The 120,835-nt window shown below is 38.5% G+C and overlaps 3 protein-coding genes and 2 long non-coding RNA genes across 7 annotated transcripts; 2 read left to right on the top strand and 3 right to left on the bottom strand.

Moving 5' to 3' along the window:
- Nucleotides 1–7,249: 7,249 nt before the first annotated feature.
- LOC119787104 lies at nucleotides 7,250–8,400 on the top strand. Its single transcript, XR_005281290.1, has 5 exons — nucleotides 7,250–7,453; nucleotides 7,552–7,615; nucleotides 7,820–7,873; nucleotides 8,088–8,114; nucleotides 8,220–8,400. It is a non-coding gene; the product is annotated as an uncharacterized LOC119787104 (long non-coding RNA).
- Nucleotides 8,401–38,206: 29,806 nt separating this feature from the next.
- Nucleotides 38,207–42,276, bottom strand: inab (internexin neuronal intermediate filament protein, alpha b). The gene is made up of 3 exons (XM_038290715.1): nucleotides 41,199–42,276; nucleotides 40,376–40,500; nucleotides 38,207–40,238 (listed from the first exon to the last, which is right to left on the bottom strand). Exons 1-3 carry the CDS (start codon nucleotides 42,237–42,239, stop codon nucleotides 39,965–39,967), a joined length of 1,440 nt encoding a protein of 479 aa, XP_038146643.1. The 5' UTR covers nucleotides 42,240–42,276; the 3' UTR covers nucleotides 38,207–39,964.
- A 10,149-nt stretch (nucleotides 42,277–52,425) lies between these two features.
- LOC119787074 lies at nucleotides 52,426–52,825 on the bottom strand. Its single transcript, XR_005281285.1, has 2 exons — nucleotides 52,712–52,825; nucleotides 52,426–52,606 (listed from the first exon to the last, which is right to left on the bottom strand). It is a non-coding gene; the product is annotated as an uncharacterized LOC119787074 (long non-coding RNA).
- A 3,510-nt stretch (nucleotides 52,826–56,335) lies between these two features.
- nt5c2b (5'-nucleotidase, cytosolic IIb) lies at nucleotides 56,336–86,389 on the top strand. Of its 3 annotated transcripts, XM_038290699.1 has the most exons (18): nucleotides 56,336–56,550; nucleotides 57,514–57,633; nucleotides 67,429–67,502; nucleotides 73,011–73,128; nucleotides 74,002–74,097; nucleotides 74,193–74,284; nucleotides 74,372–74,429; nucleotides 75,039–75,132; nucleotides 76,856–76,909; nucleotides 77,017–77,100; nucleotides 77,208–77,249; nucleotides 77,359–77,466; nucleotides 77,730–77,796; nucleotides 77,912–78,082; nucleotides 81,312–81,363; nucleotides 81,707–81,767; nucleotides 81,986–82,162; nucleotides 83,335–86,389. In XM_038290699.1, exons 2-18 carry the CDS (start codon nucleotides 57,533–57,535, stop codon nucleotides 83,563–83,565), a joined length of 1,680 nt encoding a protein of 559 aa, XP_038146627.1. In that variant the 5' UTR covers nucleotides 56,336–56,550; nucleotides 57,514–57,532; the 3' UTR covers nucleotides 83,566–86,389. The 3 variants fall into 3 exon arrangements, with proteins under 3 accessions (XP_038146627.1, XP_038146629.1, XP_038146630.1); XM_038290701.1 differs by lacking the exons at nucleotides 56,336–56,550; nucleotides 57,514–57,633 and adding an exon at nucleotides 65,940–66,057; XM_038290702.1 differs by lacking the exons at nucleotides 56,336–56,550; nucleotides 57,514–57,633; nucleotides 67,429–67,502 and adding an exon at nucleotides 71,588–71,648.
- Nucleotides 86,390–97,262: 10,873 nt separating this feature from the next.
- On the bottom strand, nucleotides 97,263–118,199 carry LOC119787086 (metal transporter CNNM2-like). Its single transcript, XM_038290714.1, has 7 exons — nucleotides 118,195–118,199; nucleotides 117,842–118,062; nucleotides 115,259–115,428; nucleotides 108,068–108,161; nucleotides 107,377–107,439; nucleotides 103,176–103,354; nucleotides 97,263–102,227 (listed from the first exon to the last, which is right to left on the bottom strand). Exons 1-7 carry the CDS (start codon nucleotides 118,197–118,199, stop codon nucleotides 101,946–101,948), a joined length of 1,014 nt encoding a protein of 337 aa, XP_038146642.1. The 3' UTR covers nucleotides 97,263–101,945.
- Nucleotides 118,200–120,835: the final 2,636 nt, after the last annotated feature.

Below are 120,835 nucleotides of genomic sequence, written 5' to 3'. Positions count from 1 at the left end.
TTAATCCGTTTGATTATTTTTATTATCACTTAGCAAAAGCTGCCTTACAGAAGTTTTTGTACAGAATCTAACACTAAGCCACTTGAGGATTTCTATGTAGAGAACATTGAGGGATTAAAAAATATTTGTATCTAAAATTCAAAGTCTTTATATATTTTGTATTATTTCGGCATTGCTCTGAGGGGGCTGCTCTTTCAGCTAATGTCCCATGTAGAGTCTCTATACTGCAGTTAACGATAAATCAATTTCTAAATTAGTTGGCTATTATTTTAATAATCGATTAATCCCAATTAATTATTTCAGCCCTTCTCACAAGTCACACCCTGATTACCAATCAACCAGCAGTCTCAGTGTTACTATAACAGCAATACAATAGAGATAAATGTTTAGAGGAGGTGAAATTTTGTCAAATCTATTGTTTTAATCCTGCAAACTTTTTATCCAATAATATATCCTCTCTGCTGCAACAGGGCTTCATACACACTGTGTTAATGTAAAGCTGTTTCAGCACGTCTCATAGCGATAATGAAATGGAAGACTGTGTAGAAGAGAGATGCATGTTGAGTCCCATCCCTACTTTAACACCTCCAAGATGATTGGCCTGGATTTTCGGTGTGCGTGCGTGTGGAGGGGGGGGCGGGGGTGAATGAGTGGGTGGGTGGAATCTGGAGGACTCTCCCAACATCCCCAGTTTTAGCGCTGTCAGATGGCAGCAGGGTGTGGCATCCCCACAGAGACAGGTTTGCTGGAGCACACACAGAAAAGAGAACAAAAAAGCATTCTTGGTAGACCATAATGCCTCTTGTAAAAAAAGAAAAATCAATAAAAAGCTTTGCATGGTAAGTTATGCGTTGAATCAAAGGCAACGTAAGAAATTATGCCTACCAAGCCAGTAACACCTGCAGTAAAAAAAAAAATCAGGTCAGATTTTTTTTTTACCAGTGTAGATTAGATATGCATTTAATAAAGTGTCTAATCAGTTTGATAAATAAACCAGAATTACCCCATTGGGAAAATAAAGGGATTTTCTATTCTATTCTATAAACCTCAAGGCAAAGAAAAAATTGTAGCAGAAATGCACCATGTGGATGCGCCTTCATGTGTCTGCCCATGTGACATTGTCCTGGCAATGCAGATCAGGGTGTGGCACGTTCCTTTCAGCATATCCATCTTCAGAAAAGACAAACATTAAGCCAAATATTTTAAAAAGTATATATAGGTACAGATATGTTAAACTATGACTGGTACTTTCATTGCATCTCTATCATTCAGTGTATATGCATGATTGGTTTCTACTGTTTTGCTTGTCAGCAAACTCAGCTCTGAGATATAGAAATAAGATAAACTGGGGTCACCTACATAGTCGAAGAAAGCCCCAGGTTCTGCTGTTTAGAAATCACCTGCCCATCTGCTGAAATGGTCAAAAATTTGCAGCAGAGCCCCCCCCACTGAGAGGCTCAGATAAATAATTCATGAGGTGCGACGCTTGGAAGGAAGAGGTTGAAAAACACTCTGGGAGGAAGTGAGAGAAAGAGAGAGAGAGAGGAGGAAAAGAGGGAGGACAAAAGGAGCCAGAGGGTGGTTGGGATGGGGAGCAGGTCGAAGGGGGAATGCCAAGGGCGGAGCAGAACATGGAAGATGTGAGAGAGAGAAAAGTCAGAGAATGTAAGGCTAGAAGGAAGGGGGGTATGTGAGAGGAGGCATAAAGAAAGGAGACACAGGGGCAAAGTGAAGGTGTGAAGGATGTGAAACAGAATCTAAGAAGAGTTAACAGTAGCGCCGTTTCACCTTCTTCAGTCATCGTTCTTAGCAGACAACACATTAAAACAGGATCGTTTATTGTATGTGATTTACTAAATACCAAAACAGAATTTATATGACATACAGAGCAAGAGTATATTATATCTAATTTATCATGTTCCAACCACAAAGTCTGATGTATTTTACTGGGATTTTTATTTGCATTTAAATAGAAAATTAATTGCGAGTAAAAATCTAACATGTATATATAATCAAATCACCTTTACTCTGACACTACTAATAAAAACTATGGTAACTGATTGCCTTCAGAAGCCAGTTTACAGCAATTAAAGTCTGATATAATCTTGGTCAGAAATAATTAGAGAAGCTGTCAAGCTGCTCATTATAACTCTAAATTAGCTGCAAAAAAATCCTGTAATAACAGATTGCGACACCGCCTTCAGGCATTAACCAAAAGACAATAGAAAACCCAAAGTTACCAGGAAATCATTCAAAGGATCTCTTGATAGTTTCTCTTCAGAAATAATGACCTGGGGTTTTGTGCAGAAGTCTAGATTATCGAGGTGAACACAGATAAAGAGACATTGGGCGCAGGGGCAGCGCTAGATGGGGGGCCAGGGGTGGCCATGGCCACCCTTAGCCAATCATTGGCCACCCCTACCATTTTTTATTTTATCCCTCTAATACAGATGGCTATCAGATGAATATTTAAAACATTTAAATTTGTTCATATATTAACAAGAAAAACACTGTGGATACAGTGGGCACTGGTTGGAAATGGACGGTTTCCTGCATGATTCCTGTGTGATTCCTGTGTGAATCACGATGTATTTCCTGAGGCCAGTTTTTTTATTTCAAAAAGAACTGCAATGTACCCGGAACACCACCAGGTGGCGCTTGGGACCTCTGCCGTGCTGAGGGGGACGTTTGTGGGCCTGCAGTCAACTGAAAAACAGGTTTATTGGGGATCTTGGTGTGATATTGTTCTATTTTATTTTGTTTTTGATTAAAATAAAGTTAATGAATTAATTTAACATAGGGACTGCATAATCTTATTTTATGAAAATATTTATAGATAGATTTATAGAGGTTATAGATACACCTCCGATCTTATCTGAGAACTGTCTATTTCTATTTATTTGCATCTCTATTATTTAATGAAAAATAAAATTAATTAAGTTGGAGCCGGGGATACGGACTGAGGCGCAACCAGAGAAAGGCGACAGAGACAGTGCTGCGGCTGGTGGTGTTGAAATTAAAATCATATCCAAAGTTGATTCCTCATTAAGATAAGCCAAAGTTATTCAAAAGGGTATGTAAGAAAATATATTTTCTTTAGTTTTGTAAAATATAAGTGCCGTTGAAAGCTTTGTTTTTGTGTGTTACACTGTTTTTGTGTATTACTTTCGTGCCGTGCAATACGTGACACCCCTCCCAGTCTGGACAAGTAGCAGACTGGGAGGGTGTCACGTGTTGCGAGCTTATAGCGTAGAGGTTAAGCTGAGTGGTCTGTGATTCAACAGATTGCGGGTTCAATCCCAACTGTGGCTGAGTTGCCTTAAATGTTTTTTTTTTTTTTTTGTCGCTATTTTATAAAGTAATGAAAGTTAGAATGTAAAGTAATGAAACCAGGTTTTCTATTTTTGAAACAACAATTGGAGTTATTCGTTGGACATTCACGCATGAGCCTCCCATGTATAAAGGGAGGAGCTGAGCAGCTCCTTTAGTCAGAGACTTACAGTAGACACCCTGTCTGTAAGAAGGAGCGCTACCGCAGGTCATTCGTTCCTGCTGCCACCAGACTCTATAATAATGCACTATATCAACAATAACTCCTGTAAAATGTGTCTGTCTCGCTGTCAGCTCCCAGATCAGCTTCTCTGATTGATGCGGCGCTTCCAGCATAATGGGCGTATTGTTATACTATTTTTTATTTATTTTTGTTATTTTTATTATCATCTAGCTGGTAAAATTTTCAGTTTGATCTGGAAAAGGACGCTATGATGCCTTACAACAAGCATGAAAGGCCCACCCCCCCAGGCTTTTTGGGCACATTATGCAAGAATGCTGCTTGCTGCCGCGATGAATAGCGGCGTTTCTACAGTAAACTGTTGTCAGGGATGGCTGTGACCCACCCAAAAGTCAGTGAGCTAATCCGGAGTATTTCCATTTTAAATACAGTGAACCCTCGTTTATCGCGGAGGTTACCCAATAACAACATCATTCCAACTCTGTACTAAAAACATTTTTACCCAGAGGCTGTGCTTTCAATATAGGAAAAGTCTCCAGAACTCAACCCAATACCAAAAAGGTAAAAATTGTCATAGTTAAGTGAAGTTAACACTAGAAGTCCTAGAGAATTTCAGTTTTCCTGCAAGTCCCCCTCCCCTCTTCATGTTTGTGTATTCACTCTACCTTCCTAAATGTCCCTATTGTAATGCAAATAGCCTATGATATGACCAGCCCTTCTACATGAGACTGGATGAAGGCTGAAACAAACTGGCATCAGAACAAGAGCAAGCTGCAAGCACTCATTACCTGCCCCTGCAACATCAGAACTTTTTGCAGGAATATATTGATAATTCATATCTAAATCTTTTATTTAGTCAAACCTATGGAACCACAAGGTATCATACGGGTTCTAGTTCCTGAGCTGAGAACAGTTCATAACCATGCTTTTCCAACAAGGCAAGGCATAGCCTATTTATATTGTCCATTCACCAACAGACTCATTTATATTGCAAAGTTCACTATGTGAAAGAAAGAACAACTTAAAGAATAATTGTATTTTGTCTTGTCTTGCCTTTTCATGTCATTCAACTTAGAAAATGACAAACAGTATGACTTCAGTATTGGAGTGACATTATTTCACCCAACGAAAAGCACTATATATGAAGCTACAACTGTCCCATTTAGTAGTTTGCACAAACCCAAGGTGAGTTCTTCCTGCATTTGCAACAGGTATACTTTGTGCAGTGCACACAGATATCAGAGAGAAGGCACCAAACGCAGTTTAGGGGTCCTAGTTACCTCAGTTGCTGCCTCACCTTCCTGAGATAAACCAGTTACTAACCCAACACTATCATCTGAAACCCCAAGTGTGGATGGCTGCAGGCCAGCTGATATTTATCTACAGGATGTCGTGTGAAGTTAGGAAATTTAGTGGGAAGCATTTCTTGCAAGAGATAATATTCAAATTTAATTAAAATCCTTAGGTGAGACGGACAGTATATAAAAGCTCTGACTTAACCATCCTAAGCACATACGCTCACCGGCCACTTTATTAGGTACCCCATGCTAGTAACGGGTTGGACCCCCTTTTGCCTTCAGAACTGCCTCAATTCTTCGTGGCATAGATTCAACAAGGTGCTGGAAGCATTCCTCAGGGACTTTGGTCCATATTGACATGATGGCATCACACAGTTGCCGCAGATTTGTCGGCTGCACATCCATGATGCGAATCTCCCGTTCCACCACATCCCAAAGATGCTCTATTGGATTGAGATCTGGTGACTGTGGAGGCCATTTGAGTCCAGTGAACTCATTGTTATGTTCAAGAAACCAGTCTGAGATGATTCCAGCTTTATGAAATGGCGCATTATCCTTCTGAAAGTAGCCATCAGAAGTTGGGTACATTGTGTTCATAAAGGGATGGACATGGTCAGCAACAATACTCAGGTAGGCTGTGGCGTTGCAACGATGCTCAATTGGTACCAAGGGGCCCAAAGAGTGCCAAGAAAATATTCCCCACACCATGACACCACCATCACCAGCCTGAACCGTTGATACAAGGCAGGATGGATCCATGCTTTCATGTTGTAGACGCCAAATTCTGACCCTACCTACCATCCGAATGTCGCAGCAGAAATCGAGACTCATCAGACCAGGCAACGTTTTTCCAATCTTCTATTGTCCAATTTCGATGAGCTTGTGCAAATTGTAGCCTCAGTTTCCTGTTCTTAGCTAAAAGGAGTGGCACCCGGTGTGGTCTTCTGCTGCTGTAGCCCATCTGCCTCAAAGTTCGACGTACTGTGTGTTCAGAGATGCTCTTCTGCCCACCTTGGTTGTAACGGGTGGTTATTTGAGTCACTGTTGCCCTTCTATCAGCTCGAACCAGTCTGGCCATTCTCCTCTGACCTCTGGCATCAACAAGGCATTTCAGCCCACAGAACTGCCGCTCACTGGATGTTTTTTCTTTTTCGGACCATTCTCTGTAAACCCTAGAGATGGTTGTGCGTGAAAATCCCAGTAGATCAGCAGTTTCTGAAATACTCAGACCAGCCCTTCTGGCACCAACAATCATGCCACGTTAAAGTCACTCAAATCACCTTTCTTCCCCATACTGATGCTCGGTTTGAACTGCAGGAGATTGTCTTGACCATGTCTACATGCCTAAATGCACTGAGTTGCCGCCATGTGATTGGCTGCTTAGAAATTAAGTGTTAACAAGCAGTTGGACAGATGTACCTAATAAAGTGGCCGGTGAGTGTACATTTATACTTTTCAGAACTCCCAGCACACTCTCTCTCTCTCTCTCTCTCTCGTGAAACTAAACCCACCCCTGCACAAAAGAGCTTTCTCACACACTTGAAGAAAAGAAGGAAAACAACTTATATTCACCAAAGACATAAATCCATGCAGATAAACATTTCAGAACAACTGTTTTCTCTTCATGACATCAACTGTCTGGAGCTCACAACAGAAGGAGGATCTCAGAACCTTGAACACATTAAGGACATGTTTATCCTTGTCTAGAGTAGACGGGCAACTGCTTTTTATCACCCCTGCTTCAACTGCCTACATTGCAGCAGAGATTGGAACGTTACTTTTATTTAGGCAAGGACAAGCAGCCAAACAGGAACAGACGAGATAAAGCTACCATTGAGAGAACATGCAGATTTATTTATTTATCTTTTTATACAAGCACTTTCCTAGGCAGACACAGACCAATTAGCCACCCAGAAGAACAAGGGATGGCTATTTGCTTGGAATGATCCTAGTGGGATGGACCTTCATGCTGCTTAAATACATTAGCAGTCCAACTACTGATTGCATTGTTGCAAGCCGACCAAAATGACTAAAGCCGGGCATACACTGTATGATTTTCAGGGTGATTTTCCAGTCGTGCGAGAATCTTTCGATCGGGCAGACTTTCAGCTTCATCGTGTTTCGTGAGTTGGTAGTGTACAGGGGGTAACGAGGGGTGATAAGCCTCTCACAACCACCTCCCGATCAGGAATCGTGAGGTCAGGGGAAAATCAAACATGTTTGATTTTCTCCTGACCGTCGTGGGCGAATCGCTCAGTGCGCATGCGCAAACAAGGATTCTTCTGTAAACACAGAAACATGGCAGGGATGCAATGAGTGAAATGCAGTTATGTCTGTAAAATTGACAGACCATAGTAGCCATGTTTGCTCAGTCATGTCTTTTTCCCAAATATTTGAGAAGGACCTCGCTGCAGCAAATAGAAAGCGGCAGGGACGGACCTTTCCGTCAGTCCCATACCTTATTTGGAAATGGGACTATTGCATTCCGGAAATGAAGGGGGCGCTATTTTCATAATCACTAGTATAAATGCCTTAAAGACGCGGGGTTAAGAGGAAAGGAAGAAGAAAGAAAGAAGTTTGAAAAGTGTTTGCACTTGTGATCGGCACACGATCCATAATGCAAAACCCACAAAATCAACAAAAGGTAATTTTACCTTCTTAAAATTTTTTTCACATAGTAAATTAATTCGCTTTTCTAGATTCAGTTTTTTAAGAAAACCTTCAATTTGTCCTTTTTAAAAGGTCCAGAGAAGAACTACAAAAGGAGAGAAAGCGGAAAAAAGTTGATGAGAGGGCAAAATGTGAGGTAAGCTGTAGCTAAAATTCATCACTTTGTTGTTTTAAGTCATAGAATTTGTATTATGTCCATTCACAGTGTACTTTTGTTCTATGCTTATTTTTTTAAGTCTAAAAGAAAATCAGGATAGAAGAATTAAAAGGGTTGAAGCAGTTTTGATGTTATTTGGACTTGCATTCATCTTTCACTTAGAACATATCTGTATTTTTACAGACTCTGTGTGCTGATGACCACACCTATGCCAAAGGAGCCGAGGCACAAATTGAGGTTCATTTTTTAAATTTACACATAACTAGTAATTTTGATTTGTGTATCTTTATGTGCAAATGAGACTAAAACCCTAAATTATTTATTTTTTATTTTTTTTGTTTTATTAAAATTCATTATTTGGACAACTTTTTTTTATATCATTAGAGATGAAAGGATAAGATACTGAGAGATATAAAGTATTAATTATTGTTTAATGCTCTTCACCATGCAGGTAGAAAGGATACCGCCAATCTTACAGGTAAGATTCATTCATAATCATATGTATCATCCATTCTTCCTGTATTACAGTCTTGCAATGCACCTGTTTTTTATTTTGTTTGTTTTTTTATTTTTTTATTTTCAGATGCGGAGGAGAGGAGAGTACCCTCGTTACTACTGTGATGGCATACCTGGACTTTGCCCTGAGTGCCAACATTGAATTCAAAGAAAATATAAGTTGCTTTCCACAATCTGTCACATATTGTTAGTTTTTTTTGTGACATGCCATTTGAAATCGTTTCTGATAAAGAATATTTACCTTTTGACTTGTGCAGTCCTCCTTTTTCATAATGTGTTCTTTCAATATTATTTACATTTTTGAAAGTTCATTTTGTTGTAGCTCAGTTGATTTACATCATTTAGTTTTCATAGAAATGGTGTCGTTTCCACAAAGTTACATTGTGGCTGTAATTTGTTGGAGAGACAGTAGAACCAATAAAGTAGTTGTAAATATATTGTAACAGCGTTGTTTAACAATTGGAAAATTTTAAATGCAAGCAAAGCTAATAACTTGCAATATACAATGTTTCCTATACATTTTTGAACAATGACTGGAATCAATACAAATTTTCTTTACAAACCTGACATACAGACAAGTTGTTTATGTTTTAACAGTTAGAATCAACTTGTTTTATGTAATAAAAAATAAGTTGCAGAAACATATTGTTCAGATACAAACATAAGATTAAACGAGCAAAGCGAAGGTGTAATCAGGGTGGAGGTGATGGAAGCTCAGGTGAGGAGCAGTTGCACACATCAAGCTGGACTTTATGAAGGGTGAAGGACTTGAGACCGGCGCCGTTAGGCTGGGAGGGAGGCACCTGAGCAGGTGATTGGCTGAGCAGGTGAGATGAAGACAGACTTTATTCAAAAAGGTTTTCATGTAGAAAAAAGATAATTCTCTGGTGGTTACCAGTACAGTGTCTACTGCCGGGATCAGAAAGTTGAAGATTATTGTCAAATGAACTTTCTAAAACCTACTTTCTGTGCGAGTCTTTCCAGGTTGATGCTACATTTAAGGTTTTAATTAATCACTTTGGGTTTTGCTACAATTGGATATATTAATGTTTTTGGAGTGCAGTTTATGAATTTATTGCAATTGATAAAATTAATATGGTATTTCTAAATGGAATAGTGGGACACCAGTCAGTTTACTAGTTGAGCTGGAGTCCTTATAGGAGACATTATGGTCAATAATGATAATAATTGAGCCAGGTCACCTGCAACCAAGTATATTGTAGTTACCGAATGGCACTTGTTAAAAGTTCAAAAGTCCTTTGGTTTGTTTGTAAATTATATTCACATTGAGAATAATAAGAAAAAATATTTGGCAAATAAACAACAAAAGTGCACCGTGAATGGACGTACTAAGTTGGCCAAAATTGTCGACTAAATGTTTTACAGACCAAACCTCTTTCCATCTAGTTCTTATTAAATAAGCCAAAGGCTATTATATTTTAGATTTTAACTTATTTATTTTAAGAGTACCGTTCACAACATCAAAATATATTATTTGAACTTCAGCACCAGCATGTATTTGTTTATATCTGTTTTCTTAATCAGCGATGGACTGGGGATCTGTCCAGGGTCAGCAGCCTTCATGACCCCACTTGAGGATAATTCATAAAAATTAATGGATGGATAAATGCGCTCTTAATGTAATGTACATTTGTCTCCAAAATATTTATTTTATTTTATTTTTTATGACTTTTGTTAGAGATATATAGGGTGTAAGGATAGATAAATACATCTCCATAATGATTCCTTATTGTTGCTTATTTTAGATTGTTTGTTACTAAGATAATTTTAAATAAAGATTTCAAAATAAAAAAGGGACATACCACGTGACAGACATGCCACGTGACATATCACGTTTTGTAGCCATTTCTTTACTGTTTAATTAGTATTTTTAATGTTGAAAGTGTTCTTGGGTGTTTTGAAAGGCGTTGTCAAATAAAATACGTTATTATTATTATAATTATTATGAAACGGTCGGTACAGGAAATAGTGTCACTAGCGCCCCCGTCAGTTCCGGAATGAAATGGTCCCATTTCAATATAAGGTATGAGACTGACAGTGGTCCGTCCCCGCCCCTTTCTGTTTGCTGCAGCGAAGTGTACTTCAAATATTTTGCCGCCTTTTCTTTTTAGGGCTTTCAGCACAAAATTGCACAATTAGTTAAGGCAGCACGTTTCACTATGGTGGCCTTCATATTCTGCTTCTATTTGTTTGGCTTCCAGATAGACGAGTCAGAGCAGTTCCATATCACTGCGGAGCTGAGTCCAACGTTCTTTTTAGTCGTGCAGTGTGAGCAGGTAGATCGTATGAGAGGGTCGTGCTGCACATACATCGTGAGCTGTGAACTCAGATTGTACGACGAAGCCCGCACAGTGTATGCCCGGCTAAAGACTCCTGGATAGATGTTGAAATATCTTCAAATAACTTAGTGAAAACCAGGTTGCTGTCTGATTTAAGCTTGCTTTGTAATTCAGCACTTAGCTTTACTCATTAACAGCTACCCAATCATTTATACTGGAAAATTCATATATGGAATGTTAAGAAGCCTTATGTGTAATTGTATATTATTTTTAGAAAGATTACTAAAAATAAAACTATTGTAAAGGACCACTCTTTCCCTCAAGATGTTAAAAAAATGTTACACCAGTATGAATATTATCTTGATAACTGAAACCAAATTCTCTTCTTGACATAACCCTCTCCTTTTATCTGGGCTTGGGACCAGCACCAGGAGCACATTAGAACTGTGGGCCCCTTGTGGCAGGATTATTATGTGTGTGTGTGTGTGGGGGGGGTGTGTGTGTGTGTGTGTGTGTGTGTGTATATATGAAGTGTAATGGAGGTATGTGTAAAGGTGTTTTGGATTTTTTTTAGAATTTTTTTAAATAAATTTTTGTTTGTATCATCAATAAATGTTTGTATTTATAATAAATATATATTTATTGTATAAATACATTTGAGTGTGATGTAAGAAGACAAAGTAAGGGTGGGCTAGCCGGAGCACCCGGAGAGAACCCACACAGGCACGGGAGAGTATGGCAGCTCCATGCAGAAAGGTCTCCTTCTACAAGGGAACAGCACTGACCACTGCTCCACCGTGCAGCCCCACTCTGTTTACCAGGATCTAATCAATACCAAGGTAGGAATCTACCTTAGAAAAAGACCCTGGTATGGAGGCAGTACTTTTTTATTTAAAGGGAACCATAGAGTTTTATGGAGGGTGAGGGCTAAATACTGTATTATGGACTGGATTATGGATTTAGTGAATGGGTGTGGGGAGTTAAGGGTTAAAGGAAGGGTTAAGGGTAACGGTTATAGGGAAGGGGGGTGGGGGTGTTGGGGGGTAATTGTAAAGCGTGTAGGTGATAAGGTTTGAGATCTGGGGCTCAGTAAATATTTTTTCAGTTTTAAGTTTGTTTGGAGGACAGTTTCTTGAGGTTTAGCAGAAATTATTTTTCCGACTGATGGCATTGAAAGAGGTTGAAAATTCTTTTCCGTAAAGATTTATTTTTTGGTTTTCTTTCTTGGGATCTTTCAGTCTCCTGTTGCAGATTTTTGAACTCCTCCATAAGGCTCTCTGTTAATCTTTTCTTCTCCTCCTCCATCTCTGTCAGAGCCTTCTTAGCGTTTGCCACTGTCTCTTGAAGGCAGGACTTCTCTGTTTGCCACAGCTGCCTTTCACAATGCAGAACCTCCTGAAGGTGTTTCATAGCTGCTTCCATATCTCTAAGAGTGTTCTGCTGCTCTGTCAGGAGACTGGACTTTTCCTGGGCCCAGACCTGTGTTTGGTTCTTCACATCTTGTTCCATCTTGAGCAAAATAGCTTTTATGTCGTTGGTTTCCTGCTCTTTCTGAGCTAAGCAGATCTCAGCCTCCTTTGTTCTGGCTGTCTCAGCAAGCAGACTAATTTCCAGATCCATGACTTTTCTTGCAGAAGCTTTCCCCTGCTCTAACTCAGCTTCCTGTAACTCCAACTGCTTTTTCAGCTGCTTACACTCATCTCTTTGTTGTTGGTTGGACATAAAATGGGATTTTTCTTCCTCCAACTGCTTCCTCCAGATCTTTCTGCATTTTTTCCATTGCAGCCTTGATTTCACTGGTTTCCTGCACTTGTTGGGCTAAGCAGATCTCAGCCTCCTTTGCATTTGCTGTCTCAGCAAGAACAGCTGCCTCCGTTTTCTGAGGTAAGACAGTGAGATTCTTAATTTGTTCTAATAATTTGGTGTTTTCTTGTTGAAGTGTTGCTACCCTCTCTCTTGTGAACCTTAACTTGAGCTCAGCGTTCCTTAACCATTGAGCTGATAGTTCAGTCTTCTCACTAAGTGCTGCGATCTCCTCATCTTTTAAGCTCATGCAGATCTTAGCTTCCTCCACACTTTGCTTGAGAGCAGATACCGTGGACTCCAGCTGTCTAGCTTCCTCGTCGGTATATTTTGGCATTGTTTCGTGCTCAGCATGCGTCTTCTGGTTTGTTGATAATTTGATGTTTTCTTGTTTAAGTGCTGCGATCTCCTTATCTTTTGAGCTTATGCAGATAGCAGCTTCCTGTAACCTTTGCTTCAAAGCAGTTGCCGCAGTCTCCAGATGCCAGGCTTTTTCGTTGGCATCTCTACGCACTACCTCCATGTTGTGAAGATCAGCAGCTTGTCTCTGCAAGTAATTTGATAATTTAGCATTTTCTTGTTGAAGTGCGGCGATCTCCTGATCTTTTGAGTTAATACAGGAACCAGCTTCCTGCACCCTTTGCATATTAGCATTTAGCACAGACTCCAGCTGCCAGGCTTTCTCGTTGGCATTTTTACACACTGCCTCCATGTTGTGAAGATCAGCAGCTTGTCTCTGGCAGATTTCTAATAATTTAATATTTTCTTGTTGAAGTGCTGCGATCTTCTCATCTTTAGATTTTAAGTAGATTTCATTTTCCTGGTCCTTTTTTCTTTGAGCAGTTAGCTCAGATTCCAGCTGCCTAGTTTTTTCGTGGGTATTCTGACGCGCTGCCTCCATTTTCTGAGGCAAGGCAACAAAACTTTGGATTGTTTCTGATAACTTGATGTTTTCTTGTTGCAGTGCTGTGATCATCTCATCTTTTGAGCGTAAGTAGGTCTCTGCTTCCTGCACCTTTTTCCTTTCAGCAGTTAGCTCCGACTCCAGCTGCCTAGCTTTCTCATCGGTATATCCAAACCCTGCATCCATTTTCTGAGGCACAGCAACATTTTTCTTAGTTGTTTCTGATAACTTGATGATTTCTTGTTGCAGTGCTGTGATCATCTCATCTTTTGAGCATAAGTAGGTCTCTGGTTCCTGCACCTTTTTCCTTTCAGCAGTTAGCTCAGACTCCAGCTGGCTAGCGTTCTCATTGATATATCCAAACCCTGCATCCAAAGACACAGCAACATTTTTCTTAATTGTTCCTGATAACTTGATGATTTCTTGTAGCGAAGCTATGATCCTCCAATCTTTTGAGCTTAAACAGATCCCAGCCTTCTGACCCTTTTTCCTTTTAGGAGTTAGCTCAGACTCCAGCTGCCTAGCTTTCTCGTTGGTATGTTGACGAGCTTCCTCTAATTTGTTGAGCTCAGCAGTGAGATCATTGGTATGTTGGGCTAAACTCCTGTTTTGATGTTGAAGTTCTGTGATCAACCAGTCTCTGGAGCTTAAGGCTCTGTGAAACTCAATCTTAGAAATCATATTACGTCCGGTCTTTTTGTCAGCTCCATGTCCTCCATGAACAGCTTTCTCACTTTGAAGTTGTAAAAGTGGATTTCTTCCTGGATTTTCAGGCTTTGCAGCTTTAGCTGGTCCCTCAACACGAGCTGGGGCTGGTTGCAATGGCTTCACCACAGGCTTAGAAGCACAAACTTGACTCAAAGTGGGTCCCGCTGCTATTTTTGGAGCATTTTCTGGCTTTTTCTTACTTGTAAGAACTTGAGCCCAAGTCACATTTCCAGAAGGGTTTGTAGCTGTGCTACCAGATGTAACTCCCATAGTATTACCTGATTTAGATATGGTTGACATGGCGGCTATAACGTTTAATTCACCTGATTTGCAAATGAAAAAGGACGAATTGGTCAATTCCAGCCTTAGTTGCTGATTCAAGTCAGCCTCCTAAGGAAAACAATAAAATTGTTGTTTGGATTAAAACACAAAGCTTTGTTTTAAACTAAAAGCTTCTTTTTCTGATAACCGGGCAGATTTGTTCTGTGGAAAAGTCTTTACTTTTCTAATTACAAGGAGTTAACTCAAGAGATGCACACGTTACAGGAGAATTCCGGAAATTGAATGCTTGGTAGTATTCTGATGTCTGTAATGATGTCATCAGAATTCTAAACTATGTGGGCGGGAACTATAAACTCCGCCCACATAAGTCAAGCCTGGCTGTAGGTTCTACATACTCTGAAAAAATAATTCAACAGTTTTCGGCTTTTCCTTAATCATATTTAGTTACTTTAACTTTTTTATTATTATTTTAGCAGGGTAGGACATAAAACTTTTTTTTTTTTTACAGTTTCCTCTCTGGCAATGTGGCAATAAGAATAATTGTCTTGATGCCAAAAAGAGCCCAACAGTTAAACTGTTAAAAAAGTTCACACCCATGAGTAGAGGTAATGCAGCCTGATGATATTTACACCGCATCAGATACCGTTCCCCCCATGTTAAGCAGGGGGAACGTTATCTGAAGGGGTTTATAGGCCCATGAGATAGCGTTTCCCCCCCCGATGTCATTTATGTTGAGTTGCAATAAATGCAAAACTCTCTGCAGGTACTTGTCTTTGTCGTCCGCTCTATTCAGCTGGCTTTTGAAACACAAGGAGAGAAGGTGGGGGCTGGGTGGTGAGGGTTACGGGGTCGAGAAATGCAAAAGTAACGGGATAGTTACTTTTACTTGGAACTAGTTACTTTTATTGTGGAGTAACTCAGTTAGTAACTCAGTTACTTTTTGGGAAAAGTAACTAGTAACTATAACTAATAACTTTTTCAAAGTAACGTGCCCGACACTGTTCGTAACATATGGAACAATCAGATCTGTGATATAAGATTAAGCTTGTTTATTTGGGGTTTTGTTTTGTGAGAAGGACAATTTTAAACAGTAAGCCGATTAAGGGAAGCTAAGATAAGATAACTAATACCTCTCTTTTTTATTGTTATCAAAACTGGTCGCATTTTGGATCAGCCTTTTTAGTTGTTGCGATATTCTGTATTTGAAAGAAAACAATTCTAGAAAGCTCTTTGACATGGGTTTTAAATGGGAAGTCCTTATCAAAATTAAAGGGGAACACCGTTTTTTTTTAATTGGGCCCTTGATTTTATGTTATTACACCATGTTCTACTCACCCATATTAGTTTTGTGTCATTTGGAGCTGTTCTGAAGATATTCCATTCATAATGTATTCTTTATGGTAGTGTTAATTTTAGCAGCCATTTTTAAATTTAGTTTTAGTCCAGTTTCAGAATCGCTTTTTAGTTTTTATCATATTTAGTCGACATCATCCCATTTTTATTTAGTCTAGTTTTAGTCGACTATAAGCCAGAGCATTTTAGTCTTTATTTTAGTCCAAGAAAACATAATTTTATTCGTATAGTTTTAGTCAAGAAAAACTGTCAACATTTTATTCTAGTTTTAGTCAGGACATAATTTTAACCTTTTACTTTTTTGTCAGCAGATAATATTTAACATTTCCTAAAATTATTACGCATTTCAACATTTTCTCTCATCTTTTTGATAAAAAAAAAACACAATTTCAAGGAACACATGCAGACATGGAAGATGTTCTAAAAATATTTGCATATTTATTTTGAACATTAAAACAAATAAAATACACCTGACAAAGGAAACAAATAAATTAAATAAAATGTCTTATGAACTTTACACAAGTGCTGGCTGTTTAAAGCTAGTTCACATAGAATAATAAAATAAATAGAATTGAGATCAATGTTGTTTAAAAAAAAAAAAAAAAACTCCAACTGAGTTTCCTTCCAGCTAGTTCACATAGTATATAAAGGTACAGTATTTAAGGTGAAAAAGGCATAGTTTTCTTGTCCTGAGAGTCAGCTTTGTATTTGGTGTGGGCAATTAAGGAAGGTTGTATAGCTGGCCTGTCATTCTGGGTGGTTGTTGTTGGTGGTGTATCTTCAGTCTGGAACAGAAATTAATACAATGTCAGGATAGATGCACAGCATAACAGGAATTCCAAGTGTATAAGTAGCATATAGGTCTGTTTTTTCCTTGACAAAAACTAAGTCTCTGTAAAACTACATTTGACAATCCATTTCAAACTCCTTTCAAACTTCACATACAAACAACCTAACTATCATTTTATGCAGAAATAAATTGCAGACATTTTTATGTGTGCATGCATTTTGGTTGTATTAATATTGATGCCAATTCAAATCAAATGTCCTTGTAATAGTAGTGTGCAGTTAAACAGAGCAGCCTTTTATGTCACCAAATAAAGACATTGGGAGTTTGCGTCCCAATCCCTGAAGTGGTTCCCCTAGCAATGGCTATTTTGTGTATGAAAATCTAGGTTAAAATTGTTCTGAATTATGTGTGGCATATTATTTTTATTTTGTCTTATCCTGATAAATAGTTTCAGTTCGTTTTATCATTTAGCATACATGTGTAGCTGCCGAGGTGTTTTGTGTTAACTATAGTTCACTTGCAGCTCCTAGATTACCTAAAACGTCTGTCTGCTTTAATCAAACTTGCAATATAACAGAAACTATAGTTGCCCGGCCAGTATAACATATCTAAGTTAGCATAAATTTAACTTTACATACAGTAATTCTGCACATTGATATACTAACATTAAAGATGATAAGTACAAAATTCATGCTTTTTTCAGAACTAGATTTTGTGAGGTGATATGAGGTAAAGAAAGAATTATGTGTCTCTGCAAGTCATCTTAGAGTCCTCAGTAAAATTATTGATAAATAACTATTTTAATAACATGTATTAGATAATCTATGTTGATATTAGTACTTGTAAATATCAATTTTATGCAGAATGATTATTGATAAAAGTTAAATAATGACAATGGAAAAGATGTTCGCCCAAAACTCAAACCTCACGGAATTGTATCCACTATACCTTTTATCTAGAAAGCAAAGATGTTTAAATATTTATACGTCTATTTGTCAGCAAAGGTTGTAGAAAAGTATAGTTAGTCTTTATTTAGAAAATATGGATGTTGTACCTATTAATATTCCTGTTGTACATTGACCTTGAGGTTCTGGTGCCTATCCACTTTTTGACACCCCTCAGTTTACATTGGTTATTGCCTGGCCACTCTTATAAAAAATTTCTGGCTATGCCTCTGATTGAGCGAGTGAATCTTGTTAGACGTCTATCCTGAACAGATGTGGAATGAAGCAGATGAACCACTTTAACTCCATCAATCAAGCTGATGTCGGAATAGGACAGTAAAACCACAGAAAAGAAGGGGGCTAATGTTCACCAAGGTGACAAACATTCTGTTGCTGAGCTGATGTACGCTGTCAAATGCTGTTAAGTAGCAGTAGGATGATAAGGAACAAGTGGGACAATTGGAGGCAGAGGACCCAGACTTCTCTGTAACACCCATGCAGTGTTATCATGAAAAACAAAGGTCCGAATTACAGTGGAAACACCAGAATAGTTTCAGTTTGGAGGAAGGATTACCTCTAACCTGAGACCCCAGAATCTTAACATATCCACCACATAATATGTTGATAGAACAAGTATTTGTTTTAAAATACTCTAATCTGAACTTAATATTGAAAGGAATTGTTGGAAGGAAATAATAAGACATTTAAAGTTCTGTTTAAATCCCAATAAAATATAGTATGTACGTTTATTTTTGTAACATAAAACTTTACTAGAAATTTTAATTATTTCATTATAACTTTAAGGTTTGCCTATATTCCTCTCTCATCCCTCACCTAGTGTCCCAATCTTATAATTCCAACATTTTATCTGTTATGTTGCAGGAATTGTGCATCTCTTTCTTCTCTGGATGGGTACCTTCTAGCACAAATGCATCTGAGAGCCTTGAGAGCCTTGAGCCTAGTCAAGTGGAATAATGGGTGTGAAGGCAGGAATGCTGCACCAGAGAACTCCAGGTCTCGGAGAAGGAATGTGGGGTTTGTGCATTATTCAGTACTAACCTTAGTGGAAAGCAGGATCCATCACGCAGTCTGCAACTCAGTTATTTTTAAGTAGAAGGATGGTGGGGCTGGGGTCTCTTTTTATGGGTTTAAATAGCCACTATGTATAAAAACATATCAATGTTAATATCTGGTGAAGAGTTACATGAAATTACCATTGGTAGAAATGTCCCATTCTTGGTTTAAAACCACTTTTTGGTCCATCTTTTTCCTCTCTAAAATCAAATTGTTTGAACACCCATCCATGAGAAAACTGGACCAGATATCCAGTTAAAAACTCATTCATCCATAGACATAAGAGAAGACCCTGCATCGATTGCTTCCGTCAATGGGTGCTGACGTGATTTGGTGGCGCCATCAGCTCTGGTCGACAGCGGTCGACAGCTCTGCTCTGTAATGTGTTGAGCAGGCAAAAGAATCTATTTTAATCAACTTTAACTCACTGAATATTGAACTCATTTTCACAGTTGTGTTTTTTGCTGAAAACAAACAATGGATTCAGTGCATTTGAATATTCTTAGCATGGTTAATATATATATATATATATATATATATATATATATATATATATATGTCATAATGAGAGAAGAACGACTCTGAATCAGGGCAACCACGGAGACAGTTAGTTTAGTTAAGGAAAACTTTATTAAACAAAGAACAGAAAATGGAATCCTGCAGGATCTTCCTGGTACAGCCTTGGGAAAAGATTGGGTGATGGTGAACAACTTATCTGAGGAGGTGGGAAAGTGGAGGATGCGGAACTCACGGGGCTTGAGGTTGTTTTGAGCTTGGAAGGATTGTGTCCTGGGTCCAGGAGCAAACTGAGACTCTACCCTTCCGGTGATGATGTGTAGGAGGGTGGACAGGCAGGTGGGCTCCTGGAGGAGGGCTCCGGCAAACTGGCTTGGCTGATTGCTAGGAGGGAAAAAACAGAGACACGGGATTAGATCTGGCTTGTATAGAAATCTAGGAGCAAGCTGGTCGGTCATATACCACGCTGGTAGTGAGAAAGAACTGACGCCCTCCTCCTGGGCCCAGCTCCTTAGGTAGGCTCCAAAATTAACAGAGATGAGCTGCACCTGCCCATCACACCCTGCAGAAAAGAGAGAGAGAGAGACACCAGACCTGCAGTATGACAATATATATATGCATGTATATTCATATATATATTTACTGAGGGACAGCTACCATTTTTATTTTTGAAAGGACAACTGAGAAACTTTTTTTTTTTTGCAGAACTGAAGGTTTATTTCCCGAACACCTTCAGATGCCACGTTGGAACACACCCTTAGGTCTTAGCTTCTTTTGGAGGGTAAACACCCCAGTCTGCAAGTACGGGGGCACTGGTCCTGCGAGGAGGGTCCCAACAGCAGGCACTCGCTGATTAACTCCAACCCTAGGCCTGGCTCCAGGGTGAAAACAAGGCTCCAACAAACTGGGTGACATCTTGTACCGTAACTTTATTGTTGTCATAAGGGCTTTTTGAATCGCTCTATGTCTTACCCTTGACCCAAAGTTTGCCTTGGGAGACCCTACCAGGGGCATTTAAGTGCCCAACAATATAGCCTCTGGGATCATCCAGGCACTGAAACCCTTCCATCACATTAAGGTGGCACTTCAAGGAGAGGCTGGCCAAATTATTCCATAACCGAGAACGGCAAAACATACAGTAGAAGATCCAGGAACACCAGTGTCATGGTCAATAAAAAAGTCAGTTTTATTTCAACAGGAATGTAGACATGCCTCCCAGAAAAGAGCACCAAAATCCCCACCCATAACAAAAAAATACATTTGCAGCTGATCAAGTAAAAAAAGAAAAGGGCGTTCTTGAGAAAATCATTTTGTCAGATGTGAGAATGATTTTTTATTTTATTTGCTTACGATGGTAAAAAAAAAAAAAAAAGTTTGCGGCATTATGCGGTTAGCCACTAGTCCACCACTCCCCCTAACATCTTCCCAAATTGCAATACTGTTGGTAGAGACAAAGTTTTTTTTTTTTTTTTTACATAAATCAATTTTAAGCAGATAAATTAAACATTATAATTATAACATTATAAACATTTTAAATTAGATACATTAAATAAACAAAATGATATAACTTTTGTGTTAATGACGAGTGTCTGTGAGCTGGCTTGATGCCCGACCTTATTAATAATCAGTATTCTGTTCCAATGCAGCCTTGCAGCACTCTTTCCTCTCACTGCCTGTGGTTTCTCTCAGCAATTTTCTAGCTGGGTCTGCCAACAGCACCCCAAAGCAGGTCCCTCACATGGCACAATGCTTTGTGCCACTGTTACTTTGTTGCTGTAAATAATGCAGATCTCATTTAATACTAATAACCTGATGCGACATGGCAAGGCAACTTCACCAACTCCTCCCGGGAGGCTGGCAAACTATTAATGAAAATTTTTGATTAAGACCTAATTCACTTACATTTGTTTCATCTAATTTTACTTAGTTTAATGCATCATCATTTCAGTTTCTAATGCAAGCTGTGTTTGCTTTTTGATAAGCTGGGTCTTAGTAGTGCAGAAACATGCCTTTTTGTTAATAAAAGTAGTTATACTAGCATTCCGTTTCCAGTGAGCTCCCTATGGAGTCCAATTGTTTCTAAAAATAATCACACACCCTAATCTGCACACACACTGACTGACAGCTGCTGGGCTGAGATAAAGGAGTGCTGTTGAATTTGTTAAAGTCAGGCTTTGTAACAAACACTCCTCTCTCGAATCAATACATCTCTAATTAAATTTCTAATTAATCAAAAACTTTAAACAGAGTAAAACCACTTAAAAAATCTGTTCCATGTATCAGTTGGTATTTAAAGCATGGATCACGTGTTCACACTTGTCCTCTCAGTGTGTGTGAATCTATGCATAGATATCAGAGATCCAGAAGGATGTGATGAAAGCCCTGTATTTATACTTGAAGAAAACATATAGCGTCCCTTTAATATTTGGAAGGATTTATGGAAAATCAAGGATATATCCTGGCATGAAAATACACTCATAGGATATTCAGCTGATTAAAAATCATTACCCATCCTGAAGATAGTGACCTTTAGCTAATTCATGAGATCTGTCAGCAGTATCCAAGTCAAATTATATTCAACTCTAGAAGCATTTGTTTAGCTGCTCTGAAATTCATTCAGTTGCTTTACCTCTGCAAGCTATATCTCATCTTAGGACTGCACAAAAAAACAGCTGAATGCATATCAAAATCCCTTTGTGCTGAATGTCCTTGATGTGTGAGTTTTTTGTTTTTTCTTTAGACTAGAGCAGATCTCCTAGTGTGACCATCAATAGAGGTCAGAAGGAGAAGAGGAGGCACCTGATGACGGGGAGGTCCCTGGGGACTGACGGACCTGTGCAAACAACAACAATGGACAGATACTGTATAGAGAAAATGTCAGTAATAGAGCTGTCACACCCAAGTGGGGAAATATGGAGCAACATCGTTCCTGAAGTGTAAGGGGGTGCAAAATTAAAATAATGCTTCATAAGAAGTATGCATAATAAAGCCCATATTTGAGATGCGTTGTGTATCAGTTGAGTCACTTTGGCTTGGGCACACTTGCAATTTTAAATTTTAAGTAGGTGATTTTTAGGAAATAAGCTCTTAATTGAGACAAATCACTGTGCAGAAAAATACTGAATAAAAAAGTACATAATCAGACTGAATATAAAAATCATTAGAATTTTCACAAGAAAAAAAATATGAACTGATTAAAAAAACAGGTTTATGTAAGCAAAGTTTTCATTGCTTAGGCTCAGGTAAAATTTCTTTTTTTTTAAGTTTTACATTAAAGTGTTGAGGTACTGCTAGTAAAAAAAATAAAAACTAGATTGTTTTTTTGTTTTTCTTCTTTGCTATAACATGAAATGCTGCTAATGAAGATTTGCAGCTTTAAAACCTTAAAATTATGTTGTTTAATACATTTAGAAAACAAGTTTAGCTGATAACAATAACTAAAAAACAAAAAACAAAAAAAACAACCTTTGCTCTGCTCAAAGCTATTTGGGAAAGTCCTACTAAAATAGGACATAACTGTGAAGTGAGAAAAAGAAATATTTCTTGTTTTTAAAGGAGAAGTTCGGTTTTTAAGACTTTTAGCCCATTTTCTGTAGTGTCCAGGATGAAATCGAATGATCGACACCAAAATTTTGACAATTGGTCCTGTCTCTGCTTTTTGGCTCATTTAGAATCCACCCCTGGCTGCTTTAGAATGGCTTCGACGTCGAGAATCAAGAATCCACCTTTCGTATTCCATTTTCAGAGTTTTTTAAAGTGTTTAACAGAGACGTTAGCACCTCGACGTCGGAGTACACAGAGTGAAGCGAAAAGACTACAACTGTGTAAACAGGCCGCATTTCCGTTTCCGGTGGCAGGGGAATATTGACTATTCCAACAGAACTCAATGGGATTTACAAAATGCTAAATAAAACACTACAGGAACGTTTTTTCTTCACGAAACTTTTTTTGGAACGTCATTGAACAGCGCTGATGACCCGGTGACTAGCATATTTAAAAAAAAAACGTTTAAGGTTGTTTTAAGGACATTATCGGACATGCACTATGGAAGCCATTCTGAAGCAGCCAGGGGTGGATTCTAAATGAGCCAAAAAGCAGAGACGGGACCAATTGTCAAAATTTTGGTGTCGATCATTCGATTTCACCCTGGACACTACAGAAAATGGGCTAAAAGTGTTAAAAACCGAACTTCTCCTTTAAGCTTTCTTAAGGGAATCAGAAGAATTTGCTGTAGACTTTGGCATCTTTAAATAAAACTAAGTTTATTCAGCTACCTCCAGTGGTTACCCATTTAGTTCATAAAGTTCAGCTGTACTTAATATATTCTCAATGTAATTCAACTTTTTCTGTGATGTCTCAGAGTTTGCTTAAATACGGTTATCATTAGTGGACAGATGGTGTGAAAAAGATGAAGGAACACAGCAGGCAGGACAGAGAGGAAGGCATGGAGAAATTTAAAGCAGATTTTAGGGTATAAAACATTGACGTAAACTTTTAAAAAAACATCTTAGAGTCCTCAATCTGTGGAAGGTTCAATCCATCATCTGAAAGGGGAGCAGAAATGTGGTGCATTTGATTTGATGGGCAAACATAGATAACAAAATCTCTTAACTAAACAACTTTTATTTGTAAACTCCACAACAATAGTGCATATATAAGAGTGGCAGAAGAAAAGTCTGTTTTTGGAAGAGAGACATAAGAAGTTATGATTGCAGATACCAATATGCATGTAAAAAAAACAGTAAATATGCAGGATGAACTTTTCCAATCGGGTAGAAAGAAACTTAATTAAACATTTTCCCCAGTTCACAAAACATGAACTCAGCAAGAACTGGACCAGTTAATGTCTAGCAGAAAAATCTAATTCAAAGGAGACTCAATATCTCTGCTGTTAAAAAAAATAAAAAATAAAAAGAAAAATAAAAATAAAAAAATTGAGCCAAAAAGGTTCTATCTACAGATTAACAAAATGTCCAGTATAAATGCACAAACAAAATTCTAACTGTAATAATGACTGAGTGTTGAATAATAGCATATCCATGGCAATATATGCTTTCACATTTTCATTTGTAAAGCTAAAGAAAATGGATCTATCATCCTTCCACTTAACAAAAATGTGCAGCTCTGTGTTGGTCCATCACAGCCAACTCCAGTGCAAAGGACAGAGGTTAATGCGACAAGATTTGTAAGGTTGGAATGCTGAAAAACCTTTATGAAATGCACTTACCTCATTGCTAACACAATCTTAAATTGAAAACTCCTTGCAAAATGTTTATCTGTTGTCTGACACACAGATAACATTAGAAACTGTTTTCTAATTAAAAACTGCTTAATCGATCTGCCCTCTAATTATGCTGGGTGAGCTTATAGATCTGCAGCCTCAAAGCCACACACAGCAACATGAGGTTTTGCACAGATAGAACCCCACAAAGGTAGAAGACCTTTTTCACATTAGGTAGTAGGATGTTTATCTGTATCTGAATCCCTGTGGTGGGTAAATATTTTAGCAGTTCAGCAGTCTGGTACAATGTCTGATTGAGTTTTCAACCTCTAGTCCCGCAGGCTCTATAAAATACACCAATGTCAAGCTAATGGAAAGCTTTTGGTGTTTTCCAGCCGATCAATAGCTGTTTATGTGCGTATGGTGACACACTATATCAGCCTCCGGGCAGACTGCCAGGAGGGAGGGAATGGCCTTAGTCAGCTCTTTGGAAGATGGGTGAGGATGCATAGACTTAATGCTATAGAAACTGCATCAGGTATTTTTGGTGCTGATGAGGAACAGCAAATATGGTCGAGAGAAATATTTTCAGTGGTTTACAGAGAGAAAGAATCTCTGCAGCACTTTCCAGCTCAGACGGACAAGAAGAAAAGGGAACGCAGTAATACGTAATATTAATGAGGTCTGGAGAGCCAATAAAGGTTTGGGTGAGATTTGAGGCACATTCTGCTCCTGTTTTTACAGCCTGCCAGCAGATGAAAGCATCAATCGCTCCTCTGTGATAGGTAGTCTGAGCTGCTATCGTAATGCAATAGATAGCAAATAGAGAAAAAGCAAATCCGTCAAGCAATTATTTATGCTTCTATATAAACAAGAGTGACTTGTTATTATTGTTACTAGAAATCCTCATGTGTTCTAAGCCCTCTGAAATAAAAAAAAAGAAAATCAGGCATGTGTGAAAACCATTGCAAATTTATTCTTTGCATTTTGATTTAACAGTCTCATGCTGATAATTTGAGTCTAAAACAATTTTTCTGCAGTAAATAATAATAATACAATTTTAAAATTTGTAAAGAATAAATTCAGCAAATAACAAATTCAGCTGATATTTATTTTCACACTTCTTTTCTCCAATTTGATCATTATGTAGACTTTTATTCTAATAGAGACGGTTTGACATGTATATCCAGTTACACATGATGCAACCAATGTTATATTAGATAGGGCTGCAGCTGATTATTCTAGTAAATTATTAATCCAATGATTTTGTCAAATAACTTAATTTCCTCTAAGAAATTCTCTCACGCAGTTAACATACTTAAATAAACCAATGTCTCAACCAAAAAAAAAAACAAAAACAAAAAAACAACGCCAAACCATTATTATCTATTTCAATTGCTAAAATACACCAAATAAAGAAAATTCTTGGAATGCTTAGTGTAGAGTTCTAGATAGAGCATATTTACAGACAACATTTTTCAACTGAAATGTAAAATGTATACATTTATTCAGTTTTGCCTAGTTTTTGCTCTGAGTTGTTTCTTTCAGTGAATATGGTGTTTTGCAATCTATATATTCCATTGAATGATTATTTGACTAGTAGATTAGTTAAGGGTTATTTTAATGATTGATTTTTCCCAATTAATCACACTAATACTTTCAGATTTTTAGCTTTAAATTTGTCTTTGCAAACATCTGTGAAAGGAAGGATTTGCTGATGTCAACATTAACTCTACAAAAATAGCACCATATTTTGGCTCTAAAAACTGACAGGAAAAACCCTCTTTTGTTCCTTAATTTCAAGAAGAAATATGTATATATATATATATGTATACATATATATATATATATATATATATATATATATATATATATATATATATATATATATATATATATATATATATATATATATATATATATATATATATATATATATACATATATATATATATATATATATATATATATATATATATATATATATATATATATATATATATATATATATATATATATATATATATATATATATATATATATATATATATATATATATATATATATATATATATATATATATATATATATATTTATTTATTTTTTTTTTTTTTTTTTTTTTTTTACAGGAATGCGATGGGAAGGCAAAAACTACAATTATTGGGTTTATAACATCCTAACAATTGAGAGAAGTGCAACACCCACGGATTCTAACTGTGGTGCATCTCTACAGTGTCCCAAAGGTGATTGAACATGGCGGAAGAGTTGGATTATCAGCTGAAGGTCACCTTTTAGTGGTCAAATCTTCCTCTTACCTTTTTTCAGGACATCTTACTGAACTGCTGCTGGTATAGGAGTCTGGACTGCATTCCCCCACCTCTTTGGTCATATCCCAGTCACCCCCCCCACACAGCTGTCCAGGGCACGTCTGGATGTCTGAAAAAGACTTTGTGGAACAAAGGAGCATCTGTCAATAGGGTGCTCTCCGGGGACAGGTAATCTTTGGTCCTCCAACCTAACCACCTCCAGTGCCAAATGGGGGAAGGAGAGCATCCCTCTATGTCAGGACAGAAATAGCTGACAGATTCGTCCATTTTACTCTGATAGGCAACCACTAATGAAGATTACTTTTTATATTAGAAAAGCAGGCTAAACCAAGGTAAAGTGGCGAGAGGAATCAGATATGAGGAGAGGGTTTTCATTAATTAGCAGGAAAATGTATGTGATTAAAGTATGACAGTACAGAGTGTTTAATTTTCATGTCACAATCAAGGAATAATTCAAAAAGTCTGTAATTAGCATAGAAAAGCATTCATTTTTTTATGCAGGAAGACCTGCAACAATTTCCATTGCTGGAATAACAAAAACATTTTTTGTAATAAAGATACATCCACAATTTTTGTTGTGTTGTGCTCATAACTTAAAACATTAAGACTTGGATTAAATGGTGTTTGTTTCAGATTGTTTCAGTATTCTCGTTTACATGCATTGATTATGTCTGTTTACACACAGATTCAATTCAGTTTATTCATATAGCTCCAATTCACAACACGTCAACTCAAGGCAGTTTACAGAGAAAATTCAACCAAATCATACAGTCAGATTGGTTAAAAGTCTTCTATCTAAGGAAAACTAGCTAATTGTATCGACTCATTGACTCGAATACAATCCCTCACACTAAGCATGCTTGTAGCGACAGTGGAGAGAAAAAACTCCCATTTAACAGGAAGCAACCTCCAGCAGAACCAGGCTCAGTGTGAGCGCCCATCTGCAGAGGCCGACTGGGGTTCAATAAGACTGAAGCAGAGATACAAAAGGCAACTGTCAACCAGCTTCACAGGCGGCCCCGTCCAGGAAACACAAAGCCAGGTAGACGAGCTCTGTGCCAGCACCCATGTCAGAGGATTAAGAGAGCACATCCAGCCAGTCACAGTCAGAGAAACAGGGCTACTCTGAAAAACAGACCAAGCTACAAACAAAGGTATTGATGGTAGCAGCCCAACTGATATTTCTCTCCAGGGTGGTGTCATTTCCAAACAGGAACACGTTGCATAAGAAAAAGCAGAGAGAGCATAACGTTGGAGATTGACCTAACAAATACTGCAGAAGGGGAAAATAGAGATAGAATAAAGCAGAATGATGAAATAGAGGTCCCTATGTCATCCAGAACTCTAAGCCTATATCAGCATAACCATAGAGATAGTTCAGGATAATCTCAGCCACTCTAACTATAAGTTTTATCAAAAAGGAAAGTTTTAAGCCTACCCTTAAAAGTTGACAGGTTGTCTGCCTCACAGACAAAAACTGGTAGTTGGTTCCACAGGAGAGGAGCCTGATAACTAAAAGATCTGCCTCCCATTCTACTTTTAGAAATAATAGGAACCACTAGTAAACCTGCAGATTGAGAGCAAAGTGCTCTGTTAGGCATAGAAGGAGCAATCATATATATGATGTAAGATAGAACTTGGCAATTTGAGGCTTTGAATGCAAGGAGGTGGTACTTTTTGGCTTTTCTATATTAGAACATGATGATGTCGATAAGATGATCTTCTAAATTAAACATGTAGCTTATATGCATATATTATTTCTAAATTGCCTTTGACACCAATTAGGGAATACATGTTCTGTCTCAGTGATGTAATTATGCAACAGATAACAAGGTATACACATTGACAAGCAAACTGGTTTCGGATACATTTTTATGGTGGGAAAAAATAAAGACTAGGCTGTTTTATTAAATAGACTGTTAAAATGTTTGGAGGAGTCAAGATGAGGCTTTCAAACCGGAGAATACTTTTTCCAGGTGTCAGACAGGCAGTTTCACTATCAAACTGAAAGTTTGTTTTACTACCAGCAGCCTTGGTATTACGCTTCACTTTAGAATAAGTGCTAGATTGTTAAAACCTGATTTTTGATTTATAATGCAGCTGATGCAAACTTTGTGAAAGCTGATGGACAATACCTATTAGGGTAAGTTTTGCTAAACCTTCTAATAGGCATCAAACCAATACCTGTGTAGATGAATGAACTCATATGCGTGAATAAAACTCCCAAATTATTTATATTTATGCTGACAATGGTTGTATGTCAACTTCTGACAAGCACACTCTTTACTTTGACACCAGGGGAGATGGTGTTTTCAACAGAGTGGTCCAAGTAACATGCCGTGTGGAACGCCAAAGAGAAATTAAGAACATCAAAAGATTTTAGTGAAATGAACAAACAGAACAATCAAAGCCCAACAGTTTTGACTGACAGGTGTTTGTTTGCTTTCCCTGTTTTTCTAAAATCCCTGCAACTGTGATTAGTGCTGCTCCTGTTTCAATGCATGTGTCATATACTGATTGTCTGTCTTTTATGTATTTCCAAATTAAAGTGATGTAATTAAATGCTACATAATCAAAAGTGTAAATAAGCAATTTTAAAACTGACAACTGTTATAAATAACCAGGGAAATATTTGATGGCATGGTATCTGACGTAACTGAAGAAAGAGGTGAAAAACTTTTATCATACCTTCTCAGGGTGATAATTAGTCCACCTGCCAATAAGAGTTTAAATGTCCTATTAAAAGCATAGCATTGAACTACAATGCTATGAAGCAATGCTGAAATTTCACGGGTAAAATTAATCTCACGCTGTTATTGATGGCCTTAATAATGTAACTGCAACAGTCATATCCTCTAGGCTCGAAGATTAATGATTGCAAGGTGGCTCGCCTGACCTGTTGGTTTCATATTTGTTCAGCTCTAATAGGAAATTAACTTTCTCAGATGTGACCTAATGGCTCAAAGCAAAGCCTTTCTATACAGCGTACTGAATACACAATCCGAATTTCTCTTGAAACAGGTAAGATATCATGTTCGGAATCAAACACATTCTTTAGGTAACACATTTTTTCCCAGCTTGTCTATTAATTTTAGAGCTGATATTCACCAATAACCCATAATATCATAAATATTACTTCCTGGTACGACAACTCTAACTAGTCAGATAATCAGGCAATTAACTGGAGGTCTTCTGAAAGGTTTTTGGAACCTAATGATTCCTTTGGACCCTGTAGGTTGTGGGGTGGAGTTCAGAATCAGCCAGTAGCTTGAAAGCAGGGTGGATTGATTGAAGGTGGGGAAGTGCTGCTTACAAATGCAGTCTGTGACTGATATGCCAAAACGTCTGAAGCAGCTGATGAGTTTTAGTCCTTACCTTGATTCAAAGAGATGACTAATGTGTAAAAGGTATTGTGTTGCACCGGTATTTGAAGGTAAAGGTGATCTGATGCATAACTACCACTCCTTTACTACCAATCAGTCAGAGATATTTGTTATTTTCTGTTATTAGATGGACTATGTCTGTAATTTATTTTTCATCTAGGGTTAGGTACCCTGCCTCAAACTGCTGTGTCATGTGCGAACCTCATGGTGAATAACTGAAGAGTTTCAGTTCTTCCATTATACATGAAGCAGCAGCACACAAGTTTCTCGCTTACGAACTAAGAGAACATTTCAGGACATGCTGCAATAGCGTGATCTTTGGAGACAAGCAATAGATGCAGTTATGCAAGTTTATCTCTTCTGCTTCTGTATTAAGACAAAACAGAGGTAAATAATTAAGTGGTGAATTATTTACAGCCTAAATTTCCTTGTTTGTTGTGATACGCAAGTTTTTCTGTTTCAAATGAGTTACATTTTAAAAGAGAAATGTTGGTGAAGCATAATTTATACAGGTTTAACTTCAGATCATTCGAATGGATTCTTTTTAAAGCGTACTGCAGCATAAAACTGTTCCGCAGACACCGCCCCTCTGGGTGGAACCTGTTTTGCAGCAGTGCTGTCCCCTCCCAGGCCTCCGGAGAGCAAGTCTCAGCTCAATCTGCAGCACTTCTACAAGTCATAAACTGTTTCAGCTTAGATATGGCAAGATTATCTACTTTCAAAAGCTAATAGAGTATGATCTACTTTAACTGAACCTTACTAAATAATGAAGCGTTAAAAATTCTTTATTCGATGGATTACAAAGATTAGAACACATTTAAGGATTGTTACCAGAGCAACCTTTTATCATGTCTGAACAAAGTGTTCCCATGTGGTTTAAAATATCTAAACAATAACAAAAAATTGTTTTCTTCTATCAAACTGTTCTTCAGGGAACACAGAGCAACTGATCCTTGAGCTATCTGTGCTCCTTATGTCAGGGTAACTTTCTTCTTCTCCAGCACTTAAATCCAAACAGATGACCCCACAGTCATCCCACAACTTTTATATCAAGAGTGTATCCTCCAATATAGATTCCACTTTTATCCTTTATTTGAAAGTAGAGGCAATGAATTCTATTCCCTCTCTTTCATCATCTATTTCATCCATTAGGAGATCCCCAAGACCAAAGTGTTTGACTCTTTTAATATTCATACTAGGGCTGCAACTAATGATTATTTTCCAAATCGATTAATCTGGCCATTATATTTTTGATAATTCAGTTAATATTCGGATATATATTAAGAATTTTTGTGAAATTAAAGTAGGTGATACTAAAACTTTTCCATTTGAGGAGTTCTGGATAGAGAATTTTCACACATGAAGATTTTCATCTTAAATGCAAAATGTTACATATTTTGTTTTTTTTTACAATCTTGGTATATTTACTGCTAAATGCATGTTTTGGAGTCTCTGTAATCCACTTAATGATTAATAGATTACGAAACTAGTTGATGATTACTTCAATAATCCATTGATCACCATTAATTGCTTCAGCTCAGGCGTACTTTGGTGGTGCAGTGGTTAGTGCACACAACCCATGTATGGAGCCCTTAGTCCTTGGTGCAGGTGGCCAGGGTTCAAATCTGGCTTGTGGTCCTTCACCCCATGTCTCTCCCCCTTTCCGTTCAGCCTACTGTCCATAAAAATTAGTCACTAGTGCTGTAAAAAAAAAAAAAGACTTGTTCCAGCCCCAATTCATACCTTGGTCACCTGTTAGCTGCGAAGTGGTTAATTTTTACAAAAATTAGTAAATGTGAGAAACAACATTTTCTAAGGGAGTAAAATTAGAAAAAATTCTTAATAAAAAAGTCCCAAATCCTTCCTTTTCATACTGAAACATATCAAGGTCTTTGTCTATCACCTCTTCTTTCAATGGATTTGGTCACAATATATATATATATATATATATATATATATATATATATATATATATATATATATATATATATACATACACTCACCGGCCACTTTATTAGGTACCCCATGCTAGTAACGAGTTGGACCCCCTTTTGCCTTCAGAACTGCCTCAATTCTTCGTGGCATAGATTCAACAAGGTGCTGGAAGCATTCCTCAGGGAGTTTGGTCCATATTGACATGATGGCATCACACAGTTGCCGCAGATTTGTCGGCTGCACATCCATGATGCGAATCTCCCGTTTCACCACATCCCTAAGATGCTCTATTGGATTGAGATCTGGTGACTGTGGAGGCCATTTGAGTACAGTGAACTCATTGTCATGTTCAAGAAACCAGTCTGAGATGATTCCAGCTTTATGACATGGCGCATTATCCTGCTGAAAGTAGCCATCAGAAGTTGGGTACATTGTGGTCATAAAGGGATGGACATGGTCAGCAACAATACTCAGGTAGGTTGTGGCGTTGCAACGATGCTCAATTGGTACCAAGGGGCCCAAATAGTGCCAAGAAAATATTCCCTGCACCATGACACCACCACCACCAGCCTGAACCGTTGATACAAGGCAGGATGGATCCATGCTTTCATGTTGTAGACGCCAAATTCTGACCCTACCATCCGAATGTCGCAGCAGAAATCGAGACTCATCAGACCGGGCAACGTTTCTCCAATCTTCTATTGTCCAATTTCGATGAGCCTGTGCAAATTGTAGCCTCAGTTTCCTGCTCTTAGCTGAAAGGAGTGGCACCCGGTGTGGTCTTCTGCTGCTGTAGCCCATCTGCCTCAAAGTTCGACGTACTGTGCGTTCAGAGATGCTCTTCTGCCCACCTTGGTTGTAACGGGTGGTTATTTGAGTCACTGTTGCCCTTCTATCAGCTCCAACCAGTCTGGCCATTCTCCTCTGACCTCTGGCATCAACAAGGCATTTCCGCCCACAGAACTGCCGCTCACTGGATGTTTTTTCTTTTTCGGACCATTCTCTGTAAACCCTAGAGATGGTTGTGCGTGAAAATCCCAGTAGATCAGCAGTTTCTGAAATACTCAGACCAGCCCTTCTGGCACCAACAATCATGCCACGTTCAAAGTCACTCAAATCACCTTTCTTCCCCATACTGATGCTCGGTTTGAACTGCAGGAGATTGTCTTGAACATGTCTACATGCCTAAATGCACTGAGTTGCGGCCATGTGATTGGCTGCTTAGAAATTAAGTGTTAACGAGCAGTTGGACAGGTGTACCTAATAAAGTGGCCGGTGAGTGTATATATCTTATTTTCCTAAAGGGAACACACCCTGAAAGCACTGAGATGTGTCTGATTGAGTGCATTGCGTTTGGATTTTACACACATTGAAAGCTTCAAGCAGGTGTTTTGGGTTACAAACAGGTGACTGGTGTCCAACCCTGGGAAATTTTATCCAAAGCATCATTACTTCTGAATGGGAAAGGTAGGAAAAAGACTCACAAACAATTTTGGATTTTAGACAGAAAAAACACGGCTTTTATTTGGATGTAAGTTTTCCACTGATGTTATGTACTGTTCTTTAACATAATTCATGATGTAAAACAAGTACTGTTTAGAAGAGTTATTCATTCTACAGGCCAGGTCAAAGTTGCTCTGGAAAACTTTTTTCCCATTATCCTTATTTAGAACATTACATTCATATTCAAAAAAATAGAAAAACAAATCATAAATCAATCACTCCACAATTTATGATTCTTAAACCTATATTTCTGATATTTGTAAAAATGTTCTGCTTGCAGCTCATTTATTTGGAATAAATTTCAACAAATCCCATTGGAACATATTTTAAGGATTTGAAACACTAACATTTGACACACAGAATACTGAACAAATATTCACCATAGTGCAAGTGTCTCTTTTAACATTTACATGCCTTTCTGGCATCAGTAATGATTATTATTTTTATTTTATTTTTTTATGGTGAATATTTTTTAATATTAGTGTTCGTCGTTAACAGTCGAGCAATTTGTTTGAATTCCTCTTGCTTTTCTTAGTAATTTAAAGAACTGTACATTTATGCTTAGTAAATATGCCATTAACATTCCCATTGTGTGTCAAATTTTTGCCCCACATGAAATTTACTGAAAACCTTTCAGGAGCAATCATTGGACCACTCATTCTATTTTCTGATAAGCATGGATGTGCCAGAAATGTAATTATATTTTTTAGGTGAACATCCTCATTGCCACAGACTGAGGTCAAGAATAAAGGATACGCCCCCCTTCTTCGTCCAGGAACAAAACCTCTCCTTTCATCTGTGGCTGTCTGGCTCATCCGGCAGTTACACTTCTATTATTAGCTCCTGGTTTTTCTTTTTTTTTTTTTTTTTTCAAAGAAGGAAAAGATCACCCTGATGTAATGGTTAACATCAGCAAACGGCACGTCACAAGGCCCTATCTCCAAATGATTCAGCACTTTTTACTCCCAGCAAGAAAACAGCTTCAACTGCTCAGTTTTATAAGCATGATTCCTCATTCAGGTGTCGAGCAGATATAGAGATTCAGTTATTTGTATAATCTAGATATTTTCTATTTTAGTTTGTTCATGTTTTGTTAATGTTCAGCATCAGTCTAAGCTCAGTTTTCACACCGAACTGTCTTGACACTATCCTTCTGAGAGAAATCACTCCCCACGGTGGCTGCTGCTCAGCAACAGAATCTAAGGCAACGTTACCCACAAATTAACTCTTTCTTACCTGGTGGAAATTACTGTATGCGACAATGAGTCTTTATAAAGATTTACTATGAATGCTTGGAATATATTTCAAGCAAGTTTTAGTTTAAAATGATTATATTATATGGAAGGACAACTCACAGACTGGTTTACTTTTTACTTTTTTATTTTTATTTACTTTGCCAGACCAGTGCTAACATCAAAGCTGATTACAGATATTTATCTCCAAACAGAACAATAAGCATGATCCTCCCTCATTACAGTTTTTATTTTATCAAGATTGCAGCTGGTTACATAAAAAAGGGACAGTTTCTTTGTCAGAATGTTATGCATAGATATTACACATGTGGACCAATTCGTTGGTACCCCTCATTTAATGAAAGAAAAATGCAAAATGATCAAAGAAATAACTTAATTTAAAAAATGAATTATGAATAAACAATGAATGAAAATGTAAATTCAGAAATAGCTTTTTCACTCATGCTTCTACAGAATGATTTCAAAAATAAACTCAAGAAACAAGTCTGTTAAAATCAAGGACATGATAAAACATGTTGTGTCCAACAGTTAGCATCACAGGTGTTAACAATCTTGTAATCAGTTAGTGGACCTATATATAAGGGTAAAGGTAGTATTTGTGCTGTTTAGATCAGCGTTGCACCGACACCGATACCAGTATCGGGCGGGGCCCCGATACTGCACTAAAATGGTGGTATCGGTATCAGCAAGTACCAACAAATAGTGCACCGATACCATTTTGAGAGCCAAAGGTTTATTCAACTATTGTCACTCATTCCAGGTAGTCAATAAAAAGTTCTACTGGATTCACTTTCTATTAGTCTTTTTCCTGCTTCACAAAGGTAGATAGCAGCTTGATAAAGCCATGATGGCATTTACTTTACATCCAAGTATTATGAAATTCTTCATATATACACACATCAATTTCAAACAGATGGTATCGGTATAGGCTGATACTGCACATCCAGGTATCTGTATCGGGGCAAAACAATGGCATCTGTGCAACACTACTTTAGATACATGGTGTGTACCACGCTCAACATGGACCAGAGGGAACATGACAAGCAGGTTAAAGGTAAAGGCTGTAAGACCATCTCCAACAAGCCTTATGTTCCTGTAACTACAGTTGAAGATATTATTCAGAAATGTAAGATCCATAGGAATGCTGCCAACCTATATTGAGGTTGTTGCAGGAGGAAAATTAATGACAAATCAAAGAGAAGGATGTTGAGGAATAATGTTTTTAAATTTTATTTTCCATTTTAAATAACTCTTCATTACATAGAAATAGTTACTCAGTTGTGTATGTCAGCTGTGTTAGTCAGCTTGAATGACATTTCAACGCTGAAGGCGAAGATGACCTATGATAACCAAAAAGGGTTTGGCAACCTCTATGCAGCATACTGTGGTCAGAGGGAAAAGGCAGGAAACTGCATCCTTAGATAAATTGGAAAACATTTTGCAGTTCTGCTCCATTTTCGCTGAGAAAGAAGAAGATATAGACTTCCGCTGCAGTTTGTGCTTGTATCAATGATTTTGTTAACAGCTTATCCAAAGGGCAACATATAACATATGTTGAATCCAAGGTGTCCAACAGTGGATTTCGCATGGTCTTCTGCCTGTTTTAGCTGCATTCTCTGATGATTCAAATGAATGAGTTGCTTCATTATTACGGCGGATCCTGCAACAGCCTGCTAAAGACCTCTTTATTTAGTTCTGGTGGGTTTGGGCACCAGCTCTAAAGGCCTTGAATTAAACATCCCATGATTCAAATGATAGGGCTTACATCTTCTTAAAAGCAGTAAATCAAGAAAGGCACTGTTTGCTTTTAGTTTGTGTGAGGTTAATCTTTGGAATTTGCATGAATTGCAATCAAAAGAGCTTTATGTGGGGTCAACCTGCCTGAGGTGCAGGACATAAAAAAACAAACTGAAGCACTTCTTAGGTTAAAACAGATACAATGGAGATAATTTCGTAACAGGCCTTTCAATGGGACCTCGCATCGAGACCCATGCCCCACCTTTCCCTCAGCAGCATTGCAGGGGTATAAATCTTTGAATAGCTGCAATCTGCGTCATGGATGAACACGCAAATTTGTCCCTCCCAGCTTAAAGAAGACAGAGGGGCTGATCTGTGATGAGGTCTCAGTTTTTAAATGTTAAGGTGTTTAATTCAACATAGAGTATAAGAGAAGGCTTACCATTATATTGATAAAGATAAAGTAGGAATGACAGGCAAAAAAATATATATCTCCAAGATTAAAGCTTTTTTTCCCCCAACAGGGATAGGGAATTCAGTCAGTGTTAAAGGGAGGATAGATAGAATGTAGCCCTTAAACACAGAGCAAGATGTAATTAGTGCTACAAAAGAGTGGTCCAATCAAAGTAAAAACTAGTGACAAGGCTTCAGAGTAAACCCTACCAGATGCTGTCTATCAGTTTTTTTTAAAGCTTTCCACCTGTAGACATAAAAAGCTGGCAGAGACTACTTCAAAAGGGATGCGGCTGTAATGGTAGTTAAAGATTGATCAGAGAGCTTGAAACAAAAGCACGTGGAGCGTTTGTTGTTGTGAAAAATATCTGCAAAATTATTTAGGGATGTGAAAATAAGGAGGAAAATAAGAGTTTTGGCTATGGATTCAAACAGGTCCAACGTTCTCGGCTTTCACCGGCTGTACGCTCTGTCGCCTAGCAACATGACTGTTGACACATAAAGCAGAATGCAATCCAGAAAGCAGAAATAATGGATAGCGAAGTTCTCACTGCTGTTCTGGGTGCTAATCAAATTTTTGAGGCGCTTAAGCAGCAGTATCTTTGTCACGAATATCAGAAATATAGTCCAAACACTGCAGATATATTGAAATCTCTGCTTAAATGTTAGCCAAACCAAACATTAGCCACAACATATTTGAATCTATAACGATTTAAAACAACTATCTTCGTTAATTTCAGACTGAACTGTTCATAGACTTGTATTGTAATAAACTACTTTTACAATAATCATCACTGTTGTACCAAGTACCTTTTTCCTCTGAGCACGGAGCAGCCTGCTTGCTTGGACTCACAATGAAAAAAGGGATATCCAAGGCTACATAGGATACACCGGACCCGTCCTTCAAAACGGGCGAAAAGAAGGCTGCAATTTTGTTTGCCGCATAACAGGGAGTCTTCTAATCCGAACAGACCTCGGCACCACAATATGACGTAATCGGCCGACGAATCTGGCCTAAATTAGAAACATTTTTTCTTATTAAATCTTCTCTGCATTTGGATCCTCTACAAACCGCCACACAACCTGACAAAGACCTGAACATGGCCTTCATTGTTATTTCAACTTTCCCCGTTATTTATGACTTACCCTAAGATCAGAGGGAAGTTTATAAACGAATCAAACAATAATAATCCATCTTTTAATAATTAATAAATGGTCTCTTTACAATTTATCAAAAATGGCTTTGATAGTTATTGTAAAGTGTAACTCTTTTTAATAACAAATACCATCCCATGTATAGTAGTGAGAAACAATCAAATCACATGCAGCCTTGGTAATGTCAAGTCTTTATTGATATGGTGTCATACAGCAATACATAAGTAGCAGTCACAGTAAAGAGAACAGCATGTGAACTACAGTCAGTCCCTATGCTTTAGATACAATTGTAACTCTAAACACTATTGAAGATACAATGAAAGATGAAAGAACCCCACTGGATTGAATCTTACATATCAAACACATAACCAGAAGCTGCTGGTGTTTTAAGGCATTTTACATCCTACAGTATATGTTTTTATGGTATGATTTCATATCGACTGTTGATTATGAATTGGTGACATATTGTACTTTGCTTATTCCTTTTGAGAATAAATGTGCATTTAAAAAAGTTTGGCAGTGCCGCAGTGACCTCTTGTTTTTGTTTTGTTTGTTTTTTTGGTTTACAGTGTAAGGCTTTTGCCACCATGAGCCATTCATACATTGTAATTGCACGCTTCACATAAGAGCTGACAGCATTCAATAAAATACGATGCCTATTGTCCCACTTGTTAGACCATTGTGCAAAAGCACATGTATACAGTACTAGGATACTTGTCACAAGCTTCAGGTAAACAATCAGATCCAGAGCAGCTAGCTAATACAATCAGCAAGTTCTTTGCTTCTACTTGTAAAGTGAGTATAGTTTGTCAAGGCATTGATCACCATGACATGGAGAGCGTGGCAGTGCACAAGCAAGAGTTAACAAAAATAAATAAGCTATAAGCTTCACACTTATTCTAGTAGTGTAATCATACTACAGACATTTTATCCAATCATGGCCACAGTTATGAAGAGGCAAGGTCGTGTTGTTCAGTGATCCTGCAGGTTTTCATTTAACTCTAAGAGGTTTTGTGTCATTGGCACATGCATCTTCAGACTGGAGTCATGTGACTGTGGGGTTTAAATGTGCTTTATGGTGTTTTTTTTTTTTTTCTTTTTTTTCCTTTTTAGTGTGTATAGAATAAATCACACCCAGAGACATAAAATCAAACTGAATTTCATGCATTTGTGTTAAAGAATAATGTGTGGTGATCCCACATATATTCAACCAGACCCGAAACTTTTTAAGTACAATATGGCATCATCTTCAGTAGTGTTAATAGTGTTTAAAAAAGCATTATTCCTTTTATCCTTAATTAAACATTGTGCAAACAGTAAGTCATTCCAAGCTTATGTAATTAATTTCCATTTTAGTGCTTTAAAGATTGCTTTCTTCCAGTTATTCACATTATTGGTGGCCTAAAGCTGCATCTTAAGTATGATAAAAGTGGAGTTCAGCTTCCATGTTAAAAACAACAAACAACCATCCGTCTAAGGAGCAGAGAGTTGACAAAAACCAGCCAGGCATGGCACATGCAAACAAAAGTTAATTAAAACAGTTCAGAAATTGATTGATTCAAGTTTTACTCTCATTAAAATAACAAAGTTATGAGACAGTAAGATTTTCGATAAATTGTGAATAGAGTTCAACCAAGAACAGAATTCCTCAATATAATCACCTTTTATCATAGGAAAAACTGTAAGAGTTAACCTGATAACTATAGCTTAATTTCTTCTTAGACTGTGTATTTATGATATAGTCTATTTCTTCCTGAAACTGTCTCTGATAAAAGTGTGGCAGTTGATGTGTTTCTGACTTATTTTTGTGTGGTATCGTGCACCCTAACAGTCACACATTTGTTCCCCTTAAGACGTGTTGCGATTACATTGCAGCTTGTGGTATGAAGACAAACCAGAGTTATTGTTTACTGTGCCAGTCCTATATGATGACAGAACATTAGTGACGAAGACCAGTTGAATATTATTACCTTTAAAGAGTGTGACTTTGAGGAAAATGCTACCAAAGTGTCTGTTGTTATTCAACAATAACTTTGTGAATTAAATGTTCTGTTTTTGATGCAATAAAATGATTGCTTATGAAGATGGTAAATCAAAAGGGCTGCTTGTTTGCAAAAAAAAAAACAAAACGAAAAGATTCAGTGGTTTTAGGACAGCCTACGGGTAAGTTTTTAGTTTTTCTGATTAGTGGGTACGTCTTCTTGCTGCTTCTCCATCTTCTTGGTTGTCACGACAGTCTCCTCATAAACCTCACGCTGGGACACCTTCCCAGTGGGTTTGCTCTGAAGCTGCTCCTCCTCCTTGCCCTCCTTCTTGGAGGTCTTTCCAGAACTGCTGTAGATTCGGGTCTGGTAGCTGTAGCCCTGCCCGACACCCCCACTTATGGAGGGGCTAGGATAGGTGATGCCTGTTCCAATGCGGGTCTCCTCCCCTTCCAGGAGTTTCCTGCAGAGAGGCACAGACATGAATTAGACGATTTAGGGAGAACAGAGAAGGAGGTGAGGTATATGCCATAAATGCATTTAAAATGTATTTTCTGTGAGATGCTGGGGTGACTACTCATGCTGCAACGTTGACCTCACCTGTATGCTGCGATTTCTATATCCAGGGCCATCTTGACATTGAGAAGATCCTGATATTCTCTTAGATGTCGAGCCATCTCACTCTTGGTGGTCCTCAGTTCATTTTCCAGCTCAGCCATGCTTTCCTAAGCAGGGTTGGTAAATCAAGACTTTGGGTTAAATATGATTTACAACCACAATGTTAAGATTCTAAACCAGCTATAAATTTTCCTTTGTATGCCGTTGCTTTTTTAGGATGGTGTGATATTGTCGATCTCAAGAAAAAAATTCCAAGTTAATTAACTAAATAGCAAATAAATAAATGATAACCCTGTTTTTTGAAACATTTTGTTTCATTTTGAAGCATTTGACTTATTGATTTATTCCTTCAATTTATTTTTCTTTTATCTGACTACCAAAGATGTGATCTGAAAGCGCTATTTGTGGAAGGACTCATTTAGAGTAAGTTGTTTGCTATCGGAGGGCGTTGTCAGACGCTGCAGAGAGCGGTTCTCTCTGGGGAGTGTTTCAGCACCAAGGACAGAGCCGTAAGAACTGCCGCTGCCTCTCTATGCGGGTTTATTTATAAACTTCTCCACAGGGAAAATCATAAAAACAAAATAAAGCTGAAACAACTTGCAACGAATTAAGAGTAATATATTAATATATTTAAGTAATTGTAATTACTGTAACTTCCATACAGGCTGTAATTTATCATATTTTCAGTGACTCAGATTGTATTAGTTCATCGACTTTTATCCCAGCACTGATTATTAGTTACATTAAAATAGAGTCGAGTGAATAATTACAAAAACAACTCTATTAATAAACGTAACTGGCATACCTGGTAGGAGTTAATCTCCATGTTGTGTCTGTCCTCCATCTCGTGTAGCTGCTTCTCCAGAGACTCGGTGGTCCCCCGCAGGCTCTCTATCTCGATGATCTTGGACTGAAGCTGCCTCCTGAACTCGTTCGCCTCCTCTCTGCTGGCTCGGATGGCCTCGTTGCTCCTGTTGGCCTGCTCCGTCAGGTCCACAAACTTGGTCTTGTACCACTCTTCGGCAGACTGCAGGTTCTTGGACGCCATGGACTCATACTGGCCGCGGATCTCCTTCAGGGCGGAGGTGAGATCCGGTTTGGCCACCTCCATCTCCACTGATACCTGCGCGGCATGGATCATGTCCGTCAGCTCGACCACCTCCTCTTCGTGCACCTTTCTCAGGAAGTTAATCTCGTCCAGGAGGGACTCGACTTTCTTCTCCAGGTCCAGGCGCACCATGGTGGCATCGTCAACGTCCTTCTTGAAAGCCTTGAGGGTGGCCTCCGCCTCCTCTCTGGCGCGGAACTCCTCCTCGTACTTCCCGCGGAGTTTCTGCAGTTCGTCGTCGATGTTGTCCCTCTCTATCACCAGCTGGGACTTCTCTCCGTTCAGCTCGTCCAACTGGGAGCGCAGCTCTCGGATCTCCTGCTGGTAGAGCTCCGCCAGACGGGACGGCTCTGCCTGCCGCTGACGCAGCGCCACCAGCTCCGTCTCCAGCACTTTGTTGTGCTGCTCCAAGTTGCGAACCTTCTCGATAAACATGGCAAAGCGGTCATTGAGACCCTGCATTTGCTCCTTCTCGTTCGTGCGGATGATTTTGAACTCATTGTTGAGGACGCTGCTCTGGGTCAGGTCGAATGTCTCCAGCGGGGTGGAGAAGGAGCGGCCGGACTTTCTGCTGTAGGAGCCCACAGAGGGGATGCTGGTTCGGGACAAGGAGGAGGAACGGTATCCCCCTCGGGAGGACACGCTTACTGAGGAGCGCGATGGAGAGGAGAAACGGGGAGAATCCCCGAAAATCCTCCTGTAGGAGGAGGAGGAGAACATATCAGATCCGTAACTCATCTTTGCCTGCGTGGATTCAGAGCGCAGCAGTGGGCGCGCCTCCTTTATAAAGCAGGGGGGCTGACCCACTCACTAATTAATGCCAGCTGGAAACATCCGGTCTGGGTTCGGTCCAATACGTCATACTTGGAAAAAACTGCGAGGTGACGTAGCCTATCGGCAAAAAAGACTGTACATGGGGAGTGCTGAGAATAAGCTTTATATATAAATAAACTGAATTTAATGCAATGCTTCTACTTTATTCTTTTATCCACATCACTTCCATGGCTTTTCTCCCTTCTAAAGGGTTAGGCTGATGCTGCTTACTGCAAGACATGATTTCACCTGTTGGACAGAAAGTGGGTTAAAATAACAACTTACATATACCCTGTTTCAAAGAATTTAGAGAATAAAAGAAACACAATTTTTATAAGAGATCCAGCAACTCATAATGAGAGTCATAATACATAGATAAAAAAATGAAAATCATAGAAAAGTTGTTAGTCTTCTCAGCAACAGCTTTCCTGTTAAATCTACACACACATACACACATAAATAAAAAAATAAAATAAAATAAACGTCCAGGAGTTTCTGAAGGAACTCAGGACATCAGGTAGCATTGCAAGCGTCACCAACCTCACACAGCTCCTCCAGAACGAAAAAGAAATAAGGAATTCTCTGTTGTGCTATTTTTTTTTAAATGAAATACACACATTCATTTATTTATTTATTTTTCACTCCAAGCAGCAAACTATGAGCTAAAGGTACTATCAAGTGTTAAAGAGGGGCTTGAAATGTTTACCATCCTGGAATACTAAAAAACTAATATTTGGATTAAATGTAATCATTTTTACCATTATTTTAGCTTTCCACTAAAAGCAATTTATTTTTTAAAATATAAGTTATAGTATTTCATTTTTTTGTATCTTAAAAAGATTGATACTCAAAATATATTTCATTTCATAATTTTTAATTAGAGTATCTGTTAACATTCTAAAACATATTGTATCAGCAACATAATAATCAATATAACTACAAGAATGCTCAATGTTTTCACTTGGTCATTGGTTTCTTTTCCTTTCCCATCATCTTGGTTCCCATCCCTATTGTATTTCCCAGTTAGTCTCCATTGCCCCCTAGAGTCACCTTCCCCTCCCTTAGTTTTCTTCTTGTTCTCTTTCTGCACCTGTTCCCACTTAGATCTTAACTCCAATACTTGACCAGTTAGTTTATATGTACCGCTCCAGTTGGTCTTTGCTGGATCATCGTCTTTACTTCATGTCTTTATAAATCCCTGTTTCTTTGGTAATGTGTCAATTAACTTTTGGATTACTGTAAGCCTTCTGCAGCCATTGTCACGAAAATATACAAGAAAACTACTCAGCCTCTGCTTCTGCATTTTGGATCTTACTGCAAACATTCTACAACTCTGACATAAACATGACAAACACCTGTGGCCAGTGATAGATATATTGAGGACATAATGTCCATTTCCAGTGTGACCTAAAGTCATTAACACAACCATCTTGTCATGATGTTACAAAGTTCTGACCCAAAAATGCAGATAACCGAACAGAGAGACCAGGAAAAAGGTTTAACAGGTTTTATTATAGAAGTAAAACAGGGGGAGAATTGTTGCTCTGAACACTGCTCAACAAGAACTGTAAAGTGAGGGGAAGACACAGTGGTAAGTTCAGGCTCAGTGGGGAATTTTACTCATGAAACTTGGAGAAGAGGTTTTGGTTGCCAACTCACGTTTCCAGTGAAGTTGTTGTATCCTTGACTCCTGTCTGTGTGCCGTGGTTCCAGTGTTTGTCTGATTCGGTGGAGGGCGGAACAGGGTTTACCCAGAATGCAGTTGATAGTTGGAGAACAGAGAAACTGACTGCCACTCAGATTTCCTGCAGTACTTGAACGGGTCATAGTGGAGAATAATCCCTTTCTCAGTGGAAAGCTCAAACGATCTCTTGGGTAAAGTGGATCCAAACCTCCTGTTTGAACCCCAGCTCAGTTTGAAGCTTAGTTTATCCTTCCAGGGTGTGAAGGTCCGAGAGATCCAGTTAGCAGGACAACTTCCTGCCAAGAGGAAAAGACAAAACAAAGTTAAACTCAGGTTGACAAAAACTCAGCTTGACTCAGCAAACTCAGCTTGGCTAGAGTACCCTAAACTGGCAAACACTCTGGCGTCAAAGTAGTGGCAGTCAGCAACTTAAGAACACTCCGTTTAACGAGGAAACCATCAGCAGGTGTGTGAGGAGGCGGATCAGAACCAGGCGCCTCCTGGTGGATGAAGGGAGACAAACACAGACACAAAAACAGGAGTCCTGACACATCTTACATTGACACTGGACTTCTGGCATTTTGGCATGTCCTTCTCCCCAGTCTTCCTCCAGACTCTGGCACCTTGATTTCCAAATGACATGCAAAACTGAGCAACAGTCCAGTGCTGCTTCTCTGTAGGTCAGGTCATGCACCTCTGCCGCTGTTTCTGGTTCAAAAGTGGCTTGACCTGGGGAATGCAGGACCTGTAGCCCATTTCCTGCACACACCTGTGCACAGTGGCTCTGGATGTTTCTACTCCAGACTCAGTCCACTGCTTCCGCCTGTCCCCAAGGTCTTGAATCGGCCCTTCTCCACAATCTTCCTCAGGGTCCAGTCACCTCTTCTCGTTGTGCAGCATTTTCTGCCACATTTTTTCCTTCCCACAAACTTCCCACTGAGGTGTCTTGATGCAGCTTTCTGGGAACAGCCTATTCGTTCAGAAATATTTTTCTGTGTCATACCCTCTTGCTTGAGGGTGTCAATGATGGCCTTCCGGACAGCAGTCAGGTCGGCAGTCTTACTCATGATTGGGGTTTTGAGTGATGAACCAGGCTGGGAGTTTTAAAGGCCTCAGGAATCTTTTGAAGGTGTTTAGAGTTAATTTGTTGATTAAGATGATTAGGTGCATTTAAAGACCTTTTTCATGATATGCTAATTTTGGGTTTTCATGAGCTGTATGCCAAAATCATCTGTATTAAGACAATAAAAGACCTGAAATATTTCAGGTCTTTTATTGTTTTTTTTTATTGTTTTATTGTTTATTATTTAGTATGCAATGAATCTAAAATATATGAATGCTCAAGATTTATCATTACATTATGGGAAATAATGAACTTTATCACAATATGCTAATATTTTGAGAAAGACCTGTATTCTATCCTGTAGAGGAGGGTTCATTAATGTATGATCACACTGCTGCTGAGTTCAAAATGATGGTGCCTATATGTGGGTAAAGACGATCCTTGGATTTTCCTCTAGTCAAGAAACATGTTATGTTTTGTATAATTTTTCGATTAACTCTACAAAACAACCAGCATGAACCCAGTATTTAGTTTAAATCAATGGATTAGTGGTTTCCATTTAATTACATTTTGCTTGGTTTGTTTATTCAAGTTCATTACAGATGTCAGTTAAAGACACGTAGAACCAGGCTCAGAGTACAGTAAGTCGCCCACTGCCGACACTGACTGGGTGTTTTCAGAAATGCACCATGTTTCTCACAATATTTTTTGTTAATAACCGTAGAATTTTAAACTTTATTGCATTTGACTCTTGCATAGAAAAAAAATCTGCAATTACTTACAGCAATTGCATCAAGGTTGCTAAATAGCTGAATATCTTAAAAGTTATGTCCTATATGGTTTTACAGTGAAACAGATCCAATAAACGATATTTTGCTGCCCTCTGGTGTTTAAAAGCGGTACAACGGATCTGGTTGTTTGAACTGACTAACCCAAATATTTGGCTCTTTTTTTTAATAAAAAGTATGGAACAGTGACAAAGACTTCTTAATTAAAACAGAATCAAAATATATTTATTCTAGTAAATAGCAATATATGCACATATATTTCTTTTATCATGCTTTTATAGAATTTTGCTATTTCTATGCTTGGACTGCTTGTTAGTGTTGAAGTCCTGATGGATGAGCGCGCCATGTCACTTTAAAATAGATTCAATAGATAATTTTCTACTGAATGTAACAAACATTCATATTGCAGACGCTATAAAATGCGGGAATCTGCAAGTGCGATTACTAAAGCTGAAATAAACAATGCAGTCGTGCCAGTTACTAATTTCAGATGTAGGAATTTTACACCTGAAACAAGCCAAAACTTTCTAAAATTAAGAAACTGTATAAAAAAACATGCCATGTGATCTGAAGCAAGAATCTGTAAATGTTGGAAATGGAGTGCACAACTTCATTCATTTTCATATCTGTTATTTAATATAATGTGATGAATTTAAGAATGTCTTGCACTTAAAAAATACTTTTTAAAACAAACTTTTAATGTATGTCATCATACTGTATCTGGTGAATCTCTTTAATTAAATAATGTAATGTTAGGTTTGCAAGTTTACATTTTAGATTTCAATTTAAACAGTAAACTCATATAGACATTATAGGTCATTTATTTCTGTTATGAGAAAAATCATAAAAAAAAAATAAACCTAAAGCTACAATTCATTGTAAGCTAGGAAGGCATACAGCGCATAAAAATTCCCAAAATCCTGGAATGTTTGCCAATTCTTTCTGACATAAAGCTGCCACTTAATAAGGTTACTTACACACACATTTTAGACTGCCTCGACATTTTGGGATAAAACTGCAAAACATTTAATTTATTGTCACTAAGCCTCTTTAATTAGTGTAGTACTCGGACTAGTTATATATAAAGCAGGAATAGAAAACATGATACTTTCGTTAATCACTTTAGAATAGGACACACAGAATAAAACAATATACTTCATTATACAGATAAACATTATGTTCTTAGCAGAAATTAGCAGTTAAGGTAAAATAATAATTATTCGAATGCAAGAGACTAACTGAAATAATGATAACAAATTGTGGAATAAGAGCTTAACATATACTTTATTTAATCGTTTGAAAAGGTTTTGGAAATTATATTCATCAAAAGTTATTCAAAGTTTTCAAAATATTGTTTTTTTTCTTCTCACTATCTATCCAGTAGGTGGCGGTATTGCACCTATAGTAGCTGTAGCTGTGGATAGTCACTTATTTTATTGTAATTTACAGAATTTTTGAGGAAAATCAACTAAAACAAGGTCAAGAGAGGTATAAAAAATGGGGAAAAAATCTTATTTGAAGTTGATGAAAGACAGATTGCAGTAGTTGAGGTATCGGTCAATGTGTTTGATATAAAACCTGGGTTAAATAGTAAGAAATGTATCATAGGTAGAAAAGGAACAACTGTCTACTGTGCTTTTATCCTTCCACATGTCATAATGTGACAGAAACGCACATGGAAGATACTTGCCAAATTTTAGACCACAACATCCAAAAAAAAAATCCTGCAAAAAACGGAAGCTGAGCAAAAGTAGTGAATGTCTAATGCTCTTTATTAAACAAACAGAAACATCAAAGTTTTTATTATGTGTCACAGGCAATACATGTGAAGTAATGTATTTTTGTTTATTCCATAAAGGTGGACTCTGCTTTATGTCATGCCATGCTAGGATTGTGTGATTCCTTAAAGCACTTTAGCGCAGGTGAGAATCCTTCCAAGCTCCTTACACTAAATGAACTATGATCGGAAGCATATAGGTTCCTTTTCTTACCATCTTCCTTTCTGCTAGCACTATTTGGACAGCACTTACTGTATCATGACAACTGCTGCTTGACAACAGCTTTTTCCCTGCTGCCATGAAACTCTAATCAAGTCACAAATTAAGACTCTGCATTATACTTGTAAACATGGCATGTACTACATGTACTGCATCACAAATGATCAAATCCCTTTAATTATTCGCTCTTACACACTATATCCCATTTGTACCAAGGATGTGAAGTTGTTAGCTCTCTTGATTAATCCTTTTGAGCAGGGGTTGCCAATCATTTCAACCTTTGAACCCAAAGTTAACTAAGCAACAGACTGGCAAAAATAATCTATATTAATTTATACATACTAAGTAATTATATGTATTTTTTTTTTACTATATTCAATTACTTAATGAATACTTTTCAATGTTCTTTTCTTTTTTATTATTTAATGGTACATTAAATAATTTAATTGTGCATTTTGTATTATACATTTTGTCTCTCCATATAGGCCTACGTCAGGGATTACATCTCGATGATTGTGAAACCCATCATGCGACTAGGGGGAAGGATGACCAGCAAGCCTGAATGACACGGAGGGTGTATACTTCGTTCATATCTGGCCAGGGTACCTGGGGCTGCTTGCCCCCACTGTAGGAGCCCCTACTTTACAAATCGGCTTATTTCAAATACAACAAATTGCTAAGGACCCTTAAGCTAAAAGTGGGATTGCATCAGCTGTCATCATGATAAGCACAGTCCTTATAGAGGAAACAGTATTTCTACTTGCACCAATGCAGTTATTATAGAGACCTCCTAACATCCCTCGTAGCTGTTGGGAACTATACAGCTGCGCCCACAGTCCTTTGTGCATATAGGAACAGCCCACCTCATGAAGGTGAACAAAAATACATGGGTGACACATGTAAATGTCCTCAACTTCATCTTTTTTTTAAGTTTTGTGATAAAGATAAATATTTGGACTGAGTTCCTATCATGGCACTTAGGAGATATATACGGTTGCCTTTGCTTTGCATTACAGGAAGTAACAAAAAAAAAAAAGTATTTTTTCTTGTGCACGGTGTGTGAAATATGCAAAAGTACACACCTTCACATGTTTTGGGTGTTAATTTAAGAGCTCAGTGCTTAAAGGTCATCCTAAATTAAAGACTCTTTTGAACATGGCCTTTCAGCAGGGCTACATTGGGCCTTTCGCAATACAAATACCTGTTTGCTAAGAAAGTACAGTTGAAAGTACATTCCTGGCGTGGAGGCAAGAACAAAGTAGGATAGTTCAGACAGTTCAGCCAGAGCATACTTGTACCATGAGATCTTGTTTTTAACCTAGAATTCAATTATTTTCAAACATATATATTGTATTTTGCAGTTAAAAGGTCAATTTGACCAAATAAATATGAGACCGTTTTTGAGCTGAGTTGACATTTAAATCATATAATAAGAAATCCAATTTGAAAAGTGTTTCCTAATTGCCTATTTTAAATTGAATTATTAAGGAGAAATTCTAAATTGTATTTACTACTTCATTGTCAAATGCTGCAATTTTAAAATATAGGTGCACATTTTAAATCGTATTTCTAAGTTACTGTATGGAGGACCTAGAATAAAAAAAAAACAGCCTTTTAAAATTGACGATTTAAAGCATGCAATCTGAAAACCAATTTTAAAGCCTTTTTTTACTTGCACATTTTAAATTAAGTATTCAAGAGGAATTATACATTGTATTTATTAATCCATTATAAAATACTGAAATGTCAATGTTAAAAAAAAAAAGCCTTATTCCTTTTTAACTTGTATTTTCCAATCGCCTTTGTAGCTGCATTTAGTAATTCAGTGACCCTTCTGGTGACCCTTCTGACAGACTCAAATCCAGTTAAACTGATCATAGTTGCTCCTCAGATGTATGCAGCCCCCTCATTGGTTAGACTGCCATATTTTGTTCATAAATTACTAAATTTAAAATATAAAATGAGAAATTGCTTTTTAAATAAAATTTCTAATTGTATTCAATTCAATTCAGTTTATTAATATAGAGTCAATTCACAACACATGTCATCTCAAGGCACTTTACAGTTCAACCAGATCATACAGTCAAATTGATTCAAAGTTTTCTATCTAAGGAAAACCAGTTGATTGCATTGACTCTTGACTCAAATACAATCCCTCACACTAAGAATGCTTGTAGCAACAGTGGAGAGGAAAAACTCCCTTTTAACAGGAAGAAACTTCCAGCAGAACCAGGCTCAGTGTGATTGATGTATGATTTCAATTCTGATTTTGAAATGGTTGTTTTTCTTTTTCAGTGACTCTCTATATAAAAATTTTGTAGGAAATTAAAAAAGATACAGATCCTCTCTCTGCACCAATGGTGTAATGACACAACAATAGGCCCGTAAGCAACATTATCTGGGTCGGCCCCATATGAAGTACAACACTCTTGATTAGCCATAATTCCAAGTTTTAGAGTAAAAAATAAAATACTCAAGTACATCGTTCTTTTAAGATGTTTATTGCGGTTTGAAATCAACCAACTGTCTAATGAACTATACACAGTTATTAACATAGTAATTAAAAGTACCACTGTCTGCTTTGCTATTGGTGCCATGTTTAAACGGCTCACCATCATGTTGAAATCTGGCATGTCATTGTGTATAAATAAGGACCGGTACTTTTTACCAGCTGTAAGTTAGGGAGCCCCTAAGAGGTCGGGGGCCGTAAGCACCTGCAGTGAAGTACACTTCGCTGCAGCAAACAGAAAGGGGCGGGGACGCACCACTGTCAGTCTCATACCTTATATGGAAATGGGACCATTTCATTCCGGAACTGACGGGGGCGCTAGTGACACTATTTTCTGTACCGACCGTTTCATAATAATTATAATAATAATAACGTATTTTATTTGACAACGCCTTTCAAAACACCCAAGAACACTTTCAACATTAAAAATACTAATTAAACAGTAAAGAAATGGCTACAAAACGTGATATGTCACGTGGCATGTCTGTCACGTGGTATGTCCCTTTTTTATTTTGAAATCTTTATTTAAAATTATCTTAGTAACAAACAATCTAAAATAAGCAACAATAAGGAATCATTATGGAGATGTATTTATCTATCCTTACACCCTATATATCTCTAACAAAAGTCATAAAAAATAAAATAAAATCAATATTTTGGAGACAAATGTACATTACATTAAGAGCACATTTATCCATCCATTAATTTTTATGAGTTATCCTCAAGTGGGGTCATGAAGGCTGCTGACCCTGGACAGATCCCCAGTCCATCGCTGATTAAGAAAACAGATATAAACAAATACATGCTGGTGCTGAAGTTCAAATAATATATTTTGATGTTGTGAACGGTACTCTTAAAATAAATAAGTTAAAATCTAAAATATGATAGCCTTTGGCTTATTTAGTAAGAACTAGATGGAAAAGAGGTTTGGTCTGTAAAACATTTAGTCGACAATTTTGGCCAACTTAGTACGTCCATTCATGGTGCACTTTTGTTGTTTATTTGCCAAATATTTTTTCTTATTATTCTCATTGTGAATATAATTTACAAACAAACCAAAGGACTTTTGAACTTTTAACAAGTGCCATTCGGTAACTACAATATACTTGGTTGCAGGTGACCTGGCTCAATTATTATCATTATTGACCATAATGTCTCCTATAAGGACTCCAGCTCAACTAGTAAACTGACTGGTGTCCCACTATTCCATTCAGAAATACCATATTAATTTTATCAATTGCAATAAATGCATGAACTGCACTCCAAAAACATGAATATCCAATTGTAGGAAAACCCAAAGTGATTAATTAAAACCTTAAATGTAGCTTCAACCTGGAAAGACTCGCACAGAAAGTAGGTTTTAGAAAGTTCATTTGACAATAATCTTCAACTTTCTGATCCCGGCAGTAGACACTGTACTGGTAACCACCAGAGAGAATTATCTTTTTTCTACATGAAAACCTTTTTGAATAAAGTCTGTCTTCATCTCACCTGCTCAGCCAATCACCTGCTCAGGTGCCTCCCTCCCAGCCTAACGGCGCCGGTCTCAAGTCCTTCACCCTTCATAAAGTCCAGCTTGATGTGTGCAACTGCTCCTCACCTGAGCTTCCATCACCTCCACCCTGATTACACCTTCGCTTTGCTCGTTTAATCTTATGTTTGTATCTGAACAATATGTTTCTGCAACTTATTTTTTATTACATAAAACAAGTTGATTCTAACTGTTAAAACATAAACAACTTGTCTGTATGTCAGGTTTGTAAAGAAAATTTGTATTGATTCCAGTCATTGTTCAAAAATGTATAGGAAACATTGTATATTGCAAGTTATTAGCTTTGCTTGCATTTAAAATTTTCCAATTGTTAAACAACACTGTTACAATATATTTACAACTACTTTATTGGTTCTACTGTCTCTCCAACAAATTACAGCCACAATGTAACTTTGTGGAAACGACACCATTTCTATGAAAACTAAATGATGTAAATCAACTGAGCTACAACAAAAGGAACTTTCAAAAATGTAAATAATATTGAAAGAACACATTATGAAAAAGGAGGACTGCACAAGTCAAAAGGTAAATATTCTTTATCAGAAACGATTTCAAATGGCATGTCACAAAAAAAACTAACAATATGTGACAGATTGTGGAAAGCAACTTATATTTTCTTTGAATTCAATGTTGGCACTCAGGGCAAAGTCCAGGTATGCCATCACAGTAGTAACGAGGGTACTCTCCTCTCCTCCGCATCTGAAAATAAAAAAATAAAAAAACAAACAAAATAAAAAACAGGTGCATTGCAAGACTGTAATACAGGAAGAATGGATGATACATATGATTATGAATGAATCTTACCTGTAAGATTGGCGGTATCCTTTCTACCTGCATGGTGAAGAGCATTAAACAATAATTAATACTTTATATCTCTCAGTATCTTATCCTTTCATCTCTAATGATATAAAAAAAGTTGTCCAAATAATGAATTTTAATAAAAAAATATATATATAATAATTTAGGGTTTTGGTCTCATTTGCACATAAAGATACACAAATCAAAATTACTAGTTATGTGTAAATTTAAAAAATTAACCTCAAAAATGAATAGGGCTTGGTCGTCGTGACGTAAGCACTTCGCGTCGCCGCCATGTTGAATGCGTCTTTTACCGCGGCTCAGACTACTGCCTATGACTACCGGGTACTGTACTCCCTCTCAGCCGTGTTTTAATTTGATTAATTTCACCTTAACTTGATTTCAACCATGGTAAACCGTTGCTGTATTGTGGGCTGTAACAGCTCAACGCATGATCGCCATGGAAACATAGAAAATGGGTTAACTTTCCACCGCTTTCCTGAATGGACGCGTAACCATGGAGACCAAGCGTCAGAGATAAAGAGTCGTCGGCTTGCTTGGATCGCGGCTGTAAGACGACCGAACATAACTTTCCACAGTATTCCAATGTCAATGAGAGTGTGTTCCCTGCATTTTCATTCTGGTAAGTTAAAGATGCACGGTTTTATTTTATAGCCTACATTGTTTCTTTCCTTCAAAGTTGGGATCTTTTACGGGAAAATAATAAAAATGGCAGCGGGAAAAGGCTCAAATACGTGAGAAACCCGGAGGGTTGGCAGTTAACGTTACTAACTACACTTTTGAAACACATAGCAGCTAGTTAAAAGTACATTACATGCGTGAGTGGTTGTTAGCATTAGCGGTTAGCAGTTGCTAAACTAGCAGGTTCCAGAGCCCGTCTGATCACAGCTTACCTTCGTACGGATTACTGTGTTCCCACTGTTTGCTGGCTTTATGATCTGCAGCTCCTGAACTCATCCATTCATGAACTGCACATGAGACTCCAAGGACTTGTAGCTTCGGAACTGTTTTGAAGTATAGGCGCTCACTCATCGGTGCTCCACTCATTGTTTGGAACTTCATATGGATCCAAATTATTAATAATGCTGATTTTGTCACCATACCGGTCCCTGGCTTCTCTATTTAATGTGTCCCGGTAAATTCCAGATCCTTTTCGGGATTTTAACATCTTTTTTCTCTCTACTTCTGTCTCTTCTTTCAACAACAACGTTGTGTCAGAGCTATGTTTACGTTTGCGTAGCCGTCAATATGACTGCGACGTCCACAATGCAACGTGGATCCCGAGCCCTATTAATACAAATTCTATGACTTAAAACAACAAAGTGATGAATTTTAGCTACAGCTTACCTCACATTTTGCCCTCTCTTGAACTTTTCTTCTTCTTCTTATGAGATTTTATGGCGGTTGGCAAACTTGTGAAATGTGCATTACCGCCACCAACTGATATGGAGTAAAGCAAGGAAACAGGAAACGATTCACCCCCCCCAATAAAAAAATAAAAATAAAAAATAAAAATAAAAAAAATACCTGTGTAACTTAAACCCACATAATACTAAATTATACTAAATTACATTTGCCCGTATAATTTTAATTTACTCTAGGTCATCGTAACTCTGCCAGTTTCTGATGATCCCATTGGTCTTTCCATCATGCTTCCAACCATCTCCCAGTTCATATCTTTAACATCCAGATATTTTTCTGCAGCCTTCACTATTATTTTGATTTTTTCTGTTTTTTTTTTGTCGTCTGAGCAGTACAATTAATCACTTCCACCATGAAAAGAACAAAATTTGTCTTTTTAACAATTAGTGAGTCTTCATCAATTTTTGGAGATTTCTCTAGAGGTTTGAAATTTGCCGTGTGTTGAACTGTAGGTTTGGGTTTTTCTGACTGAGATGGGATCCTTTTTGCAGCTTCAGCATAAGTTATTCCAAGCTCAAATTTCATTTTTTTTATTTCTTCAGACCTTTTGCTTGCTTCACAGCCGCGATAAGCAGCAGTATGTTCTCCACCACAATTACAGCATTTTATTTTAGCTTCTTTTCCACATTTACCATATTCATGTTCTCCTGCACACCTTCCACACCTCTGTTTCCCTTTACAAACTGCTGCAATGTGTCCGAATTTTTGACATTTGAAACATCTCAATGGTGGTGGATTGTAGATTTTGACATTGTAACTGATGTAACCAATGAATACTTTGCTTGGTAATTGCTCTTCCTCGAATTTAATTAGTACAGATAAACTGTCAGATCTTTCTCCGTTTCTTGTTGTTTTTAACCGTTTTACTTCTTTTACTTTTGCACCGCTTATGTTTTCCAGAATCTCTTTTTCAGAAATTTTCAGAGGAACTCCTCCAATGACTCCCCTGCTGATCTTTTTGTTCTCCATTAGGCTGCACTGAACTCTTATCCCGTCAATTTTGTTAATTCGTATTGCTTTGCCTTGCTGGGCGCTGTCTCTGCAGTTAATTAGCAGGTCTCCACTGTACAGAATTCTGGCACCTCTGACTTCTCCAACAAGTTTATTGATGGTTTTTGTTAAGTGAACCGGATTCCAGTTTGTAAAAGAGTCTGCCTGATTAACGACTTTGAATATGACTTTGAATTCATTTTGTTTTGCTGTGGAATGTATGGATTGATCATCACTGGATTGTTCTGAACTAGATTCCCCTTTAACTGATCTCTGTTTTTTCCGCTTTTTCTCATTTTTTGATGCTGCTATCTTCCAACCTTCATTGTCACTATTTCCCTCTTCCATCCCACAAGAATCGCTTCCTGTTTCCTCACTACTCACGGCCCAGGACATTTCTCCACAAGCAGAGCAGCTTCAAAACACGCGCCATGCACCAAACGACCCTCATGAACTTTTTTCCGCTTTCTCTCCTTTTGTAGTTCTTCTCTGGACCTTTTAAAAAGGACAAATTGACAAAATGGCGTCTTAGCAACAAATGTCACGTGACTGACGGAGACCGATTGAAGGTTTTCTTAAAAAACTGAATCTAGAAAACGTATTAATTTACTATGTGAAAAAAAATTACCATTTGTTGATTTTGTGGGTTTTGCATTATGGATCGTGTGCCGAACACCAGTGCAAAAACTTTTCAAACTTCTTTCTTTCTTCTTCCTTTCCTCTTAACCCCGCGTCTTTAAGGCATTTATACTAGTGATTATGAAAATAGCGCCCCCTTCATTTCCGGAATGCAATAGTCCCATTTCCAAATAAGGTATGGGACTGACGGAAAGGTCCGTCCCCGCCCCTTTCTGTTTGCTGCAGCGAGGTCCTTCTCCCTGCAGTTTCTGCTTACCCAGATTTACACCATTGCTCTGCACAGAAATCTTTCTTAGTGAAATGTTTTTTATTTTTTTTATTGAACAAAAAAGTTATTTTCATTTTCAAGTAAGAATCACCACATTTCTTTCTTACATAAAAAAAAGAAGCCAACATATATAATAAACTTAAATTCTTAGTTAAATGTCTGATGTTTCAAGTTAAAGCAAGCAGCAGTCACGTGTCTTAGTCTCGGCGCCACATGGTTCCGCCTCTTTGTTATAAGCAGAGATAAGCTCCTCCCACTTTATAAGCAGAGATAAGCCCCTCCCACTTAGCGTCTCATAACATCGGCAGGCATCACCGGGGGAGACAGCTGAGAGCTAGCTGAGAGAGAAGCTCGGTCACTTCTGCAGAGTTCATTTTATTGCCGCTGCGCCTCCAGTTCACCACAGTCAGACAACAACAAAAGAAAGCCGTCCCTCGCCCTGACAGCTCACGGCGCAGTCTCACATTAACGGACGGCGCGTTTTGTTTTATTCAGGAACTCAGAGGTGAGTGCTGGAAACGTCAGTTAACGAACACCAATCTCCCTATGCAACCTTCCTTGTGTCTCATCAAAGGGGAGCTAATGTGTCGAAACCGTTTCAACTCCCGACTTCCTGTCACCCTCTCAGTCGGTTGAAAAACAGCCGGTGGCAGTCGGCTAGCGTAATAATATGTTTGTGAACAAGCTGTTCTTTGAGCCGAGTTTTTAGCAGTTATGACTGAAGCGACGAATCCAGTAGCAAAAAAAAGACAAAAATCCTCGTAAACACTGAAGAATGGAGCAGAGAGAGGAGCTGGGGAGATAAACTCGATCAAATCAAAGTGCCACATAGAGATTAGCTAAAAGTAAAAGAATAAAGTCCTAGGTCTATTACTTCCTTTGGTGTGTTGCAATGCTGTACATTAATAGCCAGGAATCGTTGACATGTCTAATAGTTTGTTTTTTTTCATGATCTGTTTCTCTCCAGCCCAAGCAGAAACTCCACCAGGCCAGCACAAACAAAAACACAATCTAAGAGCCAAAGTCAGCTAATTCACCAGGCTATTGTTTTTTTCACTCCTTCAGAAAGTGTTCAATGCTTAATCAAAAAGTTTCAAATGTAATGAATGAATGATGTTTAAGATAAGCAGGTTTGTTATCTCTCAGCTGACTCACCACCCTTTGTCTCTCTGGCAGCTGTCATGCCCTGCTGTTGATAGCCCACTGTATGGAGACCTTTAATCAGTCACACATCAGGAAGTTTTTTCATCATATCCTTCCAAAGGTTTAAAATCTGGTAGCCAAATTAGGTGTTAGATTTTTATTTACTTGAGTAGTTAATCAATGCTGCCCCTCCTCCACCCGTTGCTGTTTACACTGCTATTAAGTTACTCTGTGAAAAGAAGGCTGCTGCAGTTTTTTAAAGCTTAGAAGAAGAGGATTACAATTTTGTAAACAAGCCTTTTTTGACTCCCTTTTTTTTCTCCAGACACTGAACAGTTTAAAAGATGACGACTTCGTGGAGTGACAGATTGCAAAATTACGCAGACCTGCCCGCCAACATGGACGGCCTGGCTATGAAAAAGTACAGGAGGGAGCCGTACCACAGGTAAGAAGCACAATTCTATGTGGAGAACATGCAGGAAGAATGGCAATCAGGATCCAATCTCTTGTAATGTTGACTTTTGATGAACATGTCTTACTTTGCACATTTATGGTATGTAATATTATTGAGCTGGTCTCTCATGTTTTAAGGAATAGAAGTCAGAGGATTGTACAGAATACATTTTAATTTAAACAAAGATAAAATATCTTTTGAATATGTCTTCTTAGTTTCTTTTTTTTTTACCCTTACTCTCCAAACTACCTTTGGCGATTGTTAATCAAAATTATTGAACAGACATCATTTCGTTTCACCTGCAATGTAATGGGGTACTTGAAAATAAATGTTTGGTTCTGTATATATCAAACTTGAGATTCCTTACATATGGGTTTTAAAGGCTTATATTGAGACACAGTTGGTCACTTTAACCAGAAACAAACAATCCTCTGATCTACAGTAAAATGCCTTTGGCTTACTTGAATCAGGGAGGTTTAGAGGGGTATATTTGACTAACTTACTCTTCTGTTTGTAAAACATTCAAAGTTATTCTTACCTATAGTCTTTGAAGGAACACCATGTTATCCAATGTGTTTCACATAAATACTCTGAAAAGTGCTACAAATGCCTGTTATGTGATCAAATATCTAACATATAATAGGCTAAAATGAACTAATTTGTTCTACCATACATCAGTCTCATGATTAGTTACCAGCCTAAATATGTATTAAGGATTAATTATTACCAGCCGCATAATTAAATGAAAAAAACCTAATAACTTTATGTAAGAATCATATTAATACTTATACTATACTTGCATTAAACATTACATTAGATGTAAATGACTATTGTAGCTGGTTGCTAAGAGAATCAAGAATGCATTTATTAACCATACTAATCTACTTTCACAATTAAATATTTAAACAAATCCTGACACAAAGCAACACTAAGAGAACATTTTTGTGGGACAATGAAGCAGGTTTAACAATTAACTTACTACGGTTTCTGGTATCTCTCTGACGTTGAAAGAAAAAAGCTGTTTGTCTGATTTAAGTGATTATATCCCATTTTAACTTAGAAAATAATAATTTAGGAAAAGGTAAATACTCCTAGGGATTCAACAGTGACAAATTCTTTGACAGAGTGAGTTTCACACCAGAACCTGCCCTAATAGAAGTATTGGTTTTCTTCACTATCTGTTTGGCTCACAGAACTGCATTTGGATCACTACCCAGCAGGTTCTCACAGTCTCTTTTTTCAGCTTATTTGTCAGGAGAGAATCTCACACAACCAGCTATTTATTCAGCCTCGGGTACACAAGGACCTCTGGGTGTCTTTGGGGCTCCTTACTTGAGAACATATTGAACCAATCGTATAAAAGAAGGTGAAAAAAACAGCTTTGATAAACATTGCTAAATGGAACTGACACATTTCCTCTGCATATGTTTGTGCAGGAAAAAAACCAAGCAAATCTCACTGCTGCAATTCACATTGAAATACTGCACTAAAAATATAAAGCCTATTGTGCACAGCTATTATGCAACCTTTAGCTGGATGGGTTAATGAAACCTGCTTCAGACTGGTAGAGCAGAATGTCTGGATTGATTTATTTTTGTGCCCTTTTCTCCTCCTCAGCTGCACCTCAGAGTTGATCGTTTCCAACAGATAGAATCCATCACCAGGCCATGGTTTACCTAGAAAATAGAAAAAATAGAACTCTTCTGCTTAACTTGTTTGAACATCAGGAGATTACAGAGAACACACTGTAGCTAAGATTCCCCTGATGGATTCCACAATGTTCGCATATTTAGCCTTAAGAAATAAAAAGACAAGTATGGATACAGATTTTAATTTATTAATCAGTCTTGATATATTACATCTAATTATACTTGTACTCCACGTCTTCCGCTTATCCGGGACAGGGTCATGGGGTAGCAGTCTCAGCAGAGACTCTCAGACTTCCCTCTCTCTAGACACCTCATCCGGCTCTACTGGGGGAAGCCCAAGGGCCTCCATGGCCAAGCAAGAGTCCGTCCAGCATGTGGGCATGTCTGCATGCTGTCCCCTGGTCCTCTCCCTGGTGAGATGTGTCCGAAACACCTACTGAGGGAGGAGTCATTGGGCATCTGAAAAAGAGGTCTGAGCCACTTCAGGTGACTCGTCTGTAAGGGAGTGCCAGGGCCAGCCAGCGGAGAAAGCCATCTTGTTCTTCCGGTCATGATCCATGATGATTTTAATGACCAAAGATTAGAGAATCGAATGTAGACCTACTGTTAAATTGAGAACTCTTCCTTCATGCTCCCCTTTCTCTTCACCACACCATGCTATAATATAGCTTCTGCATTTTAGTAGCCGTAGCACAGATCCATCTTTTGATTTCCTGCTCCATTCTCTAATCACTCAAGAACAGGATCCCAAGATACACTATATTGCCAAAAGTATTTGCTCACCCATCCAAATTATTGGAATCAGGTGTTCCAATCACTTCCATGGCCACAGGTGTATAAATTCAAGCACCTAGGCATGCAGACTGTTTTTACAAACATTTGTGAAAGAATGGGTCGCTCTCAGGAGCTCAGTGAATTCCAGCGTGGAACTGTGATAGGATGCCACCTGTGCAACAAATCCAGTCGTGAAATTTCCTCGCTCCTAAATATTCCACAGTCAACTGTCAGCTGTATTATAAGAAAATGGAAGTGTTTGGGAACGACAGCAACTCAGCCACGAAGTGGTAGGCCACGTAAACTGACGGAGCGGGGTCAGCGGATGCTGACGCGCATAGTGCGAAGAGGTCGCCAACTTTCTGCAGAGTCAATCACTACAGACCTCCAAACTTCATGTGGCCTTCAGATTAGCTCAAGAACAGTGCGCAGAGAGCTTCATGGAATGGGTTTCCATGGTCGAGCAGCTGCATCCAAGCCATACATCACCAAGTGCAATGCAAAGCGTCGGATGCGGTGGTGTAAAGCACGCCGCCACTGGACTCTAGAGCAGTGGAGACGCGTTCTCTGGAGTGACGAATCGCGCTTCTCCATCTGGCAATCTGATGGACGGGTCTGGGTTTGGCGGTTGCCAGGAGAACGGTACTTGTCTGACTGCATTGTGCCAAGTGTAAAGTTTGGTGGAGGGGGGATTATGGTGTGGGGTTGTTTTTCAGGAGCTGGGCTTGGCCCCTTAGTTCCAGTGAAAGGAACTCTGAATGCTTCAGCATACCAAGACATTTTGGACAATTCCATGCTCCCAACTTTGTGGGAACAGTTTGGAGCTGGCCCCTTCCTCTTCCAACATGACTGTGCACCAGTGCACAAAGCAAGGTCCATAAAGACATGGATGACAGAGTCTGGTGTGGATGAACTTGACTGGCCTGCACAGAGTCCTGACCTCAACCCGATAGAACACCTTTGGGATGAATTAGAGCGGAGACTGAGAGCCAGGCCTTCTCGTCCAACATCAGTGTGCGACCTCACAAATGCGCTTCTGGAAGAATGGTCAAAAATTCCCATAAACACACTCCTAAACCTTGTGGACAGCCTTCCCAGAAGAGTTGAAGCTGTTCTAGCTGCAAAGGGTGGACCGACGTCATATTGAACCCTATGGATTAGGAACGGGATGTCACTTAAGCTCATATGTGAGTCAAGGCAGGTGAGCAAATACTTTTGGCAATATAGTGTACTTGAATTTCTCCCCTTGAGGCAGGAACTCTCTTCGAACTTTGAAGAAGACAAGCTACCTTTTTCCGGTTGAGAATAGGGTTGTCAAAAGTATCGATACTCAAAAAAGTATCGATACTGAAACGTTGTATCCGGATACAATACTCATTTTCAAAAGTATCGATACAGTGCTACCACCAGTGGCACCTAAACAGTCATTCATCTAAAGTGGAGAATAGAGGAAAATGCACTTTCTGAACACTGTGTGATTGAATAATTCTGTGCATTTTTCAGTTTCAGACTTTTTTTGTAACAGGTGCAGCTGCTGAGAATTATTTTTGTTTCTTAACCGGTCTGGCTAGTGTCATTGTTATGTGTGCAAAGCATAGCCAAGGAAGGAACACTTAATTTTAATTTTGTAAGTTTTTTATCAAGCTTGCTTAATATTTTGCACAGCATACAATCTCAGAATATTGTTCTTATTGTTTATTGTATTTATTTATTTTTATTATTAACGAAAATTTCTGTTGAATTTTGGAGTCTTTGTTTTTATTCTTGTGGTATCGAAAATGGTATCGAGTATCGAATATTTTCATTAGTATCGGTATCGAGTTGAAAAGTTTAGTATCGTGAGAACCATGGCCTCAACCTTGAAGTAACTGATTTTCGTCCTGGTTGCTTCCCACTGTGCTGCAAACTGCTCCAGTGCATGTTGTTGGTGTGGGCGGGAGGAAGCCAGCAGAACCACATCAGAGGGATGAAATCCTCCGGCTGCCAAACCTGAACCCCCCTGGACCCTGGCTATTCCAAGAAAACCTGTTTATAAATGTTATGAACAGGACCAGTGACAGAGGGCAGCTCTGGCGGAGTCCAACATGCTCCAGGAAAAGGTCTGGCTTATTGCTGGCAATGCAGACCAGGCTCCTGCTCCGCTTGTACAGTGACCCTATTATGGTGCCCCCACAGGGGACATGGTCGATTGGCTTCTCCAAGTCCACCTTACAGATAAAAAAAAAAAAAAACTGCTGGGCAAACTCCTACAAACCCCCAGGTGTCCTGTAGAGGGTGCAGGGCTGGTCCACTGTTGCATAACTGCAACAAAAACCACATTGCTCCTCTTGAAGCCAAGAAAATCAGCCAGGCTCTCCTCTCCAGCACCCTGACTGGCATAGTCATTCCCAAGGAGGCTGAGAGGTGCAATCTCCTTATTGTTGGAACACATCCTCTGGTCACCCTTCATATGGAGGAGAATCACCCCCTTCAGTCTGCTAGTCCAGGGGCAATGTCCCCAACCGCCAAGCGATGTTGAAGAGGCATGACGGCCTAACACCCAGAGACCTAGGGAAGTCAGAACAGCCTTGACCCAATGGGTTGTTTCTAGACCACCTCTGTGACCTCACCCAGGGTGATGAACATGTCTAACTCCGCTTCCAGGAGCCTAAATTCAGTTTAAGTTAAGATAAAAAGAAATCATTAATAAGATACATTAAATATCAGAAAGTAAAAGGTTCTCATATGTAAGGATATTCAATATTTCTAATTGTACTGAGGTTCTTTTGCAAATGTGCTTGGTTTGTTTGTGGATGTTTAGGGGAGTGGCTTCTGCTTCAGTTTTGGTCAGGTAATTGGAGTGGAGCCACAGAGTTTTTCTCCTAAGCTTCTTTAATAATTTCATTTTTTATGGAAATATAATACCTGTATTGTTTGTTTATTTTATTTTATCATTTTTATTAAGTAAATGCTTGAACCTAACAGAGAGGAACCCATTTGTTTTTTCCTTTTTTTTTACCATCAAGCAGATTACAGAGGGTAAAAGAGCGTTGAGCTTATGGCTTAATTACTTAGGAAATTACATTTTTCAAAAAAACTCGCTCTACACGGATTGGAACAATTTGGAGCGGACTGACCGACAAGGACTACTTGGGAAACCTACACCGAGTACTCAATCTCTGCTTCCACCACGGAAGGCTTGGTAGATTTCCTCAAAGTATTTCTCCCACCATCCGACAATGTTCTCTATTAAGTTCAGCAGCTTCCCGACAGTGGTAGCGAAGCACTGCTAGGCCCTCTGTAGGCGTCAAACAGTTTACCAGAGTTGCTCTTATACTAACTAGTAGTTTTTCCTCCATGGGGTCCCATAGCCTGAGACATGAGTCACATACCCCCTCACTGTCGAAAGGCGCAGGAACGCAACGCTAATCCAACGGGGTAAACTTAAACACGAGACAGCTAAGCTAGGCCGGAGACAAGGTCTTGTCATGGTTAATTCGAAAAATATTTCAGAGGTGTTTTAAAATTTTAGGTCATAAAATAATTGGTATAAAACAGAACTGCCTAACTCCTGTCTCTGAGCGCTAGTATCCTTCAACCCTCTCTCAAATGAGTGGCTTGTTGCCTCGCCTCTGCAGAGCTGAATGACTGAATGATGATGGGGGAATTCATCAGCATGTGAGCAGACACGAGAGAAACAGCTGATGAAGGATTATTGGCCTATTTTGTGTTTCAAATTCAATAAGACAAACAAGTTTCTTAATAATAATTTGTTGACAGCAAAGCTTCTCTCAAATACATGCTGTCAAGGCAGACATTCGTGGTACGAGTTTCGTCTTTTTTTCTGCCTTCTGTAAAACACAATAATTTTTGCCTCCTTTGACTGCATGCTCACTCTGTTATTTGCTTACAGTTAAATCCAATGCATTTCTTTATCTCTTGCTTTATCAAATAGTCCTTATTTCTGTATACGCTGATGGGGAACCACCCTGCTATAAAAATCCGTCAGATATAAGGAAGAGTTCATTCAAGGGTACAGTATTCTACTGTAAGTGGCTGTTTAATGTTTAACTCACAGCCATGGGGACAATGGTTGCTGTTGTTCTGCTTTGCCATCATATCATATGCTGTCCTCAGAGGCTTTATAAACCCGTCAGTAATCTGATGGATTTATGTGTGCTGTTAGGGTAAAGGTCGCCCAGTCCATGACAACCCACCCCCCCCATTTCAAACACACATGCATACAAACCGCCACACGTATTGGCAAAACAATTCCTTGCTGAGATAATGCATTTGTGTTAGAAGTTGTTGATCAGTTTAGCCCTTTATGTAAATGGAGTCGTTTGTTTATCACACAGTTGGACGGTGGTCCTCTCTAAGACTCAGTGCTATCCTGAGACATCACATCACAGAGGGCGGATAAAACTTTCTATTTCCCAGAGTCCAAACACCGTCTGTGTGAGATTAGAGAGCAGTGGAAAGAATCCGGCCGGTTGTCCCACAGCTGCTTCCATTTGGAGTTAAAGTAATTAAGGGCTTCTCTTTTATACTCGGCGTGGCCCATTGGGGATATTTGTGCAGCGTCGTCAACGTGACCAAAATCGAGGCTGACTACAGCAATCAGAACGCCCATATCTCTTGTCTAGTTTAGGTGGAGCTGGGGTTATCATTAATGGGCGTTCATTGCCACCCTCTGCCATCCAGTCAAAGGTTACACATTTGATGTCATACCCATAAAAATAGCAAAGCTCTGGATTTTAGTCATTGGCTTAGAATGGCTTCTGCCCCCTCTGCACTTAGAAACTGTGAACATAAACACTCTACCTTTTGATTTTTAAATTTTTTTATTTGTTCATCTTTTTCTGATTGAAAGCGATAAGCAGTTTAGCCTTCACATTTATCTGTAATCTTAATCAAACCCATAGAAAAATCTGTGGTCATAAGTCTGAACTGCTAATCTCTGAGCGTTCAGTGTGACAGCCAAGACGACCTCTGATTCAGCACTTTCCCGATCAAAGACGGGTGAATATCATGCAGTGCCGGATATTTTCCGGAAAAAGCCGTACAGTGATTGCTGCTGCAACTGATGCCTGATTCTTGTATTTGTTGTCCACCCAGCGGCGCCTCTACTGCCTTACTTTGATTCAGAAGTAGGGTTAATCCTGTAATCCTTTCATTTTCTGTTAGAGTCAAAACTAATACCTCTGTCAAAGCCCTTTTTATTCCTTCTCATTTGAACAAAAAAAGAATCCATCAAAACTGTAGGCGGAAGGTCAGAAATACAAATAAGACAAACATGGTACTGGCTAGGAAAATTACTGGTCCAGGCTGTTCTTTTGTGTTTTTGCGTATTTATTTCTGATCTTTTAGATCATAATAACAGTGTTATTATGATTACTATTTGTGTTAACTGTAAGGAGTAGGGGTTTATCAGCTTAAACAAAGGCAATAAATCTGTATCAGTGAGAAAAAGTCTTATTGGTTCATTTTATAAAGTAATAAAAAGATTGTTGGTTCCTTTGGGTTTATCCATTGATATTGAGGTGATAAATTGATTTAAGAATAATAATTAATGAGTCCACAAGATGGCTACTGAAATCTGCCACTACCTGTGTTTATTCTGAGGGTGATCTGAGCAGTAAGCAGCTGTTGCTTCGTGGCCCTGCCTGACTTGGGATTGTTCTAGATATCTTTGAGGGAGCCACAAACATCGTACTGCTCGACAACAACAACCCTCACTGACAACAATAGAGAATGACGCGGAACGGCCACAATCAGTTTTGCAACAAGACAGAAAATTTCTGAATGACAAGAAAGCAAAGAGGGAGTGGGGTGTATGTGCGTATGTGGAGGGGTTGTTATTGTTCAGGGTGCCAGAGCTTCACTGTGCTGCCGGAGCACATCGGACAAACGTAGAGTCAAACTAAGGTTTAATTTCACACAGAATGTACTGCCCGTCGTGTCTTGGACTGAACTCTAAATGGGAGCTTGTTCACTATGGATCTGCTGCCAGGTATTTCACAACAGATTGTTTGGGATTCATTGGGATGCAGTCATTCTGAGGAGAACAGCAAGAATTATTATTATTTTTTTTCCTCTAGATTAACTCTGAGGTTGTGTGCCAGAAAAGCCTTTATTTCAGTGGCTCAGTTCCATTTGTCTGAAGCTGGTTTAGGTCTTATTTCTAGAAAGTTTTGGGTTTGAATTCTTTGGATTTATGTGAAAGGAAGCAGTTTTATATTGAGTTCTGTTTCAGGTAAGCTAGCAGTGTGTAACTGGGTCCTTTGTCGGCATGGCAATATAAACATTGGCTCCATTCAGCTTGTTTGAAACTTTGTTAAGCAAAGAGTCTAATTGTTTACTCTCATTATAAGGCATATTAATAATAAGGAAATATGATAAAAATATTATAAAAAAAAGATGTTCACGAATTCTTTTCTCTTTTTGAAATATAAGAAATCAGATTTAAAACTCAAGATTTAAATCTTACCCTTTGGAGGGAAATTGCATAAATTTCACAATTTTATTACAATTTTATTTTTCAATAATCATAGATGTTGAGGCTTTTGTAGAGAACATGTTACCTTTACAGACCACTACCATGGTGTGCATTCAAAGAATGGAAGACAAGAGATTTAATTGATATATAATTGCTTATCCATGATTTACTGAAATGTACAGATACTGAAGTGGTGATGCTAAATGAATCGGTGCACTGGTACAAAATAATTAATTGGGAAAAGTGGAATTCTAATTAGTTTGCAAATTTTGGTATATGTACCGACATTTCTGTTTGTCTCAAATGGCTTTCCTTTTTAGATTGTGCGTAATATTAACAGGCTTCCCACATGGTTGGATTGTATTTTTTTTAAGGGCAAGTATGTCCTTCAGTGCTTGAAGTAATTTGCTTTATATCCCCATAAGGGTTTGTGTCGCAGCACCAGTTCTGTTCTGTTTTTTTTTGTTTTGTTTTTTATTTTAATCTTTGCAAAAGAGCTTAAAAATGTTGTGCCTGCAAAGGCAGTGGGTATGTAATTATCGGAAAACCCTACATTTCCCACTTTGTCCTTAACTTCAGTAAATATAAGCAACTTTATCAAGGATTTTGTAATAAAACCATGCCCAGAAACTTGCAAATTTGAAATGTTTAGCAGAGATCCATTCCTGTAGTCTAATGTGTTCCGATAGTCTCTACAGTTTAACAAAATTTAATTTACCTTTTCACAAGGATGCATTTTCTTTTAATTAAATTGAGTTAACTTTTTTTAATTCTCTGCGCACAATGATAGAAATAAAATAAAAGGAACTCTTTTTCTGCTCTTCGTGACAGTGAGGGTACTGATCATGATGTAACGTACATGTTTTCTTCTTTTTTTATCTTCAGGATTTTTGTCAATAGAAGCTTGGCAATGGAGAAAATCAAATGCTTCGGCTTTGACATGGATTACACTTTAGCAGGTGAGTTAAAAAAGACATTGACCTACTAATTTTCTTTACAGGAACAGTTTTGAAAAAGTAACATTTGTGATGAACTAAGAACATGAACTGAAAATTTGCAATTTAAAGCCAACTATTTCTATATACTGATCTTATTATTGCTGTGTTGAGTAATATTTTAAAGTTTATTAAACTGTAAATGTAGTTTTTATACTTTAAACCTTAATATTCCCACGTATACATATTAAAGGGACCATATAAAAATTGACTTTTTTGCCTCTTTTATGATTCAGGGAGGTGTCAGAGTTGAATATTTTATCAACTCTGTAAGTAAAGTTTGATCTAAATGTTTCCTGTGACGTCCAATTAGTGCCTTTTTGTCTCCTTAATCTTTTACTATTTTCCAGTCGTCGACTGCTGATTATTGTGATGCTTTAACTTTACAAAAGTTCTCATCAAATGTTAAATGTATTTACCTGGATGCCAAAGCCAGTGAGAATATTTTCTGGGTCAAATGTCTCTCTATTTGCCCGTTCTCTTTGTTCTCCGACTCGGCTCCAGTTTTTGGTCTCCACACGTCTAAAAATAAATCTTCACCGACTTTGAAAAGCGGGTCACATTTGTTTGTCAGGTTGAGCAGCGGTGGCTCCCCCGATGTAGGGATTTACTTTCAGTTCCTGTGAGGCTCTGCTGGCTTCATCCTCCTTCCAATAGCAGGAGATTTTCCAGATGCTCAGCTGTTGACATGACTCAGTTTATAGGAGCTTGTAACCAAGTGTTAATGTTTGCTAGAAGTGTGGCTATCGTGTATCTTTGGACAGTTTTCAAGTTTTCATCACTGAAGTGCCTCATCGGTTTCACTCAATACCTGCTGCTTAATGTCGGCACCCCTGACGACTACTGCTAAGGGTTTTTTTTTAGAAGCTGTTCACATGCGTGTCGTCTTTTTAACAAGAAATTGAGATCCGGTGTTCACAACGTGCATCAACAATGCTGTCAGAGGAAGCAGAAAGGAAAGATAAGGTTATAGGTAGCAAACGGCTCTGATGACTGGGATGCAATAATTTTATTTATTACAGTGTGCTGTGAAATTGCCCCTTTTAAAGATTTTTTTTTTTTTCCCGATTTTTCATTCTTAAATGTTTCAGATCTTTTTGCTATGCAATAAAGATAGCCTTAGTAATTAATAAAGCAGATTTCCAATCATGATTTAATTGTCACAGTTTCAAAAAAGTGTTCAGGTCAACTTAGCCCACTAAGCTAAGGAGTGTTTGTGTTCTCCATATCGGTAAACCTTTCATTTATGTGTTTATTACACCTGGAAATCTTCTTAAACATCCAGGTGCCCCTCTTTGCAGAATTGATTTTATCCAGTTTTTTGTTTAGAGGTGGACTTTCTGGTTCATTTTGAATCAAAGTTCTGGTACATAATCTAGAGCCTAACTAATAATGTTCTTTTTCTGAAAAGTTGACACCTTCCAGGACTTTGCTTCCTTATTTCAGGGCACAATGTACTGAGTGTTCGAGATCTTTGAACTTCTTTCATGTCGTCAGACGGGTTCCATTTTGGGGATTTTCTTGTTTTTCTGGCTGAGCATTTCCAATTGAAAGCAGTTTCAGTCAAATATGCAGAACATTGGGTTGAGTGATGTGGCTTAACTCCATTTAATCATCCAAATACAATTAATAAATCTTTCTCTTTTTTTTTTTTTGAGTTTCATAATAAAAAGATATAAATGACATTGCTTTAACAAACTTTTTTATTTCAATCATCCACTATGACGGTGACCTAATTTAGCAGCTCAGGTTCTACAGCAGGAAAATTTATTTATTTTTTAATCCACATCCTGCAGTTGCAGCCGAGAGGGAGAACCTTATTTTTCAGTCATCACTAATTCTAATTTAAATCAAAATCATGACTAGAAATTTATCACGATAACTATAAACTATAAGATAATGTTAACCAGTCGTCAAATGTATCCACCATACATATTTGAATTATGACTACCACTAGCAAAGATGCACAGCAGGTCTCTGACAGAAACTGCTAAAGTGAGAGCAGAGGGATGTCTGGAGGTGAAGTGAACCAAAGGTAAGCTATATCTGCGGCTTGAGGCATGTTCCTCTGGTGAGTTTCAGTACCGCCGGACCCACAGCAGAGGGGAAGATTCAGGCTCCATATTTCTCTGTCCTTATCTGTAGCACAGGGACATTTTATATTCCTTTACTGGAGCAGTTTAAACTAAGCCAATCCACTGCTGAAAGGACAATTGGAAACAAAAAATATTAGAAAAGTTTCATGTAACTTTAATATCAAGTCTGGATATTTATGCACAAACAGTCCTTTTCTTATGCCTTGGCCACAAGTTGATAGCTGGAGAGTTGATTTTAGGGGCCTCTCCTCTATCAATAGTTTCCATGACAACTGACTCAGGTGGGCCTGATTGTGGCGACTGTGATTATGTGTTGCCCTGCATACATTTGTTTGTTTCCTATTATGAGGCTGTTAATGATCAAATATACTAAATCTGAATATTCCTGTGGAGGTGTCATTAAACCTCTACATAGTTTATTTAGTATTTAAATGATTTCTGAAATAGTTGATTTTATATTTCATTCATTTTTATCTAAATCCTGTCTTTTTAATTGCTCCGTTACCCTGAGAAATTTGCTCAGCAACAGAAAGAGGAAAAATTTGTGATCTCTCCAGTTAACCCCTTTTAAACGTCACATATTTTGTAATACTTTCCAAGCTAAATCAATATCAGACCGGTCAACCTAGCTTTATCTGTCCTGCCGTTCCTAAAGGGAACAAGTCAATGAATGCGGCAAAAGTTGCAGCAACCTATTTAGACCTAGATTACATTGAGATGCTATCAGTTTTGTCCTAGTTTTCCAGCAGACTTTGGGCTTAATGTCAGCCCCCGAGGCAGTGCTGGAGTCCTCGTATTTTTCCACATTGTGCCTCACCCTGTCCTTATTCTAAAGCAAAGCCGTTCATTTGTGCAGTGATGGAAACTGATAAATTAAGACCCATATTGTTAGCTCCTTAATATAGACTGCTATGTGACATGGTTCAGTCAATGTGTCCCCGTTATAGAGCGTTGGATTATGTGATCTGTTAGAAGAGCAATGCCGGTTGTTTGCTTTCTGTGTGAAGGGTGTACGTTACATCCAGGCATGAGCTGACCTGGCCTATGAACCGCTCAGCAATAGGAGCACTGGGAGTATAATTATCTGCCAATAATCCCATCAAGGATGCGAGCGGGCATATTCATGAAGCTGATTCTGAGTATCTAATGACAACAGGAGCAATGTGAGCAGAGGGCCACATCTGGAGATTGCAGAAATGCACGAATGTCAAGGAACAGTGATATAGCAGCTCTCTACACCTACATTATGCAACAGTCAGCTTCCACTAGGATGACACAATGTTTTTGCTGGATACGTTATTTAAAGAAATCTGAAACGTTCTGTCAACATATTCTCAGCTCAGGATGTAACGATAGCGGCTCTATTAATCACTCAGCACTTCGGCCTCTAAAGGTCTGAAATAGCATTTGTTGACTTGAGTTACTGTGCTCTGTGGTTTGAATAGTTTTGAAGATGGGTATGTGACCTAATTCAATTGGACAACCCCCCCTAATTAAATACGAAATAGCAAAACAATACTGTTTGCAACTGGTTGATTCATTCATCAAAGGAAAAGGCAATCCAAAATAACCTGTTTCCATATGAAAATCTTTTTTACCCAAAACCTAATAATACGGTTTATTCCATCCTCGGAAGCAACTGTCATCAAGTGTTTATGAAGGCTGCCAACAAGTTCTTTTTCCATTACTGCTGAGGAATTTTGGGCCTCTTTTCTTTGGAGGCTCCTTTAAATAGAAACTTTTGCTGAGTTTCAAGCTTGGATTTTGTCAAAACAAAAATGGTGTTATTGTAGATGGCCTGTCCAGTTTAGCTTAGCACACTTGGTGAAACATCAGCTTAATAGTGAACTAAATGCAGAAAGTTATGAGAGCATAGGTGACTGAGGGGAAAACGACTCTCAAAATAGATTTTTCTTCTACCTCAGATGTTCAAGATTATGACAAGGGAGCAAGGAGGAGTGGACTGGGATGTTGGCTGCCTCTCTGGGCATTGAGCCCAAACCCTCAGTTTACTGTGAGAAAAACATTTGGAGGAGGAGGGGGGGCTGGATTGCGACACTCTGCAAGTTTATAATGCAGAAACTGGCCAGTCTTTGCAGAGATTTTTGCAAAATTCATAAATTAAACCAGTTGTCCTGCACATTGGTTCATTTTTACACATGCATGCTTTCTACAGAACCCTGCAGATGTTTTCCTGCGGTTCTGTTCTGTCCCCTTAAGAGCCATCCACCAGTTCACCTCCCCAAAGTCTTCCCCGCACCCCACTGGGAGCACAGAAACTAGGCGACAACACAGAGTGCATTCTTACTCGCGTATTTATAACATCTGACAAGTTCTTTTTTTCGCACCAGCCTCAGAAAGCATTTTAGTCTTGCACCGGCCTTTTCTTAGCCCATGTTTATATTTCCAGAGTCTGGGTTAAATATGGATTACGGGCAAGCAGGAGGCTCAGTGGTCTCCCCAGAGCTCAAATTTAACTTTAAAGCTTTATTATTCACACAACTGATCATTTTTCTTTATGGAGTTGGGCGTTACATGGTGGAAGTGGCAAAAGAGGCAATAGTTGGGCAACTACAGAGGGAGACAATGTTAGCAAAATATTGATACCAGAGTTGGTTCTAAGTGAATAAGTATAACCTGGAAACATTACATTTACAAAAGTGAGTAAGATACTTTTTACTGTATAGATCAGTATGGGGGGGACGGGTTTTTTTTTAACTCCAGTGGTGGTAGGTTCATGTCAACTGGGTGTACAGGGGTCATGGGAAGCAATGACGCAGAAGCCTTGCTTCATACTACACGAGCTACAACTAATGTGTGGGAATTTTTAGCCCAGCAAAGCTTTGGCCATGCTCAAGATTTTTTTTACAACATTTATCTGGTTTTTCCTGGCTTTTTTCTCCCCCACCAAGAGGTTAATGACTAAACACAGCTGAAATGATGGGGAATCTGTATTTTACCACAACTTTTAGCCATGGTCAGGATCTTCTTTTAAAGTTTGTTCTTCTTGAGACCATCCTTCTGGTGTAGCATAGTTTGTGCAGCATTTGTTGGTTTATATAGACTTGATTGGACTTTATCAAAGTCCAAACGACTACAAATCCTGGCCGGATTGTTAAATGTGTTTTTTGTAACTGATCTGCAAAATGAAACGCAATAACAATGCAAGACAGTAAACCCATGTTAACATGAAGGTTTGCATTTTACAGCAACGTAACTAAAACACTTAATAGCTTAATAGAAATAAAATTGAAACATGAATGGATCTTACTGAGAGCAGGTTTGACACAAATGTTCCTCTTTTTATGTAATAAGAATGCATGTTTGGTCAAATATATTGAAACAAGTTTAAGTGTTTGTGTGTTTTAATATCCAGTCTACAAGTCGCCTGAGTACGAGGCGCTGGGCTTTGAGCTGACGGTGGAGCGGCTTGTGTCCATCGGTTATCCCCAAGAGCTGCTCAGCTTCGTCTACGATCCATCATTTCCCACCAGGTGAGAACAACCTCAAATGTTTCATTAGCTTTTGGGGTTAATGGCAAAGTTTTTTTTTCTTTCCGGCTCATCCATTTCACTTTTTAGCCTCTGAATCTCTGAATGGGTTGTAAGATAAACCTGAGAATTAGGGTTTAAAACAAAAAACTAAATATGAAGTCAGTCGGACGGCTTCGTCTAACTCTGTGCGGTCTGAAGTATCAGTAGTCCTTCAGATTAATTCACATTTTGCCACATTATAACAAAAACATGTAAATGTTTTACTTTAATTTGAGATAGATACTCAAAGTAGCTCATGATTGAGAAATGGAAGTAAAATCATAAATAGTTTTCTACAAATATAAATGTTCACAATTATTTACTACTGTTTGTTGGTCTATCATTAAAAAACATTGTTATAAAGTTCCTTAAAACTTTTGACTCCAAAGCCAGAAATGTAGAAACAAGTTAAAGCAATGTGAATGATTTTGGATTTGTAATGTATTTAATGAGCCTTTATGGAAAATAAGTAGGTAAACACCCCTTAAAAAAAAAAAAACGCACACACAAAAAAGGTTCGTAAGGAGTTTTCAAACAAGTAGAAAATCCATTTAAAAACACATGATGACTGATAGAATCACAAGAATCATGTGAGAGAAAAATCCCATTAAACTTAAACATGAGTCGACGTTTTAACAAAGAATGTCAAACGATTTCCAGACGTCATCACACACCTTATCTTTTTCAAATTTCTAATCCCATAGAATGTTGAGTAATGTGATGCTGTGGGCGGGGAAGCTTCTTTGCATTTTGAGAGGATAACAATGAGCCAAAAAGGTTGAAAGGCAGTACCTCTGTGGGAGGATTTTAATATAATTTTCCTCTTCTTTTCAGAGGCCTTGTGTTTGATACCATGTATGGAAACTTGCTGAAGGTTGACGCTTATGGTAATATCCTGGTTTGTGCCCATGGATTTAATTTCTTTCGAGGGTAAGCTGGTTTTGATGCTCTTCGTTTAAAATCTCTATTTCAGTTACAAAAAATAGGATTGTGAGCTTTCTCTTCTCTCCTTGTACCCCTTCCAGCCCTGATATACGTGAACGATATTCGAACAAGTTTATCCAGCGGGATGACACAGAGCGTTTTTATATCCTTAACACACTCTTCAACCTTCCAGGTGAGGGTCAAGGAAACTGTCCCCAGATTATTTCTCATCCTAAAAACTCGGCCTCACCTAATTTTCTTCTTTTTTTTTTTTTTAAAGAAACCTACCTTTTTGCTTGTCTTGTGGATTTTTTCTCAAACTGTGACAGATACACAAGGTAAGAAACTTCCTTTTAGATTACATCTCATGTAACAGCACAAGTTCTGCATGTTGACATAAAGACATTTGCAAGCCACTCAGGGGGAAAAGCAACTGCCCTAAAGCATGGGAGCGTCCTGGTGTCCTAAAGGCTAATATCAGCTTATTCCAATTAAAGGCTAATCCCCTTGGACTTCAGTCAGACCTGTTTATTCTTAATAGAATTACAACATTAATATCAGATGATAAACAAGCATGGATCCTTTAAAAGATTAATAGCAGTTAAAGGAAATCTTACTAACTGTCCACATAAAATAAAGCAAAATAATCTTCAATAATCATTTTTTTATCCCTTCTGTAAAAGAGGATTAATGGCCTGTAATTTATCTTTAATTTTTTTGTGGATGTAATCTGGAATGGCTGCATGTCCTTTGTCCTCTGAAACCTGGTTGTTGGTCTTTTAGGGGGAGATTGCTTTCCTGTTTGGCTGGGGACCCTCCAACAAGGGAAGGCTATCCCATTTAAAAGCAAACAAAAAGAAACAAATGTAATGTTTTCAAAGACCCTCTGTAAATATATGGCCTGTCCGACGGCTGTGCGCGTGTCTCTCTCTCCTCCATTTTCCCAGCTGTGAATCGGGCTTTAAAAATGGTGACCTCTTCATGTCCTACAAGAGCATGTTCCAGGACGTCCGGGACGCGGTGGACTGGGTTCACTTCAAGGTAAAACCAAAACAACTGCAGTTTGTTCTTGTTGTTGTTGTTGTGATTTTTTTCTCTCACATAAATCATACCTGAAGTTAATATGATCGTTTTTATTCTATTTGAATAAACACGATCATAGAAGGTCTTTAGGGTTATTTAAGTAAATTTGAACTCTATATAAAGATTTCTGTAGATGCCTTAGAAAAGTTATTTTCATCCTGTTAACCCTTTACTATCTTGTATGTCGATTTGAAGGAGCTCCTTTTTTATCTGTTAAACCAGGTATTGATGAATAAGTATCGAAGTCTTCATATATGATCTGATGAGAAATGGTCAATGAAAAGAAAACTACTGATCAAAATAGGATTTCATAATAGTCTCATTGTGAAAAGTAGCAGAAATAAGAGGATTTGTAGCCTAGTAAACGAGCCCCACCCGCCAGCGGCCAAAATAATTTTTGCCTACGAGTTGATGGATAACACCTTTGATCTCCCATTTAGTCTGGTTTATCAGGCTAGAGGATTTGTCTTATCTAAATAAATGGCCAAGAATGTGTTGGTGCATCAAAAATACACATTCAAAAAAATTTTTAGCAAATATTCTCAGTGTGTTTTTCCATTATTAAAACTAACCAGATAACACTCAAAGGTATAGTGCAGGATTTTTTGTGAAATTTCTATCCACTCTTTTAAAAAAAGAAAAAAAGAAAATGCAGATGCACAACACTGTACCCACTCCTGAGAGGGAACACCTATTAAAAGTGTGTGAGAGCTCTGTTTAAAAGTTGCTGTGTGCATCACTCATACAAGCTTACTTTCCAAAAGAAGTTTTGCTATTTTTCCACTATGTCAGGCTCACCACCGGTAAGTGAAAATGGGGACGAGCACTTAGGACGGACTTATATAAACCTATCACCAGAATGGTAAACAATTAGGAGGACCACTTATTTAGATGATCCACCCTGAAAAAGAACATCCTCCACTTTACCTTAAGTGTTGTATTCTATGACAGCACTTGAACTTCTCAGCTGTTTATGCAGAGTAGCGAAGGATGTTTAACGTACCGTTTACAGTTATAGTGATACATTTCTTTTCACAATAAAAATGTTTTATTTTTATTTTATTTTGTCTTAAAGATAATTCAAATAATGAATGTATCCATAAAACAGACTTTATTTTTTTTTTCTTCGGTGGGGGGTTGAGAAATGTAAAGATTATGCTTAAATGTGGTCATTGTGGGATGTCTAGTACGGAGCCCCTCTGGTGACTTGGGCAGAAATTTTTTTTGAAGATGTTAAGTTGTGGCCACAACTTACTAAGTTGTGGCCAAAACTTACTAAGTCGTGGCCACAACTTAGTAAGGCGTAGCCAAGAGATAGATAAGTCGTGGCCTAAACTTACCATCACTGGACTTTCGCTTAGTTTTTCTTTAAACATTTTGACACCCATCAGAGAGTCTGCTGGTAGACCTGGATGACCGAGAATTTGCACAGATAGTTAATTCAGATAAATCTCTTCAGGTGCTTAAAAAAAGTAAACAGAACTGCCCAGATTCACCTATGGATCCTTAGCAGCTCCCCCCCAGAGGTTCAAATTCACATTTGTACAATCACCTGAATCAACAGAATTCACATCTCATCTACTTGATGAGATGTGTTTCTTTGATTTATTTATTTATTTATTTTTTTTAGTTATCGTCACTTGTAGTTGTGTCTAATTTGTGTCCTATGTTTTCTTTGCAGGGAACCCTGAAGGAGAAAACGGTAGAGAACCTGGAGAAGTATGTGGTGAAAGATGTGAGTATTTTGTACTCGGCACATATCCTCTGGTTAGAGAGAACACATTTTGTCTCTCATTCTTTGTGAAGATAACTAAGCTTCTTTCCTCTTCTTTTTCCCATCAGGGGAAACTCCCACTTCTCCTGAGCCGAATGAATGAAGTAGCCAAAGTTTTCCTGGCTACTAACAGCGACTACAAATACACAGATGTTAGTACAGACCGACTGTCAACTTTTTAGGCAAACACAAAAAGATGAATGACAAAAAATTTTTAAATTGTAATGTTTTTTTTTTTTTTTAATCTCTTTTGTCACAGAAAATTATGAGTTACCTGTTTGACTTCCCTCATGGCCCCAAGGTGAGATCATTTAGATGAAGTTGCAGATAAACCGTGAAAACGGAAAACATTATTGCACCTTTATGTGTAACTCTTTACTTTTGCTCTTTTGGATTCTTACCTTCTTTAGCCTGGTACTTCTCACCGGCCCTGGCAGTCTTACTTTGACTTGATCTTGGTGGATGCCAGAAAGCCTCTCTTCTTCGGGGAGGGAACCGTCCTCCGACAGGTCGACACGGTGAGCAGGACAGAAACTCTTTTGGTTGCTGTTGTGTGTGAGATTTTGAAAGTTAAAGCCATGCCATATTACTTCCTCAGAGTTTGGATGATTCAGCAGGTTTAATTGAATAGATTTAAAACATTTTGGTCAAAATGTGAGAGAAATCTGTGCAGCCATTAAATATGAAAGTACAAACTGCTTTCAAGCTGGTGATAGTCAATTTACAGATACACTTTCAGTTATTTCTGCTATTTTTATTTCATTTATTTTTTTTAATCCAGACCACAGGACGCTTAAAGATAGGCACCTACACAGGACCTCTGCAGCATGGGATCGTGTACTCGGGAGGTGAGCCTTACACCCCTTCACTTTTTCAGTTTTACTTCTTTTTCCCTTATTTTTTTTTTTTTTTACAATAAAAGCAATCCTTCTATGTAACTAATGAGAATATATTTACTCCAAGGCTCCTCAGACATTGTGTGTGACCTTCTGGGGGCCAAAGGGAAGGACATTTTGTACATCGGGGACCATATATTTGGAGACATCCTCAAGTCTAAGAAGCGTCAGGGATGGAGAACGTTCCTGGTTATCCCAGAGCTGGCTCAGGAGCTGCACGTGTGGACCGACAAAAGCTGTGAGTCTGAAGACAAACATTGACAAAACTCTGATGAAAAAGAAAAGTCCATATTCAGCTATTTTTTTCTCAAGTTTTGTCCTCGGTACCATGAAAACCTAAATATACCGTATTTTCACGACTATAAGGGGCACTTAAACGTCTTTTTTTTTCCTCAAAATGTGCGGTGCGCCCTATGGTGCGGTGCGCCCTATGTGTGTTGTAACTGCGACTTTTGAGACCATCTCATTGAGGAGATGATGAAAGAGTGGCTGAATGTAAGGAGACCAGGTGTTTTTTTTCCACTCATCATCATCGCTGTTAATATGTAACTCCATGCGTGCCCATCTCACAGCTGATGTGAAAAACATGGGGAAACAAATTAACGCTGTGCTCGCTGTTCAACCGCTCGACATCGGTGTGAACCGGACCCAGCAGGTGCAGCAGAAGCAGCGAGTTTACATGCAAAGTCAATGGTTGACGCGCGTATAGGCGCAGCAAAAGGTCCCGAGCGCGTTTTGAGCTGCAGGTGCAGCACGTCGGGAGCGTTTAAGCATCTGACGCACCGCCAACGCGCTGCTGCTGCTCGAGATGGAAAAAATTGAAGTTTTGCTGCTGGACGCGCCGCATCAACAAATCAGAGAAGCTGATCTGGGAGCTGACAGCGAGACAGACACAGTGCTCTGATGACATATGATATTAACGCAAATGAAACGGGCTGGATGGATGAGGAGATGATGAAAGACAGGTGTATGTGAGGAGACCAGGTGCTTTTTTCCACGCATCACCATCGCTGCGTGCCCATCTCACAGCCGATGTGAAAAAAAAAGGTGAATCAAATGAACGCTGTGCTCGCCGTTATCCCGGGGGGTCTGACAAAGGAACTTCAACCGCTCGACATCGGTGTGAAGCGGCCGTTCACAGTAAGGCTGCGAGCGGCGTGGGAGCGATGGATGACAGACGGAGACCACAGTTTCAGGATAAGTGGAAGGCAGCGCCGGGCAGATTACGCCACCGTTTGCGGATGGATTGTTGATGCTTGGACTAACGTGTCTGCTGGCTCTGTTGTTCAAGCTTTCGCAAAAGCCGGCATTATTTCTGAGGAGCTGCGCTGCACGGAAAGTGACTCTGACAGCGAAGAAGGGGAAATTGGCATGTCTGATTTAGCACAGCTGTTTAATTCAGAAACAGAGGATGATGACTTTGATGGGTTTGATTAATACTTTGTGATAAATACATGAATAAAGCACAAACATACTCAGTTTTGCTCCCGCTCTATTTTTCTACCTGAAAACTTAATTCAACAGCAGCCTCTGGGCCGGGTCTCCTCCTCTTCAGCGCGGTGGCTGGCAGGTGTTTTTTCATCTAAATAATCTAAATCTTGCAGCTATATTTGCTGTGATCAGGGGGAATAAAGTAGTTTTAATATGTTTTTAAGTGAGAAAGTCCACCTGAAAACTTAATAATTGCAGTCAGTTCATCCAGATTATCTATTTCTGTCGGAGCCGCTCAGACCCCCACATACCAGCGGTGCACCGACAGCAGAAATCCCTTCAACAGCAGCCTCACCGCGGCGGCTGGCAGGTGTTTTTCATCTAAATAATTTACAGTGCAGGCACCAGGATACCGGCAATAAAAGCGAACATATTCCGTCGGCAGGTTTCAGGATTTTAAGTTAATTTAGGAGTGATCACAGCGCTGTGTCATCTGCGATGTGTCTGTCTCATGGCCAGCTCGCAGGTTTGATTAATACTTTGTAATAAATACATGAATAAAGTCAGTCATACTCAGTTTTGGGCCCGCTGTATTTTTAAAATACGCAGTAGAGCTATTTAAAGGTAGTAGAGGACATGTACCTGTATATAAAAAATGCGCCCTATAGTCCGGTGCGCCTTATGTGTGTGTTAAATACAGAAATGGGACACATAATTGAGACTGCGCCTTTTAGTACGGTGCGCCTTATGGTCGTGAAAATACGGTAATATACAATCTGGCTTGTGTAACACAACTGAAGTGCCAAGATACCTGTGCATCCTGAAAACAACCAGAGGTTTCAGCGGCTTTTTGTCAACACAAGACTCAGACAACCCAGAAAGTTTTAGATGTTAGAAATCTACTTTACACTGATCATTGATCCTTAGAACCAAAGATGTCTTTTCTGTATTCATAAAACTTGCTCCAAAGTAGAAAACTGTATGTAGGCACTTATTAGCGCTAAGTAAAAAAAGTTAATAATGTTGTTCCTGAAGCTTTTACGTTTCATCTTAATTAATTCAAACATGGCTGGGAAAAATACAAATAAGCAGTTACAGATTTGACAATGGTCTGTGGCTGAAACGTTGCATAATAAAGGTTTAACAGAGTGTAGTAGTGCCCCCTCCTTTTTATTCTATTTTTTTTCCTCCCACCTGTTCATGTTCTGTTCAAGATGTGTGGAGTTTGTTTAGATCACAGATAAATATTCAGATTTACTTGTAGTATATTTAAAGTTACCAATTTAAAGTGATTTTAGGGAAATAAACTACAATTGTGTATAGACAGAAACTTGGTATTGTAAATGGGAGAAAAATGATCGAATATGTATGAAAGGATTGGTGCCAGTTTAAGAGTTATTTCTTCTGGCAATTTAATGGTGTGATTTTATTTTTATGGGAAGAGTTTGAACTTTAAAGGGTTTTTATGTGGACATTTTAGAAAACCTGAAAAATAACGATGCTTTTATAAAAGAAGATGTTAACCTTTCATATATACCCAGGCCAGCTGACAGCTTTACTAGCCTGCTTCTGTGTCTTAAGGACCAAACTTAAGGAGATAGCATTATTTGGGTTTCTTTGTTTTTCCAGGCTTTTTGTTCATCTTAATTAACCCTTAATGTCATAACAAAAAACTCTTTATATTGTAAAGTGTTTAATAAACTCAAAAGAAAGCCACATGTGAAGCCTAAATTAATTATTTCTAATGGAGTAGATGCATAGAGAAAGAAACTGAAGGAGCATCAGGTTTCCTTCTGCATTTGCTGTGCATTGTCTCCAGTTTAGAGGCCATGTTGTTTTTTGTTTTATTATATCAATATATTAAGAATATATTTATATAATATAATAATATACATTAACAATATTAAGGAATAGATGATGAAGTTTCCATTAAAAGACTACTGATTACATGAAAACAGGATGATGTGGCTAAAGCGGAAGGGCTGACACTGGAAATGAAAAATTGACCCCTCATTTCGCTCTTTGATGTTTTCCAGCACTATTCGAGGAACTTCAGGGCTTGGACATTTTCTTGGCAGAGCTTTACAAGTAAGAGCTTCCCCCTTTTGGACTGATTTCCTCCCCCTCCTCTCTTTTCGCCGTCCCACTCCTCTTGTCCTGACATCATCGACTCTGCTGTACTTTGCTCCCTGCTGCCTGTTTGAAGGCATGCAGGCTGAAAGAACAACAGGGTCAATAGGGTGAAGTCTGGAGGGGTCGCCTCATGCAGGCCACCCGATAACTGGATTCACTGAAAGTGTATTTATAGCCTGCCACAGCTCGCTGTTACACCACCTCTTTGACTTCCTACATTTTAGATAACTGATATGTGTGTCCTCCCCATCCCTTCAGCCTGTCCTGATCATCCCCCCCCCCCTTCGTCTTTCCGCAGACATCTGGACAGCAGCAGCAACGAGAGGCCTGATATCAGCACCATTCAGAGAAGAGTCAAGGTACAGCCTCTGTCACTGTTTATCCCGCACCTGTTCCCTTGCCTTTACCGCTATCTGGACCTACAGCCTGTTTGGAGAGTTTTACGGCATCTGAGATTAAAAGCCCCCCATCTCATTGACACTCCACGCAGCTATATATATATATTTTTAGTTTGACTAATTTCTTTGATTCTTATATTAGTAAAGCATTTCTGTTTCTCTCAACTTTCCTCACTCAGAAAGTCACGCATGACATGGACATGTGCTACGGCATGATGGGTAGCCTTTTCCGCAGCGGCTCCAGACAGACTCTCTTTGCCTCCCAGGTGATGCGTTACGCTGACCTGTATGCCGCCTCCTTCATCAACCTGCTGTATTACCCCTTCAGCTACCTGTTCAGAGCCGCACACGTCCTGGTGAGTTTATCACCATCAGAGGAGGATTTAAGGATTTGTCTTGACATTTTTAGGTTTTGTCATCTGTACCAATAGCAATAAGCTGCAACAACTTTTATTTTACAGTGACGCTTCTTATTAGTTTTTGATTTCTTCTTTATTTCCACAAGGTTCTTATTTTATTCTGCACAGCTTTGACCAAATTAAATCACCAATGGATAATATGTGATGAGAAGATAACATAGGGCTGTGTTGTTAAAGTTGGTATTTTATTTACTCTGCTCCATCCTTAGACACTACATTCAATAGAAAAACTGTTTTGATTAGTTAAATATCTTCCGCTATGTGGACATTTTATGAAAATATATCAAATACCGTATATTCTGGACTATAGAGTGCAACTCACTATAAGCCCATTAAATGTTTTGGAAAAACTGTAAACCTATACATATATAGGGACGAAAAAGAATGCTAGCTCATGTTAACTTGTTAGTTCGCAGCAGTAAGAGCTTCTACTGAAAGATCGGGTTTCTTTAGCTCTTTATTTCAGGTGTTGAGATCAGACTTTTTATTGGTTCGGCAGCTTTAATGCAGCAAATAAATGTCAAATGTTTGAATTCAGGACATTGGTATTCTGTTGTGCCTGCTGCTAGCATGTTTAACAGCATAACAGTGAAAATTAATCCCATGTTGTCTAATAATTCTACCTGTTGGGAGCATATATATAGTAAAGAGAAATGGTCATAGCACTGATCATTGAGGTAACTGAAATCGATCAGATAAACAAGATTTAAACCAGTCTAGAGCTGTTCATTTAATTACTACAAAATATTCAAGTCTTTCTAAAATAATGTTGATATGATCAACTGTATCAAATGCAGCACTGAGATCTAAGCAGACAATTACAGATACAAGTCCATTATCTGAGGCCATGAGAGTATTATTAGCGACTTTCACCACAGCTGTTTCAGTGCTATGATGAGCTCTAAAGCCAGACTGAAACTCTTCAAAAAGTTCATTATGGTGTAACCTGAATAATAAGACTACTTTACTAATACTACTATACTGGTGTTTATTAACTTGTATTACTGCTATTATTAATTTCTAGTTATTACATTTATTTTTCATCAGACTGGTGAAATAAAAACTGTCCAGTTTCCATTAACTATATATGTGTGTCTGATGTTCCTAAGATGCCTCATGAGTCGACGGTTGAACACGCCCACGTGGACATCGACCTGGAGTCGCCCCTGGCCACTCGTAACCGCTCCCAGTGCAACGATTGCAAGGACCTGGAGTGCAAACGCAATCACCTGACCCGCTCCTTCAGTGAGATCAAGCCTCCCAACCTCTTCCCCCAGACTCCTCAGGAGATCACCCACTGCCACGACGAGGACGACGATGAGGAGGAGGAGGAAGAGTAATGAAACATCCTGCAGAGTTGAGCCACGTTCCTGTTCCTGTCGCCTTATGTTTCCTGTAGAGTGGAGTCGGGATCTCTCTCCGAGGCGGGAAACGCCTCCTCAATGCGTGTGTTTGTTTGTGTGCTCATATTTACAGTAAATATACATCAATGCACACGAACAGATTAACGCACACATGTGGGAGAAGAATATCACGCATGCTCGGCTCTCTAAAACAAAAAACGCCACCCTGAGTAATCTTCTCATCAGACGCTAATTTTTTATAGTAGTTTTGTAACCGAATCGTGTTTACGTTGTAACCCTGCAAATTCAGCTATACTGTAATTCTAACTATGAAACAAGCTACAGGGAACGCACTTTACCATCAATTGGAGCGCTCATCTGAGTGTTCAAAACAGACTTTTTCTGATGTTTGGGAACAATGGTCGGCTTTTTATCCACTTAATTCATTCTAACTCTTACTGAAGGGAATGTAGCATCCTGACAGGCATTAGGGGTCAGTTTTACTAAACCTCAGCAGCTCTGAAGCTAAAGCTGGTGTCGACACAGACCATTATGCATGGGCTCGAGTGGGGAGTGCTGAGGACAGAGTATTGTAGCTGCATTTTCTCCTTATTCTCTGTAAGAGCCCCGACATACTGTGGTGTTTATGTAACTAACCACGTGTCACGGTTGCATCCCAAGCAGGCTGACCTGCAGTATTTCATTTTAGCTCAGGCTTTTATGAAGATGAAACTTGAACATTGCATTACACTATAAAGAAGTAGAGCTGATTTGCTCGGTCTTTCATGGTGCCTAGACGTGGAGCTTTTCAGTGTGCAGAAGGTGTTGGCTTGTTTAGTGGTTTTAGGATGTTTTATTTCCACACGTATAAACTTCTAATCATTTCATAGGAGGAAATATACAGACTTTCTGATGACAGTATTTTTCTGTCTGCCTCTTAACACTGTGATTATTTTATTATAGGCTCGGTTCAGGCTGCGGTACCTATCTTTGATGATTAAAAAAAAACAAAACCCTTCTAATTTTTAATGATTTATTTAGAGTAGTATCAATGTATTAAGTCCCTGTGTTTAATCTTCGGTTAATTAAAATATACTGGAAAACAAGGTTTCAGATATTGTATAAATCCAATTTTAAAGTAAGGTTAGTGCTGATTCTTGATAGGACAACATTTTGCTGCTCCTCCTGTTTAGACTGAGCTGTACAACACAGCAGTGTCAGCATTTTAAAACACAGACCCACACTCTGCAGTGAGCTTTAAGCAGTCACTGCAGCAACCTAACTTCCCACAACACGCAGCTCCAAAAGCTGACAGACACCTACAAAATGTTCAGTCTTTAGTGATGTTGTTATTCCAACCACTTAATCTCTCGATTCTGTGATGCTGACTTCTGAAGGGAAGCATCTACTCTGGTATATTTTCCTGTAAACAAACAACTCCTAGTAGAGAATAAACAAGTAATTAAAACATGTGCTTTTAGTTTTTTAAAGCAGTAATCTTCTAACACCTTTACTTTTCAAATTTTGGTCAGATCACGTAAAGAAATTGGCTGTGATTGTGGTAAACCCTACAGCCACAGACAGGAACAGAGGTAAAAACAGAATTTACCAGGTGCTGATCTGGGTTTTTTTATTTGCTTTAAAATCACTAAACACACGTTATTAGAATATTTAACAGGTTCAAAGTGTTCATTTTTAGTTGAAGAGTTATCTATTAAGTTAAAATCAGGAAAAAAGCCAGTGACTCTGACCTCTAAGTAATGCCAAGGAAACAAGTTAATCTTGTTAAAACAACTCAGTACTAACATTTGAAGTAGAGAGATTAGAATCCCTCTTTTTTTCCCCACTGATTTTACTATAATTTCATTTATTATCACACAGTAATATATATGTTCAGCACTAGTAGGATAATGTGATGCTTTATGTTTTTAAAAAAGCAATAAAATCACATTACATTGTCTGTCCAAACTCCCAGTTACACATAGGGAGAAAGTGTTGGTGGGAAAAATAAGCTTTCAGGGGTTTAAACCTGGGTTTAACTCTGGTTTAAACTGGTTTTAGTGTTATTGTACTAAAAGAAAATTGAACTTCATTTTTTTTTTCTTCATTAATGCCGTTTTCTCAGCCTTTGTTGTAATTGTTGCCTGTCAAGAAAAGCAATAGAAAGTGCTGTGATATTTTTTTATTCTTTTCACTAATGTTTGGTTTGGCCTGGCTTTGGTTTAGAGAGAAGTGAATGTGTTTCAGCTTAATGTAACTCTACTTTGATGTTGTTGGCAAACATCTGAGCTTTTTTCTTACCAAAATCTTTTTATATTTTCCTGTTTTCTTTTTAAATTTTGCAGCTGTAGAAGCCTATAATGGCAGCTGCATAAACTGCATATTGATGCAGTTGATATCCAGTCATTTTCTCTGAAATTGAAACATGAAATTATTTTTTTTTTTTTTACCATGTCAGCATAGTTTACACACATGAAACACAGAAAGCCTGTACAGATAATCTTAAATTTGATAAAATATGGTTAGTATTGAAGTACATTAACTAATGCGTTAGTTGAGATTTTTCTAAGTACTTTTAAAATGGTCTCCGCTTACAAAACTGTAGATTTTTTTTTTTATTATTATTTTACTCAAAATAACATTTGTCTTTCTTTTTTAACCCTACTGCAGAGGTGTAACATTCAGTCCTTCCTAATAAAGCCTAATCAAGAGTTTTGCAGCCTACATTAGATTTTTATTCATTGTAGTGTTGCTAGGATACATTATAACAGCCTTCTCTCATTTAAAAAAAAACTCCATCTTTTGTTTTTCATGCATATCAGATGATGTTCCTCTAAGCAGTGTTTGTTTCCTGAAATCTTCCTTTTGGCTGTATGTTAAGATAATTATACGAAAATCTAAAATAAAGATAGTTTTTCATAATATTTGGTTCTAGTTTGGTTGATTGTTTGTTAAAATGATCAAATGTTCCGTACACATAAAGAAGATATGTAGGTGTTGTCTTAACCAATTTACATGTCACTTGTATGCCAGGTTAGCTGCACAGGGAAATGTTTAGTTTCCATTGACTAAAAATACAGGAATAAAGATTCCTGATTCCTTCATTGTTTACTCTTGCAACATTCAGAAAATTTAATTCTAATTCTAAACCGTATCTTCTATGTATTTCCTCCTGGTCAATCTTCTATTCATTGAAGTAATTTGTCCAGTGTGTGCAGAGCAGAAGCTTTTCTGACTCTGCCTTTATTTAAGCCGACTCAGCAGAACCTCTGCATTCCCCTAAGTCACAAGGCTGATCAAACATTAAGAATGACAAATGGCTTTATCGTTATTAAAATTTGACTCAATTGTTTTATCAGATGTAGCTCTAGAATCAGGGCTTTTCACCTTGAGACCTTGTAATAATACAACATATTACTAATTACAAGTTAAGTGAGTAGTAGTAAAAGATCAATTTAACCCCACTGTTAAAAGTGCTATTTGAAAGTGTTTTTATCTATTAAACATATTCCCATTTTATCGCATAATGACTACAAACTTCCAAGTATTTTATTAGGATTTTATGCTATGCGGTATTGTAAAAGCAGAGCAAAAAGAACACAGTTTTAAAGGCAGACACTTAACTGAATAATTTGAAGCTGACATTCCTACAGTACTTAAAATCAGAGATGGCAAAAGTACTCACTTTCCGTACTTGAGTAAAAGTACAGATACTTGTGTTAAAAAATACTCTGGTAAAAGTGGAAGAACTGATTAAACTTCTTTACTCTAGTAAAAGTACCAAAGTACAGGCTTGTAAATTTACTTAAAGTATAAAAGTAAAAGTAGAAACCATTTTTTTCATGCCGTTGCCTACATTTTAAATGGATGTCTGCCAATAGGACTAGATCTCCGTTGTGTTCATTTTCAATCATCTCGTCGTCCATACTACTATGCTAACGCCACCGCCACCAAGCTGCAATGATTTGCCGCGAATGAATACCGCCGAATCTGTCGATTCATCTTGTAGTGGTGCGGCAAATGCAACGTAGATTCCCATCCAATTAGATTGAATTTGGTATTGATGACGTGAAAAATAATAACGGTAACTCCATTGAAACGATTCAAAACTAAAGTAACAAGCCAATATTTTAAAATATAAGGAGTAGAAAGTACAGATATTTGTGTAAAAATTTAAGGAGTAGAAGTAAAAAGTCGCCATAAAAATAAGTAGTAAAGTAAAGTAAAAATATCAGAAAAATCTACTTGAGTACAGTAACAAAGTATTTGTACTTAGTTACTTCCCATCTCTACTTAAAATTCAGTGCAAACTGAAGTCCTGATAATTCATGTGATTATTAAACAGCTTTGTGATATTTAATCTCAGTTTGTTAGGGGACAAAAATTATGGTTGAGACCTCTTGACTAAACCTACTAAGACCAAACTAAACTAATGAGCTACTTTGTACACATAAGGAAAAGCAAATGAAAATAGTTGGAAACTATTTTCAGTGAAATAAAGCAATGACACCACAGTTTCACATAAATCTCATGTTTGAGAACCAATATTGATCGTAAAGAGTTTTGAATGAGGTAAAATTAGTATTTGATTAAGGTTTTAATTAGTGTTAAAACTCTTACTGAAATGAAATGTCTTAACTTTATGAACAGCAGCTCATAACATATTTGCATTTGGTTGCCTACCCTATAGTCAACATGAATTTTGTGGCTTACATTAACAGTTAAAAACATGGAAGAAATTAGAAATCACCCAAACTCCCAAATTGTTTCGCTCCAAATGCTTTCCCTAACCTTACCAGACCTGTAACCTCTGATTTCCATTTGAAAGGCTGAGGCGTCTCCTAAGTTCAGAAAAGCTTAGCCTTGGTCAGCAGCCACATGGCCTAACCGGGGGACCAGGTGTGTCCTTTGCTGGTGTGCACTCCTCAGGTCCGTTTCACGAAGAAGCTTTAATAAAAACTTGAAGTTTGTTAACGTGATATCAGGGAAACTCAGACTTTTCTGTTTCATGAAGAGAGTTTACTCAACCCATTTTTCTGTTGCCGTCGTAACATTCTCCCCAGACCTAACCTGGCTGCTAGCAGGTTTTGTTCAGTAAACTCAGTGTCTCCACTCTCCTTAAAGCCAATCATGTTTTTTCCCCCTGATTCAGTCAGCTGAGTTTTGTCGTAGTTTTGTGCAAACAATAAAAAGAAAATCATTTACTAGATCCATTACAAACAATAGGGGTTAAAAACACAAACAAAGCATGTCCTATTGATGAGGATATAGTTAAAAATGAGCAACATTAATTCACAGAGAAGTGCATATTTATAGTGATAGGGTTCTCAGAGCGGGTATAGATGTCCTTTATATTCAGAAAGTTATCTTTATGAGTGCAATTGTTTCGCCTCACAATCCATCACATACATCCAGACGTTTTTCATCCTCACATTAGCAGCATAACACAAACAGGTATTTAATAGAACTTGATACTGGTGAGAGCACATTGATCTCTTTGATAACAGCATTACAGAAAACAACTGCACAGTCAGACAAGAATCCCTAAAACCCCATGAGACGATACACAGGTCCTACCTACCAACGAAATCATTCTTCAGCTGTTGGCAGGTGATTGTTCTGAAATTGAATACCCACTACCATTCAACCAGTGAACTAGTCCATCCATCCATCCATCCATCCATCCATCCATCCATCCATCCATCCATCCATCCATCCATCCATCCATCCATCCATCCATCCATCCATCCATCCATCCATCCATCCATCCATCCATCCATCCATCCATCCATCCATCCATCCATCCATCCATATTCTTCTGTTTATTCCATCTGGTTCTTAGTGGAGCCGGTCCCAATCTTTGGCAGTCTATGGGCAAAAGGCGGGGGTACACAGGTCGACATACAAAGAAAAACAACCATGCACAACCCTAAATACAATTAAGAGAAGCAAATTAACCTATCAGTCATGTTCTTGGATGTTGAAGAAATCCTGAGTACCACGAGAGAAACCCTGCATCCACTGGGAGAACATGCAAACTCCATGCAGAAAGACCCCGGGCCGGGAAACAAAGCCGGAACATTCAAGTCCACTGCTTTTTCATCCACTAGACCAGAGGTTTTCAACAGGGGGTCCGAGACCCCTAGGGGGTCCACGGAGGTACTGCATGGGGGTTGTGAAACTTTTGGTCGATGAGTCTTTTTTTTATATTTGCCCCTGCAATTTTTTCCACTAACTGAAATTTCTTTCAATCCACATTAACATGAATTCAACACACTGTAGTAAACAGATAAATGGAGGCAGAAGATGTATTTCAGTCATCAATGCACACATTCAGCGACACACAGGAGCTCTTTCAAGCTGGGCACCGTTTCATTCACAACACCTGTCCCATCAACCAGGAATCAGAATCAGAAATACTTTAATAATCCCAGGGTGAAATTACTCCATCTTTAATAGAGTGACTATAGGACCACTTTGATATAACACAATTTCATACAATATATGTAATTAGGGGGTCCCCGCTCCATCTCGCCATCAGTTTGGGGGTCCTTGGCCTGGAAAACGTCTAAGACCCCTGCACTAGACGATCTGAAACTCATTTAAAATGGTGTAATCACTATAAAGTGCCCTATATAGTGACAATATATAGCCCTAATCACTATATAGTGCCCTATATAGTGATTAGGGCGGACATTTGGACACAGCCAAAGAAACTGCCTTAAGTTCAGGAAGTAGTTGATTTGTCACAGAGCCCATTTTTACTCGTCATAATTTGTATTATTTTGAGTATGAAGAAATTCATTTCACATATCAAAAATACACATTCAGTCAAGCTGATCATGAGGAAACATCAACTTAAAATATGTAAACGTTTCTAGGTATATAACGCTTAATTCTGACTAGTACAATTTTGTTTTTGACATTCTGAAATTCAGTTTGTGCTGCAAAAATGTAATTGTAGGAAATCTGTTATTACTGTTCCAACAAGGAGTGTTATTTTTACCTGGAAGAATCCTATTTTAGTGATTTGCAAATAAAACAACAGAGAGGAGAGTGCTTTTAATAAATATTAAAACAACCTGCCACAGCAGACTTCATTTAAACTGATGCATTAACTAGAGCAGTGGTCTCCAACCCTGGTCCTCAAGATCTACTGTCCTACAGATTTTAGATGCATCCCTGCTTCAACACAGCTGAATCAAATGATTGATTACCTTTTCAAGCCATTCATTTGATTCAGCTGTGTTGAAGCAGGGATGCATCTAAAATATGTAGGACAGTAGAGCTTGAGGACCAGGGTTGGAGACCACTGAACTAGAGTAACAGTCTTCTCCTTTGCCATCTTCCTCTCCTTTGCAACTGTAGTGCTGTTGCTGTCTTTTAAACACATTCTCCAATATATTTTTTTTAATTTCTGCATTAAAATCTCTAGTTCCAGTGGGGTGAAATGGGCACTTCGTCTTCCCTGTTGTCATGGTGACTCGTCAAATCAGGGCTCCACTGATAATGGTTTTTCATATTTGTTACGCATGTGCTAAACTCTAAATGGGCCTACTCAGAGTTGATTAGGTACACAGACAAAGAAGAGGAAAAGTAGCAGTCCCACAGTTCTTATAAAAAAGCACACAATGGCAGGGCCTCATATTGCCCTGTAATGGGTCTCTATGGGAGTCTTCTGCAGAGAGACTGCAGCCTTGAAGGTAGTATAGTTGTCAAGACCACACCAACCGAGACCAAGGAGGACAGAGACAAGGCCAAGACCTTTAGAGATCGGGACCAAGACAAGGCAAAGACATTATATGGTATTGGTCTTGTCTTGGTTTTGACCTCTAAAGGTCTTGATGCACTCTACATTAACTGTAATGGGACATTGGTAGAAAAAAACATGGATTGTTCCAAGGGGCACCAATCAGAGTTTGGCGCCGGTTGACAATATTTGAGTTTATAGTTGACCAAAAACCAAGTAAGGGAGAAAAATAACCTATGGAACAGATTGTGGACCCACAAAGTAATTTTGCATTTTGGGTGGTATGCAAAAAGCTTTGTGTGGAGGAAAACAGAACATACAAAATAAACATGATGGTACAAGTATCCTGTTTGTTTGTTTGCAACATTTGCTTAATCTATAGGAATTCTTTTCTTCAACAAAGTCTAAAGTCTAGACCTCAAATACTGAGAATTAGTACCAAAACTTGAGACATGCTGTTTGCAGACACTTTTCATTGAGTGTTAAAGCCCAAGGGCTTTACCACCTTCTCTCCTGTGGTCGTTTAAATTACTGTGTTTTCCACTGGAAGGTTTCCTACAAGGAAAACATTTCCAGTTGCTCATCAATGCTGCATCCCTCTACTGGTGAACTTGGAACATCTTTTAAGGCAAGGCAAGTTTATTTGTATAGCACAATTCATGACAATTCAAAGTGCACCGTGTAATCAAACAGTAAAATAGAAGGAAAAAAAGCAAGTAAAGACAACAACACAATAACGGCAGGCAGTTTAGCAAATAAGATGAACAGAAAACTTAAACTGATACCTTAGTTTAACTTCAACAGTCAAAGGCGGCTCTAAACAAATGGGTTTTTATTTTGACTTAAAAGGCTTGCAGAACTTTTACAGTCTTCTAGAAGTTTGTTCCAGTTAAGTGGGAAAAGGAACTAAATGCTGCTTCTCCATGCTTGGTTCTAGTTCTGGGTGTACAGAGCAGACTGGAACTAGAAGACCCGAGTGGTCTGGGAGGTTGATACACTGGAAACAAATCTGCTATGTATTGAGGTGCTGATTCAAGCAGTTATTTATAGAGTAAGAGAAGGATTTTAAAGTCTATTCTCTGAGCTACAGGGAGCCAGTGGAAGGACTTCAGAATGAGGCTGATACGCCCTACTTCTTAGTTCTAGTGAGAACACGGGCGGCAGAGTTTTGGATCAGCTGCAGCTGAAGAACTTTTGAGACAGACACTGTTGCAGTAATCAAATCTACTAAAGGTAGGTGCATAATTTATTTTTCTAGAACCTGCTCGGACATTAGTCTTCTAATCCTGGAGATGTTCTTCAGGGGATAAAAGACTGACTTTAGTAACTGCCTTTATGTGCCTCTGAAGGTTCACGTCTGAGTCCATCCTGACACCAAAATTTCAGCCATAATAAATGGTTTCTAGCTGTAGTAGCGGAAGCTGTGTGCAAACTCTGGATCTCTTCCTTTGTTCCGATGGTCATTACCTCAGTTTTGTTTTTATTCAGTTGTTGAAGATTATGGTGCATCCACATATTAATCTGTTCTATCTTATATTAGCATCTAGCCATTGCTCTGATGGATTCATGCTCACCTGATTGCATTAAAAACACCAGCACTCCGACAAAAGATTTCTCTAGCGTGGGCCAACAGGATTGGCAAAAACTCCTTAACCTTAACTTGAAACTTAACCAAAGCCCAGTTGCCTCCTGTTATGGTCTGTTTTGAGGGTTTCTTGAAGTCCTCCTTGGTCTGTTGTGTATTTCATCTCGAATAGGACGCAAAAGGCATCAGAATTTTTAAGTCCTTTACTGCTGTAGCCTACATCTGAGATGTCAGAATAAAGTCCCTTATGAGATGACGTCCTTCTTATTTTAGATGTGTCCCTACTTTAACACAGCTGGATCAAATGACTGGGTCCTTTGCAGGACTTGGTCTAACTTGACTTCAACTGAAGAGGTAATTAAGCCATTTGATTCGAGCATGGTGGACCATGTCGACATCTAAAGGTTGCAGCATACCATCCCACTGAGGACTTGAGATTGACATCCCTGCTGTGGATGTTGGAAAGAAAGTTCTCATTACACTCCAACCAATTAGATGCGTTTCTTATACGGATTCATTGATTTTTAGAATCAATGTTATCAGCAGAGTGAATCATTAATTTCAACAAAATTTCAGCCACAAATCTCTCATATAAAACAACAATGAAGTTCTTTGTGCTACAATTTTTATATGTCGAAAAGTCAGGAATTTAATGACAAACTGTTACTATACAGCTCAAACGCCAAAAAGAGGTACACTCGATTAGATAAGTGCAGGAACATGAGTTGCTGGTTGTCGTGTCCTCAACCTCCATTGCCTTGTTGGAGTCAACATTCAGATTAACTCCTTTCCTAAATGACCACAGAGACAAGAAGGCTTACGCTGACTCTTTACTGAAGCCAGTTGGAGTAGGGTAAAACTGAAAAATAAACATACACACTTTCAGAAATAATACACAGTAGCAACCAATACAGCACATAAAAGTGCAATAAATTTGCTCCAGAGAAATAATTAGCTCGGTGCTGTAAAGGCACTTATAAAGAAATATTGCTTTATACAAATGGCTCAATTATTCTTTGTCCACAAATATCCATTGCAAAACTGAACACATACCAATGGTGCTTTTAAAGACCAACTAAATCGATGTTGAAGTGTTACTGAGAGAAAACCATACTTTGTGTTCTCCTGCCTGGTCTGCTTTTTAAGACATCATCAGAAACTCTTAAATGTAGTACAAAAATACTGCCAATAGATGACAACAACTAAGCACTTCTACAGTATAAATCTGTGAAATGTCAACAAACTGACATGCAACAACACACTGGTAGAACTGGCAAAATAAATGTAAAGTCCAAAAGTACACCAGTATAGCACAATGGCAGAAGGCTTAGTGCAGCCACACTGCAATCATATCTCTCCTATCTTGGCTTCTCTTCATTTGTTAAATCAAGAATAGGATTTAATATCCTCCTTCTCACATATAAAGCCTTAAATGGCCAAGCTCCATCTTATATCAGAGATCTGATTGTTCCTTATGTTCCTAGCAGAGCACTTCGCTCTCAATCTGCAGGTTTACTAGTGGTTCCTAGAGTTTCTAAAAGTAGAATGTGAGGCAGATCTTTTAGTGATCAGGCTCCTCTCCTGTGGAACCAACTACCAGTTTTAGTCTGTGAGGCAGACATCCTGTCTACTTTTAAGGGTAGGCTTAAAACTTTCCTTTTTGATAAAGCTTATAGTTAGAGTGGCTCAGGTTATCCTGAGCTATAGGCTTAGACCCCTGGATTACATATAGGGACCCATATTTTATCATTCTATCTCCCACTCTGCAGAATCTGTTAGTTCACGTTATGCTCTCTGCTTTTTCTCATAGTAGCTTTGCCTCGTCTCGTCGATGCAATCAACTGGTTTTCCTTAGATAGAAGACTTTAAATAAATTTGACTGTATGATCTGGTGAACTGTAAAGTGCCCGTAAAGTACCAAAATACCTGAGAAAACAGTGACCACTGGTGATTACTATCAGTAACTTCATTTTGAAGGGGCTCAGCTTAAAGTTTGTGATGAGAAGAATTAACAGGCAGAACACATAACATCATGTAAAAAGACAGGCGAGGCCATGAAGTTATGCTTCTTTCCAACACACATAGGGGTTTCTTGAAAATCATCCCCCAATACCATCCCCTGTAACATTTTATAACTAAATGTGTAAAATTTCTGCAATATATTAACAGTAATAGCAAAAATATTGCCTTTTTACTGTGGGTTTATGGGTAGCCTGAGTAAAATAAGTGTCCTACCATGACTATGAAGCTGACCCCAGTGGGAAATTTGTCTTCTGCATTTGTCCCTAACTATGTAGGGGTAGTGATAGCCATTGTATATGGGTATATTGGTATATGCAACCGAAAGCAATGCAGGGATGGGAAACTTAAAAGTTTATACTTCGTCCCATTCCTTTTCGAACAATTTGTTATGGTTTATGTATTCATTGTGTTGTGTTGTATTTACACATCTTATATTGTTTTGTTGTTCGAATAAACTAAACTGAACTGAATATGGATTGCTTTATGTTAATAAACTAATTGGGCTACGTATGCTTAAAAAAAAAAAAAAAAAATCCACCATCCCCCTTCTTTTTTTTACAACTAGAATACCGCTGTAAGGTATTGTCAAAAATTATCTAAAGACTAGAAACTAGAAATTAGCTATAAAGAAAAAAAAAATAAAACCAACATGAGTCCTTTAAAACATAATTATTTAATCTTTTTTTATTGATACCATTGCTCCACTACAAGAGGAACAGCTTTTCTCTCTGAAGCAGACTTTAACAAGAACTTAGCAATAAATCTGGTGATTATTTTATGGAAAGATAATTTTCTAAGCATCGCAGGGATGCAATGCTTAGAAACCCTAACAAAAAATCTGGTGGTTATTTTATAGAAAAATAAATTTCTATAAAATAATGATAATAAGGCATGGGGTTTTGATGTTTTTTATGAATTTTGAGGTAAACGTATGAATTCAGACTCTTTTATGTTTTTCAATAAGAAAAGTCAGAGTTCTGAGATTAAAGGAACTTTGGGATTAGAATGAGAATTTAGAAAAAAAAAGTCTAAATTCCTAAATTAAAGTCTGTTTTCTAAGATAAAAGTCAGAAAAGGTCTTATTTTATTTTTTTTGGTGAAAACTCTTCCACAGGTTTATGGCTAGAACACCAGCTTTAACACTGTCTTTCTGTACGATTTACAGTGACATATCTCTCTCCACCATTAAGCAAAACCCCTTTTGACATCAAGTCTGTAGGATTAACCATTCCCCATCTATTCACATAATGATCTTATTTTGAAGGTATGGAAAAAAAATGTATGCTTATACTGGGTTTATACTCAGGGCTATTCCAGCATGCAGCCACCTTGAGCAGTGAAGTTTTTAAACTTATTAAACATACAATTTCTCACTACTTCCAAGTTAAACTAAGTCTTTTCTTCTAAACAAAGTTACCTTGGTCGAAGTCGTCTCAAATGACCTAATAACCTGTAACTCTGCTATCAGTGAGGACAGCATTTCAATTTCTAACTGTGCATAAAATGGTTTTGAAGGCTGATAGTTGTTATCATACAAAAGTATCTGTCTTGAATTATAATCCACTGCTTGAATTGATTGAGCAGCCTCTGCCGCAAAAGGGATTAAAACTGCAGTCAGACAGCAGGACTGAAACAGGCGGCTACAGGTTTGCTGCTGGACAACTGATTATTCTAACCAGCTCACTGTTAAACTATAGAGCCAAACTGCAAAAGGTAAATGTGCCATAAAAATGTTAACTTAAAACATCAAAAACCAATTATAGCTGTTATATTATTTATATGTGCTTTTCTTGCACTGAGGTGTTTCTTGATATCTCAAACTGTACCCTGTCAAGGTCAAAGTGCGATATATGCTTTTTTTCCCTCTCCCTCCCCAATGTGGCTCCCATCTTTCCACAGAACTAAAAGGCAGCCCCCTAAGGAAACTACCGAAAGAATGCGCCCATCGGCACTTGGGAGTTTGCCTTTTGGAGAACTGCCCACCCCTGCAGGGCTTTCCTCAGGGGAGGGTGTCTGATGGTAAACAGCTGAGGTATACTACTGAGGAAGCCTCTTTAAATCAACTTTTCTAAATAAGACGGCCTCTTTCATTCCTCATGTCAGATTGCAGAGGACATCTTGTCCAGTGTATGTGAAACTGTGACTTGTATTATTATTAAATGAGTTGCACAGGGAGTAGAAAGCCAGTGTTTACAAAGCAGCCCTCTAATTGGTGGTGATTTTATGAGCAGTGTTTGCTTGACTTGCCCATTCCTTCATAACCTTCAAAATGTGTATTTTTGATCATGCAAAAGAAAAACAATTAGTATATGTCAGATAAAAAGGCAGAACCATGTATAAATGTCTCTCTTTAATAGCAGCCAGCATTGTTGAAGAACATCTTAAAATCTGATCTAAATCGACTCTGTAATTAATAAGCTTGGGTTATAAACTACAATCTGTAGGGAAGCCAAAACAGCGAGTCAAAGCCTGGTCTCTGTCACATTGTCCAAAATAACTAAAAAAAAAAAACCCAAAACAACAGGATAAAATAAAAATAAGACACGTTCATAATAAAAACAGTGGAGAAGCATTAGCTGTGCATCATTTAATGTTGAGGTTGGTCTTTCTGACGTGTTAGGACGAGGTCATTAATACTGTGCAGTTCTCACGTTTGATTATGCGTGAAATTTGAACAAAAGGCATAAAAAAAAACCACATAACCTCACATGCATAGATACCTTTGTTGGTTGGCACTTTCACCCCTTCTTCCCCCCCGCTCAGAAATATGCTGCAGTAACTGCTTAAGGCATCACATGAGCCAGACGTGCTTTGAGGTCAAAAACGTGACAGAGACAAAGAGAATGAGACACATCACATGGCTGCAGCTCAGCACGTCTCAAAAACATATATAAAGACAGCACAAACATACAAATATATCAGTCAATTTATAATACACTGAATTATCTTCTTTATAATCATCTCTTAAATAAATCATAGGTTCATTGCACTTTGTTAAAATAACTATATAATTTCTCTTCAAGGCAATAGTGTGATTTTTCTTATTTTAAAAGGTGAAAAAGATACTATATGCCTGATTTAGGATAATGGTCTGTAATGTACGAAGTGTCTGTTGTGATATGTGCAACTACTGTATGCCACTAGGTGTCAGCAGTTTTTAGGAACATAATGGAGATGATAAGAACAGGGTGAGGAATTAATGACAGGCATGTAAATGGTTGTGTATGATGAAGCTAAGAAAGAAACGCAAAGAAGTTGGTTTTGCTTTGGAAATATGGTGTCAGGAGTCAAAGGAAGGTCTTGGTGACCAGAGGAATCACGTATGATCTGATGCCGCCACACACTTTGAAAGTAACGGGTAATATCAACATTTTCAGGCCCACAAGCCATTGATGTGTTCAACACCTTTAAGTTTAGTAACAGAGAGGATAAAGATAGAGCTTAGATATAGTTCTTGAACAATTTGATGCATGTGTTCCGATCTAATGCACAGCAACAGCAGGAACCATTTGATGTTTTTCTATTTGACCTAAAGTTGAAAGTTCAGCCGTGCAACTTTGACTCCTCAACTTCATGATCAGAGACCAGGTTGTGTTTAGTGTGGGGGGGGGACAAAACAAGCCAGAGACAGGCTGCTGAGAGAGACACAACTTACACGGGAAAGAAAGAGCCAGTGAACTCTCCAGGACACACCTGAGGACTTTTAAAGAGATAGCCAATTTGGTCGACGATTCAACTGTTGGTACGGTTTCCAGAAAAGTTAAGACATGACAGGTGAAATCAGCTTGTAAATGGATCAGAAGAAGGGATGTTTGCGTGCAAGCAATGTGGTTTACAACACAGGCCCAAACAAAAGTCCTGCTTCTGTTAATCTTCTTAGTGCAGAGGATCAAATCATTTTGTTGAATAGTGCCTCTCAAAATGAAAAGAAAGGGAAATCTGTCAACATAGTGGAAGATGATGAACTCTGAGATACATTTGTGTGTGTAGTGAACAGTGAAGACAACACACAAACTCTTTAACACTGTGCAAGAAGATAAATGGATAGCACCACTGCAGATTAATGGGACTGATGTGGTCATGAAATTGGACACAGGTGCTGAGGCAAACCTGGTCTGCATTAAAGCAATGAACATCAAGGCAATGATAGGGCGAATCACATCAGATCATTATGAGTACAGTAAATGACTGTTGAAACTGTAATGCACAATTATGCAGCCATTTACATTTAAAATCCAATTAAAAGATAATGTACATCCTGCTAGACGAGTTCCAGCACCTCTGAGAGAAAAAATAAAGGAATTGAAGTACATAATAACGCCTGGTGTGGACCAACAGACAGGCTGAGGTCCGTGGTGCGTGTAGAAAAAGAATAGAGGCACGAAGGACTTAGATGACAGCATTAAACGTGAACATTAGTAGATACTTAAACGTGAAAAAGATCACAAGTGAAATGCTGGGAGCCAAATATTCAGGTTTTTGGCAACTTATACTCAATGACAGAAGAAGCAATTACTGTACTATCAACACTCCCTTTGGCAGATACAATTTCCTAAGGTTACCTTGTGGAATGATCTCAGTATCTGAAATATTTCATAGAGCAATCAAACATAAAGTTGAAGGACTTAAAGGTGTTCAAGCTTATATTCACTTTAAGAACACCATTGATCACATGGACGGACATGGCCAGCAGGATCCAGTCTACTGTTCAACCATATCAGGGGAGAGTGAAGTTTTGTGGATGGACTGCTCTTAAAGCAAAACAGGATTGTCATCCCACAGAGATTACATTAAATACACCGTGAATAGAGAACACGAGGAGTACTGAAAAATGAAAGAGAAGACTCTGGCCAAGAATAAATAAAGATTTTGAAAGATTGATAGTGAAATGTGATAGCTGACAGAAGAGACCGGGATCATTACAGGTACGCTCGCAGCACTGTGGCATAGAGTTGCAATGGATTTGTTTTAAATATTACTTAGTCGTCATGGACTATCACTCAAACTTTCCTGAGATGCCCCTACCGCCAAGCAAATCCTTACCTTCTGTGACAATGGATGCAAAATCCATGTTTGCTAGACGTGGTCTACAGTAGCAGCCATTCAAAACGGCCCTTCCCAGTCCAACGCCATTCGAATAGCAGCCAAATCCAATCCAACTTCCAGCCACTGGCCTTCTCCTGGACGTGACATTTTTTTTTGTCTGTCTCCACCCTTTCCCTTAATTACAGGGTCTGACCAGGAGATAATGTTTCTCTTTAGATCTTAATGTCCACAAATCATGAAAGAAACAATATTTTAGTACAAAGATTGATGTTTAAAAATGAATTTTAGGGGACCAGCCAAGGAAACTTTGAATGGCTACTGTACCACACATAGTTGTTAGAGACAATGGAGCACGGTTTAGTAGCAGGGAGTGGAACAAGTTAAGATCACTATGGCTTTGGACATGTGACATCCAGCCACTGCATCCTCAGTCAAATGGGACAGCTGAGAGTTCACACTCTTAAACAGCTACTGATAGCAGCTCACAGCCTTGCCTTGCTCTATCAAACTATCGAGCGTCAGCACTGGAATGTGGACTATCGCCAGGTAAACTGTTGATGAACAGAAAACTAAGAAATCCCCTACTTTGTTACATAAAGGAGAGGAATTCAAAGCTGCAGCGAAGGCTAAGAGTGCTGAAGATGTGCAAAAGCATGTTTATAATGAAACAATTGAGCAGCTTTTATATCTTGCAAGTAAGAGGTGTAGATCCCAATGGTTGGAAAAGCAGAGCTACTTTTTGACCTTGAAAGTTTGCAGTGCGGACTGAAAAGGGCAGCCTGTTAAACACAGAAATGGCCGAAGACACTGAGGTTAACAATGAGTTTGAATAAACTAAGTTTTCTTCATAACTCAACAAAGAAAAGAGAAGACGAACCTGTGTTAGGGTCTAAAAGAGAATTTAGGAAACCTTAGACACCAAATCTGTGACTTAAACAACATTAAATAAAAGTGTATGTATTGTTGTTTGAATAATAAGAAAATGCTTGATTAGTGAAAAGGTCATTGAGAATGTTTTTCTTACATATTTGAGATGTTTCTTATGTTATAGTGAAAGAAGCATTTACCTAAAAGAAAATGGGATGTTGTGATGTGTGCAACTAGGCCACTAGGTGTCAGCACTATTCTTATTAAAGTAATGGAGATGGGTTTATCAAAGGAAGAATGATTAATGACAGATGTGTGAATGGGTGTGCATGCTGAAGCTAACAAATGCACACTAACTCAAAGAAGTTGGTCTTTCTTTGGAGGACACAATAGTATCTCTGTGAAAGATCCCCACCCCCTCATCTATATGCAGTGAATGCATCATATATGTAGCATGTTCTGGGGATACATGCTTTTTTGTTCATTATCTCTTCTCCGTACATATATATACAAACAATATTATAAAATAAATAAATACAAGAAGAAAACATTCTTGGTTCTCATTTGACGGTTTCTTTTGGTGCAGTCTTTGACGAACAGTCGCTCTGTGTGTGAGTCTGATGGGACAGACAGTCGCCTGAGCCTCGCTGAAGGATGCACCGGAGTGGAGGGTTTTATTCTGTGCCGGGGGGCGTGGGGGGGGGGGGGGGGGGGGGGGGGGGGATGGGATGGGACCAAAGTCTTTGGCCTGAGGAGAAAGTCCAGCAAGCTTTGTGTTATGTTGTGAGCGGACCCGCACTCCGTCGTCCTCAAGTCCGAGTCGCCGCTTCGAAAGTGACAGACTGTCACCATACAAGGAACTCACTGCAGTGGTTCTGTCAGTACAGTGGGAGGTTCTGGTGATCAGGACATTGCAGCATCCATTATCCCCTCTGCTGCCATCCCCCTTACAATGGAAAGATCTCATTGACTGTATGGGTGGGGGGGCGGGTGCTTCAGGTCGGAGCAGAACCCTTACTCGGCCCACTTTCCCTCTTCTCCACTTAACGCCGCTGCTCTACGTATGGAGGGTCTCACTCTCCACCAGGCGCAGCAGGGGGTTGAGGGCTAGATGGGTCCCTCGTTGTGGGCACTGTGGTTACTCCGGCTCAGACCCACACAGTTCTGCTGCTGGTTCAGCAGGTGGGACGTCTCGTTGCCCATGGCCAGAGCCACGGCTGGGGAGGTGGTCGTGGTGCTGGCTGTGGTGGTAACGAGGGCCGGGATCTCCACTCCATCGTGAAGCTCAGTCAATGTAAGCTCAATCTTGGTGAACTCGCTGTCTGTGGACTGGGGGGTCTTGTCCATCCTTGACGCCATCACAGCGTTCTGGTACTGTTGGCGAGTCACCTGGGGAACGGAAAGGTTCGTGTTGGGGTCAGTTACCTGAACTGGTAAAGAAACCGAAGATGTTTAGGGTATTTTAATGCAGAATTAAGAATATATTGGATCTATCAAAAGATAAGCATATCTTTAATGAAGGCGCATGGAATTCAGTTGACAATAAACTGGGCATTAATGTGAGTTACTGGGAGTTCAAAGGTTTATTGATCTCTATGTTTCTAGGGAGCACATCAGATATGAGCTATCATCTTTATCATCAACTGCCCCTTTTTAGATTTTTATAAAGTCTTCTCATCTGAACCTTAAGCCCAGTCAAGGTCATGAAATCTCCAAAAACATTTGTGCTCAAAAGTGTTTGAATGCCTTTAAACATATGCATATATAAATATATAAATAGCTTTTTTACTGACAGCTTGTTTACATTTTATTTTATAATGAGACTGGGCTCTCTTAGCCTAAATAATATAGGGTTGAAAAACAACAAAAAACAAAATTTAACTAAAGTTCCATTACTTGCATAATACAGCTCTATTAAAAAGTTTTTCCTTCTAAACTATTTTTATGTTGTTTTATTATCATTTGAGGGATGCAATTCTAACTTCCAATTAAATGCAATTAAATGAAAATTATGTCACCCATTACATTGCCAGTGGTACAAATGATTTTGAGGCATACAAAGTTGTACACCACTAATCTTTCTTTTATGGAGGAACAGCAGGTAGAAAGCCGTAGGGAGTCTTGTTTATCATAAGCCATGTAGAGGACTGAGATCAACCGGGATTTCAACTTTCTGGTCGACAAGCAAGAAACATGTGTGTCAAAAAACAGATTTTTGATGGCATGTTTCATATTCAGATTTGAATAATTTCTTCTTCTAAACATTAACGATAAGTAGCAATAAATGTGGTCATGAGCCTCAGAGCTCTCTGAACAATTTCTGACAGTTGTTCTCACCTTGATGTACTGCAGGTCCGACCGCGCTCTGACAGAGTAATCTGGGACGTAGATATGAAGGAACGAGTTGAGCTGGTTATTGCTGCTACCCAGCGTCTGCGTGATGGCCTCTATACGATCACTCCTGTTTAGGGAATCTGAGTGGTTCAGGCCAAATGACCGCGGGGGGGACTTGTTTTCTGTCAGAGGAAGAAAGGTACAGGGAATTATTACAGATTGGTTACAGTATAAGAACAGTATTGATGAGTTACTGCAGTTATTTTTTCACTTACAAACATGCTTTTTTTTCTAGCAACAGACTAATTAGAGTCAGTTTTATTTAAGAGTCACTAAATGCAGTGGAATGCAGGAGTCAATGGGCTTAAGATCTTAAAATGCTGCCCAATTCTTTTCAAATTGTTGGTATTTGTGAGATAAAAGAAATTTAAAACCTTCTCCAGTCTTATTGTGACATAAACCGTACAATAGATACACCTGGGTCAATGGCGGGGGAAAAAAATGTGTTTCATAACTGTGCACAAACCATTTAGAATTGAAATAAAATCCAATTGGAATAATAGTTAAAACAAAAAAAAGATTAAAGATTTTTTTAGATAAAAAAATCCTCCCAAAAACTTTATTACCATACTCACATTAAAAACGCGGTGGTGGGAGCATTATGCTGTGGGCTATTCAACATTGATGAAGAGTGTTGTTAAATATGGAGATAGATTTCATTATTTAAGACCACTTTTAGTCCACTTGTGCATCAGAATAAGTATAAGGAAATGTCTTTACCAGAAGAAAAGAAAGGTTTGAAGGAACACTGCATAATTTTTTTACTCAAGCATCAACTTCATTTGATATAAAACAAATTATTTCTCATGTCAATACGCTCTGTGCAGACTTTTCAAAAACTTGGCTGTGTAACAAAAGGTTTGGATCCGTTGCTAAATGTGTCATGTGATCTAGAACACCGCATTACAATAGTCTTACCCATCATGGAGGTGGCGCCACGGAGCATCTAAACCAGAGCTTCTCCCAGACAACGTATTCTACCGGGAGTGTTTTCAAAGGAGATTAACTCTGCACACTTAGACTCAGGGTTGCATCATCACTCTACGGCCGTGTACTCGTAGGCTTTAAATGGAACAACAAACCAGTAAAGTGTGTATTTTGCCAATTCTAGCAGCATATTGCTTGTGTCTGCTGTCAATTAACTGTAAGAACTGAGTTTTTTTATTACTGAAAGTTCAGAAAATGTGATTCAAAGTCTGGATGTTTGGTCTTTCAATTGTAAACTTTTAACTGTCAACTGTTTCTATGTTAAAGTGATGGAGCCACTACCTGACCTGGGGCAGAATGGAAAATTCAGGTTCTGCATTTATAGCACAGTGAATCTAATGTACAATACCGGAGCAGCTTAATTAACTATAACGAAGCCGCGTGAATGGCTGCAGCATTTTGAGCTAATGGCGGTACTATCTTAATACTGAAAGAGCAAATTGAAAGAAAATAGTAATATAAAACTGTCAGCTTGTTAGGGTTCCGTTTGTGGGGAATGTTTTTCTGTTTTCTTTTTAGTGTCTCCTCCTACACACTAGATGGTGCCCTTTCCCCTGTTTGGCCTGGAGGGCCTCTTCCGGTTTCCCCCCCAACACCTGCGGCTCATTGGGTCATCACCAGAGGAGTATTTGAGCAGCGGACTGTCACCACCTCAACGCCAGTGTGTTTACCAGTATTGGGTTCTCTAGACTCACTAAGTTTAGATGAGTCTAACATTTTAGTCTTTGCCTCTCTGAGTCTAAGGTTTTTACCTTCTTGTCTCTTTTGCGTTCTCCGGCAGGATAACCCCCAGATCCGCTGGATAAGCCTGGTCGTTCTCCCCTGGAAAGGAATTATTCGTCTCACACTGAGCAAGGGGAAACCTTCACCAGATCCGTTCAAGTCCTCCTCAAGAAAGTCTGTGACAGTCTGTTCCGCTGCCCCACTGGACCCATCTGCCTGTCCGCCCTCCAACAAGTAACATCATCTCTGCACAATTCCCCCACAAACTGGACCCAAGGATCAATCAAGAACCATACTACATGAATCAAAACTGTTCCATTCATCTTCTTCGATCAATTTCCATACGGACCTTAATCTCATCACTGTGATCTCCCCCCTAGAGTTTCCGGTTCCGGTTCACCTGACCGCAGGATTGCCCCCATCTGAGAATAACCTGTTTTCTCTATCTCTCTCTGAGTTTTGTAACCTCACCAATAAACTGTTAGCTTTTTCCGTGCCTCTGAGTGGTTTTCTGCATGTGGGTCAAATCTTTGAGACCCATCATGACATAGCTGATGTACATGGTAGCTGGCTGCTGACAGACACCTACACAGGGAGACCTAAGGCTGATATTGGATTAAAAGGAGCTACAAAAAAGTATTTAAGAGTGTAATTTAACTGAGTTATTGCATATTTATCATTTTTGTTTTTACAAATGTGGGTCAAAAATCTATCAAGAAACTAATATAAAAGTACTTTTGAGCCAGATTTCCATCCGTATCCATTTTTAAACAGTTCTCATCCTTATAAGGAAAAGAGGGATCTACTGATTCATGTGAATTCTGTATTACCTAGCAGCTGTTTTGATTATGAGTGTTACATATACACACAGAGTGTATATGCACAGACCTGCTGTGTCATATGGATATCTCATTTGTACATAGACCTCATAAAGAGGTATAACTAAGGGGCAGAGAGTGAGGCAGGGTTTTGTCCAGTGTCTGCTGCTGCTGCTGCTGCTTTCCATGGCCACCAGAAGATTTGATCTGTTTTTTTTTTTCCTTCAACTTTTAATTAAAGCCAGATTACGTTTTCCACTTCTTAAAGAGATGAAAATCACACACAACAAAGTCAAAAGAGCTTGGCCAGCTCTAATACTACTACATAGACTGGAATTTATGTAATCCCACATCGGGATGAGTGTGTGTGTGTGAGGGGTAAATGGAGGGGTGATGGTGAGTAGAGGGCCAAAGACTCTGCATGTCAACTCTTTTGGATTAGTACTCTACATTCTAGGTGCTGGTTGAGCCAGGTCGGTCAACACATAAAGAGATGTGTTTTAGGGATACAGGCTTGTTGCTGATCAAAGCTTGCTATCAGAACAGGAGGGGAAAAAGAGGTTCAATGTGACTGTTTTTGTTCAGGTATAAACACGAGGGTGCGTTTGTGTGAAAAGCAGTCTGTCTTTGGATATGTGCGGAGTGTAGAGGCTCAGTGGAATTGGGGGCTGCACATGTGGACATATGCATGTGTCCTTGTATGTGCACTCAGCAGCGTCCAGCAGGGGGCTGTAGCTGCAGGTCTTGTTTATGCAGTGGGAGGGTCAAAGGTTAGGGGCAAGAGGGGCCGAGCTGGGTTACAATCTGGGGCCTCCAATCTATAGCACAATTCAGACACTTGACTAACAGCTCGGGATGGGGGCATTAAGTGTAAATGTGTTTTTCTCCCTTGTTTTCTTCAGCAGACAGGTTTGAACACAGTGTTTCATAGTGGAACAAACAAGAGGAAGTATTCAACTAATTAAAGGGATTGAAATAATCAAGACTCAAACCTGTTTTCTAAGCTCTCACATTAATACCAATTCTACATACTTTTTGAGCAAATATTACATGGCATCTGATTTCTTAAAGTTCTTTTTACTTTATATTGAAATTTAAAACACTTCAGTCCAATGCCATTTTATGGTAATGTTTCTAGGACACAAGGGAGGGAGGAAAGGGGGTATACAGGAATCAAGGAAGAGACACAAGACATGATATGTGACATAGGACAAAAGAAAGGGGGAAGTAAGGTTGGACATAATGAAGAAAGAATGAGAGAATTCAAGGAAGGAAAGACTAAAGGAAAGCAGAGGGTGAAAAGGATAGGAGGAATGGTGGTAAGGATTAAAGAAAAGATGGAAGAAAATACACAAGGAGGGAATGATGTGCAGAAAGGCACGTGGTAGAACACAAGGAAAGAAAAGGCAGTAGAAAAAGAAAGGGAGAAAGGAAACAATGTTTAATTGAGGTAACTTATGTAATCTTATTTTCTTCTCCATAACTATCCAGACATTATTAGCCTTTAGTTTAAACACCAGGTTTTTTTCCAGACTGCACAGTAGCCCTGTTAACTGGTAGTATAAAATAGCACAAGTGAGTGTGGGGTTTAAAAGCCAGGGAAAAAAAAGGCATACCTGGAGATCCTGCTAACGATTCTGCTCTACTGACTGCAAACGTACGAGACAGGGACAGCGGCACTTGAGGAGGGAGAGGGATCAGTAAAAATGAGGAGGAAAAAAAACACAAAGAAAGAAAGGAAGAGACTGTTAAAAGTGCAGAAATAATCAACAGCTGTCAAAAGAAAATGTAAACCTTAAGAGCAGAACCAATCAAAAATGATTAGTTTTCAGATAAGGAGGACTGGCACCACAGAGGAGTATTTGGTTTTATTGAAGGTAGGAAGGTAGGAGAGATGTTCCACCATCTCACCACCAGGGGCCCCCCTAATCCAAACAACAGAGGCTGAACCACAGGGATCTAGTGAAAATAGTAGACTGTGAACTTTATGAATGAACTGGAAGGGCTGAGTCAATCACCAGCTCTTTCATGATGTTTGTCAATGACGTCATTCTGGCCTTTTACAGAAGCACTCATAACTCAATAAGTGGGTCGTTGCTTAGAAACAAGAATCTTTGTAGCAATTTAGATTACACCTAAGAGGAAAAAAATCTGTGCAGTAAAGATATTTGGGAAGTATCATCTGTAATGTGAGGTTAAAAATGAAGCATTCAGTATTTTTCCTTCCCCTAATTTTAATTCATTATCTTTGTTTTTCTTCTAATTTTCCCTTATTATTATGACAAAGACCTACTTTAGAGATCTTACCAGGTGATACTGTCAAAGCCATCATCCCGTAGAAGGAGAATGGTCCTGCTTCAAACTTCATCGCCTCTTTTCCTGCCTCCACCTCCACTCTACCCTGCAATGATAAAACACAATCTGAATTAATTTGTTACACCTTAAACATGAGTAAATTGTGTATTAATTCACCATGTGCTTTATCATCCAATTGAAAAGCCAACAAGTTTATTAAAATTATAACATTTGGAGTAGCAAACTTTATCAAGTTCTGCTAGTTTTGGGTTTTTGTCATATTCAGACATTTCAGATCATCAAATAGTAGTCAAATAAACCTGAATAAATAAATAAAAAAATAAAAAAAATTTTAAGGAACAAAAGCCCCACCCCCAAATAATTGTCTGCCTTGGAAAATAATGTAATGACTGTGCTTAATGAGATTTACTTGGAAAGATAAGTATGATATCCCTGTTTTCACTCTGGTTTAATTACTTACAGACCTGCACTTTCAAGATATCACTAGACAGGAGCTGTTTGATGACATAGGGAAGATTCATAAAAATCTAAAAAAGTAACGAGATGTCCAGAAATTTAATGGAAGAATACGTTAAAAAAGTAATGTAAAGATTTGAGACAGGAACAGTTATGAAGCCATTGCTAATACCTTTAGATGTCATTAAAGGAATAGTACACCCAAAACATGATTAGCCATCATTTTCTACTCACCCCCATGCTGAACAACACTCTGGAGTACTTTTTTGATATCTCAAATGCATCTGGAGATCTGGGAGGCTTCTTGCTGTCTGCTGACATTCAAATAATGGAGGTCTATGGTGCCTGAGGCAGAAAGGTCCATAAAAGTCCACAAAAAACGTGTAAATATTCCTCCATACTGCTCGTCCAATGTATTCCAAGTGTCCTGAGTGGATAGCGTCCATAATTTACTCGAAACAAAGTCATTTAGAATGTTTTTAGAGCCTAAACAGTAGTGTATAGGATTTCCTAAAAGCGCGCGCCTGCGAGTTCACGACTCTACGGAAACCGCGGCAGACCAAACCAGACGAAAGTGCGCATTCAGCTCGGCAAAGAACTCATGCTCTTCCTCATCACTGAAGTCCTCAGACATTTTTCTTTCGTTGTTTCTTTCTTTGCACATGTAAACAGCACATTTCTTCTTCTACGCTTGCATTATCGGCAGAGCAGATGCTGAATGCGCACTTTCATCTGGTTTGGTCTGCCGCGGTTTCCGTAGAGTCGTGAACTTGCAGGCGCGCGCTTTTAGGAAATTCTATACACTACTGTTTAGGCTCTAAAAACATTCTAAATGACTTCGTTTCCAGTAAATTCTGGATGCTACCCACTCAGGACACTTGGAATACATTGGACGAGCAGTATGGAGGAATATTGACACGTTTTTTGTGGACTTTTATGGACCTTTCTGCCTCGGGCACCATAGACCTCCATTATTTGAATGTCAGCAGACAGCAAGAAACCTCCCAGATCTCCAGATGCATTTGAGATATCAAAAAAGTACTCCAGAGTGTTGTTCAGCATGGGGGTGAGTAGAAAATGAAGGCTAATCATGTTTTGGGTGTACTATTCCTTTAAGACACAGAGAGAGCAATGAACTCTCAAAGGAGTGGCTGGCCTTGCATGCATTAGTTAGAGCATTTTAGATAATAGGTCAAAGATGGTACCCTTGTGTCCAAACAATAACTGATAACAAAAAATTTTTTAACTACATATTGCTGATTCATTTTGGGAAAAACATTCAGTTAACTGATTATGCAAGACTTGAACCTTATGGATGGCATTAATCCCACTACACCTGGCTGAAAAAAAATGGACAAGTTGGTGGTGGAAGTCTGATGGTCTGGATGTCTGTTGCTGCTTTAAGGTTTTGTATAGTTTGCTTTGTTTAAAGGAATCAAACGTTCTGCTCTGCAATTAAAATCCCGAAGAAGAATGTCTGGCCATCCATTTGTGACCTTAAAGGTATAGTAGAGAATGTTATTTTTCAGGGTGGATCATCAAAATAAGTGGTCCTCCTAATTGTCAATCACTCATGTGATATGATTACGTAAGGCCGTCCTACGTGCTTGAAATGGGCTTGTGCACGCTCTCACACATGTTTAATTGGCGTTCCCTCTCGGGAGCGTGTAAAGGGTTGTGCGTGTGCATTTTTGGAGAGGACGAGTCTTTTCATAAATTCGTGAAAATCCTCCACTATACCTTTAAGATATTCATAATCGGATAATGCAAAAATAATAAGGGCTAAGGCCATTCTTGCTGAAAAACATGAAAGAGGGTAAATTACAACATCTAGTTATATTTCTCTGATTTTAATTTTGTTTTGTTTGATTTCACAGAAAAGCTACTGTAAAACAGATCAGATCTGTGGAGGGGAAACATGACTAGAACGCTGCAGGGAAAATGTTCTGGAAAAGGAAGTAGAGGCTTTGTTAAGGACTACACACAATCTAGAAAACATAATTTGCAGGTAGAGATGGGAAAATACAGAACCTGCATTTTCCACTCCGCGCTGGGTCATAATTTCTAAAGAAAAAAAATGCCTTTTTGATAAAAATGTATTTGGCCCAGAGGTGATCCATCATGTCTGATGTAGGCGTGGACAAAACACAACCCGCTGATTTCAATGAGTAGTGTAGAAAGAACAACAGTTGGACGAAAAGGTTTTGCCTTAGTTGAATTCATCACTGAGCAATTTAAAGAGGGTGGGGCATCCCCTCAGCAAAGAGCTTCAGCTAAATTCTCAAAATGACAACAAAATGACAAATACTTTCCCTAGAGATCTTTCTAGCAACTCAAAATTACTAAGATGCCATGACAACAAGAACTTGTTAGAAAGTATTGAGAAAGACAAGAAAAAAACAGAAAAATTCCAAACCACTTCATACCTCTTACCTACCCTAGTGTTGATAGTTTGCACAACTAATTTTGCCCAAAAGACAGTCTTGTCCTAACAGATAATGAGACAGTATGTTTTAGATAGAGATGCAGGCAGTTGGAATTGACTGCTTATTATCATGACCAGCCGTGATAGGTGACACCTAACACCTAACCAAGGAACATTGTTCTTTTTCTTCAGTGAACACACCACTATATGTAATAAGTACTAGGTGACAATATCGGTCTTTGGAGTGGATGCTGTAATTAAGTAGGAAAGACTCAAAGTTATCAATGAGGTGTTGAAAATTTCTGCAATACCCATCTAGTGGCAACCCCCAAATCTGGTGATGGACACCAACAGTAAGGGATACCATCAAGTTGAAGAAGTCTCCTCTTCTTGTTGGATGCCTGAGGCAGCAAGTAGGTTTTGTGAGGCCAAGCATGCTGATGCCTGGGGAGTCACAGAGGCAATACCTCAGGCCTGGGAAGAGGTTGGAGAGATAATGGAGATGGATAATCGCTCAGCCTCAAAGCAATTCTGGTAAACCATTCGGCACCTCCAGAGGGGAAAGTGCTTTGCGAACAGTGTCTTTAATAGAAGTTAGGAGCGATTGACCCTAAAGCAGGTAGTGGTCCTCCAACATTGCCTGAGCAGTCAGGCGATTGGATAACGGTATGAAGAAAGCGTAGTCAGGGATCTCTGCCCACTGCTCACCACCAACCCGTCATATTTCTAACCAATTCTCCATGCTTAGTGATGCACCCACTGGGAAGCCCAACTCTGGTAATTGACAGCTCCATGCTCAGATATGTGGCATTAGAGACAGCAGAGAGCAGAATCAAATTTTTTTGGGGGGGCCACAAGAACAAGCAACATCAAAACCTACCTGAAACTGCTGGCTTAGGATAAGGTTAAATACATTAAGACTGTTATTCACTCTGGCAGTAATGACACCCGGTTACGCCGATCAGAGGTCACTACAATTAGTGTTGCTTAGTTGTGTAAGTTTGCCATAACAATGTCGGACTCTGTCATTTTTTCTGGTCCCCTCCCTGATCTGACCAGTGATGACATGTTTAGCCGCGTGTCGTCATTCAATCACTGGTTGTCCTGGTGGTGTCCTGAAAACAATGTGGGCTACATTAATAATTGGCAATCTTTTTGGGTAAAACCTGGTCTGATAAGAGATGGCATCCATCCCACTTTGCATGATGCAACTGTTCTTTCTAGGAATCTTGCCAAATGTATTAGTCCTCCCAAACCATGACAACCCGGGGTGCAGACCAGGAAGCAAAGTCATAGTTTAATACACCTCTCTCCAGCTTCTCTGCTGTTACCCACTTATTACTCCATCCATCTAGTGTCTTGCCCTCAACCAAAATCTAATAAAGTAGAAAAGAATCGCTGAGGAGTAAATAATGATAGTCTAATTAAAATCCATTGGGGGAAAAGTTAAAATGATTAAATGTGGTTTATTTAACATAAGATCTCTTTCCTTAAAAAGTGTGCTAGTTAATGACTTGATTTGTGACAATCACATTGATTTAGGATGCCTTACAGAAACTTGGCTGCAGCAAGAGGATTATGTGAGCATAAATGAGGCAATTCGCTCCAGTTATTTAAATATTCACATACTCTGAAATTTTGGGCGAGGAAGAGGAGTAGCAACAATCTTTCAGTCTGAATTACTGATTACTCCAAATTCAGTTAATAATTACAACACTTTTGAACATTTAACCCTTAGATTTCTTTATTCAAACTGCAAAGCCACAAAGCCCGTTATTTTTGTAACTTTGTATCGTCCACCAGGTCCTTACCCTGAACTTTTAAATTAGTTTTCAGAGTTCCTGTCTGATTTGGTGTTGAATACTGACAGAATCATCATTCATGCTGAAATTGAAGGTGATATCTTAAGTGCAGCCTAATAGCGTCATTACATCCACCCGCTCAAAGAACATCACCACCAGGGCCAACCAATGTCCATTGATGAATGGGGAGGTTCAGAAATTGTTAAAAGCATGGAACTGAGCTTTCAAGTCTGGTGATAAAGAGGCACTGAGAACAGCGCTTGCCAACTTGAACTGTGCCATTAGATCAGTGAAGCAGAACCACAGCCTTAAGATCCAGGATGTCTTCCATGATGCCAGCAACACCAGGAGAATGTGGCAAGGCATATGGGCGATCACAGACTACAACACACCCTTCCCCCTGGTCAGTGCAACTGATGCTGAATTCCTATATGAACTAAACAACTTCTTTGAAAGGTCTGAGGCACTAAACAGCACTCCAGCAGTGAAAGCCATTCCACATCAGGAAGAGGAGGCACTCTGCCTTGACACAGCTTATGTTTGAAAGAGTCTACAGTAAGTAGAGTCAACCTAAGAAAGGCCCCAAGGCACCGATAACATACCTGGGCGAGTGTACAAAAGGTGTGCAGACATTTTTTAACACCTCGCTGGACCAATCCATAGTGCCAGCATGCTTTAAGTCTGCCACCATCAGAGTGGTGAGAACAGCAGAGAGGATCATCTGAGCTTCTCTCCCCTCTATAAAAGACATTTCATCCCACCGCTGTGTGTCTCGAGCCCATAACATCCACAATGACCCCTCACACCCCCACCATGGACTGTTCTCTCTACTGCCCTCTGGGAAGAGACTTCACAGCATTCAATGCAACTCCAGCATCATCTGCAACAGTTTCTTCCCAACCATCATCAGACTGATGAATTGCTAAAAAAAAAAAACACTAAATCATGTCACAGACTCTGCATCACACTGATAACACCAAACCAAAAAACTGCATACTTGCACCATATACATTATGGACTAAATGACTCTATCAATGCATTTTTTGCACCATGTTTTTTTCTCCCACTGTTTACATTTGATCACTGCTGCACTTTATGGAATAGAAATGTTCACTAACTGTCTGGAAAGCTGTACTAAATGAAATTTAGTTTTGTATACAACCTGTGTGTACAAAATGACAATAAAAGTTGTCTAAGTCTCTAAGTCTATTCAAAATGTGAATAGTCCCACACATTTTCATCTTCATACTTTGGACCTTGTGCTGACATATGACATAGAATGTGACGAAATAAAAGTATTTTCTCACAACCCTGTCCTCTTTGTCCACTTTTTAATTACCTTTAGAATTACTTTAACAAAGTTCTCCTCCCCCAAAAGAAGATTTAACTTTAGCAGATCATTTTCAGATAACGCAGTTATAAATTTGAAATAATCTGTTTCACTTTCTGTCTCCTTTGTGTCGCTGAGCAGTGCTGCAGAGGGCATATGTTTAGTTTATTCCCTTTCAAAGGTTGATGGCGTGGTTGATGGGGTTGCTAGCTATCTGCATACTGCCTCAGACAACATAGCCACTTTGAAAAAGAAAAGCTTAAAAAATAGAAAGCTGGCTCCCTGATTAAATGCTGTGCACTCTGAAGCAAAATGCTAGGAAGCCGGAGAGAAATTCAAGCTCCATAGGCCTAAGGGAATCCTACCTAGTCTGGAAAAACTGTCGCAAAAGATGACCCTTCGTTAAGCAAGAGTAGCATATTTCTCCTCATTGATAGAGGAGAATAGAAATAATCCTAGAATTCTTTTTAATACAGTTGCCAAACTCACTCAGAGCCATAGCTCTATTGAACTGTTCCTCCCACCTGCTCTAAGCAGTGATAATTTTTATGGGATTTTTCATAAATAAGTCTGATTCTATTAAAATAAGATCATAAGCATCCCTCTAACATCCCTCTCCCTATACCAGGGAGTTTTTCCTCTCCACTGTCGCTATGCTTGGTGTGAGGGATTGCCCTTGACTCAATGAGTCAATGCAATCAACTGGTTTTCCTTAGATAGAAAACTTTGAACCAATCTGACTGTATGACCTAGTTGAATTGTCTCTGTATAGTGTCTTGAGATGACATGAGTTGTTAATTGGTGGTATATAAATAAATATACAGAATTTGTGTCGGTGAAAATAGTGAACAAGCTCCTGCACTGCAGCTCCTTTAGTCCAATGACTATTCTGTAGAAAAACATTATGATTGAGGAAAACAATGGCTTGTGGTGCTGGCAGCAACATGTTTCATGTGCTTATGCAGTGTAGTGTTCTTTGTGCAGCTGGGACAGTAACATTATGTTTCTCTGAATTCAACCATTTTTTCAAAATAAATTTTAGATTTTTTTTCTAGCTTCCATTCACTTCTCTACTAAAAGTCTAACACAAGTTAGTGGTAAATATGTTGCCTAAAAAATTGTCTTATATGCATTTTTTTTTCTCTTTGTGCCCCAACGTGTGTGCACACCTGCAGGATGAGGATGAAATAATCCACAGGCTTGTTCCTGTGGAAGAGGTAGTGCTCCACTGCCCGCTTATTATTCTCATCATATTTCAGCTCCTGGATGACGTTCGGGTGCTTCAGTAACCGCAGCAGGATCTTTTCTGACATCTGCACTGGAGAGAACGGCTCCACCTCTGATGGACCAAACAGACGATATAGGGGTTAAAATTACCTTGCATTTTATGGATTGAAATTCTAAAAGTTGACTTCTAATTAAAAAACAAACAAAAAAACACATTTAAGCATAAATAATTTCTACATTTTTTGATTTCCATAACCAGACACATTAAAATTGGATCCGAACATCTTTGCAGTGGAAAGCAATTGTCTTCTTGAAAACATACTAATGTTTTAAAACCAGTGTCTAGAAGGAAGAAATGAAAAGTCAATGTTACAATTCTACATCCTCCAATAGAACTTATCTTAATTTTACATAATATGGAATATCTGAATGGCTTATTACATGTTAGCTGATATCATGTCAATGCCAAGCTGCACTGATGCTGTTGTTTATGCAAAGGAAGAAAAAATAGAACATGCTTTTCAAATGTCTTACATTTTTGTTTAAAGGAATTTTTTTTGTAATTATGACAGACAGAAGAAGACTGCAGTACACAGGCAGCACTGGGCCCTCTGACCACCACAGTAGGAAATATAGGTAAAGTGTCTCAGTTAAGATAGACAAGCAAGGTGTTGCACTGGCAATCCTCTATTTGCAGGACAGACTCTTGCATCCTATGACACGGTGTGATCATGATATTTATTTATTTTGTCCTCAGAATCTAACTTTTAGACTGATTTGCAGAATGCATAAAAAGAATCTGTTCAACAAATAATAATCTGACACATAATAGTTTTGTCAAGCATTGTGAAAAAGCACTGGGTAATAGTTTCAAAGGTCAGTTTTTTATACCAAATGTTTAGGAGGAGTTACCTAATCAGCAGTTTCTCTGACATTCTAAAGGTCCCCCAAATTTATTTCTACTTCTAAAGCTTGCTTTTGCCTGATTTTTACCAGCTTTTTATTCCAGCCCTTCTATCTAACTGGGCCAGAATATTATGCCTAATGTGCTTAAAATACTAGAATGACTGATATAAGAATTGCCTGTCCTAAAGGTCTAGTTATAACAGATGAATTTTCAACAAGAGCAGCACCGTTCTCTGTTAGCTCATATACCGTAGTGTTTTAGGCAATACTGATTTCATTTAAGATCCAATCAGTTTAGAGCTGATTAGTGCCAGACTTTCAGAACATTTCCATACATTTTTATGAAAATCTGTTTTGCTACATAAAGTTAGCAAAAAGATCTGGAAAAAAAAGAAGAAAAAAACGAGAAACATGCTAATGTTTTGTTAATGAAGACCACAGAAAACCTGGCGGCAGTTCAGATTCTTAAACTAAATCACTGAGGGATAATTCAGTGGGATAACGGTCCACAGCAAACCAGGAAGTGGACAGATGAATAGCTAAAAAAAAAGGAAATGGGGGGTTTTGGATTTTTTTTTTTAATCAAGCAATATTTGTTTATTTAAGTCCTTAGATAACTTATCCTCTGTAGTGCATTTAAAAGTTGAAGCAGTTTTGCTTGATGTATGTTGTCCATCCATCCATCCATCCATCCATCCATCCATCCATCCATCCATCCATCCATCCATCCATCCATCCATCCATCCATCAATCCATCCACCATCCATTCAGTCGTTCACCCAACCACCCATCCATCCATCCAGAAACCACATATAGCGTCTCTCTGGAAAAAACTGGACCAGAATAAGTGCCCTAATAGCAACTGGTCTGGCTCAGCCACCTGTTGGGCCAATCAGCTCCTTCAACTCAGTGGCCGTGATGTGTGTCAGCTGGCTGCGGGCTCCACTGAGCTAAACTAAACTCTAATAGCCTTTAGAGAAACTTAATCAACGCTTAGCTGCGAGGTCAAAGTTCTAAAGCAAATCCAAATGCAATGAGGCACCATCAGCCGCCGCTGTTGTAGTAGAACTTCACCATTCTGCTGCCTGCTCCACTTCCCCAGGGAAATCTGCTGAAATGCTTCACATTTTACGCCACTAAGCACCCAAGTATGTCGACTTGTGTGAGAACTGCGATCATAGGCCAAAAATGCTGGACGTGATGTCATTGAAGAAGGAGTGTAAGCAAACAGGGTGGTGTTTTTAAAGCTGCGAGCGGAGACTGCGATGTGTAACCTTCAGAGCATGACATGCAAGCAAATAAATGCCTGCGTTTTCCTTTTTTTTCCGGGTTCTCCACAGCCGGTGGACATCCCGTGCAGCACACTGAAGGAGCCTTCCACCTCCTCACACACACATGCATACCAACACGCTGGTTGTAAGTCCTTCCACAACTCATTCCTTCACACACTCATGTACATCAAATACTCATTCTACACACATACTCACTCCTCCTCCCTTACAGCCAAAACTGAAAAAGACCGGACACATACACACACACACACACACACGAAAACCTTCTCCCCAGTTAGGGGCTGAGGGCACACTGGGGGAAGTCAAGCAGTAACGCAGCCCACTTGCCTGTAGCTAGGAAACGCAGGGTAGCCAGCAGAAGCTGAGGTGATATTTTAACCTTCATTTCATTGTCAGTGGGCTTGAAGGCAGAGAAATCCTGCTTCCTTTCCCGATGGGTGATTTTCTTCTTTGTCTTGTTGTCGGCTGAGGAGAGAAGATGAAAATACAACCTTAAACTGTTTCTCCATTGGTAGGATGTCACTTTGAGATGGTACACAGACACCGAGCTGGTTGGCCCGGGTCACAGGGTGCCTAAACTGGAGTTATCCAAAGATCTTTGGCTTTTCTGGAACTGCAGCCGTGGCTGATTTCTCAGAACAGGGAAACTTTAGCAGGCTACATTGTTATGACATTCTTACCACATTCCTATCATTACAAAATGTATTAGGGTTTTAATGTGACACGAAAAAAGGTTGATGTGTTGATAGAAATTTGTTTTTCTAATTCATATATTAAATTAAGTTTATTTTTTAAAGACATACCACAAGTAAATAAAAAGGTTTTATCAAAGAACTCCAACCATAACACCTCCTATGACATTTATCTTAACTTCTCTAAGAATTTACACATCAAAAACACATTACTATTTGAACTACTTTTTAAAACCCAAATCCCTTACAAACTGAACAACACTGATCTGTATTTTTTTTTTTACACTGGATTTTGGCTTAGCTTTGAAATATTTGAAGCAACAAAGGCATTTTTACGACACAAACAATCATGGAAATAAAAAAAATCTATCTTGTTTGTGTGTGGACGAGTCATACCTTCATAAATTACCATAATTTATTATTTTGAGGTAATTTATATATATTTTTTTCCCTGTAAGCAGATCTAGTGATTATTTCTTTATGTAGATGAATAATTTTGTGAATAATGGAGAGGATTCCATTACTAAACTGGCAGTTCTCTGATCATGTGATACCACTTCCTGTTGCTGCACTATTTACCTCTAGTATATCTCATTCTATTTATTATATTTTTACATGTTATGTAACTGATATATAGTAGCCGCCTTTTAGTGAATTTACATCTTACATCTGATACTAATCCTAATTAATGTTCACCTCACTTGAAATTATGCTAAATTAAATCTAATTAGACCAGTTCAATAAATAAATAATAACTTTAGTTGATTACAAATTTAGTATAAAAAGCTAAATGGCTGTAATTTATAAGGAAAATGCATGGCCGTTTAGCAGCAGAGTTCTGTTCTGCAAGAGGGTTGCTTTTTTGAAACTTGCCAAATCCTCCTTGCTGAGTCCAAGCAGCTTAATCTGCAACTGACTCTGTTAGTTGAGTTCGAGGATTGAAGAAATAAGACATACTGGCAGTAACCTATTTGATAAGCAGTCAGAAGGTTTGATAGTGATTGAGAGTTGGTGAAAAGCATGGTCCTCCTAATGATGGTCACCATGCTGCGAGATTGTGGTGGTCACTATGGCACCAGCATCACACCCAGGTTAATCCCACAGTTCTGACTTAATTCCTAAAATTCTGGATTCAATCTCATCATTTGAAACTTTGTTTTTAGAACTCCGACTTTAATGCAGTATGACGCCTTCAGCAACTGGGAGCAGCCAAGTTTAGTGGTAGTGATATGAGTGCGGGATGTGGGGGGGATACGTCTTTGGTCATATCTGAGTGATTTGAAAAGGTCACTGAAGATTTTAGTTTATTAACAGAAGTCAAAATTCTGAAATTAGTTATAGTTTCAAATCAGAATTCTGGGGAAAAAAAGGAAAAAACAAAATTCTTAGATCAAACTCAGAGTTCTGAGAAAAGATAAGAATGTTGATATTCAATTCAAATGAGAAAATCTATTAATTAGATTAATGTCATAATAGTGAAAACTTTCAGAATGCTGAGATAAAGTTCAGAAGTAAAGGTAAAAATTCTGAGTTTAAATTTAGAATTCTGATAATATATTCAGAATCTGAAGATTAAAGACAGGATTATTAGGGAAAAAAGACAATTCATTGTCAGAATTCTCAGCTTAAATTTAAACCTCTGAGAATAAAGTTTAAATTTTGAACTTAAAATCAAAATTTTGAGAGAAAAAAAACAGAATTCTGAATCGACATAAGAATTTCTGAAACGGAAAAGTGAGGAATCCGTTTAATCAGAATTCTGATATTTAAGTCAGAATTCTCAATATACTATCAGAATTATTGCAATTAAACTGAATTATATGCGGAATTATATGCAAAATGCCAGCTTTTCAGATTAACTTCAGAAGTCTGAGTTTGCGCATCTAATATTAGTGCAGAATGAAATGCTAGACATCTTTTTTCCAAAGTCCACCATGCATCTAATTTAGACTTAGTGAGTATATAAATGTTGTATGGAGTAAAAAGGGAATAGGAAATGTTTCTATTTAATGAAGTTACACTTACATATACATTTGCTGGTGGTATATAACTGTTTTTGTTTACCTTCAGCCATTAAGAAAACCAGAATAAACCTACTGGTATGATTCAACACAACATTTTTGTATTAACCCACTATTACTGGCTATAATTAGGCCCGAGCAGCTAAGCGCTGCGAGAGCCTATTGTATCTGTAATGTTTATTAGGCCCGAGCAGCTCACCGCTGCGAGAGCCTATTGTTCCTGTACCGTTTATTATGATTCTTATTATTTTTCTCCACACAAAAGAAGCTGCTTTTTGGAGGCTTTCCCATGCCCAAAAACTCACCAAACTTGGCAGTAAATTGTCCCCCTAGTGAAATTTACGTATTATAATGGAATTCAAAATGGGCGTGGCCAAATCCCTCTAGAGCGCCCCCTAACGTGAGTTGGGGAAAACCGTAAGTCACAGAGATTTTAGATTTGGCAGGTGCATAGATCTTACCAAATCATGAAAAAAGTTACATTGTGGGTATGCTCTAAAACCTACAGGAAGTCGGCCATTTTGGCTCAAAGGCCGATTTTTGGCACTTTTTCAATTTTGTTGACGTCGAACTTTCGCGAACTCCTCCTAGGGACGGTGAGCCATAGG

Source organism: Cyprinodon tularosa, unplaced genomic scaffold (genome assembly GCF_016077235.1).
Source record: "Cyprinodon tularosa strain WSP-4 unplaced genomic scaffold, ASM1607723v1 ctg287, whole genome shotgun sequence".
Lineage (NCBI taxonomy): Eukaryota > Metazoa > Chordata > Actinopteri > Cyprinodontiformes > Cyprinodontidae > Cyprinodon > Cyprinodon tularosa.
This window is presented reverse-complemented; position numbering and strand designations above follow the sequence as displayed.

Excerpts from the sequence above, each read along its gene's own strand:
- nt5c2b (XM_038290699.1), top strand. The coding sequence starts at position 57,533 with ATGACGACTTCGTGGAGTGACAGATTGCAAAATTACGCAGACCTGCCC. Across the intron at positions 74,430-75,038 it reads AACTGTGACAGATACACAAG|CTGTGAATCGGGCTTTAAAA; the intron begins GTAAGAAACTTC and ends CCATTTTCCCAG. Across the intron at positions 77,467-77,729 it reads TCCTCCGACAGGTCGACACG|ACCACAGGACGCTTAAAGAT; the intron begins GTGAGCAGGACA and ends TTTTTAATCCAG.
- inab (XM_038290715.1), bottom strand. The coding sequence starts at position 42,239 with ATGAGTTACGGATCTGATATGTTCTCCTCCTCCTCCTACAGGAGGATT. Across the intron at positions 40,501-41,198 it reads TGGAGATTAACTCCTACCAG|GAAAGCATGGCTGAGCTGGA; the intron begins GTATGCCAGTTA and ends AACCCTGCTTAG. Across the intron at positions 40,239-40,375 it reads ATAGAAATCGCAGCATACAG|GAAACTCCTGGAAGGGGAGG; the intron begins GTGAGGTCAACG and ends GCCTCTCTGCAG.
- LOC119787086 (XM_038290714.1), bottom strand. Across the intron at positions 115,429-117,841 it reads CCTGCGTTTCCTAGCTACAG|AGGTGGAGCCGTTCTCTCCA; the intron begins GCAAGTGGGCTG and ends TTGGTCCATCAG. Across the intron at positions 102,228-103,175 it reads CGGACCTGCAGTACATCAAG|GTGACTCGCCAACAGTACCA; the intron begins GTGAGAACAACT and ends TCCGTTCCCCAG.